Raw genomic sequence first — 144,179 nt, forward strand, 5'->3', positions numbered from 1 at the left:
CCAAACCATGACACCGAATATTCTGTAATCTCAAATTGTGTGCACTAGGGGCTGTTTTTCGGGAAAATTGACGGCAGATTTATATCATAACAAAATATGTGATGTAGCAGACAGTAAGCAAACCACTTTTCTTTATGCATTAGAAACGAATCACAACTTTTAAATTTTGACATACGCAAGCATTATTCTGTGTCAAATTAATAACTATATGATACAAATTTTGATGTACTAACATATTAGCTATAAACAAAGATACTTATCAGCTTGAATTTGTTGTCATTAGTTCCTTTAACAAACTATTCGAATGTTTATATTTTGACACTGTTTGTCATCAAAAACACTTAACACAACCATGTTCATCTTAACCAAACTATGACAAAATCACTGTACTAAACGCTTCTCGATATGACGAGGTTACTACCCGTGGATTAGGTCTGTTTATGGGGAACTACTAGTGATTGGTCAATGATATTTGGTATGTAGATGTATTAGCATTGGCATATCTCATTTCCTAATCCATGAAAATTGATTCCCACAAAAATGAATGATCCTTTACACTAAATCCATTGGATGTTTGATGTGTACCGATTGATTCTTTAGTCTTAGATACATGATTTTTTTATTACTTGTTACATGCTTTGAACTAGCTGTCAGTAACTGAGAGTACTCTCAGATCTGTACTTAGTGTCTTTTTTTGTTACCACATAACTAATTGTTTTTCAGTTGAGGTGTATGCATGTTAATCTGTCATGGAAATTTCCCATTCTGGAAACACTTTTTACCTGTTGGTCCAAGAAGATTAGAAACTTTTGCTGTAGTGAAAACTGTGTGGGAAATTTGCTGTCCGTTGTGAGTGTTCAGAAAAATAATATATGCAGACAAGAATTCATTAACGAGGTGGAGGGCTTTTTATCCTGCTTGTATAGATCTATTGAGTTAAGCCAATTGCAACTGATCTTTGTAGTTTGTTCTTATGTTGTGCTGTTACACTGCACTGTACAAGTTTAATGGGAGGGTCTTCATTGGTTCATGTCTGTCATATCTGTTTTGTAAATTGTACAATTATAAATTAGGTTGTCTGTTTTTCTTTGACTTATTTCATTTTTCATGTTGGGGCTTTTTATAGCTGTCTATACAGTATAAGTTTTTCTCATTGTTGAAGACCATACAGTGACCTGTAATTGCTTAAAATCCATGTCATTTAAACTATGTTGAATTGTTAGCAATTATACCACATCTCCTTATTATTATATTGTACCATTAGCAAGTTTTGTCCATTTTTAATCTAGTGTTTCAGATCACATAAACTAAATTTTTATGCAGGCAAAGACGCAATGTTTAGTTTGATTAAGATTTTTGGGGCTACAGAATTTCTAGAAAGGAGTGATTGTTTCCACCTTCACAAACAATTAACAAGCATTCTGAGAGTATTGCATGGCAATACATAGTCCCCTAGCTACCGGTTAAAAATTCATTGTAATGGAAGGAAATTCTAACTTGATCTATAACTTGTCATGGTGTGAACTACATAAAAATATCAAGTCAAAATCCTCAAGCATGACGAAACAACTATTGAAAACTGATTATTTAAGTGAATTTTCTATGTCCAAAGACCATAACTCTGCACAAAATCATCAGACCGGAAAAAAATTCCAACTTGTCAGATCTGTAACTTGTCATGATAAAACTATATACTAATTATCAAATCAATATCTTCAAGAATGACCAACAAACCTACCACTAAATATCTTCAAACAATTTACCAAAGAAAAGGAAAAAAATCAAAAATGTCATTTAGTCCTAAAAATCTTTTAAAAAATGAGTTATTTCCCTTTGAACAGAAATCTACTAATTAGTAAGTATTTTATCAAAAATTTAATTCTAGGGAAAAGGCTTTAACTGAACAAAGAGAAAAGCTAAAATCATGAAAATTGAACTTGACCTGTAACTTGTCATGATAAAACAATAAACCAAATATCAAATCAATATCTTCAAGCACAAAGAAAAAAAGTCTGGAAAACTGATTTGCCGGACTGACAGACAGACAGACAGACAGACAGACAGACAGACAGACAGAGTGCAAACCTAAAGTCCCCTTCGACTTCGTCGGTAGGGGACTAATTAACAACAAAGTGTAATTTCATACTTTAATCAAAATTAATGCAGTATTTATCATACAATAATTGTAAATCATTAAAATAAACTTAACAATCAAATTTGTATAAACATGATAAATATAAGACTATTTCAAAATGAAATATATATTAATTTGGCATATGCCCTGCAAAATACATATGTATATCATACATGTAGTAGTGGTATTCCTAAGAATAAGATTAACAGATGAAATATAAGACTAGGAACAAACAAAAATTCTGATCAATAGTAAAAGTATTTAAAGGTTACTTGGTTTCCACTCATTCTGTTGGTGGATAACATTTACCTTAGTCAGTTTTTTGGGACTTCCCCTTTTGAATTTGCCTTGGAGCTCAGTATTTTAGTTGTACTTTTTTTGGTACCAAATACAGTGGATTCATTATAATTTGTATGTACTTATTTTTTATCCATTTCATAGATAAAGGGGTTTACATTTTAAATGAAAGAAGAATGTGTCCATGGGACACAAATGCCCCCGCTTGCAAATCTACTTTAAATTCAGCAATTTTTCCATTATGAAGGGACATAACTGGAGAACTATAAAAGTGATTTATAAGCCATCAAAATTCGAAATTGGTCTGTGTTTGGTGGTAATAAGCTTTGAGTATAAGTTTCACAACATTTGGTTACGGAAAATAAAATCAGAGTGGAAACGGCAACTTCAGCAATTTTTCCATTTATAAAGGAACATAACTCGATCCAGAACATTGAAAGTGACGCCACACAAATTTGAACTTGCTCTGTGACTAGTGAAAATAAGCATTGTGTATGAGCGCATAATATTTTGTTGAGGCAAACTTAAGTTAACTTTTAGTTTGATAAAGATTGTTTGGGGCGACAGAATTCCAAGAAAGTGACTATTTCCAACTTCACAAACAATTAACAGTTAATAACGAAAGTGTAATTTCATACTTTGATCAAAAGTAATGCAGTATTTATTATACAATAATTATGAATCATTTAAAAACTTAACAATCAAATTTAATCAATGTATAAACAAGATAAATACATGTATACGACTATTATATAATTAATTCGGCATATGCCCTGCAAAATACATTTTGTATAATATACATGTAGTGGTATTCCTTATAGAACAAGATTAACAAGTGAAATATTTAAGGAATGACTGTAATATTTTTTCTGTCTATGAAGAAATAACATCAAAAATGTGGTGCACACTGAATAACCCGCGTATAAAATGTTATTTCGAATAGACAGAAAAAATATTACAGTCATTTCTTATAATTTAATTCTAAATTTCATTTAAAACCTGAGTAAACCATAAAAAAACGTTGATGACGTCACGGTCACATGACAAAATTATGTCTATCAGCTGATAAACAAAACAATGTCAGCCAATCAGAAGACGAGTTACATCCAAAATCAAATTATTAAACTAGGAACAAACACAAATTCTGATCAAAGGTAAAAGCATTAAAAGATCAAACCTCACATGGTTTCCACTCAATCATAGGTTGAAAACATTTAATTTTATCAGTTTTTATGGACTTCCCCTTTTTGAATTTACCTTGGAGTTCTGTATTTTAGTTTTACTCTTTTGGTACCAAATACAGTGGATTCATAATTTGAGGGTACTTATTTTTATCAATTTCATAGATTAAGGGGTTAACATGTTCAATAAAAGAAGAATGTGTTTGTTGGATACAGATGCCCCGCCACCCCAATTTCGAACTTAATCTGTGTTTGGTGATAATAAGAATTGTGTATAAGTTTCATGATATTTGGTTCAGGAAAAGTAAAATTAGAGTGGAAACGGCAAAATCAGCAATTTTTCATGTATATAGGGACATAACTCAAACATTTGACAGACAAGATAGTGATCTCAGCTGAGTAAGCTGATAAGTCTAAATAACTGGTACATCAAGATACATTTTCACTTTACCTCAGTCACCATATAATGGAAAAGATGCAATCTAGGAGGAAAGTGATTCTGATAACTATATACATAATGCAGTTTAAAACTTTCAAGATAATTGCGTAAATTGCTCTAACATAAGTAAAATTGCAAATGACTATATAGACAGGTAATCTTAAAGTTAGGGAGCTACCATTTGATTTTTATGGGGGGGGGGCTAGGATGAAAAATGTTGTCCTGCCTTTTTATTTTCCCCTCTATTCTGTCCTGCCTTTTTATTTCTCACTCTATTCGGTCCTGCCTTTTTTTTTTTTTTATTTATCCTGACTTTTTTTTTACATAAATTGTCATCCTGCCCTTTTTTTTTTTGCAAATAATCTCATCCTGCCTTTTTTTTTCTCAAAACTCCTGTCCTGCCTATTTTTTTCAAATTTCATCCTAGCCTCCCCCATAAAAATCAAATGGTAGCTCCCTTAAATGCCCAGCTTCTTTATATTTTTTATGAATACAAAATGTTTAAATAACAAAGTTTGAAATACACCATGTTAAAAAATACAATTGAAAATTCAAATCTGTTCCTTAAAGCACAAAATACAATGTAGGCGAAGGTAGTTCTCATTGTTACGGTCCACTAGGGCTATTCCATTTAAATGGGGTATAATTGGGTGAGGGGGTCTGATCCGGGATGCCTCTTATTGTTTTGTCAGATTCCTGTATCCTGCTTTTCATTGTAATGATAACACTTGTAATTGCAAGTGTCCTGTCGGACTTTGTTTCTGGTTTTTTACGCACTATAATTTGACTTTCACTTGGCACACTTACAAAAAATCGGCCAATCCCATGTCACGCTTAGACCCCAATGAGACCCACTTAAATGAATGTGAATGGGTAGGATGGGACTTCCATAAATCCAATTACAAACAACATGATTTCTTCAATTAATTTTGCATACATCAAAAGGACATGACAAACCACAAACATTGGTAAATGATGGGGGTTTCATCCAAAATTCCTGAGAAAATGAATGCCAAATCCTGAATCCTGTGAAAAAATATGATTGTTCCCGCATCAGGATATAATTAAATCCCTGAATATTTAACTGGCTGTTCCCTTATTCCAATGAATAAAATGGCACAATCCTGTATTCCAGAAAAAAAAGTTCTTCCGCCCCTCATACATCCTGCTTTCATGATTAATTGATTGTTGGCGTTTAACACTACTTTCAGCACTATTGACGCTATATATATATATGTATATCATAGCAGTCCATTTTTATTAGTGGAGGAAGCCAGAGAGAATATCTGACCTACACAGAAAAACTGAAAATCTTACTCAATTAAGATTAGAGTCAAACAAACCTGCCACTTGAGTGTTTGAACTCACAACTCAGTGTTGACAGGATAATGATATGATACAGAGGATGAACTACTTAGACCACTCAGCCACCGAGGCTCCTCCTGCGTTCTTTTTAATGGAATAGCCCTTATTGATTGTCAATGCATCCACACACTGATCTGTAATCAGAAACTGATGTTTCAGTGGTACTTTTAAACTTGGTTTAAAATTAAAACTCCTTGCTAAGCACCAATTCTTAATAAATTATGGCACACTTATGTATATAACAGAAAGTAAAACTATATAAACTGATTCAACGTAAATAAAAATAATAAAATAATAACATGTTATGATACACTTGCAATATACATGTTTACAAAAGCTAACATTACTTCATTTTGATTTAATTTATCATTATGTATCAATTTATGATAAAAAATCATTACATGCACACATGTATAAATAAATTGCTTAGCCTAACAAAGCTGGATTCGACCGCAGAGGTCCAACCCTGAACAGTTGGGGCAAAAATGGACACAATATTCACACTTGTTACAGGTCTGAATTTGGATTGTAATTAAATATTTGACACATAATAGGTTTCTGACACAGAATAACTGTAGTCAAAGAACTTGAATTGGTTATGTGATTTGAATTTATATTCATTTTTTTGCTTTTGTGCAATACACTATGCTGTTGTGAATTGACCCCCCTCCCCCCAAATTGCCCTTGCCCCTCACAATTTCTTTTTTACCCACCCACCTTTTTCCAAAAAAAAAAATTCTTTCCCTCAAGATATGGTCATAATCTCAATTCAAATTTCCAATGGAGTTTGCAACCATAATAACCCATTTAAATACATCATAAAAGTCTTAAAATAGAAAATGACATACATAATCATGGCTTAAATTAAATTACCTTCATCAGCATTTTAAAAATAGTAACTTCTAAAAATAAATTGACAGCTAATCACCTAAAGACAATACAACATTTCTTTATACACATAATTTAAAAGCAGTGTAAGGGAGGTAATTCAAAATGTTGTGTTTGAATTACTTCCCTTACACTGCTTTTAAATTATGTTTTGTACTTAAGTAATTGTCCATTAACCAGGACACCCTTTGTTTTTCCCCCTTTTGTGCCCCTAATTCCTAAACGGTTTGAGCCATAACCCCCAAAGCCAATTTTTACCATCCCTTTGTGGTATGGAAACTTGTCGTATAATTTCAGAGAGATCCATACACCATTCCACAAGTTATTGTCTGGAAACTAGAAAAATGTTTATTTGGGCCCCTTTTTAGCTCCTTATTCCTAAACTGTTGGGACCATAACCCCCAAAATCAATCCCAACCTATCGTTTGTGGTCATAAACCTTGTGTTTAAATTTCATAGATTTCTATTTACTTATACTAAAGTTATTGTGCGAAAACGAAATGTCTTCTTAGATTTTTTTTGCGGTCGTATAAAAACCTCAGAGTAGGGAACACCACATTTATTGCTCATGTTGCTGTTCTTCATCTATATAAAATAAATGAATACATGTTTATATATCATATATATATAAAGATCAAAGAAGCATTAAACATATCGATAAATCAAATATCAAATCTCTATATAAGCTATATATAGTGTCCAAGTGCAATAACTTATAATGAAAATGAAATTGGTCTGCACCATTCCAACTCCTTGCTGGTTATTGTCTGGTATAAATCTTTGATACAGTTTTCATAAAAATCCAACAAGAAATATATGTGTGAGAGTGCTTACAATGCAATGTTCAATATAAATTACATTTCAAAGGGACGTTACTCTTGTAAAAATAATTGATCAGTACTGATTTTCGAACTCATCCCAGACATTGCTAATTTTAACCTTGGATATTATTTTCATAATAATCCTACAAGAAATATAAGAGTGAGAGTGCTAACAATTATATTTTCATTATAATTTGTATTTCCTAGGGTCATAACTTTATAAAAAAAAGTTAATTGCCATTGATTTTATAACTGATCTGAGACATTACTGATAAGTTTGTACAAACCTTTGAAAGACATTTCATAAAAATCTGGCAAGAATTTTACACTTGAGCGCGCTTACAATGCAATTTCTTTTAGAATTTACATAATTTTTAAGGGACATAACTCCTGTAAAAATAATTTATAAGCACTTATTTTCAAACTAGTCCGAGACATTGCTGATTTAAATTTTATTACAATCCTATAAGAAATGTAGTCTGAAGACTGCTTGCAATGCAAATTTCCTAGCCTATAACTATATTTCCAAGGGCATAACTCCTTTAAAAATAGTTAATTGGCAGTGATTTTTCAATTTGTCCAAACAATTAAACATGTACCCTTTAACATGTAATTTTTTTTTCTTCCCACTTGTTTTTGATTGAAATCAACATAAGTTAAGCACATACCGCAATGAGAAACCCATATTAAACTTTGATGTAAACAGTCTGACATGTAAGACATGTATGAAGTGAGTTCCAAAAATATAATTTCCTATGAGTTATTTTTTCCACTTTCTAGCTGGTTCCCTTTGGTGAATAGCAATTAATGGTAAAACGACAGAGCCCTTTTGAAAGATATATTACATGTATGTCAATTTATTGTATACAAAAATTACTATAACAATGATATAAAATCTTGATGTAGACTGATTGTGGGCACTATTTATTGGTACCCAGTATGGAGGGTAAAAATCCTCCTTGACTGTTTCCCTGTCCAATCTTGATCCAGGTTCTGGATAGTTTTTATAATATACTGTATAACCATTTGCCAACCAAGCTCCCCACCAACCAAATGTTCCTGTGGTGATAATGGAACTATTACACAATGACAATAACGCTAAATCTACTCCTGGAGTATTCCTGGGAATAATGATGGAATTTGGAAATTTCAAATTCTTAAAGCACCATTTGTAATCATCTGAGATGACAAGGAATTTGACTTTATTGTTGAACTTTTGTTGCATGTGATTCACTGCATTATGAAGATATTCCAGTGGAGCTGATTTGAAACCTATTTTTAAAGATGATGCAATCATCATATCAGTTCTTCTGACATGTATACATGTTGTCTGAAAAGAAATATTATTCTGAACATTCTGACGAAATATTTGTTCTGCATTTGACATAATGGACTTTTGAAATGTAAATTCTTCTCGAACTTGCTTTTCAACATGTTTAAAATATTTCCAAGATTGCAAATAGCCATGAATTGTTATGTTTGAAACGGGAAGTGACTCCATTTTCTTATCGTATGCACATGGTAAATCTTCATAAATTGGTTGCCTACAAAATGCATTAACTGCTCGCACACTTTTCAAATTAAAAATATTTGCTAATGAAACTTTTCTGACTGATTCAGGACTGGTATAAAATAGCACATTATTTTTCCTGGCAATTCCAATGAGTGATGCATATGCAAATAACCAGTTGCCAAGACGACCTGAGAGTGCTACCGTAATATAAACCGGCTGTTGTTTAGTTTTCAGCAAATTAGCTTCGCTGTTGATATGAACCAGACACCTAGAATATTCCTTGTCCCAAATCTGTCTTACAATATGTAAATGTCGGATAGAAGGTACTGTTTGTAACCATGACAACACCAAGTAGGTAATTATCAGACTGACACACACCATACAAATAACACGTCTACTACATCTTTTGTTGATAAACTCCATTCTCCATGGCAAATGTCAAGTCCTATAATAGAAAAAAACAAAGTGCAAAAGCAATGAAAAGATTTTAAAATGTAGAGTATTAGTTATCTTTGTGTAATCAGTGGTGTAAGGAATTTTACACCGCTGTTGAAAATTCATACACCTTTAGGTGCAGCACATAAATACTTTCTATGATTTATGTGCCTTGCATTCTTTAAATGTGCTAAACATATTCTTTGTGCGTTTTATATCTGCTTTTGTGTTTTTATGTCTTTTGTATTATACAATTGCATTAGAAGGTGTTGCATACTTGAGGGTGTAGATGGGGGTTAACAGAATAGAGAATAATGGGCAAAAAATATAAAGAATAGAGAATAATGGGCAAAAAGTATAAGAAATAAAGAAAAATAGCCTAAAAAATTAAAGAATACAGAAATGAAGGACCCACCATCCAGACCCTCATACTTGTACATGATTGATTGTTTGTAATTGCATGTAGGGTATGGATGGGGTTTACAGAATAGACAATAAATAATGGCCAAATGAATAAAGAAAAATTAGCAAAACAATTAAAGAATAGACAATTAGTGGATGCATACGAATAGAGAATAACACTGGAAAATTAATGCATTAGTAAGACAACACTGATTATAGAAATGAACCTACAATGTACATGATGTATGTACAAAATTAAGAAATAATATAGTTACTGATAAAGGAATAAGTTAGGTATGGGTCATATTTAGCCTCGATTAAGAAGTTCAATGTTTCAAGAAAAAAAATGTTTTAAGTTGATGAAAATACATGTGAGAAAGTTAAATATAACTTTTTTTGTCCAAGTTTTATTTTAAGCGTTGATTTTTACCTCCAAAATAGGCCAAAAATAAATATTTTTGAAATTTGACCCAAAAAAATTTGTCCCATTAGCAATCATACCATATGTCTTCTTATTTTTGTACTAACCACAAAAATTAGCATTGACCAATCAATGTGAAAATGAGGTCAAAGTTAGATGAACCTTGCCACACAGACCTGTACACCTTACAATAATTCTATTCACCAAATCTATACCTCTTTAGTGATGCCACAAACAAAAAAAAATATTATGAGAAACAATCAAACAATAAATTTGCATCTCAAGAGATTCTGTGTATTTAATATTTAGACAGGTAAAAAAAGTAGTCCAGTCCTACGGAGTCACAGAAAAAAATTAAATAGCCTTTCAACAGGTTGGGAACAACCCCCTAAATGAGGGATATCTCTTATTTGAGGGTCATAATGGGGGTACCTTCATGACGAATATTACGGTAAAAATTATTGCCAATTGCCGTTAAAGGTTATTGTTGGTGCATGACGATAAAATGTACACTTTCTTTGAGACGATAAAAAAATCGGCTGATTTTGACGAATCACGTTAAATTTTATAAAAAAAACGATAACGATAATTATTTGAGACCTCTGACGAATCACATTAAGGATATTTTGACGAATCACGGTAAAATTTTAACAAATTTGACGCTAACGGTAGCCAAAAATGACCGTTTGACGCCTGACGATAAAGGGCATTACTACCCTCTTATTTTGCTGTTGTATAAAAGAAAAAAATAGCTTTTTCAACTTAAAAGGGGGAACATTCATTATATTTGGAACAACTTTTCTAAAAGAGTGATCCTCTTATTTTCAAAAGATTGAAGTCCATGAATATTCCAAAATTCATGGACATGTTTTGCAATATAATACCAGATAGACATATTGTTCTTTGAGAAAAGTTTCTGCAAATAGTATAAATATGTGCCCTGGGAACAGTATATCTAACGGGAAATGAATCTGATACGCTTTTCAGTAAAAAATTGATAAAATCTCGGACTCCCCGAGACTTCCCGAGATTTACGGATTTTGGTAGCGTCTGACTGAAAAACTACCAGAACTGCTCAACAAATAAACCACATTACTCTAATTGTAAATAAATACAAGTTTTATCATTTAGTAGATATATTTTGTCATATAAAATTACCAAAATAAGTTTGATTTATTTGATGTGAAGTGTTTTATGATAGTTTTGGAATTTGTAAATCATCGCGGCAATGGCCGCCATTTTTTTATTACCTTGTTTGCATTCTGCACAATAATGTGATGAAATGCTTGCGATTTTAACAAATTTGAAGTGACAGAATACAAGTTTGATACACTAGCATCACTATAAAACTAGTTTGAATGACATTTTATTGATAATATCAGAAATTATTAGGATAATAGCGAGTCCGTTTTTAACACATGTCCGTTTCTGTATCGTATCTTTATTAACTATGGCACGACGATAAAATCGACTACAATCAAGTAGTGTCAAGTCCCGTCAATATATATGTTCCTGATGTGCCCTTTTGTACTTAAAAGTGGTTTAAAATAAAATGTATGACTTGAAATTTACCCCTCATAAAAGGGATAGTCATCACCTTGAGGGGTTGTTCACAACCTGTTCAAGACGACATAATTTAAACTGTCATAATTATTTGGACTAGTATTATAAAAAAAAATTAAAAAAGGTTATTTGTGTTGCTTTTAGTAAATTTAGACATTAAGAGCCTCTAATATCTACACTGGACATATTTATAACAGGTTATGACAGTTCTAGAATTATACACATGGGGGGGGGGGGGGCTTGGGATCCTTTATTTTCTTACTTATATAGGAAAGTGTTCAATGTTTAAGTCTGGTTCAGTTTATGATCGGTCTATCACTTTCAGCTGATTCAATCTGGTTTCCTTAAAAAATTCAACCAGACCGAAACCTCTAAAAAAAGAAACCCTTCACGGGGAGTTTTAATCCGTACTTTCCGTTCAAGTTCAAGTTCAAAGTTCAAAAGCTTTATTTATAGACGAATATCAGTATACAGAAAACATAAGCTCTACTGAACTTTTATGTCGTCTTCTTACAAACAAAACATTTAAAACATGCACGTTTAAAACAAAGCAAGCATACTACATACACAAGAGCTACACAATCAAAGCAAATCTTTACCGTTTTGAAGCATACATCATTACATGTACAATATAAATGACATGAAGAAGTTAAATATGTTATACTATGCAGAAATATTAAAAGCACCGTAAGCAATCAATATTAAAAGCATGTCCTAAGTCAGGAGCCTGTTGTTCAGTGGTTGTCGTTTGTTGATGTGGTTCATATGTGTTTCTCGTTTCTCGTTTTTTATATATATTAGACCGTTGGTTTTCCTGTTTGAATTGTTTTACACTAGTCATTTTGGGGCCCTTTACAGCTTGCTGTTCGGTGTGATCCACGGCTCCGTGTTGAAGGAGTACTTTGACCTATAGTTGTTTACTTTTTCCGCATTGTGACTTGGATGGAGAGTTGTCTCATTGGCACTCATACCACATCTTATTTCTATATAAAGCACTTTAAAACACAGAAGCATTTATAGCACATTAAGCAAAAAAGCACTAAGAAATAAAGCATTAATTATTTGCAGGCATTGCATTGGCATGAACTACCATTCCAGGGTAACAATAAGTTTAGCCTTCAACGGCGGATATGGTAATCTGAAGGTGTTGTACGAAGTTGAAGTGTGTCTGGCTGGCATCTTTATATATGTGACCTACGGAATTATACTATTTACCGGATTTGTAATAACATGAGCAACTCGACGGGTGCCACATGTGGAGCAGGATCTGCTTACCCTTCCGGAGCACCTGAGATCACCCCCAGTTTATGGTGGGGTTCGTGTTGCTTAGTCTTTAGTTTTCTATGTTGTGTCTTGTGTACTATTATTTGTCTGTTTGTCTTTTTATTTTTTAGCCATGGCGTTGTCAGTTTATTTTCGATCTATGAGTTTGACTGTCCCTCTGGTATCTTTCGCCCCTCTTTTATATAATGTCCCTCTTAAAAAAATTGATTGGAATGAAGAATATTTTCAGAGATTAACAAATCTCCATAAAAACTGCAAGAATAATTTCTAATTGCCCGGCTTTCTTTACGCTATCAAGAGAACTTTGTGAGGGTTGAGATCTCACAAAACATGTTTAACCCCGCCGCATTTTTGCGCCTGTCCCAAGTCAGGAGCCTCTGGCCTTTGTTAGTCTTGTATGTTTTTTTAATTTTAGTTCATGTATATGTTTTGGAGTTTAGTGTGACGTCCATTTTCACTGAACTAGTACACAATCTTATTTAGGGGCCAGCTGAGGACCACCTCCGGGTGCGGGATTTTCTCGCTGCGTTGAAGACCCATTGGTGGCCTTCGGCTGTTGTCTGCTCTTTGGTCGGGTTGTTGTCTCTTTGACATATTCCCCATTTCCATTCTCAATTTTATTTGTGACATTAACATGGTTAAATTGGTTAAGTTTCCGAGAGAGACTGGTTGTGCAGCATAAACTGATTCTATTACACAAAATTTTAAACGATAAATCTCCTGATTAACTGAAAAGTTGTGTTTTGTGTTTTCAGCCGGAGCTGAGACTACTATATATTATACTATTCTGGTAGTCTCAGGCCGGAACTCGGCTAAAATTTGTGAAAGAAGTTAAAGATCTGTTCCACCAAACACGAATTTAATGAACAAAATCTTTGCTGAAAGATTCTGTGATTCCATGGAGTATAGCTTACGAACTAACATATACAAACACCGTCATCTTTATGTTTCATTCAAATCTTTAAAATTTTAAGCTACGTCCAGCCACGCAGAAATGCCGATGTTGCTGCATGATGCTGCATGCTCACGCGGCTGATGCTGCTGGTGTCAAAGACAAAACTATATATTTTCCATTCAAAATAGATAAAGATGAATTCATAAATCACAGGAAATAAGCTCTTTCTTGTGATAAAGATAGTCATGGTAATAAACTATAAGAACGTATCACAAAGTTAAAAAAGTGAATAACAAGATTACCTTCTACTAGACCTTAACAAAGGTATTTTTCTAGAATGATAAAAAGAATTATATTCATATTGATCTCCACGTGTAGCTGGAATAAATAATGTGTATGGTGCAAACATTGATTTGAAGCAACAATCATCGATCTTCTAAGACCCAAATGTTGCTAAGCGCTGTCCTACCTTCATGACACAAATGTTCAATGGGAGTGCTGTCCCCACAGATAAAGTCTGACATAAACTATTTGGTTAAAGGAACTAGATATTCACAATTCATTTGGAAACTCAACACTAACCCCTCGACACTTACCAAAGAGAAATCTTAAAAACATATTCATAAGTCTTTTATATATGTTCTTTTGTGATTTCAACCAAAGATGCAGAAATAGATATTCCTTAAATGTATTGGGTACCTAAGTTTGATGAGTTACATGTATAATACAAATAACGTTATATGAGGGTCTGGATGGGGTCCTTCATTTCAGTATTCTTTAATTTTTTAGGCCATTTTTTTTTTCTTTATATGTTTTGCCCATTATTCTCCATTCTTTATGTTTTAGGATCCCATTATTCTCTAATCTTCATTTTTTGTACATTTTTCTCTATTCTTTACATTTTTCGCCCATTTTTCTCTATTTTTTTAAACCCCATCCAGACCCTCTTATATTGCTAGGTCTTTCAAGTGCTCTACGAAACTTCTTTTCAAACTGTTACAATCAATTACTTCAGCAATCAAGCTATTGTGAAACATAAAATTCAACTAAAATTGAAGACAGATTTGAAAGAATAAGTCCAAATTTGTTTCATAAAAGAGAAAGAAGAGAATGGACAACGTAGACACAAATTATATCTTGTTTTAGGAAGTAATGAATCATACTTTGTAAACTGAAAAAAACACTCTGGATGAGACAAAATATTCTCTGAAACTGACATTTTCGAGACTATCGATATCTTGATTGTTAACATATTTGTTGCGTTTGGGTGACGTGTTTTTGAAAAAAAAAAAAAAACAATCGGCATTCTTTTGGAACAAAGTGTGTATCTCTACGTGTTGATTTCACAGAACGAAACTGATCATCGAATTTGTTACTTACATGAACAACAACACGAGAGCCACATGTGGAGCCGGATCTTTTTACCTTACTTGAGCAGTTGAGATCAACCGTTTTTTTTTGGGGTTAAATTCATGTTGCTCCGTCTTTCGTTTTTTTATGTTCTCTTTGTAGATTGCTGTTTGCCTTTTCGTTTTTCTTTTTTGTTTTGCCATGGTGTTGTCAGTTTGTCTTCGACAAGAATTATGAGTTAAATATCCCTTTGGCATCTTCCTTTCTTGTTAAGAATTATAATCTTGTTAATACTATATGAAAAACATTTCCCATCTATAGAGAACAAAAATGTCTGTCTCATATCATCGAGAAATTGTTTCTCTGGGTTTAAGTGTTAAATTAATCTTTGTTTTATTAGTGTCCTTTGTCAAATAATCAAATTACAGTAACTTACATTTATCTTATTTTGATAAAATTAGATATTTGTACCGGTCTACATTTTCATTTTATATTAATTTTCTGTCTTATTTTAAACAATATTTTATTCAAATAAATCAATATACATAGTATACAATTCTAATACATGAAATAAATAGGATTCAGAAACAATTTCTGTCATGAAGTGTGAAGTTTGTTTTTATTAGAATGATTAGGATTGGTCTTGTCATGAAAAAGAATATTTCCCAGAAATCTACATATCTAGCTATATGTTTCAGATAAATAATTCTTCAGTTTGTAGCATTGAACAGTGGATCGTTTCTTTGATCAATAATTTTGATTTTTTTTTCATATGCAATATAACCACCCCCCCCCCCCCCCCCTTCCCCTCCATATTTTTGACTAACATGCATTCTGTAAATTTCAACTTCTTATTTAAGCAATTGAAGCATACCTTTTTTTTTCCTCCTGCATTTATTCACCAAATGGTACCAAAATTCAACAGATTTTTTTTAAAGCATTAAATAAAGTTCATCGGACCTCGACCTTATTTCATGGATCAGTGACCAAGGTTAAAGTTACGTGGTCATGTCCGTATCTCAGATAATGTAAGCAATAGGTCTTGTAAGGGGTACGTGTCCGACTGACCTTGACCTCAATTTCATTGTTCATTGAACAATGTTCATTTTTGTGGTTTGGTCTATTTCTCAGATACTATATAAGCAATAGGGCGTATGTAATGATTGTCTGTCTGCAAGGTTTCATATAACCTTGACCTCATTTTCATAGTTTATTGATCAATTATAAATTGTGTGATTTTGTTAGTTTATCAGATACCATTAGCAATAAGTCATCTATATTTGGTGTATGGAATGATTGTAAGGTGTACATGTCTGTTGTCTGTCTGGCAGGGTTCATATGACCTTGACCCCATTTTCATGGTTCATTGGTCAATGTTAAGTTTATGTGATACTTGTAGTAAAACCTTCATATTACAGATTTTCAACATAAATTCAATGATAAGTAAAACAGGCGAGACATTTCAGCGTGTGCACTCTTAAGCTTGTTACAGTTTATTCTGATGTTGTGTCTTTACGCCACTATTCAAGGTTATGGGAGGGTTGAGAGCTCACAAACATAGTTTTACATTTTGCCATTCAAGGGCCATTTTTATCTTACTGTACGGCATGGATTTTGCTCATTGTTTCATTATTCAGGGTGACCTATCTGTTTTTTTAATACATCAACGTCATTTGATCTCTGGTAGATAATTTTTCATTCGTGCAATTCCTATCTTTTTTTAACAAGTATCGCATTTAACACCCTATGTTTGATCAGACAATATATAAGGGTCTAGATGGTTTCCTTCATTTCTGTATTCTTTGATTTTTTATGTTATTTTTCACAATTCTTTATATGTTTTGTCCATTATTCTCTATTCTTTATATATTTGTCCATTATTCTCTATTCTTTATATGTTTTATAGAAATAAGAAGATGTGGTATGAGTGCCAATGGGACAACTCTCCATCCAAGTCAAAATGTGTAAAAAGTAAACAATTATAGGTCAAAGTATGGCCTTCAACACGGAGCCTTGGCTCACACCGAACAGCAAGCTATAAAGGGCCCAAAATGACTAGTGTTAAACAATTCAAACAGGAAAACCAACGATCTAATCTATATAAAAAACGAGAAACGTTATTCTCTATTCTTTATATTTTATTCGCTTCTTTATTGTTTGCCCTATTTTTTCTCTATTCTTTATTTTTTGTTCCATGATTTTTCTGTATATTTCGCCGGGCATTATCTGCTATCCTGTTAAGCCCATGCAAACTCTCATATATTTTCAATGTTGTTTTTTTTTTTAAATCGAGGTGTAGGCAGTCACGTGCAAGGATTCATGGGATTAAGATGTGTGATTCAAAAAGCTGTAAAATGTGCGAAAATATCATTTATTCAGATATCAATACTTCCCTATCATTTTTTTTTGTAAATCAATGATCTTCAAGAGGAATTGATATTGGGCTTGAATTTGACATTGCAGGAATAGATATGAAATTTAACTTGCGTACGATGGCTGCGGAACTTGACTGGCTTTAATTTGGTAAGGTATTTTCCTGTATTATGGTTAAACAAATATTATAAATATGTCTACACGTCGTGTAAGCCATACATCCCATGGTCGGACATGAATTTACTATAGTGTGGAACATTATAAACCGTCTCTAGTCTTAACTAATGCAGACTTAATAAAACTATATATCATATATATCTGCAGATGGAGATCCAGGATTTAGAAAAAAAGGGGGGGGGGCATAAATTAGGCAATTTTAGAAGTAGAACATTTAAAGGGCCTATGCATTAACCTTATATGTAGCCGGCTCCATAAGGGGTTGGCCACATTCTCACACCCCCTTAATCTGCTTATAATTTGCTAAAAATGGCTTAAAAGAATAAATAGTGCCACCTTCTCAACGTCGTTGGTGTCTATAATTTGCCCTCACACCCCACATAACTAAATTGTCCCGTTGAATACTATTAGTTAACCCTGTCATATTCCACAGGTCAGCTGTGTCATAATGGCGATCCTGAAATTTCGTAAATAATGATTAAAACCTAGAAAAGATGTACTAGAATTTGTTGTTTGCTTGCTGTCTCGTTGCCGTAAACCCGGCATAAAACCTTGGTCAGCAAGGGGAAAATTACAATAAGCAAATATATTAAATAATCTCTACAGACATACAGCTTTTGTGTCATGTTAAGTAATGATAATATGATTTCCACGAGAGCCTCGCTGTGGTTTACAGAATAGAGTATAATGGGCCAAAATAAAAAAAAAATGCCAAAGTTCTTAGAATAAAAACAAACGATAAATCAACCTTTTTTTATAATAGATGCATGATGTTATTTCAAATGCACGAGGGAGGACGGGCGGCGGACTCGGAGCATGCGATATTTCCCTTTTACTTATCTTTAATAAAGTTAACCTCCCCAACAAATAAAAAAAAACCAAACAAACAATCAAACAAACAAACAAACAAACACTAAACAAAAACATTAACAATAAAGAAAAATTAAAAGAAAAAAAAAAGAAAAACCGTGTCGTATTGGTAATAATTTGACTGAAGCGAATAAGAATGAAGGACAAACAAACCTTACAATGAAGAAAGTGCAGGGTAATTTGCAATCATTCACCCCTCCCTCCAAACAAAAAATGAAGGGAGAAAAATAAAGTTTAAGGGGAAAAGAAACTTAGGTACATTTAAACTACATACATAAAAAATAAGAAACGAGCTAGAAATAATATAATTATTTGAATTAATGAACATGTTCAAATGTTGAGTTGAATTGTAATTCGTTCGATATCTTCACTAGATGCTTTCAGTATATTTTGGTATACATATTTTGGTATACGTATGCGGAAAGAATATTGTGAACTATAGTAATTTAATATAGTGCATCAAATTGAAAACTTAAAAACTCGAAGGACTATGGGTAGTGCTCCACAATTAATGGAGGAATATAAAAGAAACTGAACTGAACTGAACTGTTAAATCGCGCACCAATCATTAAGCTTCTGATTGAGAGAATATTAAATGATAATATATATTAAGGACATGTGATATGATTGTCAATGAGACAGCTCAATCTATCCAAATGACGTTGATTGAAGGAACTTTTATGTCACAGCTATGCCGTACGGCCTTCAACAATGAGTAAAAGCCATACCGCATAGTGTCAGCTACAATAGCCCAGCAAACAATTCAACATTTTAAAAACGTTTTAAAAATGTTTTGTTTTTTGTTTCTAAAATGTTTTTTTTAAACGCTTTAAAAATCAAAATCTGTAGACTCTAATAAATGTTTCAAAAACATTTTGAAGGAACGTTATTTTGGAACATTCAGAAAACTTTGAAATAAGGTTTTATGAAAAACGTTTCTGTCAACCTCCAACAAACATTTTAGGGCCCTGACATGACGAAATGTGAAACGAAGTTCAAACGAAAGACAAATATGATAGACAGTTAGCAACCAACGACAACCACTAAACTGTTTGTTGAGCTCACACATTGCTGTCAATACAATGGACTTCAGTATGCGACTGTCATACAAGTGAGATGTTTAGCTAGTTATATATAACCAGGTTTATGCCTGTACCATGTCAGAAATATGACATTTGTTTTCCTTTCGTTTGGCGTGTTTGAGCTTTTGATTTTGCCACTTGATATGGGACTTTCTTCCGTTTTGAAATTTCTTTGTAGTTAGGTTTTTTTTTAGAACAACTTGAGAACTTTACTTTCAGTTACAGCGGAAGGGTCTGGATTGGTGGTCATGGTGGGGGCGATATTCCCTCAATTCTGTATTCTTTAATATTTTAAGCCATTTTCTCTCTCAATTCTTTAAAGTTTTGTCTTTTCTTCTTTATAATTCATATTTTAACACTCAATATATTCTATATTCTTTTAATACGTTTTGGCCTATTATGCTTTATTCTTTATACTTTTTGCCTTTATTTTGCACTGTTAATTTGTATTGTGTATTATTAATGACGTATAAATATATTTGTAAATGGTTTGGTTTGAAGTATTGGAGGAAGCGATTTTAAATATTAATGATAAAAATGACAATGTTCCCCCGCAGAGTGCCCCTTCGAATAGCAACAATTTAAAACGGAAGTAAAGTTAACGACATCAGCGCAGACGCATTGGTTTATTTTGATTTTACTCGCGCCATGAAAAAATAAATAAATTAAGCATGAATTAAAAATGATGACTTAACAATTGATCGTTGATCGGGTAAGTAATCAATAATAACGTGATGTTAATGAGGAGATAATTTCCACACCTGAAGTTTCATTGATTAAGTAAAATGGAGCCGGCTAATGGCTTCCAGAGGCTGGCACCAGTCTGTCTGGCGATGACATAGTATGCTGGGAGTGGGGACATTATAATACGAGGCCATATTTTTTTAGTTTTTTTATTTTGGTATTAAGTCCTATGTTCTTTGTTCATACTTGATCATGTGTAAATAAAGCATGTACATAGCCTAAATATGATGCACAGGTTATTTGGAAATTATTCTGTGCCTCCGAGGATTAAAGTTTAAACTGAAAGTATAAATAATGGATTGTATGAAAAATAAATTAATTAAAATAAATATTGATGAATACAATGGAACAAAAACTTTAAAAAAAAATACTTGAGGAACAAGTGGATAATTGAAAAGAAATATGAATTATCAGAATATTTTATAAACATTATTTACACTTACAGGTCTGTATTTTTCTGGTACATGCAAAACCAATCAATAAGACAAAAACCCTATATAGTAAACAACTTTGCATTCATGAGATATCACCATGTCACAATGCTTATGCTATTCCAGTGTAACTTGTTCATTTAAAGAACTAGCTGTGGAACCGTAACTATAGAGGTCCTCATGAATATGTTTTCTCGTGGGCTCATATTCCCTATAACCCCTTCACCTGACGACTCAGGAGATTTAAAACACTGACAAGGAATAAGAGCCTATATCCCCTGTGAAGATCCAGATAAACAAATAGTATCTGACAAAGGGACCAGTTTATTATTTATGAACACAAACACACTTAAAAACAGGAATCAACTTGTATATAAGGTATTTTTCTGATAGGTTCCATTAGAACTTGTGTATTTTGCTTAGGGGCAATATAAACTTGAAGTTAGTTTTTTTTGCACTTTCTTTTAGATTTTTTTGGTCATAATTAAACAAGCATTTATGTCAGTTAAAAGCTCAATAGAGCTTATGTTATGTCCTTGTTTGAATACTATATAATCTGACTTTAAATAAAGCTTATTTATTTATCATTTATAAATATGAAAATAAGAAGATGTGGTATGATTGCCAATGAGACAACTCACCACAAGAGACCAAAAGACACAGAAATTAACAACTGTAGGTCACCGTATGGCCTTCAACAATGGGTAAAACCCATACCGCATAGTCAGCTATAAAAGGACCAGAAATGACAAATGTAAAACAATTCAAACAAGAAAACTAACGGCCTGATTTATGTACAAAATAATGAACAAAAAAATATGATATACGGTGACAAATGACAACCACTGAATTACAGGCTCCTGACTTTGGGATACCCGGATAGGTTCATACAGTATGAGGCAGGGTTAAACTAGTTGGCGCCAAACCTTATTTATAAGCATTATTGAAGTCTAAATGTTCCCCTGTTTAAAAATAGGTCAGAAATAAAAAAAAAATGATTTGCCTTCCTACATTGTGTACCTATCCTAATTTTTTGCAGCATGAAATGCATGCATTATTTTGTCAGGCCTTAATATAAGACAAATGACAACTTCTGACTTTCTTCTGTAACTTTCAGACTAAGGAACATAGTTAAACCCCATTACCACCATGGGGTCCCAGGCTCCAACATCAGCCGATGCCTGTTTAAGTATTGTTCACAGCCTAATGTGCCATAGGCAAGGAGGAGAAAGTGAAAGCTTTGCCAAACGGGCCATCGAAAGCTTGGTGAAAAAACTGAAAGAGAAAAGGGATGAACTTGACAGTTTGATCACGGCTATAACAACCAATGGCGCACATCCTTCGAAATGTGTGACGATCCAACGTACATTAGATGGGCGACTTCAGGTATGCAAAAAGAAAAGACACATGATACATCACATAAAAATTTCTTATTGATAACCCAACCAAGGACAAGGGGATAGTTACATGTAAGTACGGTAAAAAATTATTGCAGGCATTTATTACAAAATGTATTAATGTGACTTGAAAAATTGAGACAAATGTGTGTTTGATTATTGCAATTTTAGGAAATTTCAAATACAAATAATGCTATTAAGATTTAAATGCGAGGTTTATTTTTTACCCCACCTATCTCTTTGCATTAATAAAAATATCGCAAAAATTTCTGAATTGACAGTACAGAAGTCAAAGAAAGATACAAATTGTGAATCAAACATAGTCAAAGGAAAAAAGATGTGAATACAAAAAACATATAACCTCTTAAAAAAACAAAAAAATATAATACACCAAATATTTCATAAAGGTGAAAGTGATGCCAAAAAGGCTTATATCTTTTTGTCTTTGGGTTGATGCCTTGTAAACATATGACCACATCTCCTTTTATAATGAAAAATGTAAAAAAGGCTTAAATTCTGCCTATAAGTAAATCAGCATATACTAATTTTTAAAGTCTTTTTGTAGTTAAGACTTGAACCCTCAGTCACACAATTCATGCACAAGAGACTATGGATAACAAGACCACAGTTGGTGTGAAAAAGATTATTTTTCAGGGGTGGATTCAAGATTTTTGAAAAAGGGGTACACACATAATTCCAGAAAATTGAATATATACATTGAGGGTTTTAAGCTAAATAATCTTATAAAGCGTGAGAACCATTTTGTTGGGCGATCAAAAAGGGGGACGGTCGTATGCCTCTACGACCCCTATATCTGCCACTGATGATTACTGTTATTGGTATTTTTACAGGTGGCAGGAAGAAAAGGTTTTCCTCATGTGATTTATGCTCGTATTTGGCGATGGCCTGATTTGCATAAAAATGAACTGAAGCATGTCAAATACTGTCAGTATGCTTTCGACCTGAAGCAGGATAGCGTCTGTGTTAATCCTTATCATTATGAGAGAGTTGTTTCCCCTGGAATAGGTAATTATGAGGGCGAAATTACCTACTTTTTGTGAGATTTTGACAGTAAAATTAGCATGTGCTGCCTTTCAAAGCACAGTTCTAGAAATACATTGAAGAAAAAAGACAACACCATGGCCGTAAGAATATTAATTTTACCGTCCACAAAACACTACACAGAAAACTAAAGGCTGAGCAGCACAACCCCACTAAAAATCAGCTGTGCTTTTGAAGGGTGTCAACATGGTCAATGAGATTTAATTATTGGATTTCTTGTAGCACAACACATTTTTGAATTGGGGCTTTGTAATTGTGTTGTACAATCTCTAAATTAATCCGGCATAATTTGGAGAACAAAACAAACAAATGTTGACTAGAGACCAACAATTGGTTTTATATGATGAATGATTGTTCACTACATATATTAAAGCATTGGTACAGTACGTATACACACAAGTTGATTCATTGAAAAATACACTACAGTTCAGATAGCTTTTGCCTTTTCCACTTGTCCACCGTGGTAAGCACACTCGAATTCATAAAAGTTTGTAAAAACAATCAATACCATAGATTTTTGTTCATTTCAAAGGTACTGTAGATTTATCGTTATTCTTTGGATACCAATTTCCGTGGATTTAGCAGGTAAATGTGAACCACAAAGTTAAATGTGCAACAAAGTACATATTTTCTATAGGCTTGATGGCAGACTTTGTCAAAAAACTTGAAAACATATTTTTTTCTCAATCCTTTAAAATTAGTACCAACGAAAATAAATGATACAACAGTATTGTTAAATCAATTCCCACTGTGTATATAAAAATAAGAAGATGTGGTATGATTGCCAATGAGACAACTCTCCACAAGAGACCAAATGACACAGAAACTATACAGCCTTCAACAATGATCAAAGCCCATACTACATAGTCAGCTGTAAAAGGCCCTGAAATGACAAATATAAAGCTATTCAAACGAGAAAACTAACGGGCTGATTTATATACAAAATAATGAACGATATACCAGGGGTTTATCTGGGCATTTTGGGAAAAAGGACCCTGGCCAGTTTTGGGAATTTGTTTACGTGATTTACAATGAAATTGGGAAAACTACTAATATACCAGATGCGAGTTTTAGTGTGTTAAGTTCATTAAGAATTATCTTTTTTTGTTGTTTATAATTTTATTTTCTGTTCTTTCTTTCTTTTCTCAACTTAACAATAAGGAACTCAAGTTTATCTAGCATTAAAATATTGTAGTTTTTAAAGCACACATGTGACAAAACTTTTCCCCCTTTTTTTATCTTCAAAGACAGCAACAGTTAATATGGTTAATATAATATAAATAATTCAGGGATAGAAATAAGATGTATTTTAACTGGCCAAGCAGGCTAACACTTCTTTTAATTCACTTGCTCTTCCAGATTTTGACTGGCCCTTCAAAATTGAGAAGAAAAAATTAATTCATTGATCTGTAGTTATTTGTTAGCATTATAAAAACAACTTATATCAACATGTTTTAGTGAATAAGAAAAGTAATGTTACATTTTATTATTGGATTTTGACATGAAAATTTGTGAACAAAAAAAAATTTTGAGTTTCGGTATTAAACATTTTCTGTTTCTTCTTTCTTTTTCATAGACCTATTGGTTTTTAATTCTAGTGTTTATATTTCATAGCCGTCCTTTGTCATCTGCCTAGATTTTTTAAAATTTATTTATTGTTTTTGATCGGCAACCCGGAATTAGCCGTGTGCGCTCCCGGAATCTGATCCGGTATTGTAATTGTCTACATTTCCAGTTTATGTCAGCCATTGTTTGTCGATGTTGTTTTTCGTCAGTTACATGTAGAAATGTTTTACTCTGATTTACACATTACTTGTTGGCCATTTTCGGAATAAAGCTAGCAGTTGAAAAGAATGGACATCGCTGTCATGAATAATAAAAATGAAAATAAATTTTGAGATCGTTTGGGAATTTTGTTCCCAAAATTGGGAAAAATGTAGGGTTTTTGCCATTGGGAATGGGTCCGAATACCGGACCCTGTGGAATGCTAGAAAAATCCATGTATACAGCAACAAACGACAACCACTGAATTACAGGCTCCTGACTTGGGACAAACACATAAAGAATGTGGCAGGGTTAAACATGTTAGCAGGTGCCCACCCCTCTTGGACATTGTTGGACAGGTTGAAAGGCGAAAATCCGCCCATCCGTCACTACGTCCCCAAAATTGTTTTCCGTTCTCTAACTTGAGTTTGCCTCAACAAAATGTTATAAAACTTATACACAATGCTTATTACCACAAAACACAGATCAAGTTCGAAATTGGGTGGCGTCACATTTACTGTTCATGAGTTATGCCCCTTTATAAACAAAAGAAATGCTGAATTTTTCGTTTCCGTTCTCTAACTTTAGTTTGCCTCAACCAAATGTTATGAAACTTATACACAATGCTTATAATCACAAAACGGTCTTAACCATGTGAATCCTACATCTGTATGTGGAAGTTGGATATGTATATTTATAAGCGGGGGCATCTGTGGCCCATAGACACATTCTCCCTTTATGTTAAAGAACATTTATGATCTTTCTGGATATGTTATATTTTTGTGAAACCTATCACGTAACAATATTTTGCAAAAATTTCTGAATTTACAGTATTTTATCTGTTTTTTTGTTTTTTTTACTTCTTTAACATGTTTAACTTATACTATTGTATTTTTTTCTATTTTTAGATTTGTCAGGATTAACCATACAGCATGCAGGTAAATACATCAATGAATGTGTACAGTGAAACTTAACATGATATCTTAAGTATACAGTAACCGTTTGGTGGGTTTGTGTAAGCTTAACAGCTTGTATTTGTACTCTTATGTCCCGTCTATGATAGTAGACAGGCATTATATTTTTTTTGTCTGTGTTTCTGTTCGTGCATCCATTATCAGGTAGTTCATACTAAAGTTGTGGTTACATTAACTTGAAACATAATACACATGTTCATTTATATGCAGTCCAGGCAATTACTGATATGAACTTAAAAAGTTTATGCCAAATTACGGTTAGGACCACAATTTCACAGTTAATTGATAGTGTGAATCCAGTGCATTCTTAGGTTAAAGTAGTTTACCATGAAGTTTTGGTCAGATCAACATGAAACTTAGTGCTCTATGATTTGAACTTTTGAACATACATGTACTGTGAATTCATTTATTTTCGTGGATTAAGGACAAATTGTATTTTTATGGATATTTAATTTTGTGGTTTTACAAAAGTCTGCATACAAACCTATAGAAAATTTGAACTTATTTGAATATTTAAATTCGTGGTTCACCTGTAGCCATGAAATCCACGAAAATTGGTATCCAACAAATAATAATGAATCCACAGTATGCCAAATTACAGTTTTTTCCCCCAAATTTTATGGTTCACTGAACAAGGAAAATGATAGTAAGTGGATACATATTCTTGTTAGCCTGAGAATTCATATAATGATCTCCATTTGAATTTAAATATCCACAGGAAACTTAATCGCAAGAAGTAAACAATGATGTGTTTAAATATATATTATTTTAGTTTTTGTTTGACAATCCCACTTTCTTAAAATTCATTGAAGAACTTTTTTTCTTCAATAACGTTACCATAGACGATGATTTTGAATTTCTACTCAATGCAAGAAATTCAGCTGATTTATTTTTTTGAAAATTCTTTTAAGCTCCACCCACCAGACTGGTGAAAGATGAATATGGAAGTGATATTGGAATGGAAGGGGCAAGTAGTCAACATGGTAGGTTGTCATTGGTTGATGCTGTCATGTGATGTCTTTTTTAAATATTAATTATGTGGTAAAAAAATTTAAAAGTCAGATCTAGAAACCACAATTTTCTTCCACATATATATCATATGTGACATTTAAAAGTCCTCAAACCCACATGCAGAAAAATGTGTGTTTTTGTAATTGAGAATAAGAATAATAATAATTAAGGAAGTGGGAGAGGTCTTAAAATACTTAAAAATGATATTTATATTTTGAATTTATAATCTGCATTTTTAGCTCACCTGCTTTGAAAAATATCGACCCTTGCTAAATTTCACAAAGTAGTTGGACAATTGCACAGAAAATGTTCACTATAAGATGTTTCAGCGCTCCGAAGGGTAAAAGAGCCATTGCTGTATTGTATTATATTGTTTGACTTTTGAATGAAGAGCAGATGTGTTGTTTAGCCAATCAAATTTAATTTAAAATCAATGGTTTTTGTATTGACCAATGAAATGCTGTGTTTTAAAAGTCATGCATGATTTGTCAGCTTTTAATTTCTTTTGTGTAAATAAGATTTGTAATGTTAAGTTTTGTTATTTTGAAATTTAGAAAATTTTGCAGTATCATCATAGACTTTAAAATGTGCTTTTGAAATTTTAAATGCCTGTAAAATAAATACTTACAATTTAAGAAAAAATAAAAGCCTTATGAAAGATATATTTTTATAGGTAATTTCTTGTCTATGTAAAGCCTGCAAAAATCCATGTGTATCTCAGATTCACAACATTTATATTAACAGAAATGTCATTTGCATTTCACAGGCCTAAGAAATTACCTCAAACACACAAGATCAAAATAGATTTTTTTTAAATAGCCTTGACCTTCAGATGCTTAACTTGATTTGAAACATTTTACCTTGATTAATTAAAAGATGACAAATATTTCAATTAATCTTAGGACAATTCTATGAAAAAGTATATGGGAGGATTGGACACCACACGATATTTTTTTTCTGTAGGTTATAGGGATGGAAGCATAGATAATACTGTCACAAATAAAGATAAAGAATATGGATTGGTGGTGGATTCTAAAAAAAATGTCTACCCCCCCCCCCCCCCCTAAATCCACATACACTTTTTTTGAGGAATAGTCCATATGCAGTTTAAATCCATCATTTAAGGGAAAACAGAACCCCTAAGGGAGTTAACTATTTAAAAATTAGCTGAACGTTTTAATCACAAACTATTAGTATAGAGAAATCAAGCTTCTCAATGATCAAAATTATTGTTTGTATAACTGCTATATATCCAATTATATTATTCCTGTAAATTTTCATGATTGTGTGGTTAATATTTTCGTCAACAGGTAAAAATGAATATACTATATAAAGTGTCAAAATTTCAAGAAAATTCACTGAGCCAAATCTATTTAAATCGCGAAGTGTTGGGTATCCCTTTAATGTAAATTTAATTGTTTTCCTATAATGCAACAAGTCTATAAAGTTTAAACATGATTAATTTATGTTTTTGATGGTGCTGCATATTTGAGTGTATTTAATTTTTAAAAGCTGAATGAATAAATGTTGGTAGACGTCAGTTAAATTCAATTATGATTGGTTATTTTTAGGAGATGTGATTTATTTAATTGGTTGTTTATCTAGGTCAAGGGTCACCGACCCCTCAGAGCACAGTTCAACACCAGCAGCTACACCAGACACAGCAGTTGGCAGGGGCGGGGCAGGCTGGACCGAACCCTATCCATGCCATGTCCCCACAGCCCTTGTCATCACCTCCTCCCCAGTCAGGTTAATGTTTGGCTGTGTGTGTTACAGACTGTCAAATTCAAGCTTTTTCTGTACACTGATTTAAATCAGTTTGGAATTACAAATCATAAACTTGTATGTCAAGTTCAATTTTATTTTTCAAGTAAAATAACAAAAAGTTAACAGATAAAATAAAAAGAAAAAAATATAAAAAAGATATGCATGATATAAAACATGTAAAATCATACTTTTAATTTGAAAATTGATGCATATGTTTATTAATGAAAATTGAATAAACTGACAGAAAAATAAAACAGAAGGAGTAAATTCAGGAAGCTTACTCATATAAGTACATTTTGTACTTGAATTCTGTGAATATTTATAAAAGCAATTTAAACAAAATCAAACAGATTTTAAGCAGCTGTAAACAGCAGATGTATTGTGATTAAATACAGATCATAAATTTCTTACTTTTCAATATTATTTTCAGAGATTCTGAAAATTAAATAAGATTTCCAGAGATAAGGACTTAACTTTTTTTTTGCAAAATACTTTATTTAACAGACTAGGAATAAAAATAGAAGTGAAAGCTTGATATTGACAGACTGTATTTAATGGCTTATTTTGCATAGAATATAGTTGCTATGGTGATGTAACTGCACGTCTGCTTCATAATACATATAGTCTTGCTTGCTTGCATATTTACCTACATTGTATGTATGCCTACATTTGTATATCCTTTTGTATGGGAATTTCTATAATAGTTTAGATACATGTATGTTCAAATTCTGTTTAGCTTTTTATTGATGCTTATGATTTTGTGTCAGATTTTTATTGCCCCCGCCATAGCGGAGGGGGCATTAAGTTTTACCCTTGTCCGTCTGTTTTCGTTCTCTAACTTAAGTTTGCCTCTACCAAATGTTATGAAACTTATACACAATGCTTATTACCACATAATACAGATCAAGTTTGGATTTTGGTAGCGTCACTATGACTGTTCTAGAGTTATGCCCCTTTATAAATGAAAAAATTACAAAACTTTTAGTTTCCGTTCTCTAACTTAAATTTGCCTCTACCAAATGTTATGAAACTTATGCACAATGCTTATTATGACAAAATACAGATCAAATTGAATTTTGGTGGCGTCACTTTAACCATTCTCGAGTTATGCCCCTTTATAAAATCGAAAAATTGCAAAATTTTTAGTTTCCGTTCTGTTACTTAAGTTTGCCCCAACCAAACATTATGAAACCTATACACAATACTTATTACCACAAAACTCAGATCTAATACAAATTTGGGTAGCGTCACTTTTATTGTTTTTGAGTTATGTCCCTTTGAAATGTTGAATGCAAGCGGGGGCATCATCTGTGTCCATGGGGATATATTTTCCTTTTTTTTTTTCGATAACAAAATCCAACTATTTTTATTTATTTATTGCATTTGAAGATTTGGGCTTTTCAGGTGTCCGTTTTCATATTTGTTGGGCCATTTTGAAAAACTACAGAATAGAAGCAGTCTTACATGATACAGTATTACACATCCTAATTTATTCTATAATCTGATCTTTTGTAATGCAATTCAAGTCATCTACCATACATCTTAACAAATAATGAGTACATGTATATCACTATAATAATAAAAATTACATAAAGTCAAGACATTAATCTGTGTCAACAGTATTTTTATACCCTCACCGATTCAGAGGGACCCTTGTCCATCTGTATGTCCATCCTTATGTTTGTCCCAAAATTGGTTTCCGTTCTCTAACTTTAGTTTGCCTCAACCAAATGTTATAAAACTTATACACAATGCTTATCACCACAAAACTCAGATCAAGCTTGAATTTGGGTGGCATCACTTGTACAGTTCTAGAGTTAAGCCCCTTTAAAAATGGAAAAATTGCTAAATTTTTCGTTTCCGTTCTCTAACTTAAGTTTGCCTCAACCAAATGTTATGAAACTTATACACAATGCTTATAACCACAAAACTCAGGTCAAGTTCCAATTTGGGTAGCATCAATTTTACCGTTCTTGATTTATGTCCCTTTATAATGTTATATGCAAGTGTGGGATTATCTTAGTCTTCACGATAAACTTTTAAATCTACTGGCGCTCAGCTCAATTTTTTGAAATTTTTAGTTAGCTTCTGTTGGACTGTAGAGGTGAATTTTACAGGCCTGAAAGCAATTTTACAAACCTTGGCTGCTGGGCCTGTGATTAAATGTGAAGACTTTCATCTATGTCCCATGGACACATTCTGCATTTACTTGTTTGTTTCCTCAGTACTGATTCTTACTTTAGAAGGTCTGACTAAAATTTACTTTTCAGGGACTAGATAAAGAAGTGTCAGTTTTTGTGTGTCTAGGGTACATTTGGTCTATAATCTATAGCAGATAGTGAGGGGTTTCTGCAACACTTTACCATACAACAATTACTGTACCTATTGCCTGTGATGTCAGAATTTTATTTTCTTTTGATATTAAATTTTATGGGTACAATACAATATCCAAAACAGGTGACAAATAGTGATTGGGATGTGTTCTATATACATGTACAGATGGTATATGCATGGCTTTGTGTTGAATTTTATTTCGATCCTTGATACGAAATGCTTTATAAATTGTTACCTTTCTGAAAATTTGCATGTTTAAACTTTTGAACAACGTTGTTATGAGCTACCAGTAAATAATTAACCCTTTTTCCTGGAATAATTAATTTACAGATGTAAATATTTAATTTGACCCGAATAAATAATTGTTAAGGTTGTTAAGATATTAAAAAGTTTCTACACACAGATTTAAATGAGTTACAAGAGGTCAACCATTGATGAATCTTTTTACATCAATATGAGTAGAATTCCCAATGACGGTCTGCTTTAATTTTTATGCCCCTGCCGCCACAGAGGGGGCATTAAGTTTTACCCTTGTCCATCTATTTGTCCGTAGCGAGACTTAGGGATTGCTGCTCTGGCTCTGGCGTCAACAATTGTTAAGTTTTCTGCTTCAGTTAGTTTAATAGGAACTACTTGTGATAGATCATTAATATTTAATATAAAGTTGCATTACAATCAGTACATATCCGTTTGAAAACTATTTTGAGGCTAGGATATGGTCCAGTGACTTTGAATTAATTAGCAATTTTCAATGTTAAGTTTTCTGCTTAAATTAGTTTGATAGGATCTACTTGTGATATTTCAATGATAGATTGTAGGAAGTTGCATTACTGTCAGTACATACCAGTTTGAAGACTATTTTGAGGCCCTGCCCCCTAGGACATGGTCCAGTGACTGACTTAATTAACGATTTTCAATGTTAAGTTTTCTGCTTATGTTTGATAAGATCTACTTGTGATAGATCAATGATATTTTGTATGAAGTCGAAATACTATCAGTACATATCAGTTTGACGACTATTTTGAGGCCCTGCCCACTAGGACATGGTCCAGTGACTTTGAATTAATTAGCAATTTTCAATGTTAAGTTTTTCTGCTTTAGTTATATTGAAAGGAACTACTTACAATACACAACGATATTTTCTATAAAGTTACATTACTGTCTGTACATTTCAGTTTGTCGACCATTTTCAGTCCCTGCCCACTAGATCATGGTCCAGTGACTGAATTAATAAGCAATTTTGCTGTCCATCAGATTTTCTTTTTCTGAATTTTATGCTGATAGGCGAGACATATCTCTGTGTCAACAGTTCACCTTGTGTTATTATTAAGAAACTTAGAATTTTCCATTTTCTAAATCTTGAAATCAAACTAAAAATGCATAATTTATTTGGCACTACTTTTCAGGATTGTCTGTTTTTATTGCTCTTCGACTTCGTAATTCATTTAACCTTCCATTTGGTTTAATTAGAGCACCACTAATAAGTCTTATGTACAGGTAGACAAAATGCCCATCTGGCCTTATTTTTAGCATGGTTTTCTTTGATTAGATTTTGTAATGTATGGTCGCCTGGTAGGGTTAGCCCTGGTATTTCAAATGCAATTACAAGCTAAGTAGCAGGAGGCATGAAAGCCATTTAAGATAGATTTTGAAGTACGTTGTACAAGTTTCAGATTGTGAAAGTAAAACATGTAAAAGTACATGCTAAGAATATTTTTTTATGTACATATTTTGAAATTTCAGTGAGTTTGATGCATTCACAATACCAATTGCGAAGTAAAATTTTTTATACTCAATCAGTTTGATTTTTACATAATTTTGCATGAGTGAACCTTTTCTTAATTCTTTTAAAATGAGAGACAAAAGGGAAAAATATTTGAAATTAAAATGATTTAAAATTCTTTGAACTGATTATAAATGTTTTTTGAACATTAGACTAATTAAAAAATTGCAGTCATTTTCCAGACAGAAAAGGATTGCAGTGTCTTTCAGATATGAATGCATATTCAAATATAATTTATGCTGTACTTTCCACCATAACCTTTTCCAACTTCAAGGCTTGAAGACTAATATTCGGACATTTTTCTTTTGTTTCTAAACAATGTTTTGCAAAACCTTACTGTTCAAAATCAAATTTTACTAATCTACATTGATCTAGGGCATCAGACTTGTGACAAACAGTGCAGAATTTTAATTTGATGATTTTCTACCAAACTTTACTCCTCTTCTAGGTTGCTACTTGCTTATTTATTATAGGTAAAATTTTCGGCAGCTTTTAGAGTAGAGTGACAGGTAGAAAACAGGATAACAATGTGGATTCATTATTACTGTTGTCTACCAATTTTCGTGAATAAGGAGGGTATAGGTAAATTGCAAATTTAAATTTAAATTTAAATGAAGTACAAATTTTCTCTATGCTTGTATGCAAGACTTTGGGAAAACCACTGTATCAAACATCCGCGAAAATTAGTATCCACGTAAATATATGAATCCACAGTATGTTGATAACACTACAGCTGATGTGGATTTTTTCGATTCCACCTGCCCGTGGTTAGACCTTAGATTGGTGTAAAAATTGACTTCTATAGGTTGTCATTTTTCTAAGTATAATATTTTAGTTTTTTTATGAAGGTCAAAAGAAATAGCATGGCATGTCAACAAAATTTGGTATGATCTAGAAGTTTCACTACCCCTTTCACTCCCATTATATACTGTTGAAATTAGTTATTGATTGTTGTTTGCTAAATGTCCAGTGGCAAATATTTTGTGCAAGTTGAGGACAAGAACCATTGGTGGTCCAAGGAGGGGGGGAGGGAGGGAGTTGGAACCCCCCTTTTTTTACACAATTAATGTTTTTAAATGGGGACATAATTATGGTTGGAACCCCCTTTTAAAAATGACTGGATCTGCCCTTGAGAACAAATTTAGAATTAATACATCATTAATACAAGTTGGGATCTGCAAAGTAAGGCAGCAATCTATTCAAGGGTGGGAAATTTGCACTGCCACTGGAAAATGAGGTTATGTTGGGTAAAAATTTAAACATGGGTTCTTTAAGAAAGAGAAAGTGTGACACTTTTTCTACACGATGCAAAAATTTAACATCCCCATTTTAAATGGATGTGGCTTGGTTTATATACATCCCACTCAGCCAAACAGCCACCCCACTTTAGCAAGGGTATTACTGACTGAATAGGAGGATCCCAGTTAACATGGTTAACCATTGACTGAATTTGGGTCTGTCGGGAATCGAAAAATCAATCTGAGCTGTAGTGTAACATTTCAAAACCATGTGTTTTAAACTATAAGTAGAAATTTGGAAAACATAATAAGAATTTAAGCTATTTGTTTCATGCATGTTAGAAAATAAAATGAACAAAAGAGAAATTTTATTTTAATATTCCAAAGATATAACAGTAAGAAGATATATAATTCCGTGCATGTTTAAATGCTCTTTATAAACTGTGTTATTCAATTTAATTTATTTAGTCAAGATTTTCATTCAGTGTATTTGAATTTCACAATTAATTTACTGATAATTTTTTGCAATGAATTGTTTTAAGTTTAGCTGTAGTAAATTACATTGTTATATGGTTGACGTTTGACATAAGTATACTCCGTTAAGAAATACCACTGAAATTTCCTTATGTAATGAAGGATCAACACACCTTGCAGTAAAATTGATTATTTTATAGGAGGAAGAATTACCTATCTGCCTTTTGCAGCTCCCCTTGTTAATTTTACCATTCTGCTTTTAATACGATGTCAAATGTCCAAATGTCAAGAATCATATGGAAATCACTGTCTTGTTTGTGAAGAAAAAAAGAATTTTCAATGGTATTTCAAAATTTTGTTTCTTACAAATTTTAACTGCTGTTGTTAGTTTTGCACGTAATATTTTGTCATATTTTTTGGAATGACATTTGAAAGTTATATGTTAATCTCTTTTTCAACTCCTCAACACAGCTGACTTTAGTAAATGTATCACATGATATGTACGTTCAGTCACATGATTAATTTTTATCCAATCACAGCTGCCAGTTCCATCAGTCATGCCCATGGTGTTCCTCAGTCACCGTTGGATTGTTACGGCAACCAAATACCTCATGTTTCTCAGGCACAACCAGCCCTAAGTCCTTTTCCTAGAAGTAAGTAATACATTGCTTGATTTTTATATCTAGTCACGTTATTTGTACGTCTAGACACATGATTTACTTCAGTTGGTAAGTTTATCTTTTTTGATGTTGTTCCAAATGTCCACAATGGGCAATCCATCCATGTCTACTCCTAGTATTTGCCACTGGACATTAGCAAGCATCAGTAAATGAATCAATCAAAGTTTACATATTGTTCTTTAGAAATATTGAACCTAAATTAATCTAATCTTCTGAATGGATTTTTCTCCAAAGGAATGTGATTAATTGAAAATTCATGTAAAATTGAAAGTTGTAAATTATCACAAAAAGGTTTAAAACTTTCCAAAGATGTTTTGACAAGTGACCATTTTACTTTGAAGGCAAAGCTGTAAATTAATTCATCGTCCAAGCCACAAATTTGTTTTTGTAATTTTTCATAAACTAGAAATCAGAGGTTCCTGAAATTTTGTAACAATTTTGTACAATTGTAATATGAGCATGCTACACATTTTGATGCATTTTCTGATTCATTGCTCAGCAACTGCCTGATAAAATCTGTTAACCATATGCTTGTATATTCTTTTATAATACAATGGCCATGTATGAAATTTTTTGTTGCCGCTAGTAGAGCCTTAACTGCCTGCATTATTAGAACAACCAAGATGCCTACATTTTTATTGTTTCTGTAATCATGGTAATATTATTGATATATTATTTTTGCAGCTGCTCCTGAAGGTGCTACATGGACAGGGAACAACACTGCCACCTATACACAAAACCTAGAACCTCAGTACTGTAAGTCTGTAACACTGCTACCTGTACCTAAATTCTTGAGTTTAGTTCCTTTATAATGTTATATGCAAAGGGGGCATAATCTGTGTCCAATGGACACATTCTCCATTTATTCCTATATACTTTAAACTCATGAATTTAAAGGCATGTATTTCATGTATTACCTTCTTGATATTCTTTATGTTCAACCAATTTATTTTACAGATTGAATGTTCTGTAGTGGAACACTTTCTGGAAATTGAATGTTCTGTTGTAGAACACTTTCTGGAAATTGAATGTTCTGTAGCATCTTCGCTAGCCAAGGGTTCAGGGGTTCAAATTAGCGGTGGTCCGAGGTCCGCGACCTTCCACTTTTGCAATCGGACTTTTGACTTGGTTACTAGCTACGCCCGACGGACCTTCGACTTGAAAGAAAATAAAAAAATAACTTTGAAAACCTTTTTACCAAAGTCTCCAAATAAACGATCTCAAAACTTATATCATCTTTATTATTCATGACAGCGATGTTAATTTTGTTCAACCGCTAGCTTTATACAGAAAATCGCCAACAAGTAAGTTCAAGTAAGGTGTAAATTCCAAGTAAAATCGTATCTGACCTGACAAAAACAACATTGAAAAACAATGGATGCCATGAAGACAATTACAATATCGGGTCCAATTCCGGAAGCGGATTAGGGTAATTCCGGGTTTTGGCGATAAAGTAAATAAAAAAAAAATCCAGGCAGGTGACAAAATACATCTATGGTTATGAAATATAAACACTAGAATTGAAAACCAAAAGATATATGGAAAAGAAAGAAAAGGCAGAAAATATTTTATACAGAAACTCAAAATTACTTTTTGGCAAATTTTAATGTCAAAATCCAATACAATGTGACAGTATAAATTTTCTTTATCAGTGATAAATGTTGATAATGCATGTAGATGTTTTTAAAGTGTAAACATATTACTGCAATTTCAAGGGGTAATTTTTCTCAATTTAAATTTTGAAGGGCCTGTTAAAATAGCTGGAAGTTTCTTACTTTATTTTCACAAATAGTACAACTAGATATGATACCTGAATGTAAGCAAAGGAGCATAAGCTCTAGTGGACTTTTAAAATCGAGCTGAAATACGTGTGAGCCCAGAGATAATCTTGGCATAATTAGCAATTTAATATCAATCGTTGAGACAACACACCCATCCACAGTGACACCCTCCCCAATACCCAAAAAAAAAAAGATTACTTGAATTAATTATATACAAGACAATTACATTCATCGTGAAAAACCGTGAAACTGACAATGAAATAAGCTAATCTCATACTAAAAGCACATTAATTTTGTATCTAACTGAGTTATGAAATATTTTAAGTAAAGGTAGGACCTGGAATTTAGGTTGTGGACCTTTCAGTTTGGAGAGTCAAAGGTCCTGGACCTTCCAGTACCAAATGTTAATTTGAACCCCTGGGGTTACGATCCACTTCCCTCCTCTCCACCCTTGGCAGATTAAGCCAACATTTGTAATAACAATGTTGCGCCATCTATCGGTAGATTAAAGTCACGCCCATTCCGAATACATTATTCTTGACCAATGGTAGCACTTGAACTCTTCAATTTGGAGGTAAAAACACGGTAGCGTCTAGATTCTACACCCTTGGTAAAACAGGAAACGAAAATATACTTTGACATTCATGCATTTGTGCAAGAAACATACACAGGAACTTCTATTAGTTGATTAAAAACATTCAAATTGTCACTAAATATAGTCGTATGTTTAGGGATGTAAAGACTTGTTGCACAATAAGCACGTGGCAATTGTTTACATACACTTTCTACATTTACACGTGATCATGTTATAGGCGCTTTTTGATTGGATGCAGCGAGTTTCGACTGCAACCAATGAAAATCATTACCTTGTGTCTCCGAAATTCTATCTCAATCTGCCAAGGGTGGAGAGGAGGGAAGTGGATCATAACCCTTGGCTAGCGAAGATGGTTCTGTAGCAGAACACTTTCTGGAAATTGAATGATCTATTGCAGAACACTTTCTGTAAATTAAAAGTTCTGTTGCAGACCACTTTCTGGAAATTGAATCTTCTTTTATTTTTTTGCTGCAATGAGATTCAGTTTATAACTATATATAGTGTTATGTGTAAAATAGTATTCTACTATGACGTGGTTCTTTGGCTTTGTTAACATCAGCGTGATAAAATTCTCAAAATATTTATACTTAGCGCAGACTCAAGAGATGTACATATTAATGGCTGTTACTATTTACCTCCCACGTAAATCCACATGTATCGTAACCTATGTGCAAACTCTATGTGGATTTCGTTGTGTTCAAATTGAATTGAAAAAGAAAGAAACTACAGAACCATTATTCCTATTCTAATGCATAACAAAAAGAATTAATGCATAAGACATGTAAGATCTTAAAAGATGTATGAAATCAAAATAAAATAAAATTCCGTAAAAATTTCATGAATGATATTGGCACATTAACGTCAAAACATGACGTCATACGAATGAAAACTCTCAAGCTGAAGATTATTCTGTAACATGTATGCTCTAAATTCTGATAATATCGCATTAAAATGGAGTTTTGAGGTAGGTGTTTCATTTTCTATTCTATTGCATCATTCACACATTCATGGATTTCAGCAAGTCAACATGGCTGCTCACTCCTTAGTTACGACATGTCAACTGGATTTGACAGTAAATAGCCAACTTAAAAAAATATTTGGTTTAAGAATTATGAGGATTGAACACATTTTTTTTAGTGGTTATTAAAGAATGAATTCATGCAAGCCTAAGATTTATTTGAAATTTGTAGCTTTTATCTTACAGAGGGTAAAATAGAACAGCCATACACATGGCAATCTTACCTCGCTTCAGTTTTTCAAATTACCGAATTTGACCAATTAGAATCGAAATAATTCTTGCAAGCCATAGATTTGTTATCATTTTCACATGCACATGGCCTGGGCCGTTATATTCTTTAATTTTATCCTTTGCTAAGGCCTGAGATAAAATTCGAATATAACGGCCCAGGCCATGTGAAAATTTCCAACAAATCTATAGCTTGCATGAATTATTTCTTAATTGCAACATTTGCTGAATCCTTGAATGGATAATGATAACAAGAAATTGAAGAATTGATGTAATATTTTTTGTTACATTCTTTCATTTGAACCATGATAAAATGTCTCCAAGCATTGAAAAATGTTGAAATTTGTCTTTTTTTTATTTCACATGTTTCAGGGAACAACAATCATTTACAAAGTCAAGAAATGCTTACACCATTAACTAACCAACCTCGTAAGTAAATTAACAACTAATATGTGTTACATTACAAGTGCATCATGTGGAACAGGATTTATTTACCCTTCCAGAGCACATGAGAGCACCACTGTTATTGATGGGGTTTGTGTTGCTCAGTCTTAGTTTCTATGTAGTATTTGATGGATTGTTATTTGTCTTTTTATCATTTTTCATTTTTTGCTGTGGTGTTGTCTCTTTCTCTTCAACTTTTTTTATTGTCCTATGGTATCTGCTGCCAATTTTTTGTCTTAACAAATAGGTCTGTGATTTACTATGCACAGATTAAGCGTGATGGACAACATATAAAGTATTCCTGCAAATAGCGATACCTAGGGCTCTTTTTACAAAAAATGTAATGACTAAAATTGATCGTTAGTTATACTAAAATGTTCATGACTTACATGTGTTTTTACTTGTAAGATGTTTTGTGAAAAGAGTCGCAGATACTGTCCTCAAATTGCTTGCACCTTGAATGGAATAGCCATGATAGTTATATAGGGCGACTACTTATGTCATTTAAAACAGCAATTATAGTAGGCCAACATAATCTGTTGTCAAGAAGTCTGTAAAATTGGGCCATATTTGGCCAAATTTTTCACCGAAATTTGAACAAGATATTTGTAGGATGAGGTAATACAAAATGATAACAGGTAGTTTAGAATCAATGATATTCTAATGAGTGTTAGTGTGGTGTCACACAAAAAGAATTTTTGTCAACTTTCAACTAGTTATTGGATACAAATGAAGAGCACATGTGTGTATCAACTTATTAATTAGTCCCCTACTGACAAAGTCAAAGGAGACTTTAGGTTTGCACTCTGTCCGTCTCTCTGACCATCTGTCAGACTGGCAAATCCGTTTTCCACACTTTTTTTCTTTATGCTTGAAGATATTGATTTGATATATTGGTGTAATGTTTTATCATGACAAGTTACAGATCAAGTTTGAATATTGTTGCCGTCTGATAAGTTTGTGTCCTTGTTTACATCAATGTTAGCTCATCCTTTTTGCAGTCATCATTACAGTGGAAAAATGAAAAGATTTGCAATTCAAATCTCACTAAATTGTTCTCGGTCAGTACTTTCACAATTGTCCAATTATGCAGATCATTTTTTTTTTATAAGAAACAGAGCATATGATGTCTTTTTCACAGGTAATACCTGCTTCATATTATGAACCGAGTTTACAAACCTTCAACATTAATTTTACGTTTATTTCAGCTCCTGAATTCTGGTGCACCATTACTTATTTTGAACTTGATCAGCAGGTTGGGGAAACATTTAAGGTTCCATACAGTTATTCCACAGTAAAGGTTGATGGATATACTGATCCATCCAGTTTAGACAGATTCTGTTTAGGACAGCTCTCCAATGTTCATAGGACTGAAGCAAGCGAGCGGGCTCGGTAAGAAAGTGTACATAAATCTGACTTTAAAACACAAGATTTTCATGTTGATTGTATTATGTCCTTGGTTACTTAGGAATCACAAAGGCCTCCTAAAGTATACACATAACTTTATGCAGATGTATTTAGACAATAAACTAAAGACTCCAGCAAAAATTATGCATGTGTGATCTCAAGATTAATTTCTAATTAATTAGCTATGAGGTTCTGGGTGGGGTTTACAGAATGAAGAATAATGGGCAAAACGTGCAGAATAAAGGGCAAAAAAAAAGAATCCAGAAAAATGAGCGGAAAAAAATATAGGATAGAGAATAATGGGGTGCTGAAATATAAGGAATAGAGAATAATGGGCAAAACAAATAAGGGCTTTTCCCTCCCAGAAAAGACAAGTTCCAGACCACGGACAAATATTATTTTGAACCCCTGGGAAGATAACAAAATAATTCAAGTTAAACAGAATAGAATTTTGCATTTTAGATTACACATAGGTAAAGGAGTACAGTTGGATTATCGTGGTGAGGGAGATGTATGGATCAGATGTGTCAGTGATCACAGTGTGTTTGTACAGAGCTATTATCTGGACCGTGAGGCTGGCCGAGCACCAGGCGATGCTGTACATAAAATATATCCCAGTGCATATATAAAGGTAATGATAAATTAACTGTAAATTGGAAGATAATATGGACTGAATAAATATACTCTGTGAACATACTGACCGAAATCTAATACTTGGTATATAGAAAAAAAGATTAATTTTTACCAGACCGATTTGGAAATATTTGTGATGCTTTCTCATCCAGGTTAGTTATTTTATTAGATATCTCTCAACATATATTTTATATAATAAAATTTAGAAATACTTTTGGAGAAAGAGAGCAATTAGCACTTAAGACAAAAAACTAGAATTTCTAAAAAGAGAAATACTTGATATACTCATTGAAATATATAAATATTTAAAAACTTTTGCAGTGGTGGGAATTTTTGTTTCCTATGCTTACCCTTTACCTTTTTGAGTCAGCACATCCCCTCTTAATAAAAATGAACTGACATTTTCAACTGACAAGCGTAGCTAAACTAGACTAGAGTCTGTAATTGAGCTATGGACATTAGTAACAGTCAATATAAATAAGAAGATGTGGTATGCCAATGAGACAACTCTCCATCCAAGTCACAATGTATAAAATGTTAACAATTATAGTACGACCTTCAACACAGAGCCTTGGCTCAAACCGAACAGCAAGCTATAAAGGGCCCCAAAGTGACTAGTGTAAACAATTCAAACAGGAAAACCAACTGTCTAAACGATATATAAAAAACAAGAAACACGTACAAACCACACGAACAAACGACAACCACTGAACAACAGGCTCCTGACTTAGGACAGGTGCATAAAAAAAAAGCATATTTTTTTGTTTATTGTTTTGTACCTTGAATTAACTGTTAGCTTTCATGTTTAAATTGTCTAACATTTTGTCCTTTTGCTAATTGCTGATGGCTGTACTGTGACCTATAGTTGCCATCATCCACGTCATTTGAACTCTGTTGGATAATTGTCTCATCTACTTATATATTGTAACATTTGAAAATTTTTGTAGGTATTTGATATTCGGCAGTGTCATAGACAGATGCAACAACAAGCGGCAACAGCCCAGGCGGCAGCTGCTGCACAGGCTGCTGCTGTGGCAGGAAATGTTCCAGGACCTGCTTCAGTTGGTGGCATTGCTCCAGCTGTTGGTATGTTTACATTATTACATTGAGAACTAGAATTTTAACATGTAAAATTTGCCATACATTTGTCCTAAATTCCGCATTTTTCACATTTTTCAAAAGTAAATGTTAATAAAAAAAAATGTTTATTCCAAATTTTGTGTATTTCTACGATCAGTCAGGGGTACTACTTGTACAAGTTATTTTTATTTGCTTGAAGAAGTAAATATTAATATACTTATATAATTAAATTTTTAAGATACTTATACAAGTGTATTTTATTTACTTGTATAGGTAAATTATTTTAATGGCTTAGTTATGTCCCTTAGACATTCAGATTATTTCCAGTGATATTGTTGTCTTTTTTCAAAACTACCTCTACTGTTTTTTTGGGGAAAAATGCATAATTGTTATTGAAATTGGGAAGTTGGTTTATTTTTTTTAAAACACATCTCCGATTTTTTTTCTAAACTTTACTGTCTTTTTTGCACAGTTTTATCACGCATATTTTTTTATTGTCAGACATTTTAAACCTGAAAGGTACTTTTTGGGGAGGGGAAAGAGACGGAAACAATGATGGTACTTAATGCATTGAAAACCACATGTGTTACAAACACCGTGATGATTCTGATCAGAAACCTGGATCTCAAAAGCGCTTTCATAATATCAAAATAATAACATGAATATGAAATTTACATTCATTAATACCAATGCCATCACTTTTGGGAAAAATGTAAAACTTATTGGGAGGAATTTTAAGCCATTTATTTTAGTAATTGGGAATTTTTCTCTAGGGGAAAAAGCCAAATTTTGGATGTAATTTGAAGCAAACAATATCACTGTTTTTACTTATACAAGTAAAAAATTCATACTTTCTTCTTTTCTTGAATTTCTCAGGACTTTCTTTGCTCTAATAGAATTTTTAATTGTCTGTCCTTTGCAGATGTCTTTACTAATCATTTAATGTAATTTCATGGACAATGAAAATCTCATTTGTCTGTTATCTTCAAAACACTGCTCATTTACAAGCCTCCAAGGGGCAGTTTTTGAAGGCCTTGCACAATTACTTTTAAACATCTTTGTGCAATTAGTTTCTTTGTTGAATTAATGAGATGAAACTTTTAACTCTAATAAAAAATTATGAGCTAACCAGAGAAGAATTGTTAAGGCATGTTTTTACATCCCAAAACGTGAGAATTTTAGGGATTGTAAAAAAAAATTACTTTAATATACAAGTAAATTTTTTGTGAAAATTAAGGGGAGACTATTCAAACCTTATAAGAAAATATGAATAAAACAAATTTATTTATATAAGTATATTATTATTTACTATTTGAAGTAAATAAAAATAACTTGTATAAGTAGTACCCCTGACTGACTATTGGTAATCTGGAAAAGAAAGAATGTATAAAATCACAATGTGCACATGGGAAAAATAAGCAAACGAACAGTGCTTGAATTGCTGAGCTCTTATGTACCAAATTATAAGTCTGGTATATGTACCTTTGATGAATTTATATATCCAAATCTTGCTATCTCATTTGATCATCATAAATAAAAGTATATGTTGGATATGTCTCATTCAGATAGCAATTTGAGAACTTGAAAAATCGAGAAACATAAGATAGTTTTTCAGCAATAAAAATAGCTATGAAAGTTGGATATACATTAACAATTACAGTGGTCTTGCAAGAGGTAGACCACAATATTCTATGAAGTGGAATCCCAATTATCAAGTAAGCTGCCATCTTCTAAGTTTCCAGGAGTAAATAAGAAGATGCATCTGTGCAGGTATAGTAAACACATTAAAATATAAACATTTTGTACTTTCAGGTTTAAGTGCAGCTGCAGGGATAGGTGTTGATGACTTACGGAGGTTGTGTATATTAAGGTTGAGCTTTGTGAAAGGCTGGGGCCCAGACTATCCAAGACACAGCATTAAAGAGACACCATGTTGGATAGAGGTACAACTCCATCGACCTCTGCAACTATTGGACGAGGTTTTGCAGACAATGCCTCTCAGTGATCCCCGCCCCCGGGGATTCTTTTTAGGATGAATTTAGAAAGATACATTTTCTTGGAAGTAGAAATCTGATCAGGTTGGACACTCAAAAATCACTTAAATGTTCGTTGCAATGGCATTACAAACTGTGCCGTAAATATGTTGTTTTTGTAGCTATTTTGTGGTAAAAACCTATAGTGCTATTATGTTTAGCTAAGTAAGACTAACTAATGAACACTTAGATAAAGGATTGTCATATTGATTTGCAAAATGCAGTAAATATGTGTATAGTTTGGCTAAAATACCAAAGAAAATAAGATATTTTGCATAACTGAATCAAATATTGTGTTCACTTCCATATTATGAATGTTTACATATCATTCCAAAGTTGAGGGAACCATTTTTGTATATTTCATTATAAACAAATTGTGTCTAATGTGATTTCAATTTTTTTTTATTCAGACTTAAGCTGTGCAATAGGTATTTACTAAATGGGGTTACTAAAGTCTTTGGGTGAGAAAAACCTCCCAATTAAATGTATATATTCAAGCACACCAAACTTAGTATTATATATTCAGCTGTCCTTTTGGTCTACACCAAGACTCATTGGTGACACTCAAATCAATCATTTGGACGGTGATTTAATCAAGTTAGTTAAAGAGGATTGAAAACCAAAAACTTGATAAAAGGCTTGTCAAATTTAGCCAAGACATCTAAGCAGTTGCATGAAACCACAACATAAACATTTCATGTTTCGACTTTAATTTTTTTCATTTTGAGAAAAAACAATACTAATGAACAAAACTTGAAATAAGCCAAATAAATTCCACATGTGTATTTAAAAGACAAAACAAGAGATGCTTTGACATTTTCATGTAGGAGTTAGAGCTAAGACTGCCAGGTCTGCTCGGAGTCAGTGTTATGTGTGCGGGTATATTAACATGTCTTCCTGCTCACTGTTAATTTCTTAACTAGCACATTAAAAGTCCGACTCAGTGTGTTGATCTAGTACAAAGCTGGGATTATATTCATATCACATTATCAAACTATCATCATAAATATGCATTTAATTTGTCACTGGACGTTAAAACAGCCAACCATCCAACAATCCACTGTTGAGATGATTAAAGATCATTTGGAGAACTTTCCCTGCAGTTCTTCTTAGACGGAGTATTGATAAACTCACCCTTTAACCTCTACTTAAAATTGTGAAACAACAAGACAAAACTACCTACAAAAATATGAATAAGAAAAAAAGAAGTTTTTTTTGCACACATATTTAACCTTTTATAGAGTTTCCCCAAACAGCATGAGATGAAAAGCAAAGTTATTTTGACAAAGCTAATGTATGTGATTAGTTAAATCTTTGAAATTTTTTATGACAATTAATAAGTGTTATTGTACATAAATGTTGTTAGAGATTTTTATTCATTGTAAATATATCATTGTTATCTTATAATTTTTACATGTTTTTATGTTGATCATGTAACTTGTCAATCTATGGAGTATTTATTGAAAGACTGATCCAGGCGTTGCATTTTGTATGTTAAACATATTGTTTATATATTTTTAAAAGGCTGTCTAAAAAGATATGATCTGTTGGTAGTAATTCTGAAATTGATTGGTGTAAATTTATATGTTTATTAGTGTGTTTTTACAGGAAACATTTATCTATAGCTTGCAAAATACACTGCTTATTTTTCAGACATTACTTCAAAACGATTTTTTTCTGATTTAACTTATATAGTAAGTACAGTGTATTGATTTTGTTATTCATAAATAAAGAAACTCAATCTCAAAACAAAAACCAAATTAGAAAAAAACTTCAAGGTTCAGAATAGAAAAACAAATGATTTTTTCTGTATTTAAACCATGTTTGAAAATAGCATTGAAAATTTATCATCTTATAACAAATCAACATTCATGAATGTTTTGTAGAGTTATCTCCTCGAAATGATTTAAAGAATTGCTACTGTTAAAAAATTATGAAATGGATTAAATCATAAAGTTATTTAATATTTAGCTTTGAGCATTCCTGAGGAAGGTAAATCCAGAAAAGCGCTTTTGACACCTGAAATTTATAACATGTTGTTTTCATTTTTTAGATTACCAAATTTTTTGATACCATTTTTGTCTTTGAAAATAACTAAGACATTGTTAGAATGTACGTCTCAATTGATTTTTATGTGATATGTAGGAAAATTTTGCCGTTTGCCAGGTGGTGCCATTAAAAATTGTACAATTATTACAAATAGTTAAAAAAAACATTTTTGAAAATCTTATTAAATCAATGTTATTTTTCATAGTTTTGGAAAGAATAAACTTGCCAATGTTCATTGTATGAAAAATCTGGAGAGAATTGTTTACCGCCAAATTTTCTATGGCTTATCTCTCAAAAACAAGGACAATGACCTTAAATTTTTCCCACTCTTTTAATTATGTGATGTATAAACTATTAATGTATAACAGTCTTTATAAAAGCTTTTTATTTTGAATCAGAGTAACGAACATGCTGAAAAACAATGATCAATCGGGAAAAGAAAGCATTACATGTTAAAATTAAAGAAAGTTGTATTAACGACAATGAGACTGTCCATTTGTTCTTTTGGTCCACTTTCTACTTATGTATCTGCTACTGATCCTTAGCAGATCATTTTAGAATAAATCATTACTTGCAGACATTAAGTGAAACTATTGTAAACAAAATTAACATTAAGATTATGTTTTACTTTTTTGTTTTACGGTGTGAATTTTAAATTTTGTTATCTCAAAAACAGTGTTATAAGATCCATTGCCAAAATGATAAATCAAAACTCAGTATTGTACACTTGATGTTAAACAAACCATTGTACATTGTGTAAATGTAATATAATAAAAGAACAGAAAAACTTGGATTCTAGTTATGTATGTAAAAGGCTCTGGATGGGGTTTACAAAATAGAGAATAATGGTCAAAAAGTGGTGAATAATTGGCAAAACAATATAAAGAATAGAGAAAAATAGGGCAAAAAAAGAAAAGAGAATAATGGGATGCTAAAATATAAAGAAAGAAAATAATATGCAAAAAATATACAGAATAAAGAAAAATTACCTAAAATATTGAAGAAGACAGAAATGAAGAACCCCCCATCAAAACTCTCATGTAAGACTGCCTCTATCACTGTTTTGACTAAAATTGTTTGCCTGAAGCACTATGAATTATGACTAAAACTGTTACTTTATATACTGTTTACTGGGCTGGTGATACTGTTGGGAGTTAACCTCCACCAGCAGTGGCATCGACCCAGTGGTTGTAAATAAACTTACATGTATCATAGATACTAGGATTAAAGCTTTGTTTGCCAGACGCGCATTTCGTCTACAAAAGCAATGTTTTTCAAAGACATTAAACGATGAAAGATTGTGATTGCCAGACTTAACAACAGTAAAACACGATTGAATACATCTAAAAACAGGTACCAAATATGAATTTTTGCGAGGTCAAAGACAATCAAGAATTTCCTATGGTTGGTAGAATTTAATTTTTGAAAAGGCATAGATAATGTATTTGTAAATAAATGCCAAAGAGGTTTATGCTTGTTATGGTATATAGAACAAACTGCACAAGCAAATCTATATCTCTTTCAATCTAAGCCACACGTTTTTTCCTGAAAATCTGGCACATTCGTTCCTTCAGTATTAAATATATTTGACATGAACTTGTTATGAACAAACTTATATAAACATCTGCCAAGGATAAACTACTAGAAGACTTATTGTTGATAAACTCAGCAAACTTCTAACATCATATCCACTAAAACTGAATATACAACCAGCAAGGATTGTTGGTATGAAACATACAATGATCGTTTAAATATTCTGTGTTTGCTTTTTCAAATAAGAGACAACAGTAGTAAACAAATAATGGAATGTTTAAAATCCATTTAGAATATAAACACACTGAGGAAAACACATCAACTCTTAAAGAAGCGCCACTGTACATGAACATGGTAAACATCTCCTGCTATACATGCACCACACCAGATTAATGTGTAAAACAATGTTGCATTGGTGAAGATCTGTAAAAGAGGTAGTGTCGAGTACCCATGAATTCTAATCTAGGGCCAAACGAAAATAGTCAATAGAAAACCTCTATTTAAGGTTACGATGAAATAGAAGTGAGAATGGAAATGGGGAATGTGTCACAGAGATAACAAACCGACCGAAGAGCAGAAAACAGCCCAAGGCCACCAATGGGTCATCAACGCAGCGAAAAATCCCGCACCCGGTGGCGGTCTTCAGAGAGCATGGTGAATTGAATGAGTTGTTATGGTCTTATAGTTTAACAGCTCCTTTTGACATTGACATGATTAAGCCCATTAGAACATCCGTCAAACAATTATCTACAAAATCATAACTTTCCATGCATTTTTAAGCAAATTATTTGTTTTTCTCTAAAAAAAAAAAACCCTTAGTTTTAGCCCCTGAGGAAGGAGAGTATTTAGTGAAATCTATTCACCATAGACACTTCATCATATGTATTAGTACACATGTAAAGTGCACCCTTTAGAAAACTACACACAGATATAAACCAGCTGTCAAACAAAAACAAACATCTGATACTGTTAAAGCTCAAATTAGAAAAAAAAAAATAAGATTGTAAAGATAAATATAGCAATATAGTATTCATAGACCCATTCAGTTTTTGTCTCGCCTTGACGGAGTCAAAAAGCGAGACATAGATATGCTGTTTCCGGCGGCGGCGGCGTCAGCAATGTATTAGTTTGTGATTAGGTCTAGTTTATGGTGAACCACTAGTGGTAGGTCAATGATATCTGGTATGCAGTTGTATTAGTATTGACACATCTCATTACCATGGAGATTATTTGGCCCCACCCCCTCAGTTATGGTCTATTTGGCTTTGAAACTTTGCTTAGTTTACACGTATTAGTTTATGATTAGGTCAGTTTATGGGGAACCACTTGTGGTAAGCCAATAATATTTGGTATGCAGTTGTATAAGCATTGGCATATCTCATTTCCATGGAGATTATTTGGCCCCGCCCCCTCAGTCATGGTCTATTGACTCTGAAACTTTTGCTTAGTTTTAATGTATTAGATTGTGATTAGGTCAGTTTATGGGGAACTACTAGTGGTAGATCAATGATATTTGGTATGCAGTTCTATAAGCATTGGCATATCTCATTTCCATGGAGTTATTTGGTTCGCCCCCATCAGTCATGGTCTATTGACTTTGAAACTTTTGCTTAGTTTACATGTAATAGTTTGTGATTAGGTCAGTTCAAGGGGAACCATTAGTGGTAGGCTAATGTTAGTTGGTATGCAGTTGTATAAGCATTAGTAAATCTCAATTCCATGGAGAATATTTGGCCCAGCCCCCTCAGTCATGGTCTATTGACTTTGAAACTTCTGCTTAGTTTACATATATTAGTTTGTGATTAGATCAGTTTAAGATGAACTGCTAATGTTAAGTCAATGATATTTTGTATGCAAATTTATTGGCATTTGCAAGTCTCGTTTCCATTGAGATTATATAGCCCCACCCCCTCATCATGGTTCGTTGACTTTGAAACATTTACATAGTTTACAAGTTAATGTTTATGTTTAGGTTTGTTTAAAGGGAACGACTCATGATAAGTCAATGGTATTTGGTATGCAGTTGTATTAGCATTGGCACATATCATTTCCATGGAGGTTGTTTAGCTATGTACCTTCAGTCATGGTTCATTGACTTTGAATATTTGCATAACTTACATGTTAAAGTATTGCTATTTTAATTTCAACATTTGAATTTTCAAAATTACAAAAAGGCGAGACATATCTCTGTGTTAACAGTTTATTTTACATGTAATACTAATTTATGTCTACGACCTCAGTCTTATCCTATTCAGAAAGAATATTTACGTATTCTTTTTTGCGGTGACAACCCCTATGAGAAAAACTTGAAACCGTGAGACTATGTTTAATTTTCATTTCTATGGGCACGACACGGATTGTTGGAGTTGAAAAAAGCCACAGGATGTAAGACACCTGTTTGGCTATGCGGGATGTAAAATTATGCAGCCACCATCGTCGGAATTCGGACGTTAAATCGAAACCTAATTTGGATAAAGTGCCACTGTTTTTTACTTTATAGAACACTTGCGACAATGCTGTCAGGCGCCAAAAGTTGGCCTGACCTAAGTCATATATCTCATCCAGTGGCAGTCGAAATTGTACCACTCAATACCTGTGGATTCATTTTACAGAACATTCATAATGATAACAATTAATTGTTTATTGTTCTAGTCCTGAATATCCATGAAATATTTGTCAATTGACGTCTAGTAACATCAAACTTAGGTCAGAATTTTCTTAATGAGTTGCAAAACAGTAACATAGTTTTAAACGGACAATTTAAAGATTAAAACTGTTTGGCTACTGTGCAAATTGTTCCCTCGGTGATATAAAACACGTATTATACCAATTTCTGTGTGTGTTCAGTGCAACACGTGTCTTTGGAATTTCCATAAATTTTATAAAAAAAGGAGAATACACAAAGAGGCAGTAAACTGAAGAAAAACATCATGACAAAAGAGAAACGATGGTTAAACAAACAACAGTCACAAAACGAAACAAAAAACACTAAATAATAAAACAACACGACTAAGTAAGACACCATGAGAAAAGAGAAACGACGGTAAAACAAACAAAAAGTAGAATAACAAAAATACCGAACTCCTAGGAATATCCAAAACGGAAAGTCCGTAATCAAATGGCAAAATTAAATTTCTAATGTAGAAAATGGTGGATTAAACCCGGTTTTATAGCTAGCTAAATTTCTCACTTGCATGACAGTCGCATAAAATTCCATTATATTGACAACGATGTGTGATCAAAACAAACAGACATCATAGTTAAAAATGTCAAAAAAAGGTGAACAGCAGTCACCATTGTGTTATAATGGTAATCATTATAAAAACAAACAAATATGTAACAAGGAAACACAAAAAAGACATATAGATAAAGCACATCAGCAAAACTGAAAGACAAGAATACAAAAATTTACCAAAACACAATAACACAATGACGGGATGTATAAGTACATGACCACGTCAAATGGATATCACACAAAACAGACTAAACAGTAAAAGTAATAATCATAAAGACAAATAAAAAAATACCATTACACGTTATTAAGATGATAAACAACGTTAGTACCCAGAATCTATACTTCAAGACCATCGTGTATTATGTAATATAGATTCAACGAATAAGCTTTGATTCCTGGAAAAGAAACTATAAGCCCGGAGGGCGAATGGTTTGTTTTTCATGAATCCGCGCCTATTCATTGTATCTCTAACTAAACTATTGTGCTGATGTCTTTTCAAAATTAAAGCCTTTTCTTAATTAGAAGGTATTGTAAGTGAGTTTAAATTCATGTTCAACGATGCATTAATAAATCTAAGTTCACAATTAATTGGTAAGAGAAATACAAATATAACATAACATGTCTGTCTTTAAATTATAGGCATCTGAATATCATTCGTAATTTACAAAATAAGACATATTCGAACTTATTTCTAAGAACATATAATAAGTATGCTACCGAAAATTCTACCATGCAGCCTAATTCTAGACACATCACAATTTACTCGCAAAGGGATTTGCGAATAAAAATTTGTAAAGATATGTAGTTAAACAGATGAAAGCATACTATATTTATAAAACAAAAGTGTACAAATGATTGTAATCATTTTCTGTTTAATTATGTGAAATAGGCAATACTAATCTAAAAATAAACGGGCGAACCCGCTATTATTACAAAAATAACCACAGTAACATACAAAATAAGAAAAACTGAAAAACTAAAGAATAGGGACAAAGAGAATAGAGGGATTCGAACCTAAACCGACAAGTCTCTACCTTTATCTTGACTCTTTAACTCATTGATATTAACCAAGTTAACCTCGCAGCTACCAACTTATACTATACGATTGTCTATCATGTATACATAAAGGTACAAGCCCTTTGTGTTCGTTGTACCGATGTGCATCATATGTTCATATATATTTATAAACTAGACATTTAAATTGCAACCCATTGGTAGCCGAGAGGTTTCGTCGATGTGTTGATGTCAGTCACACATAACAGATATTAAGGAGAGGTTCGATTCCCAGTGAAGGCATACAAAAATTACAAAAATTAAAGGTAAGTTTTTAAATTAATTCAATTAGTGAACAGAAATCAGTAAATTGGCCAATTCAAACTTAGTATATGTAAGAGAATGATAATCCCTTTCTTCATGATTAAGTACGAGCGTTAGCGAGTACTTATCATGAATTAAGGGATTATCATTCTCTTACAAACTTAGAATATTGTAAAGTGCTCAAGGCTCAAATGATCTAGTCAAGAATTAGTTTCATTGTCAGTGCAATGTTTATAATTGATGCATGACTTCCTTTTTGAGCATGTCATTTATGGATTAGTTTTAGTGATGTCAGGACTTTCATATCATATGGGAAACATTTAAAAAAAAAAGCGTTATAGATATTAGGTGACATAACAGTAGAAAGAAAAGGTAGGAATTGGATATGTTTCTTGATTGTGAGTATGAATGTAAAGCATGTAATATTTTAGTGAGGAATTATCCTTTTTTTTAGTTACAGTTTAAATCAATTAATACATTTGAGTTACAACTAAATTTTATTTCACAGCCAACATTTTGGTCCGGCTTTTTACATCAAATAATAATTCATTATTTCAAGGAAATGTTCAAAAATGTTCAAAAATAATGCCTTTAAAAGTTTTTAATATGTTCAAAATAAAATTCCTGTTTTTTTTTATCGGAATATTGAAAATAACTATTCTTCCCAACCACTGATCAAGTAATCAAAGTTTTGGAAAGCTAAAGATTTAGGTTATTTTTTTATCTGAAAAATATTTTTTTCTTATTTTGCTTTGCTTTGGTATTGTTTAATTATTTTAGTAATTTGAAGTTATTAATATTTTCATAATAACATTCACGGTACAAATTTTACTGCATCAGTAAACTTCAACTTATTTTGAGATTTTTGTTTGTTTCACAATCAACTTTTAGTCAGTTTCAATCACTGTGTGATAAATCCTTCCAATTTGATAAATGTGCTTCGGGGCAGTTGTAACTCATTTATAGAAACTCTTCGTTTTGAACTGTAAATAGACCCAAATAATAGAATAATCCCTTACTAAGAACATGATTTACATTCATTCTTCACAATTAAGAGGCATCCAATCCTATAATTTCATTGGTCGAGAGCACTTTGCTATATTCTAATTGAAATTAGGCACACAAAGGAAACAATTGAATATAATTTGGTGAGTCCATTTAAGCGACAGATTTAGGAAGCGTTGATTCTAGAAAAAGAATCCACGGTAAATGAATAGGATGACGTCACGACAATGGTTTAATTGTGAAGTTGATACGGATTATTTATCAACAAGGTCTTGGTATCTTCCGATGAACGTTTTTAGAAAAAAAGGACGAGATGTACTTTGACATACCCCTGATACATCAACTTTCGACTCAGACACTGGTGACGTTTTACAAAGTCTGAGTACCAGCTGTAAGCTCTTGACTACCGAATAAGTTGGGAAATATATATCCCATATGCAGGTGAAGTTGGTATATTGCTACTAAGGTGGGGGAAATTATTAATTTCAAAATCGTCTCGTTTATCATAGATTCTGGTACTGAGATGACCGCGTACGTCAATTCGAGGTATATGTGAGGTGGAGGAAGCCGTGTCCGTTGTTTCCTTAATTTCTAGTTCTGGGGGATATATTAATGAAATCTAATAAGAAAAGTGTGGATTGTTTTCTAGAAAGAACATCATTAATATATCTGAATGTTAAATTAAATGATCTGGCTTCTTTGATCTTCTTGTTTTTGACAAGTGTCTGAAGGAACTCCGATTCATATGAAAATAAGAAGAGGTCGACCAGGAGAGGCGCACAATTCCATCACGTAGGAATGCCGACAATTATTTGTAAAAGCTAGTCTACCTCGAAATTCACATGTTTCTCTGTGTAGCATGTTTTACCTTTTTGATCACTATTAACAAAATATGCCGTATGGTATCCCAAAAGAAATAAATTTATAGCGTATGCTACAATTTTTATGTTGAAAATCATTATGGATTATTTCTTTTAGACGATTTTTCAATTTTACATGGGGAATGGTGGTATACAGGGTTGGCAAATCAAGTTTTGATAGAACTAATTTCAGAAAAAGATCGAGCTTTACATTTATCCAGAAGTTCTTTAGAGTTTTTTAGAATCCACATATGGTTAATACCACTACGCGAGTAAATAGTTTTACAGTATTTCTAAAGACCCTCTTTCACTGCGGACAGAATTGTTTAGTCGAAAAGGCAGATGAGCCGACAAGAGTCACAAAAAAACCCAAACAAACGAACAGAACAAAGACCACTAAGGAAGACAACAACTCGAACCCCATAAAAACCAGGTGACCCAGAAAGTAAAACAAGCGAATATAATCATTTAAGTAATTATATAAACCATGAAAGGTAACTTTAGAGACACTATGTATCAACGATAGCATGCAAGGACCATGATACTAACTGCTGGCAGAATAACATCTCCCAAGACTGATACTTCAGCAGCTGTGCACAACCAATTGTAGTATGAACATTTAGCTTGATCCTTTACTGTGTAGTCTCATTCATGCACGTTTAACCTAAATTCCAAAATCAACTTCCATTTATGGTTCCAAGAGTGATCTTATTGACATGTTGACTATATTTTCTCCGCAAATTTCGTAAAAGGTATGAAGGTATATTACAATAGAATACCTACATATTTGTATCAATGTAATTGCATTTGCATTGACATAGCAAATTCTAAATGTTCGACTCCTGTTTAGATAGTTTTCAATTGTCATAATTTAAGTTTGAGTAATAACACTTGGGCGCAATGTTTGAGTGCAAACTTTTTTCTTCATAAATTAATTGACCTATACTTAATTACAACATGTGGTTCAAACGCACGTGTTGTAAGTTAACCTTACCAGATCGTAGTGATGAAATATGCTAACAAATTATTACAGCCTTTTATAACTGACAATACGGTATTAGTTTTGCTCATTGTTGAAATCAGTATGATTTTGGACTCAGTCGGGTAATTGTCTCTTTATCAATAATATCTCATCTCATTTAAGACACAACAAAATTGAAATTATGCAGAAAAAAGACATTTCTTAAATGCAGAGGTCAATATAGAAATTGAATTATGAAGGGAGTTTTGCATTTTGACCCAAACACACATATGGGCTATGTTTTGTTTTCGATTATATTGTATTAAATGAAAATTAGTGAATCCCAGTTATGCAACATGACGACCCAAGACATGTTCATTGTGGAATTGACGGTAAATTTTAGCCAATGGAAACATTTGTTACATAAAGATTGCATTAAAATATACAATCGTGCCAGCGGTCATTGTATGAACAAACCCATACCTTAATATGTTAGATGTCTGCTTATTCGATAGTCGAATACAAACATATGGCAAATTGGTATTTGTCTCTCATCAGGTTACATAATTTTGATTTCTCGGAGGTAAGATGCTTGATTTTTATATTGACGAGTTTCTTATCAATCAATTGGTTTCTTTACATCTTTAAAGGCAACAGAGTATACGATGCCACTGCTGGTGGACGTTTCGTCCCCGAGGGTATCACCAGCCCAGTAGTCAGCACTTCGGTGTTGACATGAATATTAATTATATGGTCATTTTTATAAATTTTCTGTTACAAAACTTAGAATTTTTCGAAAAACTAAGGATTTTCTTATCCCAGGAATAAATTACCTTAGCCGTATCTGGCACAACTTTTAGGAATTTTGGGTCCTCAATGCTCTTCAACTTTGTACTTGTTTGGCTTAATAACTATTTTGATCTGAGCGTCACTGATGAGTCTCGTGTAGACGAAACGCGCGTCTGGCGTATTAAATTATAATCCTGGTACCTTTGATAACTATTTACACCACTGGGTCGATGCCACTGCTGGTGGACGTTTCGTCCCCGAGGGTATCACCAGCCCAGTAGTCAGCACTTCGGTGTTGACATGAATATCAATTAAATGGTCATTTTCATAAATTTTCTGTTACAAAACTTAGAATTTTTCGAAGACTAAGGATTTTCTTATCCCAGGAATAGATTACCTTAGCCGTATTTGGCACAACTTTTAGGAATTTTGGGTCCTCAATGCTCTTCAACTTTGTACTTGTTTGGCTTAATAACTATTTTGATCTGAGCGTCACTGATGAGTCTCGTGTAGACGAAACGCGCGTCTGGCGTATTAAATTATAATCCTGGTACCTTTGATAACTATTTACACCACTGGGTCGATGCCACTGCTGGTGGACGTTTCGTCCTCGAGGGTATCACCAGCCCAGTAGTCAGCACTTCGGTGTTGACATGAATATCAATTATATGGTCATTTTTTTTAAATTTTCTGTTACAAAACTTAGAATTTTTCGAAAAACTAAGGATTTTCTTTTCCCATGAATAGATTACCTTAGCCGTATTTGGCACAACTTTTAGGAATTTTGGGTCCTCAATGCTCTTCAACTTTGTACTTGTTTGGCTTTATAACTATTTTGATCTGAGCGTCACTGATGAGTCTTGTGTAGATGAAACGCGCATCTGGCGTATTAAATTATAATCCTGGTACCTTTGATAACTATTTACACCACTGGGTCGATGCCACTGCTGGTGGACGTTTCGTCCTCGAGGGTATCACCAGCCCACTAGTCAGCACTTCGGTGTTGACATGAATATCAATCATATGGTCATTTTTATAATTTTCTGTTACAAAACTTAGAATGTTTCGAAAAACTAAGGTTTTTCTTATCCCAGGAATAGATTACCTTAGCCGTATTTGGCACAACTTTTAGGAATTTGGGGTCCTCAATGCTCTTTAACTTTGTACTTGTTTGGCTTTATAACTATTTTGATCTGAGCGTCACTGACGAGTCTTGTGTAGACGAAACGCGCGTCTGGCGTATTAAATTATAATCCTGGTACCTTTGATAACTATATACCGCTGTTCGAAATTCATAAATCGATTGAGAAAAAAACAAATCCGGGTTATAAACTAAAACTGAGGGAAACACATCAAATATAAGAGGAGAACTACGACACAACAGAAACACAACATTAAAATGTAACACACACATAAACGAACTATAATATAACAATGGCCATTTTCCTGACTTGGTACAGGACATTTTAAGAAAAAAATGGTGGGTTGAACCTGGTTTTGTGGCTAGCCAAACCTCCCGCTTTTATGGCAATGTTAAATATAACATTAAAATGACAACATTACATGACAGGACTACAATACAAATAAATGGGAGAACATATAGGACAGAGAAACATACGAATAATAGCTAGCAAAAGGTACCAGGTTTAAAATTTAATACGCAAGACGCGCGTTTCGTCCACACAAGACTAACCAGTGACGCTCAGATAAAAAAAGTTCGAAAGCAAAAACAAGTACAAAGTTGAAGAGCATTGAGGACCAAAAGTTCCAAAAAGTTGTGCCAAATACGGTTCTTTAATCGGACGAAATATAGCGTATTCAGCGATATTGTACTGAAATCATACGTCAATTATTTCCAACATATAGCAGTTGATCAGATGTAACTCTTTGCACTATTTATTTGTTTCTTTATGTATTTAAATAATGTGGAAAAAACAATCGACGTTTTATATGTAAAATAATTTTTATAAAGGGTTTGGTAAGGCCACTTTTCTGACTCTGGTTTTGTTCATCGTTGCAGGAATTACGATGATCTGTAACTGTTCACATTTTTGTCCTTTGGTTCTTCTAAATTGTTCACTCATTTATCAATATTCCCTTTCTCCCTATTTCTATAGCAGCCTTGTTTTCAGATATCAGTATTTATATTATTTTATTTTTGGTGTTTGATGAAGAAGAAGCATGTCTGGCAGGGTTCACATGTCATCATATTAATAGTTCATTAGCGACCTCTAGGTTTTCGTTGTTACATTTGTTTCTCATATTCTATAAGCCAATGGTATACTATATGTTTTGTTTGAAACACGAAGTAATTGTTAGGTGTTCTATTCCGTCTGGCAGGGTTCCTAGTACATCTCATTTACATATTTACATATATTGATATATATATTTATCTTACCACCTATACATTTCTAGAAATATGATTGGTTAAAAGCCTCCGCCTGGAGACCGTGTATATTCCATATAAGGTTAGTAGGGAGTCGGGGCTTATTTCAATACACGGTTAGTAGTGGTGTTACGTCCCTTTATAAAAACAAAACAGTACTGAGAAAAAATCTAAAAGGTTTCAACAGACAAAGAAATTGATGATGAAGATTGAAATAAATTCATAAAACACATTTAAAGCTATATATAACAAGTTGTTATTGTTGGTATCTGTTTTTGTATGATCAATGGAAGTAGTTTTTTAATGCTAACGGTATTGAAGACTTGTTGATTTTGATAGATCACTAGACTATGTTCTTATATCACACGTTAAGATAGTCGGTAAGATAAATTCGTTACATAGTGTGCTAGTGACGTAATACGGTATATATGAGATCAGTAAATTCCATATGGGGATTTGAGCTTCGCTCTCACTCCATATGGAATTTAATGACCCAATATATACCATATTAGGTCACTAGCACACTATGTAACTAATAATGTATAGTAAAACCTTGATCTTACGACTTTCAGCATAACCTTAAACATGACTAGTAAAGAAGGTGGGACATTTTAGTGTGTGCACTGTTGTGTTTTTCATTCTTTGAACGTGTGGTATTCATGTTGTGTTTCCATTATGCAAACTATGTGAATAGACATGACATGAAACGAAATCTTTTGATTAATATCGTATCGACTTAGCGATTTATACTACATATGCAGGTGCTATTTGAATGTTGCTTCCAAGAAAAAGAAAATTCCGATGGGAACAATTAAATAATTTCTGTTGTAATATATTTAATTGAATGTGCTTTAAAATGTATGAATCTTACGTTTTTCATATCAGTAACTAGAGGCTCTCAAGAGCCTGTGTCGCTCACCTGATTCTACTTTGGTTTTGGAAATCATGTAAAAATAGATTAAAATCATAACTGATACCCTAATAATGAGTAAAGCCAAATTTGGTTTAATATTGGCCCTGTAATTTAATAAAATATCCTGGTGGCCATCTTGAACAGTAAATCGGCAACAAAGTAGCAACACTTCATCAGCACCTCATAAGAAACATTTATGCCATGTTTGATTTCATTCCATTCAGTGCACCTCTAGAAGAAGCATTTGTATGTATTTCCCATAGGGTTTTATGTTAAAGGAAGTCCGCCCGCTGGCGGCCATCGTGGATGAAGGATAAGCTTCAAAGTAACAAAACTTGGTCAGCACTTCATAAGGAACATTCATGTCATATTTGGTTTCATTCCATTTAGTGGTTCTCTAAAAGAAGACATCTGTATGTATTTCCCATAGGGTCCTATGTTAAACTAAGTCCCCTGCTGACGGCCATCTTGGATAATGGATCGGCTTCAAAGTCACAACACTTGGTCAGCACCTCAAAAGGAACATTCATGTCATGTTTGGTTTCATTCCATTCAGTGGTTCTCTAAAAGAAGATATTTGTATGTATTTCCCATAGGGTCCTATGTAAAACCAAGTCCCCCGCTGGCGGACATCTTGGATTATGGATCGGCTTCAGAGTAACAACACTTGGTCAGCATCTCATAAGGAACATTCATGACATGTTTGGTTTCATTCTATTCAGTGGTTCTCTAAAAGAAGACATTTGTAAATATTTCCCATAGGGTCCTATGTTAAACTAAGTCCCCCTCTGGCGGCCATCTTAGATAATGGATCGGCTTCAAAGTAAAAACACTTGGTCAGCACCTCAAAAGAAACATTCATGTCATGTTTGGTTTCATTCCATTCAGTGGTTCTCTAAAAGAAGATATTTGTATGTATTTCCCATAGGGTACTATGTAAAACTAAGTCCCCCACTGGCGGCCATCTTGGATTATGGATCGGCTTCAAAGTAACAACACTTGGTCAGCATCTCATAAGAAACATTTATGCCATGTTTGGTTTCATTCTATTCAGTGGTTCTCTAAAAGAAGACATTTGTAAATATTTCCCATAGGGTCCTATGTTAAACAAAGTCCCCCGCTGGCGGCCATCTTGGATTATGGATCGGCTTCAAAGTAACAACACTTGGTCAACACCTCATAAGGAACATTCATGCCATGTTTGGTTTCATTCTATTCAGTGGTTCTCTAAAAGAAGACATTTGTAAATATTTCCCATAGGGTCCTATGTTGAACAAAGTCCCCCGCTGGCATCCATTTTGGAATATGGATCGGCTTTAAAGTAACAACACTTGGTCAGCACCTCATCAGGAACATTCATGACATGTTTGGTATCATTCTATTCAGTGGTTCTCTAAAATAAGACATTTGTATGTATTTCCCTTAGGGTCCTATGTTAAATTAAGTACCCCGATGGCGGCCAACTTGGATGATGGATCGGCTTCAAAGTAACAACACTTGGTCAGCACCTCATAAGGAACATTCATGCCATGTTTGGTTTCATTCCATTAAGTAATTCTCTAGAAGAAGTTCAAAATGTAAAAAGTTAACGACGACGACGACGGACGACGACGACGACGGACAGCAAGTGATGAGAAAAGCTCACTTTGGGCCTTTGGGCCAGGTGAGCTAAATATGAATGAAACATTTGGATTGTATTATTTGTGTAATGTAAAGAAAATCTCCTGATCTCTTACATGTCTTAAATAAATAATTAAGCATTCAAGCCCATAAAATCAAATTCTAGCATTTTATCTATTTCAATAAATCAATACATAATGATTACACAATTAAGACATATTCAAATTATCAAAACAACACATCATACATTTCTGTTTTGGTTGACTATATGTTATTTGGTTGCTTGATTCCATTTTATCACAACAGTTTTCGAAATTATATTCAAATCTCAAAATGGTGTTTTTGAATTTAATGTTCCAAATTAAAAAAAAAATTAATTGTCTTCAATTTTCCCATTAGTATTTACATGTAAACCACACTCTTAACTAAAAGTGTTGAAAATAAGTTGTTTATACAATCATGCTAGTGTGATTCAAATCTTTTTGGTTAAGGCCTTTGGTCAATTATTATGTTACGATAAAGACAAAAAAGTGCATACGTGTCAAAAAGTTAATCAAATCATGCTTTTATATTAGTCTACGAGTGGCATGACAAATGACAAAAAATCTGAAAAATTAATCTATATTTGACCTGAAAATGTGTTTTACTTCGTACTCGGATATAAAAAAAATATATTTTGCCATGAAAACTTCCCAAAATTTCTTATAAAATAAAATATATGTGTCATCTAGCACAGACGTATAATAACGTTAACTATTAGTATGTTGTATCCATCTGTACTATTATTTGTCTGTTTGTCTTTTTATTTTTGGCCATGACGTTGTCAGTTTGTTTTCGATCTATGAGTTTGACTGTCCCTCTGGTATCTTTTGTCCCTCTTTTAGTACATTAGAAATTGGAAACATGGATGTGACATATTAAAAAACAGTGAAACGTTAATGATTTTTAAAAATTTGCAAGAGTAAAAACAAGTTGCAAATAATTGTATCCGTCATTTCGTAAGAACGAAATGTATAGAAATGTATAGAAATAACGAAGACTATGTAGAGAGATTATAATATGTTGACCTTATTCGTGCAAATTATGGGAATACGAATTACATATAATTACAAAATATCTATACACTGCATGTCTTGAATATAAACTAAAGTTTTATATAAAGGACAAATGGGAAAAGGAGAGGGGGTGCTGTCCAAAAGCAATTTTCTTTTAATATTCTTTATGAAAAAATACAATTGGTGTCACCGTATTAGTTTTCTTGCTAAATAACAGATTAGGCAAAGGAGAAGGTCCGGTAAGGGCTAGTTTTGGCCTAATATTCGAAGTACATCTAATGAAAGATGTTTGACATTTTTTAAACACTTAAGTGTCTACTTCAGTCGATTCAATTAGTCTGTGTAAAATATTTGAACTGATTTGGTCATTAGAGAAGCTCAAATTCACGCTTGAATATGCAAAATCTCTCAAATATGCAATAAAACGTCATTTTTCATATGGTTTTTGTCTAAAATGGAAGTGGCCGCATTCGTGTTCAGTCTCAACCTTTATTTATGTTATGTACTATCATCAAATACAACATATATTTAAATATCAAGACTGAACACAAATGCGGCCACTTCCATTTTAGACAAAAACCGACTTAAAATTAGCACAAATGCTAAAATTGTAAAGATTTCAGTAATATTGCACGAATTTATGATGTTATTACCTGCTGCATGTGCATTGTATTGTCAAAAACAGCCTATATTCATGGAACAGAAGTATTCTACTTTCCAATAAACAGCTTACAGTTTACATTTAAAAATATTGGTAAAAATGCTATATTTTGGGGCCAAAAAGGGGTCTTACCGGGCCTACTCCTTTACTATACTTTCCAATACCCAAATATTTTTTCTAAGTTATCTTTCCTGACATAGCAAATTTTTGACATCTTGAATATTATGTAAAAAAAGATGTTCGATAAGATTAAATCATATTTTAAATTCAAATGAGAAGTCTAAAATAAATTTCATTTCTGAATGAAATTTCGTAATTATAGTAAAATAAGACCGATTGGTTTAAGCCCCGAATATACATGAAAGGATTTGAAAAAAAAACACACTAATTTGAAAATTTCATAAAACTTATCAATAACATACAATACAAATATTTACATAAGGCAATCAATCGATATAATAAAATAAAGGCAGTTTTTTCTCTCACCAGAATTCAAAAATCTAAAAGTATTACAAATTCTCAAATACACAAGGTCGTCAAATACACGAAATAACAATAATGACATTTAGAATAATTTCAAAAGTTTTAAAACCGCAAATTTTATTTGTGTTCTAAGTATTTGTGATACGCATCAAACATTTCCTTAATAATACAAAACTGCAAAGACTTCCAACATAGACTCATATTGAAATCTATTCATTGATATTTATATATGAGCCATAAGATATTTTGCTACATTATGCATTTTACAAAGATGCTAATGTGTGTCAAAATATCTTTACGGGTAAAGCCTTGGCTCATATATATTTTGTCCAAGAAATCATACTTCAATCTTTTTCATTATGAATTCAAATAACACCTTGGGAAATTATTCGTAACTGAATGAAGGCAACATTCGTTACAAAAAAAATATACAATCACCATGTTCAATTAACAGTTTATAGATTAAAAGATTTGATAAAAAAATACAAATAATTTGATCTATACAACAAAATTATTAATAAGCATTAAAGGCATATATTTACATAAGGCAATCAAAGAAAAAAGTATGATAAAGTCATTTTTACCTTCAATATTGACAAATCCAAAAGTATTACAACTTTACTAAATCATATCCTTCAGATATTCGTAAGACATTAGTTCGTCAATTACAAACAAATCAGTAATACTTTTTTTAGATTTTGGCATCAAACTTCTCTACTTAATACAAAAATACAAACACTCCAAAAATAGCCTCATATCTTTTTATTATATTTAAATATGAATCAATGTTTTACCAAACAAGATATTCCGCTAAAATATGAGTTTGACAAAGATGTTATGTGTGTCAAAAGATTTGTTTGGGTAAAGCCTTAGCTCATATCTAGTTTTAATAAACTCAGCATAGACAGCGCGACATCATACTTCAGCCTTATTCATTATGGTTTCAGATAATATATTATGATTTCATTCATAATCCAATGCATACAACTTTCTTTGCAAACAAATACAAAATCAACTGTATCATTAAACAACACGATCAAAATAAACAGAAAAAAACAATTGAATGAAGAATATTTAAAATCTAGTCGAAAAAATAAAAATAAACAAATAAACTACAATAAAATTACATCACGAAAAGCAGGTATAGAACTATATACAAGAACACAAATCGCAAATACCAGCTATGCAAACAATATCATTCTTCTTTACTAGTATATATGGTGTCATTTGAAAGAACAAATCACATTGTGCATAATTGATGGCACTATTTTCTCTCTCTCTCTCTCTCTCTCTCTCTCTCTCTCTCTCTCTCTCTCTCTCTCTCTCTCATTCTCTCTCTCTCTCTCTCTCTCTCATCAATTAATTATGAATTATCTTTGCGACATAATTATGTACAAAAACAATTATCTCTCTCTCTCTCTCTCTCTCTCTCTCTCTCTCTCTCTCTCTCTCTTTCTATCTCTCTCTCTTTCTCTCTCTCTCTCTCTCTCTCTCTCTCTCTCTCTCTCTCTCTCTCTCTCTCTCTCTCTCTCTCTCTGTCCTTTATGAAGCAATTATGAGTTATGTTTGACATAATTATGTACAAAAAAAATTCTCTCTCTCTCTCTTGCTCTCAAACTATTTGAGCATGTGAAAGATAACAATGATCAAATACATTTGTTTTTTCGTTATGAAACAATTTGGAATAAGATTTATCAATTCAAGACTGTTACATACTAATAAACACATTTAGATTTCTATAGAGCAAATTCAAACTTTAGAAAACAAAAACTGAAACTAAAATCAAACAAAATCAATTATAAAAAATCATAAAAACAATAACAAAAACCAAATAAAAGCAATAAAAATGAAACAATTATAAACAACAATAAGAAACAAACACAAAAAAAATATTACACTGAAATGATTTCAAAAATAACATTTGCTTTTTGCTAAAAAATTATAGCAAAAATACCGAACTCCAAATCTTTGTTTAAAAATTATTTCATTATTAGGAACATTTTTGTAGTGACACACGAGATTAGAATTACAGAAGATTTTCCCTTTTCTCAAAAATGTTGACAGAGACACATGAAATAAAGACGAAAATACTTTGAAGTCGGAAGGGTTGTTTGTCATTGTTCTATTTACATTTTTCGCCAAGTAAAACACACAGCACATTGTCTATTTTTATGTTCCTGCGTCTAGTTAAAAATAAATTACTCACCTTATTCTTGATGACAAATCATAATGTGATGAACTGAGTTATGTTACCTTTTGTTATGTGATCTCGTTGCTGTTAACTTCTACTTTATGTAACGAATATTGATGACTACTTACCTAGTTTTACCCTTTTTATTTTTGGTTTTCCTAACTTTTGGAAGTGATGTTTGCAAAAATACCGTAGGTACCAGTGATTTCAATAAGGTCATTACCTAAACGCTTTAGTAATGTACTCTTGGTATTTTAATATAAGAAAAGTCACTTCACATAAGGATTATGTAAAGTGTCCTAACATATTTGTGTAGTGGTATCAAATCATATATTACGGACTAGTTTTACTAAAATCTCTATCCACATCTTTACATTCTTATGAAATAAGCAAAAACTCACAGGTTTACTGAAATCTCTATTTAGATTGTACATTATTATAAAATAATTAAAAAAAAACTCAAAAGTTAGCTGAAATCTCTATTCACATGTGTACATTGTTATAAAAGTAGTGAAAACTCACAGGTTTACTGAAATCTCTATTTACATATGTACATTGATAAAAATAAGTGAAAACTCACAGGTTTACTGAAATCTCTATATACATATCTACATTGATAAAAATAAGTGAAAACTCTCAGGTTTAATGAACTCTCTATTTACATATGTACATTGATAAAGATAAGTGAAAACTTACAGGTTTACTGAAATCTCTATATACATATATACATTGATAAAAATAAGTGAAAACTCTCAAGTTTAATGAACTCTCTATTTACATATGTACATTGTTATAAAATAAGTGAAAACTGACAGGTTTACTGAAATCTCTATTTACATGTGTACATTGTTATAAAAAAAGCAAAAAACTCACATGTTAACTGTAATCTCTGTTTACGCGTGTACATTGTTATAAAATAAGTGAAAACTCACAGGTTTAATGAAATCTCTATTTACATATGTACAGTATTTAAAAATAAATAAATATTCACAAGTGTTACTAACTTCTCTATTTATATATGTACATTGTTATAAAAAAAAGTGAATACTAACTGAGGTCTCCAAAAAAGTTGTTAGGTTTAATCTATCAAACCATGTCAATAACAACCATGATGCGCAATAAATAAAAAAAAAACCATCTAACTCTTGATTTCACTAGTTGAATTTTCTTTTATCAAATCCCGCCTTGTATTGAGATAATCAATATGTCCTTCCCGGTTCAAAAACAAGATTCTCTCTGAATTTATCCCACTAATGAATAAATCAAGACTGGCCTGAAATTTAGAATTCATGAAAGTCCTATTCACATCAATGTACTGCTTTGCTGAATTGGTCTTCGTCATACCACCAAACCATCTCTCAATGTATTGATATAACAAATTATCGGGAAGAATAATGCCAAAACATTCTTGTCGATTTTCAGAGTCTTCTTTGATGTCATTTTCTGTTATGACAAACATGGTGTTGACAAAATCTCTACTTCCTGTCTGAATTAGGTTTCCGATTTTTCCCCGGGTCAGTTGTTTTATATAAGTTTGCAGGGATATCCGAAATGTGCTATTCACAAAACACCTATTAGCATCAATGCTTTCCTTTACCGAATCGGCCCTTGTCAAACCATCAAACAACCTTTCAATGTACTGCTGTAATAGATCATCGGGAAGAATAATACCAAAACATTCACATTGATGCTCAGCGTTGTCTTTGATGTCATCTTCTCTCATGACGAACATTTTAATTACGAAATCTGTACTTCCTGTCTGAATGAGGGTTCCTATTTTTATTTCATCCAGTTGTCGTATGTATGTCAATAGTTGTGTCCGACATCTCACATTAGTCAAAGGTCTATTTATAATCATGTACTCCTCTACACAATCGGTCTGTGCCAAGCCATTAAACCATCGCTCAATGTATTGTTGCAACAAACCATCAGGAATAATAATACCAATACATTCATGTCGATTTCTAGCATTGTCTTTGATATCCCGCTCTGACATGACAAACATTGTATTCAGGAAATCAAGTCTTCCTCTTCGAATGATTTTTTTTGCGGATAGTCGTTTTATGTATGAACAGAGTGCTTTACGAAATGCAACATTCTTCATAGGTCTATTAACAGCCATTGCCTTCTTTACCGAGAATTTATCTGTTTCGTACTTGTATATAGTGCGATCTAACCAACGCTCAATGTATGTATTTAACAGATCACAAGGAATAACAATACCAAAACATTCGTATTGATTTTCAGCGTTGTCATTGATGTCTTCCTCATTCATTACAAACATTGTATTCAGGAAATCTCTTCCTTTATTCCCTATGATGGTCCATATTTGTTCAGTATTTAGTTGTCTTAAGTAGGTGCGAAGTTCATTTCGGAATGTAGCATTATTCAATGGTCTAGTATAATTCATGTATTCTATCGCCAAATTGGACTGTTCCACACAATTCAACCATCTTTCAAAATATTTTTGTAATAAACTATCAGGAATAACACAGCCAAGGTATTCGTATCGGTTATCAGTGTTATCTTTAATGTCAATCTCAGTGTTTTTAACCCGTTCATATATTATCTCAGTGTTGTCGTTGACGTCATCCTCTGTCATAACAAACATTCTATTAATAAAGTCACCATTTGCAGTCTGTATGAGAGACCCCATTTTCTCTATGTTTAATTGTTTCACGTGGGTTTGCAAAGCAGTACAGAATGTAACGTTCTTCATTGGTCTATTTTTATTAATGTATTTCTCTAAATCCATGGTTGTTGTCAAACATTCAAACCACCTTTCAATGTATTGTTGTAGTAGATTATCAGGTATAACAATACCAAAATATTCATATCTGTCCTTAGACGTGAAACCGAGGTCAGCCTCTATCATTACAAACATGGTATTGATAAAATCATTGTTTGCAGTCTGAATTAGACAACTGATTGTCTCTGTGTTTAGCTGTCTCATGTAGTTACACAAAGTAGAAAAAAATGTAAAATTTTTCAATGGTCGACAAGTATCCATGAATCTCTTGACACACCTGGTATTTGTCAAATAATAAAACCACCTCTCAGTGTATTGCTGTAAGAGATCACCAGGGAGAATAATACCAAAACATTCATGCTGATTATCTGCGTTGTCTTTGATGTCCTCCTCTGTTATTACAAACATTATATTCAGAAATGCAGCCCCTGCATTCCAAATAAGAGAAACAATTTTTTCGGTTGTAAGTTGTCTCATGTGGCAACACAGAGAAGTACGAAACGTGACACTTTTCAATGGTCTATTATTCTCTATAAATTTCTCCAGCTGATTGATTTCAGTCAAACGTTCAAACCACTTCGCTATATACTGCTGTAGAAGATCATCAGGAATAACAATATCAAGACATTCATTACGGTTTTTGGCATTGTCTTGTATATCTTCCTTTGTCATGACAAACATTGTATTTAGAAAATAATTCTTTGCATTCAAAATAAGATCGGCAATTTCTTCCGTATTTAGTTTATTCATATAGCAACTCAAAGCAGTACAAAATCTTTCATTCTTTAAAAGTCTATTCTTATCTATAAAATTCTTACACTGACTGGTTTCATGCAAACGTTTAAACCACCTCTTTATGTATTGCTGTAATAGATCATCGGGAATAACAATACCAAAACGTTTATATTTTTTCTCGGAGTTTTCGTTGACGTCATCCTTTGTCATGACAAACATTGTATTGATAAAGTCATACCCTGCATTATTAATAAGATAATCGATGTTTAGCTGTCTCATGAAGGTACGCAAGGCAGTCTGGAATTGTACATTGTTTAAGGGTCTACAGATTTCGATAAATTCCTCATTTGTTTCGGTCAAATGTTCAAACCATCTCACAATGTATTGCTGTAGAAGTTTATCAGGAATAACAATACCAAAACATTCATACAGATTCGCTGCGTCGTCTTCTATGTCCTCATCTGTCATTACAAACATTGTATTGAGAAAAGAATCTTCCGCTGTATTAATTAATGATTCAATTTGATTTTTTGTTAGTTGTCTCATGTAGGTACGTATAACACTTCGAAATTGAACATTAAGTAATGGTCTATTATTATCTACAGTGTCCTTGATCCTATCCGTCTTTGTCAAATCATCAAACCACCTCTTAATGTATTGCTGTAATAGTTCATCAGGAATTACAATGCCATAACATTCATTACGATTCGTTGCGTAGTCTTTGATGTCGTCCTCTGTCATAACAAACATTGTGTTGATAAAATCATACTTTGCAGTTTGAATTAGAGCAGCTATTTCCTCTGTGTTTATTTTTCTCATGTAGGTCAGGAGTGCAGAACGGAATGTAGCATTCTTTATAACTCTATTTCTATCTTGGATTTCCTCCAAATTACTTGTTTTAATCAATCCTGCAAACCACCTCGCAATGTATTGCTGAAGTAGATCATATGGCAGAACTATACCAACCCGTTCATATTCATCCTCGGAGTTGTCGTTGACGTCATCCTCCGTCATGACAAACATTGAATTGATAAAATCAAATCTTCCAGTTTGAATGAGATAACCGATTTTCTCTGTGTTAAGCTGTTTCATGTAGGTACGCACGGCAGTACGGAATCGTACATTGTTTAAAGGTTTCCAAATTTCAAAGAAGTTCTCGACCAATCTAGTTTCGCTTAGTAAACCTATTTCAATTATTAGTTGGTTTTCAAACACAGTCTTTTCAGTCAAACGTTCAAACCACCTAGCAATGTATTGCTGCATTAGTTCACCAGGAATAACAATACCAAAGCATTCATGCCTATGTGCAACGTCGTCTTTTATGTCTTCCTCTGACATGAAAAACATTGTATTGAGGAAAGAATCATTTGCTTCTTGAATGATTGAAGAAATTTTATCTGTAGGTAGTTGTGTCATGTAGGTACGTACAGCTTTACGAAACATAACATTCATCAATGGTCTATTTACATCTATAGCGTCTTCTATCCAAAATGTATTTGTCAAAACATCAAACAATCTCTTAATGTATTGTTGTAAGAGACCAATAGGAATAACAATACCGAAACATTCAAACAGATTCGCTGCGTTTTCTTTGATGTCATCCTCTGTCATGACAAACATTGTATCGAAAAAAGAATCCTCTGCTGTATTAATGAGTGAAACAATTTGTTTTGTGACCAATTGTTTCATGTAAGTACGTAACACGCTTCGAAATTGAACATTAAGCAAAAGTCTATTTGTATCTATAATGTCTAGGACCCTATCCGTCTTTGTCAAATCATCAAACCACCTCTGAATGTATTGCTGTAATAGTTCATCAGGAATAACAATACCAAAACATTCATTACGATTCGTTGCGTAGTCTTTGATGTCGTCCTCTGTCATAACAAACATTGTGTTGATAAAATCATACGTTCCAGTATGAATGATAGCAGCTATTTTGTCTGTGTTTATTTGTCTCATGTAGGAATTGAACTCATCACGGAATGTAACATTCTTTATAACCCTGTTTTTATCTTCGATTTCCTCCAACTCACGTTTTGTATGCAAACATGAAAACCACCTCGCAATGTATTGCTGTAGTAGAACATCTGGCATGATAATACCAAAACGCTCATATTGATTCTCAGAGTTTTCGTTCACGTCAGCCTCTGTCATAACAAACATTGTATTGATAAAATCATAACTTGCAGTTTGAATGAGATAACCGATTTTCTCTGTGTTTAGCTGTTTCATGTAGGTACGCAAGGCAGTACGGAATCGTACATTATTTAAAGGTCTGCAGATTTCCAAGAAGTTCTCGACCCAACGTTTTTCTGTTGAATCATTAAAAGTACTGAATTCATCTAATTCATTTGGTTCAGTCAAACATTCAAACCATCTATCAATGTATTGCTGTAACATATCTTCAGGAATAACAATTCCAAAGCATTCATGCCTATGCGCAACGTCGTCTTTAATGTCTTCCTCTGACATAAAAACCATTGTATTGAGGAAAGTAGCCTTTGCTTCATTAATGATTGAAGCAATTTTATCTGTTGGTAGTTGTTTCATGTAAGTTCGCACAGCCCTACGGAACATAACATTCATCAATGGTCTATTTATATCTACAGCTCTTTCTATGCTTATCGTCATTGTCAAAATATAAAGCAACCTCTGAATGTATTGCTGTAACAGATCATCAGGAATAACAATACATAAACATTCATGTCGGTTTGTTGCATCATCTTTTTTGTCCTCTTCTGTCATGACAAACATTGTATTAAGAAAGTAATCCTCTCCATTCCAAATGAGAAAAGCGATTTTTTCTCTCGTTAAATCTCTAATATATGTACCAAGGGCAGCACGAAATGTAGTATTCTTCATTTGTTTATTCTTTATATTTTTGAATTTGTCCACTTTGCTGGTTTTAGCTAAGCATTCAAGCCACCTTGCAATGAATTGCTGTACAAGATCACCAGGAATAACAATACCAAGACATTCATTTTGGTTATCATCGTTATCGTTGATGTCTTCCTCTGTTATGACAAATATAGTATTAAGAAAATCGTCCTTTGCATCACAAATGAGAGAAGCGATTTTTGCTTTCTTTAGATGTCTCATGTAGGTACACAAGGCTGTACGAAATGTCACATTCTTCATTGGTCTATTATAAGCTTGAAATTTCTCCAACTGTCTAGTTTTAGTCAAACATTCAAACCACCTTGCAATGTATTGCTGTAGTAGATCATCAGGAATAACAATACCAAAACATTTATACTGGTGGTCAGCATTGTCTTTGATATCATCCTCTGACATAACAAACATTGTATTGATAAAAGCATCCTGTGTAGTCTGTATGATTGACGCAATTTTTTCGGTGGATAGTTGTCTCATGTAGGTAGTTAGAGCACAATGAAATGTAGCATTAAGCAATGGTCTATTTTCACCTAGAATGTCCACTACATAATACGTCTTGGTCAAATCTTCAAACCACCTTTCAATGTATTTCTGTAACAGATCATTAGGAATCAATATGCCCAAACAATCATACCCATTGTCTGCGTTGTCTTTGATATCGTCCTCTGTCATTACAAACATTTTATTGATAAAATTGTCGTTTGCAGTCTGTATGATTGAAGCTATTTTATCCGTGGTTTGTTGTCTTATGTAGGTACGTAAAACCGAGCGAAACGTAACATTAGTCACTGATCTATTTCTTTTATAACAGCCTCTACAGAACTCGTTTTGGTCAAATCATCAAACCACCTCTCAATGTATTGCTGTAACAGGTCATCCGGAATAACAATACCAAAACATTCATATTTGTTCTTAGCGTTGTCTTTTATGTTATCCTCTGTCATGACAAACATTGTATTGAAAAAAGAATGCCCTGCATTTTGAATTAGTGCAGCAATTTTCTCTTTGGTTAGTTGTTTCATGTGTGCACAAAGAGCAGTGCGACCTTTAGCATTATTGAGTGCTCTATTTATATCTATGTTCTTTACCATCCAAAATTCGTTCGTCAGACCATTAAAAATCCTTTCAATGTATTTCTGTAACATGTTATCTGGAATAACAATACCAAACCATTCATATTTGTTCTCAGCACTGTCGTTGATATCATCCTCTGTCATAACAAAAATTGTATTAAGAAAAGAATCCCCTGATGTACGAATGAGTGAAGCAATTTGTTCTGTGGTTAGTTGTCTAATGTGGATACGTAAAGCAATACGAAATTCAATATTTTTCAAGGGTCTATTTTTGTTTATGACTTCACCAAGCAACCATGTGTTTTCCAGGTGTAATCGAAAGGCAGACGACACCATACCTATATCATTCGCGAATATGTTCTCCCCGACGTGTTTTTGTAAATCGTCAAACCACCTGCCAATGTAATGCTGCATCAAATCCTCTGGAATAATGATACCAAAACGTTCATTTGGTTCCTTAGCAGAGTGTATGACATCATTTTCTGTCATGACAAACATTCTATTGAAGAAATCTGTACTACAAATCTGAATTATAGAAGCGACGTGTTCCATGTCTAGTTGTTTCATGTAGAATTGCAAAGCAGAACGGAATGACACACATTTCAAAAGTCTATTCTCTTTTACAAATTTCTCAGTGGAATTAGCCTTAATTAAAGCATTAAACCATTTATCAGTGTATTGATGTAACATATCATCAGGTAAAACAATACCAAAACATTTATATTCATTGAAAACATATGCAACCTTATCTTTGATGTCTTTCTTTCTCGTGACAAACATGATATTTAAAAAATTTGCGCTTGACTTTTCCATTAAGGCAGTTATTTCATGTTTGGATAGATGTCTCATGAAGTCAATGAACATAGTGCGGAAGTTAACATTCTTTAGATTTTTATTTTCAACTATGTTGATATTTACATTACACGAACTAACCAGATCATCAAACACCCTTCTCATGTACATTTGCAATTTGTCACTAGAGATAAGTATTGAATAAGGTGTACTTTCATTGTCAACTGTAACAACAAATCTCTCACGAACAAATCTGTCTTTGGCATGTTTTATCAATATGTCGATAATTTGTTTTTGTGTTGCAAAATAAAAAGCTAGGAAATCAAACAGTTTGTCATGAATAGTTTGGTAAATGCCTTCATCATACATCACAAATGTCCCTATCAGTATTTCAATTTGGGTCTTGAGTTTCCTACCTGTTATATTTTCATCTATGTCACATACATCTTTTATGTCTTCTATTATTTCCTTAAGTTTAGCATCCTTTGCTGTAAACTTTTCTCCTTCTAAATAGTTATCAAAAATAACTAACAAAAGCAGAGCACAGTATTTGTACTTACCTTCTATACAATCGTTATACATGTATGTAAGGTCTTTTTTGTAAAATGAAAATGGGTCATTTAAAAACATATCTAATGTGAAGAGTGGATTTGTTTTTTCAATTTCATATAATTTACATAAAAATGGAAGGAACTCATATTCACCTAGGTGCTCTAATGCTTCGAGTGCATTTTCTTTAAAATACATTATCGTCATTTTTTCCTTTTCATAAGACGTTAAAGACAATTTTTCAGAGCCTAAGTTACATTCACATGTTTTGAAAATCTCTAAATTATCAAACCCCTTATCTTGAAAAACTTGTAGTCTGCATGTTAATATCAACTTATATTTACTGTTTTCTAAGATACTCTGTACATCATTGTTTGATTTCTTCCATTCTTCTATCCGACTTTGGTTTGCTGTAAAATTTCCACACATATCGTCGACAATATACAACGTTTTTCTGTCGGATTTATATTGATCTTTTATTTCTCTTGCATCTGTCACAGTAAAGATTGTGTAGCCATTTCTTTCCATTCGGAGAGCTACATGTCTGACAAGTGCAGTTTTCCCAATACCAGATGGTCCTGTCACACTTACACATTTGTATTTGCTGACACAGGAAAACACATGATTTGTCGCTCTTGTTTCAATATAAAAACTGTCATCCTTCTTCCATTTATCTATTCTATCAATCATGAAATCTAGAATGTTTATAAAAAATATAGCTTATAATGTGTATGTTCTAGTAAAAAATGGAAATTTGTTTGACATTAAATTTGCCGAACAAACAAAAGATAATTTTTAGAGATTTTAATGATATTAGGCGTTAATTTTTGTAAAATAATGAAATCACAGTGAAACTGAAATTCCGTTTCTGTTTTGTGTAGTTTGCACTTTTTCTTTGAACGCATAATTTAAAAATAGAACCTGCACACACTTCAGTTTATGGTGTGTTTATGGTATATGTTAGCAAAATTGCTACATGAATGCTTTCTCTTTTTCGAGGAATAACTGACGTTTTTCAAAGAAAATGTTTTCGATGCAATAAAAATAGGTGATGCTTAACTTTTGTCGGATTGTATATGTAACACGGAAAAAATGACTTTATATAAAATAATGAAATACATTATGAGACGGCAATAGATATCCAGTAAGTTCATGTGATCAATGTCAAGCGTATATGTAATTCATTCGAACCGAGGAAAACATCAAACCAGACACACAAAACGTAGAAGTTGGGTGTTACTGACCTACTATCTTATTATTACACATGATGTGAATTAATAATAAGAAAAAGATGTCAAGATAAAAACAATCCTTGCCAAAACAACAACAACTCCTTTTAATGGCCATGCTTTTACAGAAGAGTTTTAGTTGATTTCGTACATCAAGTATCGGAAAAATTATCCTATGGTTTATGCTGGCAGTAGCTTATCACTGTCAGAAGGACGCAGGTCAAAAAGATTACAAAAAATAACAAACCCCAAGACAAATTAAAAGGGGAAAGTGTAATAAACCTGAAGAAATAAAATAAAAAAACGATCAATCAATGGAACAGGTGAAAAACAACTGCCATACTCTTTACTTGGTACAGACACTTCTGAGTTTAATATTTGATATGATTTCACGTGTCGAGTGAATAAAAAGTCAAAGTTTACAGAAATGCTGCATGTGACGTCCACAAAAAGTCAACTTTTCTGAATGAGACATTAAAATATGCGAATTCATTTGTATAATTGTGGTCTTAAATATTGAGAAACAAAGCACCGGTTGTTTAATGCGTACGAAAGTGAAGTTAAGCGTTTGAGCAGTTTAGGAACTACTTATTACAGAATCTTGTGTCGTTTGGAGTATGTTCAAACCACTTTTACATGATTCAGTATGATTCAAAATTCAGCTTGTAGAACTATTTAATTAAAAATAATGTATCTTCTAAAGAAACTCAGAATGGAAGCCTTTGTTTGTTTCTTTAATAAATTTAGATAAATAGCACTAAACATAGGTACAATGTGGGTTACATCACGTTAACCCTTATTGCCTAACAGGAAAATGCCCTTTTGTTTAGTCGACGCCAATGTTGGTTTAGGTTTTATACCCGATGGTCTCAAAGCCCAATAGTCGGCACTCATTTGTTGGCATGAATCATCATTGCTATGATTATATTGATTATAAATTAAAGGTTTACAAAACTCTGAATTTTTCAAAATACTAAGGAATATTCCATCCGAGGAATAGATTGCATTAACTGCATCCTCAATGCTATTGAACTAAGATTCGTACTTTATTTTGTCTTTTGTATTCGAGCGTCCCCAGTTTGTCTTTTATCGACGAATCGTGCTGTCTGGCATACATAATTTTAAGTCTGGTATGTGAAGATTTTTATGTTTGTTCCGTTTTTCATTTTAAGTGCAAACTTTGCTCAATATTTACGCACATATCATTTTCGTGCGCTGACGTTAACTAAAGTACAAGTATTCACAACGTATAATTTTATATTTACCCGTCATTCCATTTCTTCTTTTTCTTTCGTTTTTCATCATCTTTCCTATCAGATAAAGTTATGATGGGCATATTAGTTGGTTGTGTCAGATTATCAGCATGATCAGAAAATTTTCACTGAGGCAGACATTTAAACAATACTGCAGTAATTGTAAGGTTTTATCATAAATGAACCAACACATGTATCTGGAATGCCACATATGTCGAAATGGTGTTCAGACATTACATCTTATATAGTTTTGCGTAACACTCATAGCATATTCTTATCTTTTACTCGGATTGTTGCTTTTATGTTTACTTGAACTTGATGGATAGCCGTAGTACATGTTCATGGAAATCGTATAAAAATTAGAAATGTTTCCAAAATCTTGACGTGGTTTTTCTTAATCATTTAATGAATAACCACAAAAAGCACTGAAAGGAACTTGTTCGTATTGTAAAACCGTAAAACTTTTGGTACAAAACCACATTGCTAACGACACAAGAAATCATATTATGCAATAACAAAACTATATTACGTCAGAAAACAACCATATCAAGTAATTTAAAAAAATCATTGAATATTGACGAAACTATTTTGAAATATATCAAAACCTATTAAGTAATGTCAAAACCATAACATGTAAAGACAAAATATCATCAACATTATCAAGTGATGAAAGACCACATTACGTTATTTAAGAACACCAGCTGTTGCTTGCCATACTTATTACATATTTTGATCTATCATAATTCAGGTATTGATAAACACATATTTCCTGAAATTCATCATTTCTTTTTGGTAAAGCTCAAAGGGGCATTGGCTGTCAAATTCATTTTGAAAGATTTGACTAAAATTTTCATATATTATTTGATTTATAACATACTGAAACGTATATCAAAATTATAAAGCGTCTAAAATAAACAGTTTACGAGGCATGGGTTTGATAATATGTATCATTGATTTATGTGTATTCTAGGCTAGACGCCATCTAATAAATTATCGAGTTGACCTCCGATGACTTCCGACGGTCATATAAGCGATATAAACATGAATAAAGATATAACGAGATATCGAACTCCTGTAATTGTATTTTTCTATGTTTGTTTGTATTTTAGGTTTAAAAAATGTTCATCATCAGTGTTTTCACCAGTTTAAGAATGCGCTGGTGTTGATCGAATTAGTCAATCAAATGATTTCAAACTTTCAACGTTGACATTATTTTTCTAATTATTATTTTATGCGTAATTCATCTCTAGCTAAGGGTTAATTAAAGGTCACATGAATACATATCCAATGAGGTCGAATGAGGTCAAATTATTTACTTGCGGGTGAAAAATTCATAGTTGATATTTCTTAGCTTATTTTATAAATTTGAACCATACTGATTGTTTAAAAAAGGGAATTATTATTTCCCTATTTCACTTTCATTAACGATCGATCAAAAAAAATCATTTTTTTCATATCTCGTAAAAAAATATCTTTCAAAAAGTTGTTGGATAACTCACCAATCCACAGTAATTCGAGGTCAAAGTCGGTGATATATGTTTTGTCTATTTTGGTAGCATATTCCGTATAACAGATATCTTCTTTCAGAAATTCAAGAAAGGCAGTATAGGAAGATGACATATTATTTCTAATAATTTCTTCTAAAAGGCTTCTGCTTTTCTCTTGTGAGGTTGCGTTCTCTGATGTTAGTACTAACTTAATCTGTTGACTAATAAGCTCTTTGGAAAATAATTTTTCAAGTATTCCAGGTTTATCAATGTCTATTTTATGGACTATTGTGTTATACCATTTGATTAATTTAACCGTTTGTTTCTCTATACCTGTAATGTAATGAAAAACAACTATTACTAAACGATTGCTAGAAATCTATGCTCTCTCTTATAACTATCAAATGGTTTATCCTGTCCAGCGGACACTTTCTTAAATTATATTTTATACATATTTTATGTTCTTTTTAGTAATATTATAACATTGCTTGAACATTAGTTACACAACATGACCGTGAAATGCGTTGAGACGATGTCTTTAAATTATCTGATTTTAGTGTTTAGTTTCCTATGTTATATTTTGTGAACTATTGTTTGTCTGTTGGTCTTTTCCTGTTTTAGTCGTAACATTGTCTTTTTTGTCGACTTATGAGTTTGAAAGAACCTTTGGTATCTTTCGCCGCCTCTCTTTTTTCAACATTTTGATAATCTACTTTCATTATTGGGCATTATGATTTGATTCATTCATATTTGCTCCGAGTTAGAGGCGTTACTGTGACTTTTGCTTATTGAGTGTTTTTTGCTGTGCATGTACTGATTTTGTGTCATGGATGGATACCCAATATCATTGGTTTTCTATCAGATATTCTTCACAGAAAACAATTTATACACTACGTTTAACTGGAAATCTCTATTCAGAATTAAAAAAGAACAAAGTTCGGATAGTTATGCTTTTCTCGGTAATTTAGTTTTTGAAGGTTGATGTACGGTATCTCAATAAGCCTAACCATTTCCATATTCTTGATTCTAGAATTGAATCATACTATTGTCGTATAATATTCATCGGGTATTTCCTAATTATAAGACGATTATTTGGAATAATGATTTATCAATGTCTATTTATACTACTGTGGATTCATTTATTTTCGTGGGTACCAATTATCGTGGATTGCGGAAAACTTGCCTTTTCGTGGATACGTGATTTCGTGGTTTTGCAAAAGCCTGTATGCAACCTGATAGAAATTTGTATTTCGTGGAACATTTAAATTCGTGGTTCACCTGTACCAACAAAACCCACAAAAATTGGTACCCAACGAATAATAATGAATCCACAGTATGTATATTATGAATTCTTAAAGAATTTATACCATCTTCAAAAAACGTACATTCAAATTTCATGAGTCGAATTAAGCAGAGAACGCAAAGAACATGAAGAAGATGTAAAAAGGAACAAGTCTAAAACATTATGGTTGACCAAGTCATGAAAATGTCAATTGTTATCTTATAGTTCGTTTCTGTGTGTGTTGCATTGTCGTTTGGTTTTTTTGTTGCACTTTAGTGTTTCTGTTGTTTCGTTGTTTTCCTCTTATATTTGATGTGTTTCCCTCAGTTTTAGTTTGTAACCCGGATTTGTTTTCTCTCAATCGATTTATGACTTTCGAACAGCGGTATACTACTGTTGCCTTTACTTGAACACTTCCAAAATTCAAAATACTACAAACCGAGGATAATGACCGATCTTTTTGTTTAAAACAGATGTCAATTCAAAGAAGGATTACTTTCAATTCTAGGTTTTGTCTATTAATTTGGTATTCCATGTGGGTTAAGAAGTGGTACTACAAATCGTATGATATTAAACACGTAAGCATAATTTAGCTTACATTAAGTTAAAAATCTCAAAATCAGTACATGCACGTCAAAAAAACACACAAAAAGCAAATGAGGCTGTTAACACGGACCTTACAACGTAACAACGGTTATTATACCAATTATTTGAGAGGGATCTACCTGCTATCTCGTCTTTTTGTGGTACATTTTTTAAAGTCATAACTTTGTCTGTAACTATAGCCTCCATATTTGCCACAAGTAATGTATGGGCCTGTTGATCAGATTCTTTCACCGCTTCAACAAATATATTGAAGGTATTGTATGGTCGATGCATCAGTATTTCTAAGAGAGTTTGGTTACGAGATGATTGGTCTGTAAGGCTATCTATCTCGTCCTTGTCGTCCACTGTCAGGATGCATTTAGAAATCAAGTTATCCAATACCACTTTATCAAGTATTGTACAACGAACAAGTTTATCTTTAAATTCTTTGAAAGCTCCTGAAATAAATGAGGGACAAAGGCATCTACACTGAATATAACCAATTCATAATAATGATCATTATATTGCTAATGAATACAGTTCTTTTAAAAAAATAACGGCATTCACGATGTGACTTTGATTCCATTAATATGTTTATGACATCTTGTAACAAATAATCTTTACGGATAAGTTTCCGCCTAATTCATTCAATAAATTACAAGATCGCCACACGAGGCATTTTTTTACTTATACCGATGTTTGTAGACTGCGAGTGATCGATGATATCATCAGCTCAGTAATCAGTACTTTCGCATATGAAATGAACCCTGATTTGTATTAGTTCGAAACTGATTTATAACGAGCTACTCCACAATGTAACAGTCTACATAATGACATATTACCTTACTTGAACATTATTCTGAATCTTGTTTTGCAATTCAACTCCTTAATGACGCGAGCTTAGCAGAGAAGCATCAAAAACACATTTTTAATTCTTTAGTTTTCCCCGACCGAGTTTCTTACCAGGAACCGTCGCCCTCGAGGCAAGCATGTTACTACAAGACCACTGAAGTGGTCTCTTAAATTTGGGATTTCTGTTAAAACTATTTTCTGGACGCTTTACACTTTTGGCAAGACGTTGTAAAATTAAGAAAAAAACGTAATGACTGCATATTCATAGAAAATGTGTTATGTTCACCATTCATTTGTTTTTGAAAAAATGATGTCAAGTGAACCTCCTTCTTTACCTTTTTATTTATCTCTTAGCTACATAGAAAAAGTGAAAATATCAAAATAAAGGGACAACAATATATAAGTCTAGAACGTCATAATTCTATTGCCAAATTTAAAAAAAAAAAAAACTTAAGGGCCTCTGAAGGGGAAGTAAATCCTGTTCCACAAGTGATAACTGTTGTGTTGCTCAAAATTGAACAATAATTTGAAAACAATCTTAAAAAAAATTGAAGATGCGGTATAATTTCAAACTATGTTGTTACTTTTGGTTTTTGTTTTACAATTTTCATCAAAGAAAAAAACGAAGTTTTAAATCTACGAAGAATTAAATTGTTAAAATCTTAATATATAGAATAACTTTGTAACAAATATTGATATGAAATGTTTTGTAACGAAATTCAAATATGTAAATAATGTTCACAAAAATCCAAAACATCACACATACACGGGCATAGCAAATGAGCTCACTTGCAAGTTTTTTAAAAGTGTTTCCCTTGTAAATATCTAGAAAAAAACAACATTCAGGTTACATTAGATTAATATACAACTTTCATCTTCATCACAGATCCGGGAAGTATATCAATCATATCTAAATTTGAATTAAAACGAGTCGCAGCATATCAGTTTGCTTTTAGATCTTCAAAAAACCATTGTATTAAATGGGAAATCTTCTGTTTGTTAAGATTGTGTAGAAGTGTAGTTTAGAGAGTCGAAAATATTACCAATTAACGAATTGAAAGGACAATCTTAATAACGTAATTTATCTAGATCAGATAAATATAAAAGAGAAGCAAAAGATACCGAAGGAATATTCAAACTCAATGGCATGGCAAAAACAAAACAAGAAAAAACAGAAAACAAGGACTGAGCAACAAGAAGCCCACCATAAATCCGGATCGAACGTGCTCCAGAAAGGTATGCAGAACTTGCTCCAGATGTTGCACCCACCATGTTGCTCGTGTAAGTACAAACCCAGTTTAAAGTATTAGTTTGTAGGTCGCATTCGAGGACGGACTGTGACTACGATAATTGTGACATATCCGTCGTCATCGGTGAAACATAGTGGTCAGCCTACTGGTGCATGTCGTAATGTTAAAGGTATGATTTAAACTTCATTACTTTTCAATTCTTGATTGAATAAATTTATTGTAAAAAGCAGCCCTATATCAAGGAAATCATAATGGGATATGTAAGGTCTGTTATATCGTGTTAACTGGGAGATTCATACTTAATGAAGGCGCTGTTGGAATGTTGCTACTTAGAAATAGGAAGGTCAAAATGGAGACCTTGAACCTTGAAGTTTTCTTGGGCAGTATCTATAAAGCTGAATTAAGATTAAAAGATAATGCTTGTTCATTTTCATTCGTCATAAGAAGCTTCTGTATGACGTGTGTCTCGTAATAAACTGTGGAATAAGTCGGCAAGAAGAGAAACACAGTTAGTTTTCATTGAAATGCCGAAGATGTGTTGATAAAAAACGTCCTCCAATGTTACAAAAAAAGTAAGATAGCAAATATACTATACTCCAAGTAAAATTCAAAACGATAAGTCCTTTATCAATTGGCAAAATCAAAAGCTCAAACAAATCACACGAAGGAAAACAACTCTCATATTTCGGACTTGACACAGGCATTTCCTTTTGTAGAAAATGATGGATTTATCCTGGTTTTATAACTAGCTAAACCTCTCAATTATATGACAGTCGCATAGAATACCATTACATTGAAAGCAATGTGTGAGCAACACAACCAGTCAAAATAGGTGTTGTCAATAAAAATATCTAGCATCTTAATAATGTTAGTTTTATAGAATTGTTTGTTTAAATTGGAATAATTGTTTTCAACAAAGTACGATGAAGCACTTGGCAGATTCAGCGATAAACCGCATAACACTTACTACAAACCTAGATGAATCGATATTTCATATTTGTTTTGAAATTTAAGTACCCAATAAACAGTTTTATGCATTTTTGATATTTTTGTAAACCCACTAAAAGTCCTCTCTGTCTTAGCTTAATATAACATACATAATATACCGTTCTAAATATGTAATATACCTTTAGAAGTCCTAACATCAACGTCTTTCTTGACTGACTGTACTTCTGTAAATAAACAATGTATAAAGATTGACATCTTTAATATTCAATTGAACTTATACTAGTGACAAATCGACTAAAGCCTGTGTGAAAACCGAAATACTATAAGGTATCAATACATCGATTGCTGTATATTACATCTGACATAGGTATGTAAATAAAAAACAGAAATAATTTAAAGTTTACAGGAATATTATATAACCACTCCAGGTTGCGAGCGATTTCTTTACACATCTTTCTCTTTTACTACAAAATGATGCAAATATGAATAGTCGACAACAAGTTACCTTTCGGACCGTTACTATCTATTCTAAAAAAAATATACGTAATCAGTTGGCCAAATATTTTCATTCGAGCGAAACTATATAGTCTCATATAGAAGTTTTAATATAACGAATAATACGCCTACTGTATTCGATAAGTACGATGTTCCAGCGGACAAAGCTTTACGCAATACTGTTTTATATGCAAAAACCATTATTTGTAAAATAATTATGTCTGCTTCAAAAGATGAACATAAAAAGGTTTTCCCGAAAAACAAAACATAAGAATATACAGGAAAAGTAGGCCAAATAATTTGACTTCAGCGAAACAGATCTGTTTTATATATACGAAACGTTTTAATATACCAAATTATACGCGTGGTGTATTTGATGAATTTAACATGTATAGGATGTACAAAAATGTAAGCACTGACACAAATAAATTATTGTTTGGAATTCACCTTAAGAAGTTTCAGAATTGTAAATCTTATCAACTAATATCTAAATATCGATAATTCTGGTATAATTGCTAATGTTCATCAATGGACAATAGCAGAATGTCAGAAAATATTTACATTAAAAAAGTTGTCATTATTTCACATACAAGCTCTACAATGCTCTAATAGATGCAAGACTAAAGAGTCGGAATGTTGATAATAAAAGAAATCGATAAATTTTCTTAACTTGTTTCAATAATTTGTAGACTTACTGAATATTGCATATATAGGAGTGATTTCACATGATCATGACACTGTTAAATTGGTTCGTTCTTTACTCTGTTCTGGATTTAATTTCAAAATGAATGCTCACGTTCAAACATTTTGAAGCCAAGGATTTATCAATACAACCATTACAAGCGTGGAATAGTTCCTTCGGTAGCTAATAATTTCTAAATTGATCAATGAATTATTCAAGAAAGGTATGTAATGAATCATGTTAGTAACGGTGCACTGATTAGAGAGCTGATGAAACCCTCAAGGACAAGCAATCAACAACAAGCGGCATATACCCATTGTTAGAAAGGGAAATAACTCCGCATACAGTTGGTGCATTATAATTGCTTTTATGATATTATCTTCCACAGGAATGAACAAAGAGTTCAATAGTACCGATTATGGTTAGCATTGCAAATAGAAGTCTTAACAATTTTCTAGCATCTTGGCTGAACACTTGCTAATAGAAATAGGAATACATGCAGTAAAATTCTAAATTCATTGTAATGCATTTGGGAAAATATCTTGTCTGAAACATCACCTTTTTCAATACTTTCAACAGATGTTTCTAGTTTTGCTATTTTTGTAGTGTGCTCAGCTAGTTCATCGCTATCGTCTGTTAATCTTTTGACTATACGCTGGATACTGTAATCAAGATTCCCAAGTTTTAATAGCACATTGTAGTCTAAAACTTTAGATTTTGCATCAGCGGCATCTGTAACGTCTTGTTGATTTCCTAGTCCATTTATCGCCTACAAATGTACATATGTACAAGGAAAATCAAGAAGATGCTTATTTTCTAAAATAAAAATAATACGATTTTCATTTTAAACTTATCTTAATACACAGACAACCCTTTATACAAGAGGAAGGTTAAGCTACCTACAAAATCAAAATGAACTCACTACTTCTTCAGAAAATGCTTTACCAAGTACATGAATATGACAGTTGTTTTTCACTTGTTCCGATTGATAGCATTTGATTTTGTCATTTTTTATAGACCTCACCAAATTTGAATTTATGCCAATTATCATTGAATAGAAAATGTATGACAAATATCTCATCAAACAAAGAATTGTAAGACATATCATACACTGGTATGTCATGATATTGTCAAGACGAAATGCAATAGCAATAGTCTCAAAAGTCCGATTATATCAACCGATTTGAATTCTTTGGTTGACCAATCAAAATAATATTGTTTAATTATCAAACAAAAATCCTATAATTAACAATATATTCTTATGTTATTTATATGATCGTGTCTGTAAGGATGTTAACTGTATTCTATGTATTAGTAGTAAATTATCAACACAGTAATTATACTCCTAAAAATTACTGAAAAAAATACTTTACCATATTAATCGAAGATACATGGACTCCGTTGGAAATTTGGCTGTTCCTGTCAAGCTCTTATTACAAACGGGAACCAACATCCTAAATGTTAGCTTATGTTGCTGATAGAGGCCACAAACGTAAGATACGAAGTTACAAATGCAAACATCTATTTACTCATAGAAAACCCGAAAAGGTAATTAGGCGTAGAAGTAAAATAACTTTTAGCTTTTTTTCGACATGTTTTTACACTCCCTACTTTTTGTATTTATTTCTAATTTGTTCTCTTCCTGAACGTGCATTAAATATTTGACATTGGATGTAAAGCAAACAAAAATCAGTTAATTATTGCTAAGAACCGTACATTTTCATTAATAGACAGTAGGAATACAGAAGGGATACATTTTGCTTGTTGTCTCTCATATTGAATGTTTTAATTACTGTTTACGTTACCGATTTATAAACAATGTAACCAGTATATACCCTGGCGTAATTGGTATGTTCCTCTGGAGCGTGATAATTCTAAAACATGAAATGCGTGTTTGTTTGTTTATCTTTTACCACCAGATAATAATATAATGAAGATAAATATAATACCATTTCCAAATCCATCCATATTTTTTTAAAATCTGCATCAGATAGTTTGCCATCATTTGAATGCGAAATAAGGAAATTTTTATAATATTTTATCCGAGCTATATGAGCACTATATGTAACTTCCCCAGCAGGCGGTAGGGCATCAAATCCAAAAGCTGGTGGTGAGACATATGGTTGCAAATTTCGTAGAAGGCAAACCATTAAAGTTACATCCAAATCGGCAGAGGAAACTGCATGTGAACCTACAAAACATTATGAAAATAAAATATAAATTCGTTCCTTCAGGTTTTTTTACAAACGCGCAAGTGATTATCCGAAAAACGTCTAATTCAGAATTTATCCAAAGCAAGTTTTTGTATCAATAGATCTGATTGGATAACAAGGTAAATATGAAGGTTAGTTTGTCCGCAAAAGATAGACGAAAGATGCCAAAGGAACATTCAAACTCATAAGTTGAAAATAAACTGATAACGCCATGTTTAAAAAAGAAAAAAGACCAACAGATATACATTATTAACAGATAAACAATAGGACACAAAACACAACATAGAAAACTAAAGAGTGTGCAACACGAACTCCTACAAAAACTGGGGGTGCTCTCATGTTCTCCGGAAGGGGAAGCGGATCAGCAACAGAGGGAACCGCCATTACTAATATTGGAATTTGTTTGTGATTTCTTCAATAATAAACAAAAGAGTCACATTTCTCATCCAAAATTCTCCTACTTGTCAAATTGTATTCAATTGTTGAGCGGACACACAGGAAATCGAATGTTTGATTTGGGCACCAATAACGTTAAACAGTTTTTTTATGCATCTTATTTTTAGCAACTACAATGTCTACAACAAACGTAGATTTGACTGTCTCAAATTGTGTTTACCTAGCGACGCGTAGCATATGGAATGGAATAATTGTTTAGTATTTTAGACTTATCATAAATATGTTGCATTGGTACAATGTATTTTGTATTGTAAATACCGTCTTTTTTTTTTTGATACCATCGAACACTGAAAATTGTTACAAAACAAGGATAATCAAGTACTTTTCCAGAATAAACAAATTTCCTGATCTGTTTTAATAGAAACTCGTCAAATGTGATTTATTTTTAAATTTTTGGAACACCTTTAATCATCATCCTGTTAGGTAAATTTAAGACCGTGTATGGTAGTAATGGCGCCTTTATAAATCATGTCAAAACAAAGAACTGATAATGACCTGATAAGACTTGCAGATCAGTATATGAAAACACAACATTATGAATTATATCATTTTGTACCATTTTAAAATTTCAAATATCAGTTTGATTACAGTATTAATTTAATGTTCAAATACTAGTTGTCCATTTAAGTACGGAATTGGTACCAAAACGCGTGTCAATTATGTAGCTGGAAATACTTTACACTCCAGTGAAATCTACCGAAAAGGATGCAGTATTGCATAATTTTAATTTTGTTTGTCACGATTTGATTTTTTTCTTTTTAATTTCAAGTTCATGATGGTGATTTTTTTCATCGAATTATATTGTTTGAGTATCCTAATATTTCTTTACCACAAAATATATTTATAATCATTTCTTTAATGGAAATTTACCTGTAGAAGGGTATAGTATGTTCCACTGTTCCTGGTACAATATTTTTTTTCGTCCTCTAGGTGGATTGTGTAGGTCAGAAAGTATATTTTTATTTGTTGGAAATGACAAGTCTGATGGCAAGTTAGGATGGACCCTGTCAAAATACCTCCTGAGCGATGTTGTTCCTACTCGGTAGTTTAGGTAAACAATGCGAAGAAAATTATCTTCTTCTTTAGTAATGTTAGTCGCCATGACCATCCACACATGCGTTCAAATTACATACTGTTAGAATATCACTATCATTTTAAACACCAAAAACGCTTTTTTGTTTTTATATGGCTGTTATTCAACTGTCTACATTTGTCTTCTGCCAAAAAAAATCCATAAAAATAATTTGCATTGATTTAACACTGTAAATATTTTACATTGATTTAACACTGTAAATATTTTACATTGATTTAACACTGTAAATATTTTACATTGATTTAACACTGTAAATATTTTATTTATATAAATAAATGTGTTACGTTTGTTCGTTAGATACCATTTTGATAAATGTTTGTAACAAGTACTATTTCTGTTTGTAATTGCATTAGAATATTAGAAATAAATCTATAGTTCGATTGAATAATGATACCATGAAAGTTTTAAAACAAGACGTACAAAAAGTTTACAATTTGAGACAGTAAGTAAAAGATCTTGAAAAAAAAACCCAAACCCAACAACAGATTTCAAAAGTCTAAAAAGAAAACAAAGGACTAACTAATAAAATCCAAAACAAAGGGTTAATATCAAAAGCTTCAGCATGAATTCGTATAAAAAGGCTATAACATATCATTCCAAGTCATCCTTCATCCCTTTCAACTTTCTTTGGAGAATATATCTAAAGGATTCAGAATTATTTTATTCTTATCCTCGATATGAATAAAATATGATCATCATAATTATACATTGAACCGGACGTTCACAAGAACAAAAAAAAATGGTGTATGATTGTCAGTGATGCAAATATTCAAAAGTTATCAAATATGTTACGCAACGATACGCGATACGTCAAGGGTACGGACTTAAACAATTCACACCGTATTGTCCGCCTATAAAAAGGCTCTTTTATGACAAAATATATAAATTATCAGGTCAGCACGAAACAAAAAAAAAAAAAAAAAAAACAACAGCTAAGTTAAGACAAAAGTCAATAACAACAACACAAAGATTACACTTGACTAATGTATCATTCAGTACACAATCAAAACTTATTATGGTTAAAAAATATGTATTGCTTAATCCGGTTGACAATTTGTTTCAAATAAATTATCTTCATAGAAATTTAAGGAATGTTATGATTTATGACTTGAATATAACATATTTCTTTTTGCCATTAGCGTTAAAAGAAGACGACAGCATGAACATTGCAATTTGGAAAACATATGTTATTGGACGGGTCTCGTGTTGACAACACTTCCAGTCTTTTATTGAACTATGTCCGTATTTCTACAATGACACTTAATCGATTGAAACAATGATAATAATCTGTTCATTTCATATTAAATTATAACAACAATTTCATGATCATTCTATGCTAAAATAACATGACTTGGAGTTTGCCTGTGAAAAGAGAGACAGTATTAACGTTTTCGCCCCGTTTTGTCTTCTTTCTTTAATCATAATTCGTTGGGAAATATCTGATTTAGAAAATAAATATTATGTAAAAAAAATAGTATTATTCTTTTGATATTAGAGATATATGGCTGTTAATATTCCCTTCAATGATGTACCGAATTAAGCCAAAACATATCTCCACAAATATATATTTAGACTAAACAAACACAACTAGTTGTTTAATAATTGTTCAAAGTAGGTTAGCAGTATCATTGGACTTCGGGTAAGAGCTAACACCTGGCTGATAGCAATGTAACAGTAACCCACTCAATACCTCTACTGAATTCACGTACATAACATGAGGAAATAACCTTCAAATACTACAATCGCCATTTAATTGCAATACTCATAGAAGAAGACCCTATATTAATACTGAACGAATAACAATGAGATGAAGAACAACGATCAAGAGTTGTTGACGTATTTTCTAAACTATGTTGAAGTCCTTCCTTTAATCACAAAGTGATTAATAATTGTTCTAGAGTTGTCTCTCTTTGTCTGTTGTTAATTGTAATTCACAAATACCAAAATTAAAATACTACAGACTTTCTGTATATTATACTCATTTTTGTAGAGGTTCCATCCTCTGTTTTTCCTTTATAACTTTTACAACTTATACAAAAACAATCATTCTAATTACACATACATTTTATTACACCAACTTGTATTTACATTTTCATGACTAGAATATACATTTTTACTTTGTGGCATTACTTTGGCTACAGAGTATTCTATAATATTTTGTTGAGGCGCCAGGGTGACTACCGATTACCTATACACAATGGCTATCAGCTGACCTATGTTGACATAGTGTCATAAAACCCCTGGTAGTTAAACACGGTTACACCACCACCTACCATGGGGAGTGACCGGGGAAAACACTCGTATTACCAATGCTCCAGTTATTAGTGCCCCACCTGTTGGCAGGTGTAGGCCTCCCCTCTATAAGATGAGGTGGAGGAGGTCCCAGAGTTACCCATCTGTAGACCCCACCGTTACCACTAACCACATTTTCCAAACCTGCAAATTGTAGAACTTGTCAGGCCCAGAGCAAGGATCGAGTGAAACAATCCCCCAATCACTACCAGTCTCCCTGGACCGCCACATGAGAGCCCAAGTCAGCTACCAAATCTGCTTTGGGTTTTCACCTCCACAAAATTTTCATTATTGAAGCATTGGAAAAGTTGAAATATGTGCGTAGGAAAGACTCAACCCCTCCTTGTATTTTATTTAAGAAAACCTGATTTCCAGTTTGTGATAAATGTGTTCCATCTGTTCTGCATAAAGACACTTCCCTTGCCCTAATGTTCTCATGTAAAATAGCTTTCCCCCCATTTTCTATTACAAAGTTTTTGACCACTGAATTCACTCTTTTTCTCTTCTGTTCGATTATTGCACTCGCATGAAATGGTGCAAAATGCCAGTATCTGCGCTGTAGCATTGAAGACCATATTATAAAAACATTTTTAAATAAAGCCTGGTAACGTAGGATAGAACATTTTACATTTTCAATTAAACCCTTCCCTGTCAATTCTAAATCTGTCAAATCATTAGCTCCACAGTGAATACTAATAAAATTAGGAGAAGGTAAAAATTTTCTTTTTGCATCCAGTAGGGAGTCCAAATCTTTAATCTGTAAACCAGGTTGCCCAATCCAGTATGTTGTAACGCCTTTGGACTCCAGTCCCAGGTTGGTCCTACCATATTTCTTCGCCTCTACATTGGCCCAATGAACAAGGGAACTTCCAACAATCCATAAAATCTTGGGACCTGTGAAAACTTGTAGCTTGTTAGCCTTTTGAAACTAGAAAAATTGCAACCTAATATAGCGAGAATAAGCATGCTATTTCCATCTGCCTAATTTCATAATTACCTCCTCTGAGACCCCCTGCCTGGCTAGTTCCGTGGCTCCCCCAATTGTAAAACTATGTGACCTAAAATGACCTTTACTAATATGAAGAAAATGTAAAGCCTTTTCCAGTATACTGCTGAATTGGTATCTTGTTAAAGGCATACCATTATAATGAATAAACAAATCTTTATTGTGACAGGTAGGTCGTACCTTTAAGTATTCGTTCATGAGTCGTATCGGACAGTAGTTTTTTCTGTTCTCAGGTATCAATAAAGTAACGGACTTTCCCTTTTGGTCAGTTTTTGACCACCTTACCCTTAGCTCCAGGACTTTTTTCTTAACTAAAATATCAGAAATTGTTAAGTTGGAGCCATTTATAACAGACTTAGTTTTTGAAGTAGTGATTTCCCCTACCCTTAGCAAACCAAAGAAGGCAACTGAAAAAACTGCTGAAAATAAAGCAGCTTCATATTTATTCTTACATACTTTATCTAAACAACCTATCATATCTGCTAACAATTGCACTGTAATTGGTGTTCTAATGTCATCACGTTTCCCTCCTTGAATTCTTTTTATTCCTTCTAATGCCTTGCCAATTATAAAGAATTTTGTAGTATCCTGTATGCCTTGTATTTTATGATGGTATGAAACTCCTGATATATAAGATGATATGGTACCCCCAGAAAGACCTTGTACTGACAAAAAAGCTATGAAATTTAGCAAATCATTGACTGGCACTGGCCAATGCTGTTTCAATTTGTAAGATGATCTAAAATTACAAAGTTTTGACAGAGCCAAATTGTATGATTTTTGTGTATTTTTGGACACACCTTGATTGACAATATAATCCGCCACCTGACTTAAATGTTCCAGATCTGTGTTGGAATTTGGTTGGCCACTGGTCTGCTTCTGGAGCTAGGCTTCTGAACTCCCCCCACTGAGAACGAGAAAGACAATCAGTAATTTGGTTTTGTTTTGAAGGGATATAAATTGCCTTAACTGACGTATTGTTTTTAAGTTCATTAAAACCATTTGTCCTACTAAAGTCATAACTCTACTTGATTTGCTAGTTTTCATATTAATGATTTGAACAACCGCCTGATTATCAACATGAAAAATAACTTTTTTGTTAACAAAATATGATTCCCAGGACATAAGTGCTGCTTCAACTGGAAACAACTCTAACAATGTCATATCTCTGGTGATTCCAGTTTCAACCCAATGTTTTGGCCATATGCCTTGGGCCCACTGACCTGCAAAATAGATCCCATACCCACCTTTGGACCCCCTGCACTATCTGTGAACAACTCTAATTTTTCATTTGAAACCCATACATTGTCGGTTATTACAGTGACACCATTATATTGTTTTAAAAAGTCTAACCAAACTTCTAATTCTGCTTTCATCTGCTTGTTTACTCGAATTTTGTAATATGATTTTCTTACCCCGATTGTTGAATTTATGAGTCTGCGACAGAAGGTGCGGCCTGGAGCAACCACATTACAAGCAAAATTCAGGAGCCCAAGAAGAGATTGCATATCTTTAAGAGTTATTTTAGAACTGTCTAAGGTATCTCTGATTTTTTGTGAGAGTTTGACAAGTTTTTTATTTGGAAGCCGCATGATTAAATTCTGTGTATCAAATTCTATACCCAAAAAAATGAGTAATGTAGTAGGCAAAGTAGTCTTGTCACTAGCAAGAGGAAACCTATTTTATCGCATACCTCTTGGAATATCTTCAAAGTACTGCCATTTTTTTATGTTTGGCTCGACTCGACAAAAAGAAAATCATCTAAATAATGGAGGATATGACCATTTCCCCTTTTTTGCTGTATTATCCAATGCAAAGCTTTTGCAAATTTCTCCCAAAGGGCACAACTTATTGAGGCCCCCATTGGCATCATTTTATTAAGATAATATTCACCCTGAAATTTTATCCCTAACAAGTCAATATCCCGCGGGGCAATTGGCAACAAGCGAAAAGCCGCTTTTACATCACACTGACTTAAACGGGCAAATGTTTTGTGTCTATTAATCAAACATGCTGCTTCGTCCACTGAACTGTACTGCACTGAACAATGATCTTTATCAATACAATCATTTATTGAATTATTCTCAGAAAAGGATAAATGTTGAATAAGTCTAAAATCCCCATCCTTTTTTGGCACTAGCCCCATTGGTGATACCTGAAGTGTGGGAAAAGGCGGGTATCTGAAAGGACCAGCAATGCGACCAAGTTTAACTTCCTTCATTAATTTTTCTTTAAAAATGTTGGGTAGCTGTAATGCACTTTTTAAATTGGAACTCTCCCTTGGTTCCCTAGAGCCAAAATATTTTAATGAAAACCATATTTGAAACCAGATATAATTTTGTGCTACATTGTTATGTGGGGAAAATTCTAAATAATTTTCCAAGACCGATACTTTAACAGGAGTATTTCCTAATGAATAAAAATTAATACTTTTTGTTACTTCTTCCTTGGGCCCGGTTATTACATTGGGCCTTTCTGTGTTTGCCACTGCATATTTCACATACATGTTTAAACCGACAACGAGGGAGGTAGGGACAGTCATTACCATTATTATAGTATTTACATGACATATTTACCCTTCCACTAGTTACCTGTGATTGTTGATGTGTTCTCGTGTTAGTGTTTGAAAGTGTAGCTGTATTTGAGTTATAATGACCACGATTTTGTGTATTTGTTATATAACCCTGTGATTGCACTGACACATTGTTTTGTACTGTGGGAGATGTGATGTGTAGTAGCCAATATTCACCGTGTATATTTCCCCAAGATAAATTTGGATTCTTTTCTATTTTTAGCCTAAATTGCTCGTCAAAGGTGGCCTAGTTTTCTGACCTCGTTGCCGCTAATCTTATATCGCGCATATATTTTAACAATTCCTGTGCCCGTGTCCTGTATTTCTCAATGTAGACACTCATAAAAACCATAAATGCTGAAGTCCATTCATTTATGGACAAATAAACACCCGACGATCTTTTTTCAATGCAAATTTTTCCCCTTTTTAATTTCAAATCGCCCTCGTCAACCTCCTAAATTTCTTTTTGCGTTCTCAAAAGATAATGAAGCTCTATAAACTTTCCCTCCCAAATCTTTTCCTTAATTTGAAAAGGCACATGTTCCCCTACTGTGTCATGAATGCTAAACTCTTGTGTCGGAGTGAAATCAATGGAATTATTTGCCATTTCAAAATTTTTGTGTGACGGGTCGTGCCTAAAAAAGGGGAATGCCCGTGCATCCTCCTCCGACTCATTATCTGATGATATGTCAGCATTTTCTTCTGGTCCTTGTGTCTCCACGTGTCCCACCTCCTGTGTTTTCCTGACCATTCTTTTCCGTCCAACTCCGTCCTTCTTTTGAGTGATTTCTTCGTTCCGCACTCCCTGTCCTTCTTTCCTGCTGGTCGTCCTCCTCTTCTTTCCAATGGCCCTTGATGGCGATCCCCTGGCATTTCTTTTGTTTGGTATCTTTTCGTTTAAATAATTTAACTAATTTCTGCAGCACCTGCTTTGTTGTCGACAGCAAATTAACAACTGCCCGATACGGGAATTCCAAAATTCAGATTCCACCTGAGAGCGCCATCTATGGCCATGCCAAATATGGCAATGAGCTAAAGGCTGCAACACACACACACCCACACAAATATTTGATTGAATTAAACCAGATTATTGAAAATATAAAATTTTGATAATCTCTATTGTTTCATTTGATGTTATTCTTATACATGTTATACTACAAATTTATTTTTGGTTAACTTACATGTATCTATAATTTATAAAATCTTGTTACCTTCAAAATGGCGGTTATAGGATAAAAAGTTTAGCCTTTAAATTCTGAAACCAATTTATTTTTCAAATATGTTTTAAGTATAGTTTATTATATTTAAAGGTTAGTTATACAAAAGATATATAATTATACAATATCGATCTTCTGTAGTATTATTTTCTTTACGTTATTGGTTGCACTTTTACTTTGTTCTCCTGTTTATATCAAGCTTTAAATCATGATGTGTTGAAAATTAGTAGGACTAAAATTTCCAAATCATTACACGTTAGATATTTACCCTTTTTGCTATTCTTGACACAAATATTACGTGATTTATATAACTCCATTTAATTGCCATTTAATCGATTGAAATAACATACATGTCGTTATATATTTCAAACAAACATTTAACGAACACAGATGATCCGACCGTTAGAGTGTCTGAATCCGCTTACTCTTTCGTTCTCACATTACACTTTAATTACACTTATATCTTTTCCAATGCATGTTTTGTTTCGATCGGTAACAGGTTTGTCTATAATCTATGCGGCACAACTTCCAATTCAGTAAAAATTTTAGGATTTGTTATTTACATGATCGATGATTTACAGTTTAAGAAAAACATGTAATCCACTGTACACTGATATTTCAAAGTTGTTAATCATCGCTACATGTAATTTGAAATAAGGAAAACATTATGGTTAACTGCACCAAACGAAACAATTGTTTAATGATATCAAATAATTAAGGATGAATTTGGCATATACATTTTTCTTTTTTGCAAAAAAAATAATGAATTTAATGGAAGATTGGATAATAGTCGAATGTCTGATATAAAAAAAAAAAGAACGTTGACAGAAATATGCCCCATAGATGTAAAAAAAAAGAATACTTCATACAGTGTTAGTTAAGTCGTATTTACTCTTGAAAGTTTTCGTATTTTAATCTGAAGCTCAAGTTGTTGTACATGTAATAAGTCAAAATTAAATACAGGTTACCGCTATCTAATCAGTCTATTTAAGATTATCATTTGTTTACAACAGTCTGAGTATAAAAGAATTTTATTCCTACTTAAACTCGTCCTATGGAGGTCATTTTTAATGTACATTTCTAATAAATATATATATATATATATATATATATTAGTCACTAACAGTTCAATAAGTTAAAATTGACATTAAGGTGGTACCTAACACTACAGGGAGATAACTCTGTAAAAATCAGCTAAACGTTTTAATCACGTTGTATTGTTAAGGATATATTAAGCTTCTCAATGATCAAAATTAGTGTTTGTCAAACTGCTATATAACCAACGAAATTTTTCTGATAAAGTGGTTGGTTCAAATTTTTTGAAATTTTTATATTTTTGTCAAAGGGTCAAAGTAAACATTTTGTCAAAATTTTATGAAAATTAAACGAGCCAAATTAATATTAGTCAAGGTGTTGGGTACCACCTTAAAAGACCTCTTCACTAAAAAGAATGTTAATATCCTTTTTTTTGTTGGGAGTTCTTTTGTTTCCAATATTAATGTGCTGTGAACTTTTACTAATATTTATTCATACCTGTAGTTATATTTCATTATTTAACAAAATTTAACAAATTACTTTATTTCAAGCTACGATAAGTTATAGCAAGTGATTAGGTATCACGCAATAGCGGATCTAACCCAAATAAGTCAACAAATTCGTAATAAATTTTCATGTAGAATTTCTTGACACGAACCTGAACCTAATTAGAAATTTTTAAATAGAACAATTATATTAGGACAAAGGACATAATGCAATTTGATGCAGAATATAAAGAATATTAAAACTCTCGATAATAAGTAAACTATGGTGGCATACAGCTGCCACCGAAGTGGCCAGTTGCCCAGATATATTATCACGATAAGTCGACATATTATCTCGATATGTCGACTTAATTATCTCAACAAGTCGACATAATGGAAACATTAAATCGACTTGTCTAGATAGTTAACACAACATGTCGACATCCTTATCGCCATAAGTCGACAAAAACTATCTCAGCACCTCGTCTTGAGGTCGAGATGAATGCCGGTAACTACCCTTATCTTGTAGAGTTGTCGAATTAATAATCGCAACAAGTCAGCTTTATTTTCTTGACAAGTCGATATGCAACGGGGTCGGATCGAGACAGATACTGAGATAGTTTAAAAATAGAATTCCTTCGGAACTTTCTGTAAACGCGGGAAAGATTTTTGCCCTGTCAACTGCAGTACAAGACCGTGATTATTAATTCGACAACTCAACAAGATAAGGGCAGTTACTGGCATTCATCTCGACCTCAAGACGAGTTGCCGAGATAGCTTTTGTCGACTTGTCGTGATAAGTATGTCGACTTGTTGAGATAATCAAGTCGACATATCGAGATAATATGTCCACTTATCGTGATAATATTTCGATTAACCGTAAGAATTGTCTGGGCAGCTGGTCATTTCGATGGCAGCTGTATGCCACCATAGTAAACTAAACAAAGGGGAACAGTTGAAATTGATAAAAAAAATAATTAGTAGGAAACACATTGAAGCTCGAACGAAGGTTGTTATTGTAAACCGGAATTTTGATATAATTAACGGCATGTAAAGGGAAGCGAAGTAAAGATAATTATACACTAATACCAGCACTCCCCCTTTCAGAGGAAGACACAATTCTCACATAGTTGTGATATATCTTTTAATAATATGTCAATTAATATGTTTTAATGGAGAACGAATAAAAAGCTACTTACCTTAACCTGATTCAAACATGAGATATTTATCCTTTAAATAAGAAGTTGAATTTCAATTTTAAATACAAAACTTTTAAATACAACACTACATTACAGACGATCGCGTGACTAAATGAACAAGACATTTATCTTTATATCAAGTATCAACGCTTGAGTTAACCTGGTCTGATCAGCCCTTTAAATCTTAGATACAATTTGCATTTCATTTGTACTTGACTGGAGTATAACTAAAGAAACGTTTCTGTCAAAATCCGGTAAAAGTGTAGTAAATATTTTCCATTAAAGTATAACTACCACTGGGTCAATACATCTGCGGATGGACTGTTAGAAACCGAGTGTAACCTCAACCCAGTGGCAGTACTTCGGAACTAACATGAAAATAAGAATATTGTGTCACTGAAATTTGCTGTTACTTAATTTTGGGAATTAGCTTTATTCAAGGAATATATATCTCATTCATGTAAAGTTTTTTTGTTCGGCATAAGCTTTACCTTTTTCATTTTTGGTTTTGATCAGATCTTCAATGTGTGAATAAAGTTGTATAAGTTACTATGTGCAACACTGAATAGACACCTGTTGTAGAAATGCGCATGCATTTGGTTCAGTAAAATAGGTGCCGTCTATATTATGTACGTTAGCCGCTTAGCAATTTTAACATACTAGCAATGAAATTACCACTAATAATTTATCATACTCACCTTTTTGCTCGAACTTATCGTTATATAAACAGAGAAAAAAAAGAATATTATAAAAATGAACAAAATGAAAACAGAAGGGTATACACGTTATCCGAATTAATGTACTAATATAGAGAATTGAAATGGGTAGAGTGTCCAAAAAGACATCAAAAACGACCAAAGGACTAGAAGACGCTCCAGGTCACCAAGGGTTCTCCAATGCAGCGAGAAAAAAACTCGGAGGCGGCCTTCAGTTGGCCCATAAACAATAATGTTTTCTAGCTAAGCGAAATGAACGCCACATTTTGAATTCAAAATCATACATATGACCCAAAATTAAAAGAAAACACATGAATAACAAAGGCATATGTTTTCTGAGTTGAGACATTTGTAACATATACATGTACCTCTAGATAATATGGAGTAAACACACTTTAAAACGCACAGAACAACTCAGTTTAAAAGACGTCCGTTCACAAAAGGAACTAATCAAAATGAATTAACAAAGAAATGTTAGCAGTTACTGATATGACAGCTCCAGACTTCAATTAACCCGATTGAACGATTATAAATCTATCACAATCCCTCCTGTCAGAGGTGTTGTGTCATGCCATAATAAATCATACGAGAAGAACGAGTTACGAAAAGAACATAACCAGTACCATACCAACAACTGGTTTTAAAGTACATGTACTAAATGAATGATTTTATTTCCGATGCAAAGATCGAATGAGTGAATCAACATTAATTCATTCCAAAACAATCCATCTTTAATGGTATTCCTTGTGAATAAGTCTGTAAAGGTTCAGGGGTGAAAAAGGACATTTTATTAGTTTTATATTTAATATAACCATAAAAGATGTAATGTGAGATACCCGAACATTTTGCCTCATTGGGAGTCAAATATCACGTCCTCTTTTTTTATTTATATTTTTATTTATTCTGCCGTCGTTGAATCACATTTGATATAGACTTGAGGTTCAAGTTTTTGGAACTTCCTTAACTTTGTCAAATGAGAATTGCTTTTCCGAAATTTTTAAAACTTTTTATAAGCAAAACAAATTGTTTCAACGGCTGAATTGTGAAAACTATTAAACATGATTTCCATGTTTTCATTATAAGATGTGTTAATGTGGTTGTAGTTTTTACATAATGATGGATTAAGGTTCACATCTTCCAAATGATATTAGATCATCTAGCCATATGAGAAAACATACTGGTGATAAAACTTTTCAAATGTGGTGATGGGTTTAGTTTCAACAGTAGCCATCATAGACACACAGCTATTCATAATGGAGATAAACCTTACAAACCCATCACCACATTTGAAAAGTGTTATCACCAGTATGTTACTACATCCATTCGACATATATCAAGGACTGAAATCAGAAGATTTTTGAAAATAAAGATTTGTTCACATCAATCGTTCTTTTTACACCAATTGTGTACTTTTATAGGATGACAAATTTTGAAAATCAGTTCAGAGATGATAGGCAATAAGATTGATAGACAAATGGACGGAGGTAAATGACGACAATAGCTCTAGATGATCTAATATCATTTGGAAGGTGTGAACCTTAATTCAACACCCTATGAAAAAACGTTAAACACCATAGTGAATTACTAAGGAATATCAGTTTTTTAAGTGGCATGTGTCTGTGGTTAACAGAGAATGTGATTATCAAAACTTAACGTTAGCAATTATGATACTAAGAAACAATTGATGGCTATTAAGTAAACATCGTTGTTAGCTATTCAAGGGCAGTAATTACCGAGGTTTAAATTGTCAACGTTTATTCGAGGATCTGGATCGAGAGTGTTTCATTTCTCTATTCATAAAATTGTTAAGGCATTTTTGATATTCTATACATATTTTGCCTATTATTTCCAGTTATGTCTATTTAAACACCTCATTATTCTCAATTTGTTATGTTTGGGTCTTTATTTGGTTGGCACATTTTTCTGTAGTATTGGCCCATCATTCCTAAGTATGAAATCCCATCCAGACCCTCATATTTATTAGGGAGAAAGTATGATCAACTCATTGTATTTCAAATATATATTCATATATGTGCTATCTAAGCTACTCAAGATCAATTTGTCGTTGGGCACCATTAGGTTCTTTTACCATCCTCTTGTGATTTGTTTATTGTATCGTTGGCATCACTGTCCAGTGCTGAAAGATAAATAAGGGTAATAAAGATATGCAGTAGTAATTTTATCTGGTATAGAAAACAAACAGTTTCAATTGATAAGAATGTTATGTATAGACTTTCCAATATTTGATTGTTCTTGATAAGAGGTGATGACATACTAAATAATATTTAAAACAACCAAACGAAGGTAAGAATTTATTGTAATATAAGGAATAGTGAACCTTTAATGACAAAGCAACCAAACGGCACACAAAATCTCAAAATGACATGTAGAGGTTAAAGTACAGTCTGCAAAAAGTGTTTATATTGTACTATGTGTACATCATGCAAATCATAATCTGGAAACCGTAGATTTGACCTTAAATAAATGATTAGGAAGGAAAATGTATCGTTTTACTTATGAGTGGTTTAATACACCATTTTCTACATAAGAAAAGGCCTGTACCAAGTCAGGAACATGACAGTTGTATAATTCAATTAAAGTACGTTCATCTGCAACTTCAATATATTGGAATTACTTGAAATCCTATATCTATAGTCAAGGATATTCGCTAGTCTTGTATTCACTTTTTATCAGATATTCAGAATCCTCTTGTTTCATCCATGTGTTATATTAAAATATGTTGCTCGCTAACAAATACATTATATTACGCATAGTTTAAAATAAAACCTTATAAAATACTTGTATTTTTGAAAGAAAAAATGTTTTAATGATAACTGTTTGAAAAATTTAGGAACATTGAATTCCTGCCAAATTTTCAATGGTTTATAAATAAAAAAAAATAAAGACACGGATTTTGCATTTGTTCTGCCTTTTATGTTCAGTTATCTACATATTAATAATTGAAAATAGACGTTAAAATGCTCGTTATTTTTTAAACAGACAAGAAAACATCCGTAAGTCGTTTTCAGAAATTTTAATTTTATTGTTTTTCAGGAAGTATAAATATTTCGTATGTCATTTTTTCAACAAGTTTTAAAATGCATACAAATTTCACAGAAAATAAACCCCAAAAAAACCATTTCGTATTCTAAAGGAAAAACATGTACTAAATTAGTTTTCAATCCTGATCTCTGCTGTGAGTATCAGTGGTCTAGTGGTCTTGGTTGTTTATTAACTGTATCACTAACATGTCAACATTAATGTTGTGAATTCAAACAAAACCTTATGCGGTTGCATTCGATTCCAATCTTAATTAACAAGCCGTATGATTGCCAATTTTCTTTCCTCGGGTTGGTGGGTTTTTTTTCGGGAACTCCGGAAATGATCGCCACGAAATAGCTAATAGCGCTAAATGTGGCATTAAATACGAAAAAATCAATTTACAAATCAATCGTTCTTTGGTACTTTTCGACTGAGAACGAACTATCCTTAGTGCTCTGCTGTCTCCCGACTCAAAACTGTTGTCCCTGGGCGCCTTGCGTGGTGGATTATAAAAAAAATCAAGCTCGAGAAAAGTACACTTAGCATTTGCATGTTTAAAGTTTAAATCGGAAATTGTCTTACATTCAAAATGTTGTCTGCTAGGCGAATGAGAACACTGTCTTAGATATAAGAAGATGTGGTATGAGTGCCAATGAGACAACTCTCCTACCAAGTCAAAAGTTGTAAAAGTAAACCATTAAAGGTCAAAGTACGGCCTTCAACACGGAGCCTTGGCTCACACCGAACAGCAAGCTATAAAGGGCCCCAAAATTACTAGCGTCAAACCATTTAAACAGGAAAATCAAGTCAAATCTATATATAAAAAAAAAAGAGAAACGAAAGACACTTATGAACCACATCAACAAACGACAACTACTGAACATCAGATTCCTGATTAGGACAGGTGCAAACAAAAACAGCGGGTTTAAACGTAATGACCTAACTGAAATTAAAAGGATTGAAATATAAATGAAATTTTATCTAAGTTTTGAAATATGAATTTAACAACAGAGAAAAAAAGAAAAGAAAACCTAACATATGCAGGAAAATATGACGAAATCAAACGTCAGACTATACCAACACACCGAACGATTGTTCTGTATGCCAGGGTGTACAATTATCAATTTCTTCACAATCATTTTATATTGGTATTATGCTGATGATTTTGTTTTTATGTAGAAACTTGTAAGAATTTAGTTCTAAGTAAACTGCAGCTTTTAACGTACAATTCCTAGTATAAACTAAAGATATATTTTCGAATATGTATAGATATCATTAGCGGTGCACGCAACCATGCATAAGGTTTGAAAGTATAAAAATACAACAACAAACATCCAAATTCAATTCACAAAGAATTAAAGTAATAATTAAAAGATTGTTTTTGCATCACGAGGATACTCTTTAAGAATATAAAATATTGTACAGCTTAAGGTTTATTGAAAATACATGCAGTCATTTTGATCTTAAAAAAATATAGGCTTATAATTTTGCGGCTGTTTAATGACTTTCAAATCGACATAGTTAGAAGGCAAAATCAATATGAAGTTGAGAGCATACAAATACTGTTGTGATTCGATTAATTTTTACATTTACATATTGAACAATTATCTGGCCTGAATGTTGTTCCTACAATGCTTTGAGCAATACATCGTATTGCTGGACATACGTTAAAATCTGACAGTACCTTTGGTGTCATGGTTGATGTGATTGTTGGTGAGAGTTTAATGTGAGCTTTTGATGTAAGAATATCAAAAAAGTAAAATGACAAATATAACGAAGTCGGAGTATCGTCTATTGTTGTTGCTTAAATTAAAAAAAAAAATTTACCAGCTGTAGAAAGGTACATTAATTATAATAAGTCAGTAATATGTCGCATGAATGAAGCAAATCTTATTTATATCAAATGTGATTTATGTTGGAATACAATGGAAACGCTTAAATGACAATTGTAACTATCATGAAATGTGAAGTGTTTGTTGATGTGTCTTGTTGATGTGTTTAAGCATAAAAGTACCGTAAACAAACCTTTTTTCGTAAACTTTTACTTGCGTTTAGACCTTTCTTGCGGACTTTGCGACTATTGTTTTTCGCGATTTTCCATTTTTGGGGATAATTTGTTACTAAATATGAATCTATTTTGTAATATTCCTATTTTTCTACTCCTGGACGTCGCGAAAATAAATTTGTTTACAGTATAATCAAAATTTTGAAAAATGTTTAATTTTGTTGTTCTCTGTATTATGACATTTTTTTATGTCGGTATTGTGACATGGCATAACCCTATGTTTCCAAATCTAGATTTTTGAATTTCTATATTATCTATCATTGCAAGTTATGTTCATTAAAAACAGCAATCTAACAATATTTTTTGTCTGTACAACTAATAATTCGAAATTGAAGATTTTCCCTTGATTTTATGACTGTGTTTTAATTGAAATGGTATGGTTTATGGCACAACTTTTATTTTTTATGGTTGTTATTATTTGTATTATGTAACAAGTATTATGTTTTACTTAAACGACAATAAAGCTTACATTAAATTGTCCACTGTTTATTAGCTGTTAATATGTCTTGATATGTTTGGAATATTTCCTGAATTAGTTTGTCCAAAAATAAATGCTATGTTCGTTCAACATTTGTACAGTCCCATACTTTTCAAACATATATCCTATGTATGTTTTAATTACGTGAAAGCTTGTTGGTCTCTACGTATTGATAGCAAGAGTTGACTAAATTTTAGCACTATGGTCCTCCCTTCACTTCTCCCGCGTTCCGACAGTAATACTCTTGCTAACGTTGCGTTAGGCAATACAGGTTATATAAATGTGAAACCACGTCAGGTGCTATAAATTACCATCGGAAAACGTTGATGAGTGGTCCGTGTAGATGACCTGTTACAAGACAAAGTTTCTGCCATTATCCAATATATTATTTCACAGTCAAAATATCCTGAAATTCATTCAAGTCGACCTACCTTGCTGAACAATTTATCTACTGTATAAATTGTACTTTTGATCTACATCTGAAAGTGCATTCAATATTTGCCAGTGGACGTCAGTTAAGTAACAATCGATCGATCGATCAAAATGTAAAGGCCCTCAATCGGTATGGTACTGAAAAGTTGATTAACAAAAAATACAGAACTTCAAAAAAAATTCAAAACAGAATATTCCTTTATCAAATAACAAAATTAAAAGCTCAAACACATCAAACAAATGGAAAATAACTGTCGTATTCCTAACTTGGTACATGCGTTTCCTTTAGTTGAGAATGGTGGATTTAACCTGGATTTATAGCTAGCTTAATCTCTCAATGTATGACAATCGCATAAAATTTCTAATAACATCATTCAAAACCCTAGCTATCCATAGATATAGCAATTTCGTTGTAACATGTTTAAGTGGAGTAACCATACAATCCAAGATCAGTTTTGGATCGGACCGGTCCTTTAACAACAAATATAAAAATTACCTAAAACAATCCAAAAAATCTGTCATACGTCCATCTTGTCCAAATTATATGCAAATTACGAGGGAGTGGACATGTCATTTCATGCAATTTACCAAAGTATTAACAGTATACCTGTTAATTTCAAATTTTTTGATAGCAAATCTGACATTTAAAAAAATAATTCCACAAATTATTTAATGGTTTAATCGTGACATGATATCTTATCTCAAATGACAGCAAATCTAGCAAAAAGATGATTTTAATTTGTTCATGTCAAGATTTTATCTGTTGGAGCAAATTATTAACTAATGTTGCCATATTTAAGATATTTAACAAAATCATAATTTTGTCTTTATTATAAGTTTTAAAAATATAATGGCAGCAGAATATGAAATAGTAAATGAAAAATATGATTTCTGTTTCGAGCTATTGATTCGGACGAGATATGATAACTTTAAGAAATAGGTTTTATCTTCGCATGGGATCCCAAAAGACGTATATGTCACTTAAAGCTTGATTGGTATATTGATTGTTATTTGCGTGAATTAATCACGGATTCCTTAAACGTTGACGTTGGTAAATAAAATATCATCTTGACTGTCCCTCTCCCTCAATAAAACCTTTAACAAATGAGAACATTTGTTTGCCGGCTGTGCGGGATTTTTAAATATGCAGCCATGTCATTTTTAAAAAGGGAATTATAATCCAATGCCTCATATGGATAATGTGCCACGCTTTACTAACCATGCTAATTGATGAAAAACCATTTGAAGTGTCCAAAGAGTGCCAAGCCAAATTCCCGCCCCTATCTAACATATACTCTCTTTCGTGATAGTCTAAAGTCTCCGACTTCAACCTTGGTCCTTCAACAATGCAGAGCCTACCTACTGCCGTGTTTGTTACATTAAAATAAGAAGACCCCTTTGGTTGCCAAAGAGACAACTTTCCAAATGATACCAAATGATGTTATTATTGCTATGGTAAAATAAGCCATATAAAAAAATCAATAAACATAGATTCTCCATGTGCAATTGACCGGATGAAAGATCAGAAACATTAAAACTTTTGTGAAACGGCTGTAACATAATCGAAGCAAAAATGTTACTAAACAGTGGTACATTAATGTTCTGCCATTAAAATGCAGCGTTATATTCCCTTATATTTTCTGTCAAAGCAGGTTTAAATTGAAATAATTCTTCTCGTTCAGCAGTTCAATTCCAGCTTAAATCAAGAGTTTATAGTAGGTTGCGAGTGAATTTTGAAATAAAATTGATGTCAGGTCAGTTGAAATCGATGACATGTGAAAGGACTGTTTATCTCAATGGACGTTACTAAATCTTTCGGTTGTCTGTTGGTAATAAAAAATCAAAATGATTTACGACTCAAAAAAGGTATGACAAGGTCAATCGTGCATCATCAACATCCAATGAAAAAAGGGTTATATTTGTGGATCCAGGGGGAGGTGTTCCTTTTTGTTTGACAACAAATACTTCTGTATTGGGACATATGGAAGGAACCTCCACTTTTTATATGAATTGCATGTGTTAAAAGAACATACCCCTGCTACGCACTTTTAAAATATGTGAATCCGCGTCCGGTGAACTCATTATGCACTAGCTCTGAACAAAATAACCTACATACCTAAATACACTAAGGATTATACAAGGTATTTTTTTTTCAGAAACAAGTGTGTGCAGTGAACCAGGAAAAACATGATTATTAAATTATAAACGTTGACAAGGAACATTTGATGGCTAATAAGTGAACATCGCTTATTTGATATTCAACGACAGTTATTACCGACGGTTAAATTGTCATTTTTTTTATGAGAGTCTGTATGCAGAATAGAGATTGGGAGTCTTTCATTTCAGTATTCTTTAATTTATTAAGTAATTTTCTATGTTCCTTTTTACGTTTTTAAGTCATTTTTCAATATTCTTTACACATTTTGTCTATCATTACCCACTGACATTCTTTGTATAATTTATGGCCCATTTTCTGTAGTATCGGTCAACTATTCTCTATTCTGTTAACCAATGCAAACCCTCTCTATTATTGAGAAAGTATGTTCAAATCATTATATTTAAAATTCATACATATACATGATATATAAACTACTTTAGATCACTTTGTCGTTTTCACCATATGGTTATTTTACTACCTCTTATTTCAAAACCGGATTTGTTTATTGTAAAGTAAGAAGGAACCCATCCAGAGCCTCTAAGATATTTAGTTGGGAGAAAGTTCGACCAACTCAATATATTTTAAATATATACACGTACGTGCTATCTATACTATTTAAGTTAACTTTGCCGGTAGTCACTGTACATTTGTCTGTTTGTTTAAAAAGGGATTTCTTTATTGCATATTTGGCATTACCGTCCATTACTGAGAGAAACATAAAGGTAAGAAACACATTCAGTTTTATAAGTAAGTATCTGGTAGAGAAAACACACAGTTTTAATTGATAAGAACGTTGTGTATGGACGTTTCTATACTTGATTGTTCTTGATAAGAAGTGATAGCATGCAGACAAATATTTAATACAATGAAACAATGGTAAGGATTAATTGCAATATAAATGATATGAAAGGAGTGGTGTACCTTAATGACACGGCAACCAAACGGAACCTAAAAAACTAAATGACACGAAGTACAGTCTCCAAAAACAGAAAGTGAACTCGTTTTTCTCGTTTCTCGTTTTGATTTAGATTAGACCGTTGGATTTCCTGTTTGAATGGTTTTCCACTAGTTATTTTTGGGGCCCTTAATAGCTTGCTGTTCGGTATGAGCCAAATACTGGTTTGACCTATACTGGTTTACTTTTACAAATTGTGACTTGGATGGAGAGTTGTCTCATTGGCACTCATACCACATCTCATTATATCTATCATTTACTATACCCTTGTCTGTTGTAACGTTTTGGGTATCAACGAATGTAATCTATGTATCAATGGTAAATTAATAAGTCAGGGATTTCATTATCACAAATTACTTAAAATCTCCACTAAATTCTTCCAAAAATATAAAGATTTGGTTTTGAAGTTTAGTTGTACCTGTTGAAAACTTGTTCCAATTGGGATTGCACATCCTCATTTTTAAGGAGATGTTGTTTACCGACCCCCGGAAATTTGAAAACGATCCGGGTAAACTTATCGATCCTCTAAATAAACTTATTTAAAAAGGATGATTTTTATAGTTTGTTCTTATGTTGTATTATTACACCACTGTTCCAGGTTATGGAAGGGTTGGCGCCTTCAAACGAGTTTAACCCTCCCACATTCTGAATGTGTCTGTCCCAAGTTAAGGACCTGTCATTCAGTGGTTTTCGTTTGTTGCTGTGTAACATATTTGTTTATCGTTCATTATTTTGTACATAAATAAGGCCGTAAGTTTTCTCATTTGAATTGTTTTACATTTGTCATTTCGGGGCCTTTTATAGCAGACTATGCGGTATGGGATTGGTTCATTGTTGAAGGACATACGGTAACCTATAGTTGTTAATTTCTGTATCATTTGGTTTCTTGTGGAGAGTTGTCCCATTGGCAATCATACCACATCTTCTTTGTTATATGAATGACCCATTGAAATATATATTTCTATTTATATATTACCTCCGTGAAATTGCATCCAATTGATATATTTAACTTCAAAAAAAGTTAACCATACCAGTGGAACGTCATTGTGCTCTTTTATAAAGAAAGAGACCCCCACGTGTTTAACATCCATTTCCCGTCAAAATCTATACTCAAATGTCTAGTGTTTCAAAAATATAAAAATAAAGGAGATGTGGTATGATTTCCAATGAGACAACTATCCAGCACAGTTTAAATGAAGTAGATTTAAGCAATTATAGGCAACCGTACGGCCCTCAACAATGAAAAAACGCATACAGTAGAGTTAGTTATAAAGGCCCCGAAAAAGAAAAATATGAAACCATTCAATTACACATGTGGACAAATGATGGGAGCTGAAAGAAAAAAAAACTATAAATAAAGATGACCTTTATAGCAGGTTTGACTGCATTTTACACCTATCGATAGTCATAAATGTTAAATGGGTACCTACCACGCTGACTAAAATAGATTTGGCTCGTTTAATTTTCATAAAATTTTAACAAAATATTTACTTTGACTTTCCTCTGAATTGCAAGCCCTTGACTTTGAACAAGCAAATACAACAAATGACGGTATAAAACATGCTTGCTGTCACCAAACTTTCACAAAACCTGAGATATTAATAACAACACAAGAGAAAAACAAACTGTAAAAACCAAATAAAAAGGGCTTAACTCATAACGATAATACAAATCATACAAAAACAACTAAAAAATTCTTTAAGACCAACAGTACTGATTTAAGAGTAATCGACGCTACTGAAAGCTAGTTTTAAGCCATTAACAACTAATACAGAAAGTGATGTATTTAAAACAAAATATCAATCATTTCATATCCCATGGATTTAGTGTTAAGACGTCATTAACAGTCAGTGAAAAAACATGACATTGTTTTAGGACAAGAACAATAGTAAAAAAACGAAGCTTGACAGGTTTAGAGATATAATTAATATTGTTTTTTGTTTTAGGTTTGGGTTACTCAGGTTTTACCGTACAAGATGTTACCGACACCAGAACAACATATATTGATATTCCAGGACGATCCGATCTTGACATAGAACATCTTTTGTTCAACGCATGTAGATTCGACGAGAATCTGAGAAAATATGTATTCAGACCTGTGATTTAACAAGGTATAGATAGAAAGAAGTTTTAACCAAAATTTCGAACAGCAAAATATCAATAACATAAAAAAATATATGTATTGTTTTTCTTAACATATATATTGTTTAATGATATAAATGAATGCAAAAGTAGTTTACTGATGTTAAACAATTTAAATGGATTGAGGAGATAAATCAAGGTAGCGAACAAAAATTGATGAAAACGCATTAACTCGAAAAGGTACGAAGCTGGGTTTGGCGACAAGGTAAAAAGAAAAGTAAAACAAATACCGAAATCCAAGCAAAATTCAAAACAGAAAGTCCTTTAACAATTTGCAAAATAAAAAGCTCAAACACATTAAACGAATGGAAAACAACTGTCATATTCCTGACTTGGTACTGGTATTTCCTTGTGTAGAAAATAGTGGATTAAACCTGGTTTTGTAGCTAGCTAAACATCTCACACTGTATGACAGTTGCATAAAATTCCATGGTATTAACCATATATGTGATCAAAACAAACAGACAAAATATGTAAAAATGTCAAAAATTGAGATACAGCAGTCAAAATTGTGTTATTATCTTAATCACTATAAGACAAACAACTATATCAACAACAACAAAAAACAAAATTGCATGTAGACAATCTATAGACAAAGCACGTAGCAAAAATGAAAGACAAGTATCTCCTGCTTTGCACTTATAATTCGGCATGTGAATCTACATTAAATCAAAATGTTAGAATCGGTAGAGTAACATGTGATCAACTTTTTGAAAAAATAAGACAACATATTACTATTATCCCTTTAAGTTAATGTTTCAGTTTTAATATATTACTATGTGTTTGAGTTATATAGTAATGTCTATGAATTCACTCTTAACATAAGAGAAGAAAGAGAAATTGGCAATCACAATCTATCAGTCGAAGAAAGACGGACAAATACAATCGCCTAAGAGAAAAAAGACCATCCACAAAAAAAAGTCGTATACCACTACAGATTGAGCAGTAACATTATTGGTACCAACATTCAACATGTTTTTGGTGTTTAAATTGGGCAGTTGACCCACAAACTTAACATAAAAATCCGTCGGAGATGTCGGTTAAAATTATGTGTCTGTGAATTAATTTACTTCACGAAGAAATGAAAAAAAGGTTTAAATTAACAGACAAATTGAGACTCTGCAATTGAATGACTGATTGATTGATTGAATGATTGATTGATTGATTGACCGTTGCCTCTTCAACGTCTATCGGCAATAATTTCATGCATATTCGTTTTCAATTTAACGATTTTTAACGATCCTGACACCCAACGTGTGTTATACGAAAGGACAAATCTTAAAATGTGCAATATCTGACTTATTTACCGAAAAAATTATAAACAGAAAATGAGGACATTAACGATGGACAAACGTTTGATTATGAAACATGCAACAATTGTATGTTACCCGATTCCAAAACATATATTTCTAAGGTGCAAATAAGTTCTACTAACATTAATGATACCAATTTTTTCTGCACCAGATGCGCATTTCGACAATAAATTTCTCTTCACTGATGCTCTAGGACAAAATATTTGAAAGGCAAACCTTAGTAAAATACAAAAGAGCTCATAAACATAAATGGACTTATGTATAGCCAAAGCGGGGCAAGGAATCAGAGTTTTGAATGAAGGAAACATATTCTTAAATTTCGAATAATTTCCAAAATTTTGCAACATCGAATTTTAATAACACAATATCCGTATCGTCATGCCAATACTGAAGTACTGGCTATCTAAGGTACATATAGGTTCCAAGGTACCCTGAACATTTTCTAGAAAAAGGAGGGTTAAGTAAGAGCTAAGTATCACAATCTAGAAATTGATTATAGTAGAGACGTGTTCAAAAATGAGGTTGAACTGCGCAGAAAATATCATATAAAAATTGGGGTGAAGTGGAACATACGTATAAAAACCAATCCATGTAATGCATTTGTGCAATATAGTAATATGTATAGTTTATCGATGGTATTTCAAGCTAGAGGGTGTTTCTCAGCTACAATCTCATCAAAGGGTAACAGTCCTAAGATAACATATAGCCGAGCAACATACTCGAGTTGGAAAGAACATTGATAATCTATTTATCGTTGCTTTCTTTGGCAAAGTAAATGACTTAGACTTATGACGTCATTAATCTTATTCGACTGAGAAAAAATGTATGTCACTCGGGTACCGTAATATGAAAAATTATCAATACAAAAAGTTTAAAGCCAAATATAAGAAAATATCGATAATGTGCAATCCAATATGAATTGGCTAGAGGTATAGGGTTCATTTATTTATTTCGAAAATTAGTGTGACGTCTATTTTCACGGAACTGGTACTAATTTTTGTGTCGTGTCCAGCTGAAGCCCGCCTCCGGGTGGGGAATTTTCGCGCTGTGTTGAAGACCCATTGGTAGCCTTGCATTGTTTGGTTCTCTTTGGTAAGGTTGTAGTTCCTTTGACACATTCCCCGTTTCAATTCTCAATTTTATTTAATTGCTTGCGACCCGAAATGAATGGGAAGTTAAAGGGTAGATAACAGCTTATGGAAGTTACCTTCTTAAAACAGCTGAACGTTTAATAACATACTATAAGTGAAGAGAAATCAAACTTCTCAATGATCAAAATTAGTGTTTGTCAAACTGCTATATATCCAATGAAGTTATTCCTGTAAATTGTGTGGTTCAAATTTTAATATTTTTGTTTTTTACTTTTATCAACAGATAAAAGCAAATAATGGTCAAACTTTTATGAAAATAACATGAGCCAAATCTATTGAAAAATTGATTCGAACAAAATCAAATATTCGGTCCATGTTCAATCGTGAAAATACTACAATAAATTACTAATTTTTCTTTATTCAAATAAACAGTCTGACACACCAATTGCCAATATGTATCAAAATTTGCAGATTTAAGCAAAGAACTAGACCGACTGTGTACTGCTATTATACAATACAAGTAATTTTAGCTGTGCATAAGTTACGAAAAAATTAAAGATTAAGAGCAACTGATGTTACTCGGGTTTTTTCCGACTTTATGCCAGTCAACGGTAAATTACATTTTATCCTCTTTACGTTCTAATTTATAAACTGTTCGTATAAACTTATTAATTTCCGCCAAATGACCCTATATTGATTTATTTCATATATAGGGATGATTATCATGATTATAGTGATGTTAAATATAATTTTAAAATAAAATGTATGGACGGAATATCGAGAAATCGCAATTCGAATTGAAAACATTAAATCAAATGGTCCCAGTAGTATCACTAGCCTGTCAACACAAATGTTGTGATTTCAAACCCAACATACGGACGTGGGTCCGACTCAAATTCTTATTTGCTAGGATTGCCACCAATTTTCCTACCTAAGTTCGATTGTTTTTTCGAGGACTCCGGTCTCCTCCCCCAATAAAAGCTAGCTGCCACGAAAAGATTTACAGTGCGGAAAATGGTGTTAAAACCAAAAATCAATCAATCAATCAACCGTTCTCTGTTGCTTCCCAACATAGAACGAGCTGGTTTTAGTCCTCTGCTGTCTAAGAACTGTAACCTCTGGGTTCCTTTCGTTATGAATTATAAAAACCATAATAGGGAATAAAACACTTGGCATTCCCATGTTTAAAGTTTATATCAGCAATTGTCAGTTTTATTCTAATTTGTTTATTTTATTTTTTTCATAGTTATGACCTTTCAGAGACATCGCCTTACCAGACAGCAATGTCATTAGCAATAATAATACACAACCATAAACCATAATAAATGTATATGACCATTTTTATGATATTATTAATAATTTGAATAATAAAATATCCAATTTTCGTATATTTCATGTGCAATATCAAACACCCTAACATTTAGATTTTATCTAGTTGGATATAAGTTTTAAAAACCCTTTTGTGGTTAACCTCTGCTTTGCTTACGTCTTAAATGGAACATTTTATGAATTGCACAAGTAAACAAAAGTAGGTTATATCAATTAAAGTAAATTTACAGAAACTTAAACAGTGTATTTTTGCTTCTCTGCAATATTTCATATATTTTTTTTTGAAATTAAAGAATAGTTCATAATTTCGATCTTGGATTCGTGTATTGTTTAGTCCACGAGAAAGGGGTGTTTCTATTTAGCGTACAAAATGTGTTTTTCTTGTTTCATGAAATTTCATACACTTAATATTAGATGACCAAACCCATTACAAATATCAACAGCACGAAGTACACAATTTCCCAATACGAAGTACACAATTTTACTACACGAAGTGCGCAAATTGTCAACACGAGATACACAATTTGACAGCACGTACTATTTCCAGTTTGCAGTTTCTATGTTATTCCTTGATTTTACCTTGAGCTGATTGCAAAATGTTACCACTGTGAATACGAACAAAATACACTAAAAATTAAAAGATGCATTCATATATTGTTATATGCTAAAATGATATTAACTTGTCGACTCTTAGTTAACAATTATTAAATAAAAGTCTAAATGCCACTATTAAAAAATTAAGAGATATCTCAATCCGAACATATGTTATGTTCTGTTAAGTTGTAGGTCAGGTGCCAAAAGTGATTTTATGCAATTTTTGTTAACAGCACTTAACAGCACTTGAAAACAATAGAGGCTATGTACAAGGCAAAGGACTTGATCATATGACAGGTTAAGCTCAAGACTGTGTTCATAGTTGCAGATATCTCAAAGCATTAAGGAATACCAAGCAAAACCAAAAGTCGGGATAATGTGTCTAAGTATAGTAATATTTCCACCAAAGAACCTTTAACGCTTTAACGTTGAAAATCCGACTCTGCCTGACAATTTAATAACAAAAATGCAAAACACATATTTTATTGTCATATAATTTTTGAGATTTGTGACAAAATTGAAATAATACATACAGATGGGTGCAGTCCTAACCTGTACAGCAAGTTAACTTGCTAACAAGACATTTTGACTGGTCAAAGTTAACCTGTGACAGGATTTAGGACTGCTCTGACCAGTCCTAGGGCCACAATCAAGTTAACTTGAAAAGCGGACTTGGTCCTAGGACTGTTTTTATGACTGCCGAAAAAGTTAAATTTGATACAGGTCCGCTTCTATTATAAGTTAACTTCAATAGAAGTCCTTCAATAAGTTAACTTTAATTTTGACAACTCCGATCAAACCAGACCTGATCTCAAGTTAACTTTTGGCTGGTCTGCTTAACGCCAAGTTAACTTGTAACCAGGACCGCTCTACATCGATTCATAAAATATTTTTAAATGTCTTTGTTTCTTGATATAAACAATACAGATTAAATACATGTATGAATAAAGTACGCATAAAACTTTTCTTTGTTATACACATTTCTACGTTATCTGCCTTTTTAACAAATAGAAAACGATATTGGTTACACTGCTAACGTGCATTGAATATATATTTCAATAAAGATTAAATTCTTTAAGTCGTGTACACGTGTATTCCATATAAAATGTTTACGTTCTGATCTGTTTTAAAATGTAGCATGTTTAAACATAAAAAAAAACCAGGTCCCCACAAAATAAAAAATGAAAATAGAATAAAAACAAAACAGCATAAACATTGTTATCTTATACTTAAGAAGTCTGAATTCAAAACAATTTTTTTTTTCGTATACTATATAAAATAATTTTGAGTCCCCTTTCCAAAGCCTGTTTTATAAAGGACCATGAGCCGTATATTTCTTAAAAGGTTGATCGACAGGACAAAAAACATTTCAATTTACTGTTTTCTTGCCAGTGACTAAAATCTGAGATATTTTTTTATATAAAAAAGTAACTTTTAAGCTTTGAATGATTTATGAACAACAAAATATTGTATATTTAGGACGATATTATGAGGGCTTGTATGGCGGGTTTACATTTCTGTATTATTTTATTTTTTAGGCCAATTTATCTGTATTCTTAAATCTTATCCCTTATTCTCTGTTTTGTTAACCCCATCATGAGCCAAATTACATGTCATTACTATTATCCTTTTTTTTGTATAGTGGAAGCTCGCAATGTTTTGATACAATTGTGTCTTTGAGCGTATTTAGGTCGATGTATATACCGAAAAACAATGGAAGCGCTTTGACATAGCTATTTAAAGAGTGTTCAGTTACATTTAGGCAATTTCATGTTTATAAGAACACTCTGAAATCAGCATGAAAAAAAAGTTTGAAAGTTAATTATCCCAAAAAATATCAGCGCAAACAAATTGTACACTTTGTCATTCGTTTATACTGTAAGTGTTTTTTCCCTTTATTGTTTAGCATTTGTTCCGCGTAAAGGCCTACTCGATAGAATATGTTTCAGACATTTACTATGTGCATCCACACATGATGATCTTTATTTACAATATATATATAAGTAACTTTCAATAGTACTTTTGAACATCTTTATGAATAAAAAGATATCGCTCCCCCTTTTTTAAAAGATGATTATTTTGTTTCTGTCGTCAGAGTTGTACGAGTTATTTAAAAGGTTAAAGGTCTCACTTTTCAATAATTTCGTGAGGTATTTTTTTGGGAAAATGCCTGTACCAAGTCAGGAATATGACAGTTGTTTTCCATTCGTTTGATGTGTATCAGCTTTTGATTTTGCCATTTTATAAAGGAGTTTCCGTTTTGAATATCCCTTGGAGTTAGGTATTTTTGTTATTTAGCTTTTAACCAGAAAACTTGTATCTTAGTTAACATTTTAACTAATCATGCATAATCAATATAAATGCATCGCATTATTATTATGTTTGCTTCACACTAACATACTTATACAATTATTTTTTATACACAAATGCATATCTTGCTTTTGATAAAATCGCTATCTAAAAGATATCTGATTCAATTTTTGTTCACATTAGCATTTTGAAATGATATCAAATAAGGAAATGTGGAACAATTGCCAATGCGACAACTTTTCATTAAGGACCAATTGACATAGATTTTAAAATCCCTGTTTGTGCATATTACGTATATTCAGTTCACGACGTCATTCAAGAAAGGCTTTTTATATTTTTTTTATGTTTTTTTTTATTTGGTTTACTCAGCAGAAGAATGATATTTTGGGTATCCATATATTATATACCTGTTACACATTTTACGCATATAACATAACAAAAAAAAAAACAACACGGAATTTGATAAGACTGTCGTACAAGTGAAAGGTTTAGCGCTATAAAACCAGGTTCAATCCACCATTTTCTACATTTGAAAATGCCTGTACCAAGTCAGGAATATGACAGTTGTTGTCCATTCGTTTGATGTGTTTTGTCATTTGATTTTGCCATGTGATTAGGGACTTTCCGATTGAATTTTCCTCGGAGTTCAGTATTTTTGTGATTTTACTTTTTTTTTCAATAAGGTAGATGACAAACATGACAAACTATTCACAAAAGTAAGATCAGGCAAAAGACAAATTATGCACCAAAGTAAAATAATTCAATTGTTGAACCTCTTGATTCTTGTGTAGTTTAATTACAATTGTTCCATTGCCCATTGTTACTTGAACTTAAAAAATATCGCAAATACAAGGATACATAATTCCATAACCTAAACGGTGAACCAAACAGTGTGAATAACACGTTTACTTTAAACAGTTTTAAACCAGGTCGTAAGTCTTGCCGGGTTTTCACATATGTTGCTTTGCTCTACAAAACGAGTCGTGATATAATATAATGCAACGATTAACATTTTTTTCATATAATAAAGTTGTCGACCTATAACTTGTAATGAAAATGGATTAATGAAACATTTTTTGAAAGATAAAAAAAAAAAAAATATGTCTATTGCTCATTGAGGGTCTACAAGTTTTTAATCAAAACATTTAGTTTGACATATGAATAATGACACTTTACTTATTCATCATACATCCGTAAATAATTTAATTCAAATAATTGCCGAACTTCAAATAAGATATTGATTTTTTTTCCGCCGAACTCATTTCAATCCTCCCGCCAAAATTGTGTTTTGTTGAAATTCAATCAAATCAATCGATTTTAAAACAAATTAAAGATATCGCATTCAATATACATCACATATGCAGCATTTTCTTAATCAGCTATTGTTTTTTATGATCTACTTATCATTAAATAAAGGAAATGTAGAAATACATTTTCTGCCGAAATTGAATGCTTCCAAGTAATCTATTTTCAACTTAGTGTATTCTAAAAAGATAAAGAAAAGGTATTTAAATCACTTCTGCTTCACGGAAGTACCAAATAAAAGTTTGCAAAATCACAAACACAGATTGATACGTGTTTAGATTTATATACTAAATACCAACGAATAGATAACATTACTTTATCATTGTATATTTTATATTGTGTATTCTATATTTTTTTTTATCTAATTTGGACATTATTTATTTAGAAAATGTTATCTGGTATTCCATTCTCCCGAACAAGAACGTATGCAAATCTTATGATAAACAATGTTCTGCAAGTATAAATATATAATGCTAGATGAAAAAATAGGTTACATGCAACGATATCCTTTTTATATTGTTTTTGTTATTTTCTTTTTGAAGTAAAATTTAATATGAAGAAAAAGACAATCACTTAAAAAAAATTGGTCCATTACCCATAGATATGGCAAAATACAATATATAACTCAAATTGATTAAATCCAAACCAAGGAAAGAATTTAATGTGGACGAGAATCAAATAAATTTGTTGAATTTTTCCTCGCAACATTTCCGCTTTATATGTCTGTTTTGCATATGTCGAAATAGAGAACTGTTTGTAAATGCAAATTACATTATAGTGACACAGATTTCAGAGTCAGAGTTTAGAGTTCAATCAATTGTGATTGCAAGTAAGAGTATGTTTGATTTTCAATTAGTCCTAGATTCCTTTTTTCCTTTTTTATTGTTTATTGTAGTTTCTGCCTTTTTCAATTTTTTGTTGTTGCACCTTTGCTCTCTTTGTCTGAATTTTCAATCAAAATCATACATTATAAAAAGAATTGTAGACTGTCATGATTTTTTGTCATTGAATAGAGTTTACTATTTGTACGAAGAGCGACAACTCTTAATAATTATTTTCTGTTCATGTAGTTTTCTTCTTTCACTGTTGGCAACAAGCGCTTCTTAAATAGGCTTCGCAACGGACTGTTTTCTCTTTTAAACAACTGACAAAATAGTTTCAGTAACACGTTAAAAATGAAAAATCAAACAAGTTTCTCAACCTTTAACTTGTAACGAAAATTGATCAATGAAACTTTTTATAGATCGAAAAAGATATGTTATTTTGCTGAGTGATGGTCTACCAGTTTTTAACAACATATTTAGTTTGATATATGAATAATGACACTTTACTTTTTCATTCATAATACATCCGTAAATTATTCAATTCAAGTTAAATAAACATTTCAGAACATTTATAGTTTTTGGAATTGGGGTAATTAACCAAATGTAATCATAGCTATGTTTCTAATCATTTACGTTAGCACTGAATAAAAATTCATGAAGTGCTGTGCATGTAATAGCTTTGACTAAAAAACTAAAGGGTTTTTATGCAACTCGATGTAATTTTTACTCTAAAATTTTGTAACCTATGTATCACTTGGTAGGTATAATAATGATATTCTTTAGTGTCATAGACAGCTGCAACAACAAGCGGTCAAAGCTCAAATGACAGCTGTTTCAAAGGATGCAGCAGTGGCAATAAATGTACTAGAATCTTCGTCAGTAGGATTTATTGCTTCAGCTGTTGCTGTGTTTAATTACTATTAAAACAATTATAATAACAGTAAAACATTTAAACAGAATTATTTCTCATTCTGTTAAAGTAATTGTTGCTGAAAAATATAGAACCAACATAGATGATTATAGTTCCCTTTTAGCAGATTCCAATTGTTGGTACTCAAGATGTGTATCCAAGAACGGATCACATAGTAATGATATTTAGTACAGCCATTTAAAATTTTGAGAAAACTCATCGACAAAAAGAAAGACTAGTGGTCGAAAGAAATTGATCTTCTATTTTTGTCAAATATTGAATTATGCAGCTTAACAGATTTCCAAACATTAGGCAGATTCCATGCTTGTAATGAAGAAAACAATACATGGTAAGTCGTATTCATAGGAATGGCATAGGGGACCATCTAGAAGTATTTCTACTAGTTGGTTTTTCAAAAAAGGAAAGATGAAATGATAAAATTAAAAGGGGGCGTCAGTGTATATGGATTTCTCCTCAATAGAGTTGTCTTCAAATGTAAATGCTAAAATTACGAAAACATGTTTGTTAATTGAGATATGAGAGCACAAAGATGGAACACAGCTCCTTTACAATTTATTTGTTGACATGAACATGACGTGTTGCATCTTTATCGACATCTTAATAACCCAGACAAATGTAAACTAAAAGTAATTGAATACTGTTCATTCAGAAATTATTGCGTAAATCTTTCATTGCGATTTTTGAAAAGTGGCCAATAATGCGAGATTAATTATTGGAATTTCAGGAAAATCTGTATACAGATATCTGTATTTGAAATCAGATTTTTTATTATTGCGATTCTCAAAGAGTCGCATTGTTTGCATTAATAAGAATATCGCAATGATTTCTGAATTTACCGTTTTCATTTTATATGTACCTTTGGTAATAAAGTTCTTCACAAATCCGGTGTTTATACATCCTATGCATTCAAATGTTACGTTTTGATCGTTTCAAATGAAGATACATCTAGTAAAAGCGCTGCGGACGCACGGAATTTTACAGAGAGTTATTTTCATTTACTAGAGCTGGGTCGATTATACTGTTGGTGAACTCTTAATTTCCGATAGTATCATCAGCTATGTTATTAGTGTTTCGGCAATTAATTTATAACAAAGTTTTCTTAAATCATTCGTTGATTTATTAACAAATTATTAAAAAAATTATGGTTCCCTCAGATAAAGTTGACCTGAAATGAGTTTGGCTAAACCAACAAAGCGCTTCGGAATTACGAAATGTATGAAATTTCATTTTCGTTTATATGTTGAAAAAGTATTTGTTATTGTCAACCTCTGCTATCTAATTTTTCATTGTGAATAAAAGTTGGTTTATGTTAGGACGTCAATGAGAGAGCATGCAGTTGAAAAGGTAAAGATAGATATAAAAAAAAATTCTCGGAGAACCTCCTTTTTTAAATAAATGAATAATGAAGCATTCCTTGTTCCAGGTCACAGAAACGTTTGCCTTTCGTAATATTAGATATGCTATGTATATCACATACCGTAATCATGAGAATTTAAAAATACAGTGGTCAAATAACACTAAAATTCAAAACTAGGTATTGACATTGTAATGTTTCTTTCATCTTAAGGGTTTTTGTCTTTCATTTTGAATTCTAAATGTAGTCATAAAAGATGTATAAAATCCTAAACAATAACTGAAAGTACGCCAATTTCTTGTTACTTGTAGTAATGATGTATAATATTCCATAAATCTACTATTTTTTTTATACCCTGCCTACATCAGTCGGGGTAGGAAGTTTTCAAGTCTTTTATGACGTTCTTTTCAAGAAACGATTGTGTTCAATGTAGCTTTCCATGAAGTTGTGGTCACTCAACCTTGATACTACTGATAACGGTCATCACCTGTTTATGTGTTTTATATTCAAGTTTGGGAAAAGGGCGTTCCGGTAGAAATAAAATTCAGAAAAGCGGTTTCGACGCAACAAATATATAAAGTCTTATTTTCATTTATTTGAAGAGTGATCATTACTGCTGGTGTAGACTACTAGTCTCCGAGGGTATTTTCAGTTCAGTTGGTACTTTGGAACTGTCATCAGTTATAACATACTTTTGATATTCAATTCTCCTTTAATAAATTTATAGTATATAAAAAAGTTAGACTTCATCATTCTCAAGCAAAGTTGGCCTAAGATGGATTAAGTTGTTCCTTTCACGTGTTTATGTGTTATACATACTTGGATTTCGATATTTTGGATATGATAATACTTGATGAAGGTAATGCCATAGAAGCCGACTGTGTCCTGTTCCTAAATGCGACATATTGACTTTGTGTGTATTCACCTGGCGGGTGATGCATGCATAGCAGAACATGCTTACCGTGTCAACGAACCCGCACACGTATTTCTGGAGTTCATACCGTGTCAACGAACCCGCACACGTATTTCTGGAGTTCATACCGTGTCAACGAACCCGCACACGTATTTCTGGAGTTCATACCGTGTCAACGAACCCGCACACGTATTTCTGGAGTTCATACCGTGTCAACGAACCCGCACACGTATTTCTGGAGATCATACTATCAATGCCATAAAACCAGGTTCAACCCACTATTTTTTCTTAAAATGTCCTGTACCAAGGCTGTCTTATGGCACTTATTATCTACAGTCCGTTTGTATGTATGTTGGCGTTTGCTTTTGTTTTAGTTCAGTGTTTCTGTTGTTCCCTTGTTTTCCTTTTATAGTTGACGTGTTTCCCTCGGTTTTAGTTTTTTAACCGGATTTGTTTTTGCTTTATCGAATTATGACTATTGAACAGCGGCATACTACTGTTGCCTTTATCTTTACCGTGCGATGCTTGTATATACCTTGATCTGTCTCTGTTTGATTTATTACCAAGACATCAGAATTATGATAATGCAATAATCTTGTGGACTGGTAGTGTCTTTTTTTTTTAATATAAAAATCAGGTTAAATTTAAATTGACTTAGTAGGGATCCCTCTCCTGAAAGAATAACAAACTTGACCTGTACAGTACATGCTTTCAAGACAAATTTTGAAAATATTTGAGGTCTCAGTTCAGCATTGATGATTGTATTAGGTTGCATATATTAATATTGAGCATTGCAATAGTATGGGATCATCAACACAGCATTAGAGGAACATCTAGTTTGTTTAGGAAGAGCCCAAGTGGCACATGCAGCTGAATGTCTGTATGTTATTCCCTTGGAAGTATTTTTGTAATGCAATTAGAAAAAGATATTTTTTCTTGAAGTTAGAAATATGATCATGTCGAGCACAAAACTGTTTTTTATTTTGGCTTTGGCATCACACACTGTGTCTTAATTATATTATTTTTGTTGATTATTTATGGTAAACACCGATAATTATGCTTTTATGTTTATTAGATAACGGATTGTCATATTGTTTTGCAAAATTCAGTAACTATGTGTATTGTTTGGCCAGAATAAAAAAAAAAATTTAAAAAACAAAATATTTTGCATAACTGAATCGAATATTGTAATCACTTCAATTTTATGATTATCTACATGTCATTCCGAAGGTGATGGAACCATTTTTGTAAATTTTATTTTAAACAACTTGTGTCTGATATGATTTCAATTTTTTTTATTATTCAGACCTAAGTTGCACAATAGGTATTTACTGAATGGGTTTACAAAAGTGTTTGGGTGAGATGAAAACTCCTGAGACCAGACTTTTAATTTGATTTTCAGCTTCGCTTTTGGTCTACACCAAACCTCATGTGACACTCAAATCAATCGTTTGAACGGTGATTTAATCAACAAGTTAGTTAAAGAGGATTTTAAAACAAACAAAAAGGTGTGTCAAATTTAGCCTCAACATCTAAGCAGTTGCATGAACCCACAACATAAATATTTCATGTTTTTACTTTAATTTTTTTTCTTATTTAAAAAAACAACAATGTGAAACAACAAGACAAAACAACATACAAAAATATGAACGAAAAAAAAACATTCTTGCTCCCCTTTTTTTACATTTTTATAGAGTTTTCCCAAACAGCTTGAGATGAAAAGCAAAGTTATTTTGACAAAGCTGGTGTATGTAATTAGTTAAACCTTTGAAAATTTTTAAGACAATTAATAAGTGTTATTGTACATAAGGGCTACTCCATTTAAAATGTATGTTGGAGGGTAGGAACGGACTTTCAAAATATCCCTACAGTTGGGTGCAGACCAAGCATTACATGTAGACGGGCCGAAAAAGTTAACGTGACGTTTACTCGCGTGCACTTCATGTTAACGCCGCGTTAACTGTGCGTTAACTCCTAAATTTCAGTAGACATAAAAGTAAACGGGCGTTTAGTTTCGCGTTTACCTCCGCGTTAACGCAAAAACGGCGCGTCTTCTAATTTTGTAAAGAGTAAACGGGCGTTTACTTTCGCGTTTACTTCCGCGTTAACGTGAAAAAATGCGCGTCTTCTATTTTTTGTCAAAAGTAAACGCACGTTTATTGTTTGTAGTAAAAGCGCGTTAACGCAGATTGTCATCGTATCCTGGATGCACTGACCTAAAATATCAAAGAAGAAAGGAATTTCAAAATTAAACGACCAACTTGTCATTTTTGATGTTATGAAAGACTACAAAATGTTGTTGGCATCAATTAAGAGTGCCAGCATGTCCTCTTTTTATTCAAAATATTGAATCGTAAACAAATTTCAGTTGTTTTCATAAATCAGACTGACTCGTATAACAAAATTATTTGTCTGCATCAACCAAAACTGACCATATTAGCACTTTATTACGTAAATCTTATAGTCGCATAGTAAATCAGTAATATTTCATGTAAGGATGGGTTGTATAAAATAAATTATAGCAATAATGGAACATAAAGACTACAAAAAATGTTCTGCATCAATTTAGAGTACCAGCATGTCCTCTTTTCATTCAAAATATTGAATCTTGTCTTTTTTTTATTCAAAATATTGAATCTTAAACAAATTTCAGTAGTTTACATACCTCAAATTGACTCGTATCATTAAGTTATTTGTCCGCATCAACCAAATACTGAACATATTAGCACTTTATTATGTAAATCTATAAAGCCGCATAGTAAATGAGTTATATTTTCATGTAAGGATGGATTGTATAGAACAAATTATAGCAATTTTGGAACATATTAACTACAAAAAATGTTCTGCATCAATTTAAAGTGTCTGCTTGTCTTTTTTTTAATCAAAATATTGAATTGTAAACAAATTTCAGTAGTTTTCATACATTAGACTGACTCGTATCATAACGTTATTTGTCTGCATCAACCAAAACTGACCATTTTAGCACTTTATTATGTAAATCTATATAGCCGCATAGTAAATCAGTAATATTTTCATGTAAGGATGGATTGTATAGAACAAATTATAGCAATTTTGGAACATATTAACTACAAAAAATGTTCTGCATCAATTTAAAGTGTCTGCTTGTCTTTTTTTTAATCAAAATATTGAATTGTAAACAAATTTCAGTAGTTTTCATACATTAGACTGACTCGTATCATAAAGTTATTTGTCTGCATCAACCAAAACTGACCATTTTAGCACTTTATTATGTAAATCAATATAGCTGCATAGTAAATGAGTTATATTTTCATATAAGGATTGATTGTATAATACAAATAATAGCAATATTGGAACATAATGACTAAAAAAAATTTGTTCGCATCAATTTAGAGTGCCAGCATGTCCTCTTTTTATTCAAAATATTGAATCGTAAACAAATATCAGTAGTTTTCATACCTCAGACTGACTCGTATAACAAAATTATTTGTCTGCATCAACCAAAACTGACCATATTTGCACTTTATTATGTAAATCTTATAGTCGCATAGTAAATCAGTAATATTTCATGTAAGGATGCACTACAAACCAGTAAAAGTCTGAAATGGCCTACATCTGTACTGGACTGTACTGATTTTTACTCGACCAGTGTGAATTGGTCTGAATTTAACTCGACATTACTCGACCCCAGTCTTAACCATACTCGACTGTACTGATTTGTACTTGACCCTTATCTTTGCCATTGAAAATAGTCTGAACTATTACTCGACCAGTCTGAAACAGTCTTAACCCATTCTCGACCTGTACTCGACCTATTTTTTTCAGTCTAAACCATACTCGACCAAAGATATGAACAATACTCGACCAGTCTGAACCATACTTGACCAAATAACCTCTACTTTTTCTTAATTTTAACTGTTAAAATAAATTTCTTTTTAACTGACATGACAACAGCCACAATAAAATAAAGATATATTATAAAAACAGATTTTTACATTCTTACATGATTCTCAGATTTATCGAATAGAGATAGTTAAATCAAATTATCTTTAATAATTTATTTATATTAATTTTAAAGTTTTCGAGTTTTGTTAAAAAAAGATTTTCTTTCACCTAAAAACAACACCTTACTGAGAGTAATTAAACCTTATTAAGATGCTTCTTGTTTGGCATGTGTTTTTTTTTTAAATTAATTTTCCTAAATTCCTAAATAAAAACTACATACGTTTCATGGTTACATACAAAAAATGTACAATAGTTATATAATTATCTTTTTAATGAGGTAACAACAGCCAACATAATCACTGATATTGTTTAACCATATTTTATAAATAAATCTATTATTATAATTTGGGATATATTATATACAATATAAATCAAAAAGGGATAAAAATTAAAGAAATTAATAAAATTGTTCTTCTGATTAGTGGTGAAGTACATGTATAAAGTAATACCTCCTGCTTGGGGCAAACTCATGAAAAAGATCACACCTGGTCAGAGAGTATTAAATTCTAAATAACATTCATTCAAAATTGCAACATCCTGTGAAACTTAAATCGCAAGGCCTTTTGAATTCACTAGATAAGTAATACACGAGTTTTAAGAAAAATAGGGCTTTCTTTTTACCTGTAAAACACACATGTACTGAGGTAATTAAACCTTATTAAAGTGCTTCTTGTATGCCATGTCTTTAATTTTGACAAAAATTATTTAAATTTAATTGGAATAAATTTTTACTGTAACTTTGGAACACATTTCCTTTTTTAAAAGTTTATCACAGGACTACTATGGAAGTTCTATTATCATGATTATATTAAATTCTTGGTTTAACAAAACAAAGGTGTCATTTTTTAAATTTATTAAGTTGCTTTATATGCTATTTTATATATATTTTAATAAAAAAAATGTTCACTGCATTATTAACTAAACTCAAGTGACACCATAAATCTATACGAGGCTTAAGTTAATGGTGAAAATTGTCCAGTAACCATAAAATATATCTGAAACATTCAAAAAATTTTGAATAACATTGAAAATATTAGTCACAATTCAGTTTTGAGATTATTTGATCAGCTTGTTTTATTTTTATTTTAAAGGTGATATATATGTATGTATATAAGATTAGTGTTGATGAATATGGTGATGAAGTTATATTATGTTTATTGTGAAATTTTGGTTTCAATGCTATATTGTATACATTTTTAATTTCTAATTATTGTTCAAATTTCTAGCCAGGGGAAATAGCTGTTGTTAAAAACAGTTCCTAAATTGATGAAATACAATAGATAGATACAAAAAATAGGTCTAGGTTGGTTAAGACTTGGTCGAGTATGGGTCAGACTAGGTCGAGTATGGTTCAGACTAGGTCGAGCATAGTTCAGACGCATATAAAATGGTTAAGTACTGGTCGAGTAAGGGTCGAGTACAAGTTCAGACTGTTAAGTATGGTTCAGACAACAGTCGAGTATTATCAAGTAAATTTCAGACCAATTCAGACTGGTCGAGTAAAAATCAGTACAGTAGAGTACAGATATAGGCCATTTCAGACTTTTACTGGTTTGTAGTGATGGGTTGTATAAAAGAAATTATAGCAATATTGAAACATAATGACTACAAAAAATGTTCTGCATCAATTTAGAGTACCAGCATGTCCTCTTTTCATTCAAAATATTGAATCTTAAACAAATTTCAGTAGTTTTCATACCTCAAATTAATTCGTATCATTAAGTTATTTGTCCGCATCAACCAAAACTGACCATATTAGCACTTTCTTATGTAAATTTATATAGCCGCATAGTAAATGAGTTATATTTTCATATAAGGATGGATTGTATAGTACAAATTATAGCAATATTGGAACATAATGACTACAAACAAAATTTCTGCATCAATTTAGAGTACCAGCATGTCCTCTTTTTATTCAAAATATTGAATCTAAAACAAATTTCAGTAGTTTTCATACCTCAAATCGACTCGTATCATTAATTTATTTGTCCGCATCTACCAAAACTGACCATATTAGCACTTTATTATGTAAATCTATATAGCCGCATAGTAAATGCGTTATATTTTCATATAAGGATGGATTGTATAGTACAAATTATAGCAATATTGGAACATAATGACTACAAACAAAATTTCTGCATCAATTTAGAGTACCAGTATGTCCTCTTTTTATTCAAAATATTGAATCGTAAACAAATTTCAGTTGTTTTCATAAATCAGACTGACTTGTATCATAAAGTTATTTGTCAGCATCAACCAAAACTGACCATATTAGCACTTTATTACGTAAATCTATATTGCCGCATAGTAAATGAGTTACATTTTCCTATACGAATGGATCGTATAATACAAATAATAGCAATATTGGACCATAATGATTAAAACATTTTATTTGCCTCAATTTAGAGTGTCAGCATGTCCTCTTTTTATTCAAAATATTGAATCTTAACCAAATTTCAGTAGTTTTGATACCTCAGACTGGCTCGTATAACAAAATTATTTGTCTACATCAACCAAAACTGACTATATTTGCACTTTATTATGTAAATCTTATAGTCGCATAGTTAATCAGTAATATTTTCATGTAAGGATGGATTGTATAGAACAAATTATAGCAACATTGGAACATAGTAACTACAAAAAATGTTCTGCATCATTATAGAGTGCCACCATGTCTTTTTGTTATTCAAAATATTGAATTGTAAACAAATTTCAGTAGTTTTCATACATGAGACTGACTCGTATCATAAAGTTATTTGTCTGCATCAACCAAAACTGACCATTTTAGCACTTTATTATGTAAATCAATATAGCCGCATAGTAAATGAGTTATATTTTCATATAAGTATTGATTATATAATACAAATAATAGCAATATTGGAACATAATGACTAAACAAATTTTTGTTTGCATCAATTTAGAGTGCCAGCATGTCCTCTTTTTATTCAAAATATTGAATCGTAATTAAACATCAGTTGTTTTCATACCTCAGACTGACTCGTATAACAAAATTATTTGTCTGCATCAACCAAAACTGACCATATTTGCACTTCATTATGTAAATCTTATAGCCGCATAGTAAATCAGTGATATTTCATGTAAGGATGGATTATATAAAAGAAATTATAGTAATATTGGAACATAATGACTACAAAAATGTTCTGCATCAATTTAGAGTACCAGCATGTCCTCTTTTCATCCAAAATATTGAATCTTTAACAAATTTCAGTAGTTTTCATACCTCAAATTGACTCGTATCATTAAGTTATTTGTCCGCACCAACCAAAACTGACCATATTAGCACTTTATTATGTAAATCTATATAGCCGCATAGTAAATGAGTTATATTTTCATATAAGGATAGATTGTATAGTACAAATTATAGCAATATTGGAACATAATGACTACAAACAAAATTTCTGCATCAATTTAGAGTACAAGCATGTCCTCTTTTTATTCAAAATATTGAATCGTAAACAAATTTCAGTTGTTTTCATAAATCAGACTGACTTGTATCATAAAGTTATTTGTCAGCATCAACCAAAACTGACCATATTAGCACTTTATTACATAAATCTATATAGCTGCATAGTAAATGAGTTATATTTTCCTATATGAATGGATTGTATAATACAAATGATAGCAATATTGGACCATAATGACTAAAAACTGTTTTTTGCATCAATTTAGAGTGTCAGCATGTCCTCTTTTTATTCAAAATATTGAATCTTAAACAAATTTCAGTAGTTTTGATACCTCAGACTGGCTCGTATAACAAAATTATGTGATTACATCAACCAAAACTGACCATATTTGCACTTTATTATGTAAATCTTATAGTCGGATAGTTAATCAGGAATATTTTCATGTAAGGATGGATTGTATAAAAACAAATTATAGCAATATTGGAATATAATGACTACAAAAAATGTTCTGCATCAATTTAGAGTACCAGCATGTCCTCTTTTTATTCAAAATATTGAATCTTAACCAAACTTCAGTAGTTTTCATACTTCAAATTGACTTGTATCATTAAGTTATTTGTCCACTTCAACCAAAACTGAAGATATTAGCACTTAATTATGTAAATCTATATAGCCGCATAGTAAAACAGTTATATTTTCATATAAGGATGGATTGTATAATACGAATAATAGCAATATTGGAACATAATGACTAAAATTTTGTTCGCATCAATTTAGAGTGCCAGCATGTCCTCTTTTTATTCAAAATATTGAATCGTAAACAAATTTCAGTAGTTTTCTAACCTCAGACTGACTCGTATATCAAAATCATTTATCCACATCAACCAAAACTGACCATATTAGCCCTTTATTATGTAAATCTATATAGCTGCATAGTAAATGAGTTATATTTTCATTTAAGGATCGATTGTAGAATACAAATGATAGCAATATTGGAACATAATGAGTAAAAAATTTTGTTCGCATCTATTTATAGTGCCAGCATGTCCTCTTTTTATTCAAAATATTGAATCGTAAACAAATTTCAGTAGTTTTCATACTTCACACTGACTCGTTTAACAAAATTATTTGTCCGCATCAACCAAAACTGACCATATTTGCACTTTATTATGTAAATCTTATAGTCGCATAGTAAATCAGTAATATTTTCATGTAAGGATGGATTGTATAAAACAAATTATAGCAATATTGGAACCTCAGACTGACTCGTATAACAAAATTATTTGTCCGCATCAACCAAAACTGACCATATTTGCACTTCATTATGTAAATCTTATAGTCGCATAGTAATCCAGTTATATTTCATGTAAGGATGGATTGTATCAAACACATTATAGCAATATCGGAACATAATGACTACAAAAAATGTTCTGCATCAATTTAGAGTACCAGCATGTCCTCTTTTTATTCAAAATATTGAATCGTAAACAATTTTCAGTAGTTTTCATACCTCAAACTGACTGGTATCATCAAGTTATTTGTCTGCATCAACCAAAACTGACCATATAAGAACTTTAATTTGTAAATCTATATAGCCGCATAGTAAATGAGTTATATTTTTCATGTAAGGATAGATTGTATAATACAAATGATAGCAATATTGGAATATATTGACTAAAAAAAAATGTTCGAATCAATTTAGAGTGCCAGCATTTCTTTTTTTTTTTCAAAATATTGAATCGTAAAAAAATTTCAGTAGTTTTCATACCTCAGATTGGCTCGTATAACAAATTTATTTGTCTGCATCAACCAAAACAGACGATATATGCACTTTATTTTGTTAATCTTATAGTCGCATTGTAAATCAGTAATATTGTCATGTAAGGATGGAATGTATAAAACAAATTATAGCAATATTGGAACGTAATGACTAAAAAATTTTGTTCGCATAAATTCAGAGTGTCAGCAAATGCTTTTTTTATTCAAAATATTGAATCATAAACAAATTTCAGTAGTTTTTATACTTCAGACTGACTCGCATAATAAAATTATTTGTCCGCATCAACCAAAACTGACCATATTTGCATTTTATTATGTAAATCTTATGGTCACATAGTAAATCAGTAATATTTTTATGTCAGCAGTTCGTGATGGTTTTTATTTTAAACAAAACTATTTAACGGCATCATTCAACACTCACATGACTGATTCATGTACTTTATAATGAAAACTATGAGGAGTTCTCTTCTTGGAATAGTATACATGGTATACTGTTAATATATTATGTAGTTTGATTGATTTTGTTTGTAGCATAACGTCCAGTGGCAATATTTCATTCATATTCAGATCGAGTATATTTTTCGGACGTCCCAAATATCATTTATAATCGTTATGGATAAATCTGTTTAAATTGACGAGATGGTACAAATGTACATACTTATACAACACTTTATTATCCCTTTCAATACACTGTACAATTTTCGTTTGAAGATTTGGCAAAACAGAAGCTTAAATCATGTAAATCCAATCACACAAGGTGAATTACGATTAAAAATAATGTATTAAATATTAATGCATCGAGTTATATCTCATAGTATATAGGAATTCGAAGAAACAGTTAAAAATGGGGAACGAAGCAACGTAAACCATGATGTTTATATCCCATCATATACAAATATTTTTCCGATGTGTTGGATAACCTTTCTATCCGCCTCGATATTTGTACATGTAACTTTTGAAAAGAAAATATAGAAAATCTGCTAATCAGTAAAGTTATTGGAACAGATTTTTTATAATTTAATAAAATTGATATTTCGAATTAAAGGTGTTTTTGAATTGTTCTGGTTTGAAACACATCTACCTAAAATATAAAGATAAAAGTCGTTTTAATAAAATAAATGTACAAACGAACACGAAGTTTATTTCTTAATTTACACAATAAGTTAACGCGAAAAGTAAACGCGCGTTTACTATCAAGTGCACGTAAAAATACACTTCTGAAATCTGTAGTAAACGCCCGTTTACTTTTAAGTGCACGTAAAAATAAATTTGTGAAATCTGAATAAAACGCCCGTTTACTACTGACTAAACGGACACAGAGTAAACGACCGTTTACTCGGGGAGACATTAGAAATTTCCATTTTGACCGCGTTAACGTAATTATAGTAAACGCACGTTTACTAGTAAACGCGAAAATTGAAGTTAACTAACGAAATATGTGCACGCGGCGTTAACTTGCGTTTACTTTATGTTATGCTTGGTCTGCACCCAACTGTATGTACAACCAAGAACCATTTTTAAGATAATTTTGCATAATGGTAATAGACGCATACTGAAAAAAGACCCATGACCCACGTTCAATAATTAAAGTTCCATTCCTACCCTCCCACATACATTTTAATAGAATAGCCCTAAATGTTGTTAGAGATTTTTATTCATTGCATATATATCATTGTTATCTTATAATTTTTACATGTTTTATGTTGATCATGTGACTTGTCATGTGACTTGTCAATCTATGGAGTATTTATTGAAAGACTGAACCAGGTGTTGCATTTTGTATGTTAAACATATTGTTTATAAATTTTTTAAATGCTGTTAGAAAAGATATGATCTGTTGATAGTAATTCTGAAATTGATTGGTGTAAATTTATATGTTTATATGTGCATTTTTACAGGAAACATCTGTCTATAGCTTTTAAAATACACTGCCTTTTTTTTATAGACATTACTTCAAAATGATTTTTTCTTCTGATTTTATTTATATAGTAAATACAGTGTATTGCTTTTTTTATTCATAAATATACAAACTTTATTTCAAAACAAGAACCAAATTTAAAAAAAAAAGCAATATAAGGTTCTGAATAGAAAAACAAATATTTTTTTTGGTCTTTAAACCATGTTTAAAAATAGCATTGAAAATTTATCAACCAATAACAAATCAACATACATGAATGTTCTATAAAATTATCTCCTCGAAACGATTTAAAAAATTGCTACTGTTAAAAAATTATGAAATGGATTAAATTATAAAGCTATTCAATATTTGGCTTTGAGCATTCCTGGCGAAGGTAAATCCAGAAAAGCTTTGGTCTCATGAAATGTATAACATGTTGTTTTCATTTTTTAATTGCTATTTTTTTTATACGATGTTTATCTTAGAAAATAACTAAGACATTGTTAGAATGTTCGTCTCTATTGATTTTCATGTGATATATAGGAAAATTGTGCCGTTCGCCATGTGGTGCCATTGAAAAATTGTACCCTATGATTTTATTACAAATAGTTTATAAAGCCATTTTTGAAAATCTTATAAAATCCATGTTATTGTTTCATAGTTTTGGAAAGAATAAACGTGCAAATGTTAATTGTATGAAAATTCTAGAGAGAATTATTTACCGCCAAATTTTCTATTGTTTATATCTCAAAAACAAGGACAAGGACCTTGCAATTTTTCTTGCTACTTTAATTATGTGATGTATAAACTATTAACGTATAACAGTCTTTTGAAGAGCTTGTTATTTTGAATCAGAGTAGTGAACATCTTGAAAAATAATGATCAATCAGATAAAGAAAGAATAGAAAAGTTAATCAATAAATTATGGTGGTTGCAAGCACATGTTTAAATTGGTTAAATATTACAAAATAAAAGTCATAACTTGCAGACTTTGAGGGAAACTGTTGTAAACAAAATTAACAGTACGATTATGTTTTACCTTTTTGTATTACAGTGTGAATTTTAAACTTGTTATTTCAAAAGTTGTGTTATAAGATCCATGGTCAAAATGATAAATCAAAACTCAGTATTGTACACTTGATGTTAAACAAACCATTCTACATTGTGTAATTGTATTATAATCAAAGAACAGACAAACTTGGATTGTAGTTATGTATTTGAGAGTGTCTGGATGGGGTTTACAGAATAGAGAATAAAGGGGAAAAAGGAATAGAACAATGGGGTGCTAAAATATAAAGAATAGAAAATAACATGCAAAATATATAAAGAATGGAGAAAAATTACCAACAAAATTGAAAAAGACAATTGAAGACCCATCCCACTCCTCCCCACCCAACAACAAGACCCTTATGTAAGACTGCATTTAACACTGTTTTAACTGCAATCTTTTGCCTGCAGCACTATGAATTATGACTAAAACTGTTACTTTATATACTGTTTACTGGGCTGGTGAAACTCTCGGGAGTTAACCTCAATCAGCAATGACATCTACCCAGTGGTTGTAAATAAGTTTATCATAGATACCAGGATTAAATTTTTGTGTGCCAGATGTGCATTTCACAAAAGCAATCATCATTTATGTTTTTCAGAGACATTAAACAATGAAAGAATGTCATTGCCAGATTTAACAACAAGTGAAACACAAATGAATACATCTACATAAAAAAGGAATCAAATATGATTTTTTGTGATGTCAAAGACATACAAGAATTTTCTATGATTGGTAGAATTTAATTTTCAAAAAGGCATAACAGAATTTTTGTAAACAAATGCCAAAAAGGTTTTATATGGTTGTTGGGGTATGCATGATAATGCTAGAACAAATTGCACCATCAAATCTATATCTTTTTTTAACCCATTCGGAAAGATTATCATCCTCTTTTAAACCTGTCTTTAAATATAAAAAATTAAAAAAAAAATGCCTGGTTTCCATTTTCATTGGCACTACACAGATTATTAGGGTTACCTCTTATAAGACTCTCCAGGTAAAAGTTGTAGAAGCCAAAACAGATTTCAGATTAGAAGGACTTATATTGGAAACCCAATGTTTGGATCTACGGAATGTCAAATTATGCAACCTAATCTTGAGATAGAGCCTCGCTTTTTGTACGTAAAAAAACCTTTGCGACGACGCTGTCTGGCGGCAACCTGACCATAGTCATATATCTCATCCAGTAGCTGTCTAAATTGTACCATTGTATCCCTCAATACTGGTGGACCCATTTTGTTAAGAACATACTGTACATATTGTTAAAAATGTATTGCTCTCGTCCTGAATATCCATGACGTATTTATTAGTTGATGTCCCAACAACATCAAAATATGGTCAGCATGCATCTCTCTTTTCTCGTTCTTCTTTTTAACTTAATGTGTTTGTTTATTGTTCATTGTCTAGACGTATAAGGGAGAATTGAGATCTGACAAAAAATGTGTTACTGGATTGCAATCATACTTTGAATACGGCAACACAGTTTAAATAGACAATTTAAAGATTAAAACTGATTGGATATTGTGCGGATTGTTTCCTCGGGGACCAATCACCGGTGGATAAAACCACGTATAATACATTTCTGTGAATTGGACACGTGACGTAAGAAATTGTTAGAATAATAAGGAGAATACACAAAGGGGCAATAAACTGTAGTCGAGGAAAACACCAAAACAGAAAAGAAACGACGGTAAAACAAGCAACAGTCACAAAACATCACAAGACAGAACAAAGAACACTAAGGAAAACAAAAATCTGGTGCTTCAGAAGGTAAAAAAACCAAATAATAATATAAAAGTCAAAACCGTTTAAGATCAGGTATAAAATCTAAATTTTAATACATTTACATGAGCCATGCACGGTACACTTAGAGACAGTATGTATCTTTGAGAACATGATACTAGATTGTGGCTGAATATCACTCCCGAGACTGATAGTTCATCAGATTTATTTACCAGATCACCAGGTATTACAGCCACACATGCTATAAGGCATCTTTATTAAGCTAACACGTATCCTAATCTTTTCCTGTGCAATAACGTTCATGCACTTTTAAACTTAAATTCCAAAATCAACTCTCATTTAAGGTTCCGAGCGTGACCGTATATGCCTGTTTGACTATTTGTCCTATTGCACATCTTCAGAAGGTAACTTTCTCAGCAAACTGTGTAACAGGCGAATGTAATAAGGTATATTTTCGAAGGAGACCTATATATAAATGTAACATTAGTTGGAGGAATTAATCTTGGACACCATGTTCGAGTGCAATTTGTCTTCTTCATAATTGACCTACCAAATCAAAACGCGTGGTTCAAGAGTATGTATTATAAGTTAATCACCTTACCAGATCGTGGTTACGAAATATACAAACGCTAGTACTTGGTTGTGTCATTGTCACATTGAAATTGAAATTATTCAGAAAGAGACATTTCGTAAATGCTAGGATCATAGGCGAGTGACAATTTTCAAAAAGACGCTTAGTTAACGACTTTAATGCACCCACCTAACATACGGCTATATTATATATCATTCGAAAGCTTATTATCTGTACTTTCATTTTTGCCCGGTCGTCAATAATTCGTACGGTGCAATTTTCGTTAAATCAAGGTCAAAGGTCTAAACTGAGCATTCCAAATGTTTGCTATAATTACACAAAATGCCATTTTCAGGTACTTGTATGGCATTTTATTCCCTAAAATTGATCTAAACCTTATAAAACAAATTACCATGATTTTAAATCAAATGCAAACTTAAATGTTGATTGCGCTAAATTAACAGAAAATTGCATTTTTTGAAAAAACTTCCAAAAATGATAAAATTCCAATAAAATCTAAATGTTTTCTGAAATTTGAATATTTGTATGTCAAAAATAGAATAGAGTTATTGTTTATGGACCGAGAGAATTTTTTCATCATTTTAAACTGCAATTAATATGATGTAGGTCCAGATGCAGCTTCTAATGAAGCTTTTGTAGTTGCCCCAAAAACACAATCTGCAAATGGGGATCATTTAGCTTCTTTTTTTTTTGCTAGATAATATTGCTAATATCGGTAGATAATGATCAACCATATTTAAAAAAAGGTCATGGAAGAACTTTAAGGAAAAAAAGAAGTATATTTGGTAAAAATTAGTGTCCCGATGTGGAACGACATGTTACGAAGATTATGCTCGTTCAATGTTCGAAAGAAAACTGTCTTTACCATGCGCTTTTCAATGTCAAATCCGGCAAATTCCTTTTAATGTTAACCCACTATAATATACTTTGTAAGTTGTTTTATTAAATATGACGGAAAATTAATAATTCAGATTAATTAAGATTGAATAACCTTCACGAACAACTGTTATCACCATACTGGTTTATGTATTGTTCGGTATAGTGTTTTAAGAAGATTTGTTTGTCTGTCTTACTTTTTCGCCATGGTCATGCTGTCATCTGTTTTTCTTCGACCATGGTTTGAGACTGCCTCCATATTATTGTATCCTTTCTTTCAATCAAAGAAAAGAAAACCATCAATTTCAAAGCTGAGCGAAGAAAGACAACAGAACTTTAAACGCAGATATTGATGCAAAAAATAAGTTAGTAAAACAACATAAATTACCGAACTCCAAGTGAAATTTCAAAACAGAAAGTCTCTTATCACATATCAAAACCAAAAGCTGAAACACATCAAACGATTGGAAAACACTTGTGATAGACCTCGTAGTTCTCTCTCCATCTCTATCTATCTTTATATGATATAGCGGAAATGTAGGAATCATCTTGTCCTTACGTCCTGTTTTCTTTTGTTCTTTCCATTCACATATCCATATGTTATTCTCAAAATTGTAATGAGCAAAATTCCTTCGACATTGCTTGGCAGAATTATGGAAGTTGAAAGTGCAAATATGGAGGTTATACGTGAAGGGATTTGTTTCATAATAGACATATTCAAATAGCGCGATAAACAGTAATCGCTTTAAATTTACCAGAACATACCTGCTTTCAAGCTATCTCATTAAGTTAACCCTAATCTAATTAAATTGTAGTTCTTTGATTTCGTTATTCTGATGCGATATATGAGCAGGCGAGTCGTGATTGATCTACATTTTAGTCAGATTGTTTTAACCCATGTTTTTAACACTTATACATAACATTTTGTACGGTTTTTTTTTTCATGTCAACTTATATCACTTATAATTGTTGTGAGATCTTCGCGCCATTAGAAACTTGAACCAAAAATATGAAAATAAAGTGAGAAAATCGCAAAAAGTTGCTGTCAGATCAATAACAGAGGGCTCAGTGCACAATAAATATCCACGAACATATTTTTAGATCAGATTACATAAAACTAATTAAAAAAACTGGATAAATTCAACCACAATTTTTTTTTCATTTCCACAATTGTATAGATATTTAAGAATAAAATAACTTCATTTTAATCATATGTATTCTTAATATACACGTTCTATCTTTAATATGCCAATGATCAACCAATGTTTAATAGATGATCTACTAAAATAGTAGATCGTGCTCTTTTTTTTTAAATGCCTAAAATGAAAATATTATGTGGCAAATCTACATTGAAATTTGAAATAAAAGTGGTTCAAATGCATTGATATTTTTGTCTCTATTAAGAAACTTTACGTGTAACATTTAGCTGAAGTAAACATTAACATTAACACTGCTGTGTTTTGTTAGAGGTTGCCTACTTTTATAAAAGGTGATCAATGCTGATTGGTATATTTGTGTTGTGACACCTACACAGTATCTTCGTCCTTGATACTAATAGCTATAACTAATGTATTGTTGATGGGGATTGCCAGTTTTCCTTCCGAAGGTCGAAGGTTCCTTGGGCATTCCATGGGCCTAAATCATTTAAAACTGATCGCCGCAAAATACTTTAGAAGCCAAAAGTGCTAATCCGAAAATTGCGTCAAACACCAACAATCAATCAATCAATTTTATATAAAATTGTATTTATATGTAAACTATTCAGGGAGTAAATTTGAAAATGTATGTATTGTTATTGCGAATTGCTAGATTTCTCAATTCAAAAATTAATATAAGTAAATATAATTGCGAGGGTCTCAATTTATTTACAAGAAATTACGTAGTTGGATAGGATTAAATATATTGGCCAGGCATGAAGAACATTTCAGTGGATAGCTTATAATAGTTTTCACTTCCTCATTCAATGCAAGATGCAGTATAAGCAACCAAGAAAACATACAAATATTGAAATATTGAATTATCAAAGTTTCGCTCCCAAACTTTTCCCTAAATGCACGAAATTTCTGTGTTCTCTATCCTTTAACATTTTTGCACTTTTAAAATTTGTGTTTTTCAACATAAAATCGACTACATACAAATTGTTTTAACAAAGAACAGCTAAAAAAGAGCTATTTTCTTGCAGATGGCGATATTTTGGGCAACTGCATGGTTGTTATAATTGGCTGTTTAATTAACAAGAAGCGTAATTGTAGTAATTTAATGATGTAAAAAACATCCTTAGCACTAAATAAAATATGTTATTTGGTTTTATGGTAAATAACAGTTGAATCACAGACACACAATTTGATTTTCATGCATTTTTGTCATTTTCAATGGAATTTCTGGAAAACAGCGCTATTTTTTAAAAATCCGACAATAATATTTCAAAGTGCTTTTGATAAGTTACTATTTACATCTGTTCTCTAACAGACTTCCATATGTCCATACAAAATATCATTATTCAGAAGACAGAATATGCAAAAAATGCTGACTTCTTGTAAAATTAGAAGTTGTCCGTCCTTGACCTTTCGTTGTGATTTGACAGAAACTGCACCATACGAATTTTTGACGACCAGGCAAAAAGGAAGTGCAGATGATGTGCTTTCGAATGGTATATGATTTAGCCGTATGTTAGGTGGGTGCATTAAAAATAAAATTTTATGGTTAATGTCACTCGTCTATCAGTAAAACAAATTGAATTATAAAAGGGATTTTTGATTTTTGAACTGAAACACTCCATGTGTGCTTTGTTTTATTTTCGATTATATTGTATTAATTGAACATTTGTGAAATCCCAGTTCTGCAACATGAAGATTTAAGGTATGTAAATTGTAAAATTGACGGTGAATTTTAGCCAATGGAAATTTGTTACATCAAGATTGCATTAAAAAATTCAATCATGGTGAGTGTAGTAATAAACCCATACCTTAATAATTATGTTAGATGTCTGTTTATTCGATTGTCGAATACAAGCATATGGCAGATTTTTTATTTGTCTCTCAGCAGGTTTCATAATGTTTGATTCCTCGGATGCAAGATACTTGATTTGATATTAACGAGTTTCTCATCAATCAATTAGTTTCTTTACATCTTTAATTGTACGAATGTACCAAATATGGCAAAATCAGCGATATTTTATTCACATAATACGTCAGTTATGCCCAGGATATCTCATTTCGCCAGATGCAACACCGATGTCATATATAAAGTAAACTGATGAAAGGAATAGGGTATGGTAAATTTCAGTCTTATCTGGTTTTAGTCATTGTTGAAGGCATTACGATGACCTGTAATTGATCACACATTTTTCAGATATAATATTGATATATTTTCTTGCGCATGGTGTAGATGTTTGTTTGGCAGGGTTCATATGACCTCATTTTGATAGTTCATTAGTGACCATTAGGTTTTCTGGTTGGGTTCCTCGTACCTTGATCACATTTACATGGATCAATGATATTTGTATAAACATACGTGTAGTAAAATCCTGATCTTAAGACTTTAAATATTACTTCAATCATGACCAATTAAGCAGGTGAGGTATTTTAGCGTATGCACTCTTCATTCTATGAACGTGGTGTATTGATGTTCATTTAGATTTGTGACATTTGATTAATTGTGAAAATTAAGGATTAAGCAACACGAACCAATTAATAATCAGAAGGTAGAGGGCTCGTTTCTCCGGAATGACACGCAGTTTATTATTAATTCATGACATTCGTTTTCATCTGTGACACAGACATTCTATATGGGTCAACAAAGATCATATTTTTTGAAAAAGTACAATAAGAAAATTAGGAACATTTGGTTCATTACTCTCTAGTACATTTGAAGTAAGTAGGAAACGTGGTATAAAACGGAAGGTCTTGAATTATACATCGTATCGATTTAGTGACATATACTACATATGCAGGTGCTACTTGAATGTTGCTTCGAAGAAAAGGAAAGTGCGGAATTGGAAAAATGGAATAATTTCTGTTGTATAATTTTTAAATGAATGTGCTTTGAAATTTGTGAATCTTACGTTTTTCATATCAGTAACAACAAATGAACATTTTGATTGTACTATTTGTGTAATAAAAAAAATATAATGATCTCTTACATGTCTCAAATAGATAATTAAGCATTCAGAACCAGGAAATCAAATTCTAGCTCTCATCAATTTTATTCATTTCATTAAATCAATACATAATGAGAACACAATTAAGACATGTTAAAATTATCAAAACAATACATCATACTTTTCTTTTTTGGTTGACTATATGTTATTTAGTTTCTTGATTCCATTTTATCACAACACTTTTCGAAATTATTCTCACAAATAAAATGGTGTATTTGAATTTAATGTTTTCCAAATAAAAAATATTGAATTGTTTTCAATTTCCCCAACTGTTTTGAATAACATCCTTAGCTAAACATGTTGAACATTAAATGTATATACAATCAGGCTAATGTGATTCAATTTTTCATAGTTCAGGCTTAATATTATTTTATTACAAAAAAGACAAAAAAAATTGTTGAAGGCCGTACGGTGACCTATAGTTGTTAATTTCTGTGTCATTTGGTCTCTTGTGAAGAGTTGTCTCATTGGCAATCACACCACATCTTCTTTTTTTATAATTATTATGTTAATGATTTTTACTTCGTACTCGGACTCGGATAAAACCAAAATAAAGTTTGCCATGAAAACATCCCAAAATTTCTTTTAAAATAAAACAGATGTGTCATATATCAAAGACGTATAATAACGTTAACTATTAGTACATTCGAAATGTGAAACATGGATACTGTGACCTATAATGGTTTACTTTTATAAATTTTGACTTGGGTGGAGAGTTGTCTCATTGGCACTCATACCACATCTTCTTATATCTATGTGACCGTTTAAAAAACAGTGTAATGTTAATGTTTTTTTTTTTAATTTTCAATAGTAAAGACACGTTGCAAATAATTGTATCTGTCACTATGCAGAAAGATTATAATATGTTGACCTTATCTGTACAATTAATAGGAATAAGAAATTCATATAATTACAAAATATATATACACTGCATGTCTTGAATATATACTAATGTTTTATATAAAGGAAAAATGCTAAGGGGCAAAGGAAAGTGCTGTTTAAAAACGATTTTCTTTTAATTTCCATCACGAAAAAATATAATTGGTGTCACCCTATCGTTTTCTTGCTAAATAACAGATTAGACAAATTTACTATACTTGCCAATACCAAAATATATTTTTCTGATTTATCTTTCCTGACATAGATTATTTTTAACATCTTGAATAGTATGTGTAAATAAAGACGTAGATAAGATTAAATTATAGTTTGAAATTCAAAAGAGAAGTCAAAAATAAATTTCATTTCTAAATGAAATTTCGTAATTATAGTAAAATGTAGACCGATTGGTTTAAGCCCGGGATACACATTAAAAGATTTGATAAAAAACACACACTAATTTGAATATTTGAAAAAAAACTTATAATAAACATACAATACAAATATTTACATAAAGCAGACAACGGAGATAATGAAATAAAGCCAGTTTTTTTTCTCTCGCCAGAATTACGAAATAAAAAAGTATTATAAACTTACAACACATTAGGTCGTCAATTACATGAAATAACAATAATGACATTCTAACAACATAAACGGTAGCAGTTTTAGTGCACCAGATGCGCATTTTGACAATAAATGTTGCTTAAATGAGGTTCCATTCCAAAAATATTGGTATATCCCAAATGTAATACAAATGTTGATTGGCTTATCAAACCCCCCAAAAAAGCCCTAAAGTATAGCCAAATCTGGACATGAATCAGAGATTTGTACGAGAGAAATATATTCTTTAATTTAGAATAATTTAAAAAATTTAAAAACGCAAATTTTTGTTTGTCGCATTTGTATTCCGCATCAAACTTTTCCTTAAAATGCAAAACTACAAAGAATTCCAATATAGACTCATATTGAAATCATTCATTGACATCCTTAAATGAGTCATAACATATTTTGATACATAATGCATTTTACAAATTTTAAATGTGTGTCAAAATATCATTACTAATAAGGCTTTTGCTCATATCTATTTTGTCCAAGAGATCATACTTTAATCTTGACCATCATAATTTCGAATAAAAACTTGTGATATAATTCATTAATGAGTACAGGCAACCTTCGTTGCAAAAAATGAGTACACAATCAACATGTTCAGGATCCCCTCTATCTGGTAAATGACGTCAGAGTGGAGCTCACAATTGACGAACATTTACGGTGAAGGACATAACTCGAAAGTGATCTGTTGAATTAAGAATATTTAAAATCTACTCGAAAATAATACAATTAAAGTACTTTACAATTAACACGAAAAACATGGATAGAACAGTATACAAGAACGCAAATTCCAGCTATGCTGTCATGTGTATGCAAACAATATATGTTTTTCTTCACAATATTGTGTCAGGTAAAAGAACAAATCACATTGTGCATATCTGTTGGAACTATTCTCTCTCTCTCTCTCTCTCATTAAGCAATTATGTTTGACATAATTATGTACAAAAAAAAATATGTCTCTCTCTTTCTCTCTCATGTTTGAGCATGTGAAAAGTAAAATCACAAAAAATACAGAACTCCGAGGAAAATTCAAAACGGAAAGTCCCTAATTAAATGGAAAAATCAAAAGCTAAAACACATCAAACGAATGGATAACAACTGTCATATTCCTGACTTGGTACAGGCATATGTTCAAATACATTTATTATTTCATTATGCATTCATTTTCATTTATTTATCATTATGAAACACATTTGAAATAAGATATATCAATTCAAGACTGCTACATACGAATAAAATCAATTAGAGCATATTGAAACTTCACAAAACAAAAACAGAAACCACAAAAACACATTAAAGATAATCAAACAAAATAAATTATTAAACAGTAATAAAACCGAATGTTTCTGCGTCTAGATAACAATAAAGTACTCACCTTATTCTTGA

General features: G+C 32.1%; 3 protein-coding genes across 5 annotated transcripts; 1 reads left to right on the top strand and 2 right to left on the bottom strand.

The window, feature by feature from the left end:
- Window positions 1–6,134: 6,134 nt before the first annotated feature.
- LOC127721314 (galactoside 2-alpha-L-fucosyltransferase SEC1-like) lies at window positions 6,135–11,804 on the bottom strand. Its single transcript, XM_052228048.1, has 2 exons — window positions 11,722–11,804; window positions 6,135–9,083 (listed from the first exon to the last, which is right to left on the bottom strand). Exon 2 carries the CDS (start codon window positions 9,059–9,061, stop codon window positions 7,967–7,969), a length of 1,095 nt encoding a protein of 364 aa, XP_052084008.1. The 5' UTR covers window positions 9,062–9,083; window positions 11,722–11,804; the 3' UTR covers window positions 6,135–7,966.
- Window positions 11,805–20,092: 8,288 nt separating this feature from the next.
- On the top strand, window positions 20,093–47,208 carry LOC127721315 (mothers against decapentaplegic homolog 4-like). 3 transcript variants are annotated; one of them, XM_052228049.1, is made up of 13 exons: window positions 20,093–20,202; window positions 21,783–22,051; window positions 22,914–23,088; window positions 25,797–25,826; window positions 26,774–26,845; window positions 28,479–28,622; window positions 35,009–35,122; window positions 35,834–35,905; window positions 39,144–39,200; window positions 40,424–40,607; window positions 41,085–41,253; window positions 42,203–42,341; window positions 44,148–47,208. In XM_052228049.1, exons 2-13 carry the CDS (start codon window positions 21,815–21,817, stop codon window positions 44,369–44,371), a joined length of 1,617 nt encoding a protein of 538 aa, XP_052084009.1. In that variant the 5' UTR covers window positions 20,093–20,202; window positions 21,783–21,814; the 3' UTR covers window positions 44,372–47,208. The 3 variants fall into 3 exon arrangements, with proteins under 3 accessions (XP_052084009.1, XP_052084010.1, XP_052084011.1); XM_052228050.1 differs by lacking the exon at window positions 20,093–20,202 and adding an exon at window positions 20,271–20,331; XM_052228051.1 differs by lacking the exons at window positions 20,093–20,202; window positions 35,009–35,122 and adding an exon at window positions 20,271–20,331.
- Window positions 47,209–66,688: 19,480 nt separating this feature from the next.
- Window positions 66,689–78,517, bottom strand: LOC127722266 (uncharacterized). Its single transcript, XM_052229159.1, has 4 exons — window positions 78,204–78,517; window positions 76,717–76,761; window positions 74,234–74,917; window positions 66,689–66,699 (listed from the first exon to the last, which is right to left on the bottom strand). Exons 1-4 carry the CDS (start codon window positions 78,322–78,324, stop codon window positions 66,689–66,691), a joined length of 861 nt encoding a protein of 286 aa, XP_052085119.1. The 5' UTR covers window positions 78,325–78,517.
- Window positions 78,518–144,179: the final 65,662 nt, after the last annotated feature.

The sequence above is a fragment of the Mytilus californianus genome, unplaced genomic scaffold (assembly GCF_021869535.1).
Source record: "Mytilus californianus isolate M0D057914Y unplaced genomic scaffold, xbMytCali1.0.p SCAF_12, whole genome shotgun sequence".
NCBI classification, from domain to species: domain Eukaryota; kingdom Metazoa; phylum Mollusca; class Bivalvia; order Mytilida; family Mytilidae; genus Mytilus; species Mytilus californianus.

What these genes read in the sequence shown, in the direction of transcription:
- LOC127721314 (XM_052228048.1), bottom strand. Translation starts at nt 9,061, where the DNA reads ATGGAGTTTATCAACAAAAGATGTAGTAGACGTGTTATTTGTATGGTG.
- LOC127721315 (XM_052228049.1), top strand. Translation starts at nt 21,815, where the DNA reads ATGGGGTCCCAGGCTCCAACATCAGCCGATGCCTGTTTAAGTATTGTT. An exon ending in CATTAGATGGGCGACTTCAG is followed by an intron (nt 22,052 to 22,913) that starts GTATGCAAAAAG and finishes GTATTTTTACAG; the next exon opens with GTGGCAGGAAGAAAAGGTTT. An exon ending in ATCACCTCCTCCCCAGTCAG is followed by an intron (nt 28,623 to 35,008) that starts GTTAATGTTTGG and finishes ATCCAATCACAG; the next exon opens with CTGCCAGTTCCATCAGTCAT.
- LOC127722266 (XM_052229159.1), bottom strand. Translation starts at nt 78,324, where the DNA reads ATGTCATCTTCCTATACTGCCTTTCTTGAATTTCTGAAAGAAGATATC. An exon ending in CCTCGAATTACTGTGGATTG is followed by an intron (nt 76,762 to 78,203) that starts GTGAGTTATCCA and finishes TTTATCTGATAG; the next exon opens with GAAAGATGATGAAAAACGAA. An exon ending in AAGAAGAAATGGAATGACGG is followed by an intron (nt 74,918 to 76,716) that starts GTAAATATAAAA and finishes TAAACATTCTAG; the next exon opens with ATTTCATGATTGATAGAATA.